The sequence below is a fragment of the Rattus norvegicus genome, chromosome 14 (assembly GCF_021556685.1).
Source record: "Rattus norvegicus strain SHRSP/BbbUtx chromosome 14, alternate assembly SHRSP_T2T, whole genome shotgun sequence".
In the NCBI taxonomy this organism is placed as follows: domain Eukaryota; kingdom Metazoa; phylum Chordata; class Mammalia; order Rodentia; family Muridae; genus Rattus; species Rattus norvegicus.
In genome coordinates, this window is record NC_141547.1 from 20,323,771 (window position 1) to 20,467,949 (window position 144,179).

The 144,179-nt window shown below is 39.3% G+C and overlaps 2 protein-coding genes and 2 pseudogenes across 52 annotated transcripts; 1 reads left to right on the forward strand and 3 right to left on the reverse strand.

Annotated features, from left to right (window-relative positions):
• Positions 1 to 30, reverse strand: part of Rpl30-ps7 (ribosomal protein L30, pseudogene 7) — a 342-nt pseudogene extending 312 nt beyond the window's left edge.
• A 14,491-nt stretch (positions 31 to 14,521) lies between these two features.
• On the reverse strand, positions 14,522 to 41,435 carry LOC148001265 (glyceraldehyde-3-phosphate dehydrogenase-like). Of its 50 annotated transcripts, XR_015636924.1 has the most exons (9): positions 41,128 to 41,435; positions 40,552 to 40,673; positions 39,250 to 39,405; positions 38,619 to 38,714; positions 38,198 to 38,273; positions 34,458 to 34,512; positions 30,815 to 31,031; positions 20,186 to 20,330; positions 15,001 to 15,821 (listed from the first exon to the last, which is right to left on the reverse strand). XR_015636924.1 is itself a non-coding variant. In XM_087584524.1 (6 exons), the coding sequence occupies exons 3-6, from the start codon at positions 34,722 to 34,724 to the stop codon at positions 30,839 to 30,841; spliced, it is 255 nt and encodes an 84-aa protein (XP_087440650.1). In that variant the 5' UTR covers positions 34,725 to 34,792; positions 38,198 to 38,273; positions 38,619 to 39,509; the 3' UTR covers positions 30,815 to 30,838. The 50 variants fall into 50 exon arrangements, 1 of the variants encoding a protein (XP_087440650.1); XR_015636937.1 differs by lacking the exons at positions 15,001 to 15,821; positions 34,458 to 34,512; positions 40,552 to 40,673; positions 41,128 to 41,435 and adding exons at positions 14,522 to 14,867; positions 23,567 to 23,625; positions 30,179 to 30,301 and having other exon boundaries at positions 20,186 to 20,370; positions 38,619 to 38,735; positions 39,250 to 39,299; XR_015636902.1 differs by lacking the exon at positions 34,458 to 34,512.
• Positions 41,436 to 44,932: 3,497 nt separating this feature from the next.
• LOC148001266 (sulfotransferase 1E1-like) lies at positions 44,933 to 64,118 on the forward strand. Of its 2 annotated transcripts, XM_087584530.1 has the most exons (10): positions 44,937 to 45,011; positions 45,095 to 45,271; positions 46,139 to 46,212; positions 47,621 to 47,781; positions 52,129 to 52,254; positions 54,891 to 54,988; positions 58,460 to 58,586; positions 60,329 to 60,423; positions 62,108 to 62,288; positions 63,723 to 64,118. In XM_087584530.1, exons 4-10 carry the CDS (start codon positions 47,634 to 47,636, stop codon positions 63,833 to 63,835), a joined length of 888 nt encoding a protein of 295 aa, XP_087440656.1. In that variant the 5' UTR covers positions 44,937 to 45,011; positions 45,095 to 45,271; positions 46,139 to 46,212; positions 47,621 to 47,633; the 3' UTR covers positions 63,836 to 64,118. The 2 variants fall into 2 exon arrangements, with proteins under 2 accessions (XP_087440654.1, XP_087440656.1); XM_087584528.1 differs by having other exon boundaries at positions 44,933 to 45,271.
• A 68,273-nt stretch (positions 64,119 to 132,391) lies between these two features.
• Positions 132,392 to 132,767, reverse strand: LOC148001267 (large ribosomal subunit protein eL30 pseudogene; annotated as a pseudogene).
• Positions 132,768 to 144,179: the final 11,412 nt, after the last annotated feature.

Sequence of the window (144,179 nt, forward strand, 5' to 3'; positions counted from 1 at the left end):
AGAATTTTTCATCTTCTTTGCAGCCACCATCTTCTTGCCTTAGGTGTGGGACAACTCCCAACCAAGATCAGGTACAAGATGGCCAGGGAGTGAAAAAGGAAGGAGCTCCCACAATGCAAAGTTCTTCTAGGTGGACAGAGGATTATCCCCCTTACTGCTTTTAATATTCTTTCTTTGTTTTGAGCATTTGGTATTTAGACTATTATGTGATGGGAGGAATTTTTCTTCTAGTCCAATCTATTTGGAGTTCTGTAGGCTTCTTGTATGTTTATGGGCATCTCTTTCTTCAGGTTAGGGATGCTTTTTTCTATAATTTTGTTGAAGATATTTACTGGCCCTTTAATTTGGGAATCTTTACTCTCTTCTATACCTACTATTCTTAGGTTTGATCTTCTCATTGTGTCCTGGATTTCCTGGATATTTTGGACTAGGAGCTTTTTGCATTTTACACTATCTTCAATGGTTGTGTTGATGTTTTCTATGGTATCTTCTGACCCTGAGATTCTCTCTTCTATGTCTTGTATTCCGTTGGTGATGCTTGCATCTATAACTCCTGATAGCTTCCCTAGGTTTTCTGTCTCCAGAGTTGTCTCCCTTTGTGCTTTCTTTATTGTTTCTCTTTCCATTTTTAGATCTTTGATGATTTTGTTCAACTCCTTCACCTGATTGTTTTTGTTTTCCTTTAATTCTTTCATGGATTTTTGTGCTTCCTCTTTAAGAGCTTTTCCTTGCTTACTTGTGTTGTCCGGTATTTCTTTAAGGGAGTTATTTGTCTCCTTCTTAAAGTCCTCCATCATTATCATAAAATGTGATTTTAAATCTAAATCTTGATTTTCGTGTGTGATGGGGTAGCCAGAACTTGCTGTGGTGATAGAACTGAGTCCTGATGATACCAAATAGCCTTGGTGTCTGTTGCTTAGGTTCTTGTGCTTGCCTCTTCCCATCTGATTATCTCTGGTGTTAGTTGGTCTTGTTGTCTCTGATTGGATCTTTTTCCTCATGTTGGTTTGTGAACCTGGGATCTTAGGAGTTAGAGCACTGCTGGGTGGTCAGCACTCTCTGGGATGGGGGGTTCGGATTTGGGTTTGGATGGCTGTGGAACAGTCATAGGTCTGGGCACAGATGGAGACCAGAAGGATCCTTTCCCAGGCTTCTTTGTGGTGGTACCTGTGCACAGTGTGCTCCTGGCAGGTCCCTCTTTGGACAGTTATTGGAGAGAAAGTGGGGTCTCATATGTGGGTTTAGGAGTGAGAGTATTCCAGGGAGAATTCCTCTCTCCAGGCAGAATTTGGGTACCCAGATACCATTTTCAACGTTATTCAAAACCAGAATTAAATGTTTTTCTTTTAAATACTTATTTTATTATTTCTTTATATTTCCATACAAGAATAGTCTATTTACATCATTCCAACCCCATTATTTCTCTCATCTCGTTCTTCCTATGTCTTCCCAACACCCCTCAAATTCATGTCTGTCTGTCTATCTGCCTATCTATCTATCTATCTATCTATCTATCTATCTATCTATCTATCTATCTATCATCTACTGCTGAGCCTTTTACTGCTTGTCATATGCATATTTGTGTAGGACTGAGCACTGGAGACTAAATAGCTTTCCAAGGCCCCATTCCTGGTGAAGATTCTTCTCCTATCAGCCATTAAGGGCCCATAGACAGAATCTCATGAGACTTTCTCTGTCCATCTTGGCCTGCCAACTGGTGCTTGCTCAGGTGGTATTCACAAGACTTTCCTGGTGGGCAGAATTTTATGCCATGGATAGATCTGGGGACTGCAAGGGGGAATGACAACTAGATAGGTTTCAGGGTAGTCACCAGACTAGGTTGGTTCATAGTTTGTGTGACTAGGGATTGACCTGGTGATTAGGGAGGGTGCCAGCTAGACAGGGTTCAGGATACACACCAAACCAGCCTGCACAGGAGTTCGGAGCTTTAATAGTTTTATCAATACTCAATAGTTATTTCCTTTTACAAACATTTTGATATAATGTTATTTTGTAAATAAATTGCTCATAATATTTCTTTTCAGGCCACAGTGCTTTATTAATTAAAAATAATAAATAATAAATTATTTAATAATTTATTAACACTTATAATAATAGTATTCATACCAGAGCCATATTTGCCATAATCATTTTGGTTAGCGTACCTTCTGCTTCACTCTCAGAATTTACCTAGAAGGAGATTCTGCACTTCCAGAGTCTTTTAAGGTTTGGGTAGCCACCTGGACCTACCTTCTGTTAACTAAGTATATCACAGCTGCCACGGGCACATCATTCTTCCACCTTTTGCTTCGTGTAAACTGGAGCTTCTTCTGGGTTCCTCTGTGATCAGTCATCACATGTGAAGACAGATGCATGTCTATGATTAAAATCCTCCTTCCCCAACACAATCCAGCAGCATCTGCTCTGTGCATCATCATTCGCCAAATTTGATTGATTTTGTGACCTTCAGATTGGTAGAAAGAAGGAGAATGAGTGAATGAGAAAAATGTTTATTTGGACTCCATTATTAATAGGGGTGCGAAAATAAGTAAAGACATGCACTAAGTTATCCTATTTACTACACATTTTTATATTTAACATTTACAATTCAGAACATTAAATGTATAAAATTGAAAGAATGATTTTTATTTTGCATAAATTATAGTCCAGATTATTATGTTCTTTACACATATCACTTATAAACTGGACCTATGTAAGACTGAGACAAAGTAATAATAATAATGTGTTATTAAAGTGTTTCTCTTTATTTATTTATTTATTTTTTATTTTTTATTTATTTATTTATTTTTTTATTAACTTGAGTATTTCTTATATACATTTCGAGTGTTATTCCCTTTCCCGGTTTCTGGGCAAACATCCCCCTAATCCCTCCCCCTCCCCTTCGTTATGGGTGTTCCCCTCCCCATCCTTCCCCCATTGCCGCCCTCCCCCCAACAATCTAGTTCACTGGGGGTTCAGTCTTAGCAGGACCCAGGGCTTCCCCTTCCACTGGTGCTCTTACTAGGATATTCATTGCTACCTATGAGGTCAGAGTCCAGGGTCAGTCCATATATATTCTTTAGGTAGTGGCTTAGTCCCTGGAAGCTCTGGTTGCTTGGCATTGTTGAACATATGGGGTCTCGAGCCCCTTCAAGCTCTTCCAGTTCTTTCTCTGATTCCTTCAACGGGGGTCCTATTCTCAGTTCAGTGGTTTGCTGCTGGCATTTGCCTCTGTATTTGCTGTATTCTGGCGGTGTCTCTCAGGAGTGATCTACATCCTGCTCCTGTCGGTCTGCACTTCTTTGCTTCATCCATCTTGTCTAATTGGGTGGCTGTATATGTATGGGCCACATGTGGGGCAAGCTCTGAATGGGTGTTCCTTCTGTTTCTGTTTTAATCTTTGCCTCTCTATTCCCTGCCACGGGTATTCTTTTTCCCCTTTTAAAGAAGGAGTGAAGCATTCACATTTTGATCATCCATCTTGAGTTTCATTTGTTCTAGGAATCTAGGGTAATTCAAGCATTTGGGCTAATAGCCACTTATCAATGAGTGCATACCATTTGTGTTTTTCTGTGATTGGGTTACCTCACTTAGGATGATATTTTCCAGTTCTAACCATTTGCCTCTTTAGGTAATCTGTGGTGATACATCATTATGAACATAACTCTTACTTGCTATAAAAATATTTCTTATATTCAGAGAGATAGTTGGGGTTTTTGCTGAAACTGAAATTCCAGTTAATAACACACACATCTTAAGGTGACTTAAGTCCAACTTTCTATTGTAGACTGTGCAGCTCACCAGTGTGAAGCAAGGTTTGTGATCGAAGCACACAGTGCAATGGGCTGTGGAGTGTGGCAGTGAACATGGGTGGTACTTATATACACAGCAGACAAAGGTTTGAATGGGAAATCACCACACTGTAGAGTTTGTGTAGTCTGTTGGGGCACAGGTCGACAGTCTGGGAGGGCAGGGGATTCTGTGTTGACATTCTAGATCTTTTTTTCATTGAAGCAGCCAAGTAAGCCTCTAATCCCAAAGGACACAGAATTCGGGCACACATCAGCATCCTTTCCTGTTTTTCCAATGTTCAGCTCAGAACTCCGGTCCTGAATAAGAACCATGACAGAAGAACATTAGGAGTATAGAAACTGTTTGTGGTGATCAGTATTCATGTGCATGGCCGTTTGATCAGCACAGCACATTAAGCAGAGGAACAATCTTAAAACGAGAAAGCTAATAAATGACTATCTTTCCTTTCCACCAGACCTAACAGGTTTTAATGAAGGACTAGTATTGATAACATGGAGGATGAAACTCTTCTACCAAGAAGGAGACAATTGTTCTTCCTTTCTGTATTGTATTTGTAGTTTGCCTTGCGCTCTGTGGGGCATGCTGGAGTCCTGTTACTGCAGGCAGTTAATAAGTTGTAAATTCTTTTATTCAACAATGTATATCTTATAATGTGAAAACGTTTGGAACTTACTTGTGAAACCAATGTCCCTGAGTTGGTTTTGTTATGGTCATGCATCATTGAATTTAGACACTTATTTTAGTTGTATAAGACTGAAATAGAATAATTCCGTTTTATTGAATGCAACACTATGCAAATAAAAACCAATATAACAAAACTATAACTATTTCTGGTGTCTACTGTGTTTCAGTCTAGGTAAAGGAAAATAAAGTGACTGAACAACCCAGCTGAGAAGGCTAATCTTGACCAGCAGAGGGCAGCTGCATCTTACATGGCCAGTTCAGAGGATCATCATGTGGCATTCTCCACACTGCTTAACCATTTTACTTCTTTGCATTAAACACCGTTAACTTTTCTCAAACTCTTTCTACTTAGAGACTTAAATAAGATCCTTATTCAAAGTTTAAAAGCACTTTCGTTTACTAATTTGTACGTTTTCTTTTTCTACAATATATTTAATATGATCCTTAAAAATACCTTGGCATTGAGCGAGAGAGGGAGAGAGAGAGACAGAGACAGAGACAGAGAGACAGAGACAGAGAGACAGAGACAGAGACAGAGGGGGGCTGGATACTTGATTCTACTTTGCATATTAACAGCAAATGAATTTTTTACATCATTATGTACATATCTAATAATTGAGGTGTAATATGGAAAAATATCTAAGAAGTTTGTTGTTACTGTTTCTGCATCCATTGAGAAGTGAAGAGGTGTTGAGAGAGAACTGGCCACTGAACTGGCTGTCTGGAGTTCCTGGTTGGACAGGATCTCTGTAGAATGCAACTCTCCACACAATGGTTTCTACATAGAAATCTCATTACACTCTAAAGCAGACAAGGGGGCAAAACAAGTTGGTGGAAAAGCAATGCTGGTCAAATGATATGGACAGGACCAGAGGTCCAACACCGTTCCCTACACTGCTGAAATAATGCACACGAAGTCAAGAAACCCACAGCAAGTGAAATCAAGGGATAAGCAACTGCAGAAGTCTATGACTTTCCATGAGCATATACAAGCTGAGGGAGTTTAAGAGATGACTCTAAAATAAGTAGTTAAAAGCTGAAATCAATAACATAAAATTGTACTTTAGATTTAATGAGAGATGCTGGTTCTAAGAAGAAAGCTAAGAATAAGAATTACAGTACACACACTGGACAAAGTTGGTAGAGCCTTCAAAAGGCCCACCACTATCAATAAACCTTCTCCACTCAGCCCTGGTCTTCTGTAGGCTGCTAAAACATACCGCCACACTCTAAGAAACAATTTTCCAAATTGCAGGGAACATTCAGGTAGAGATTTCTAAAATATTTGACAGAATACAAAGACGCTATAGCAGTGATTATTTGCCACTGATAATGTCTGACTGTAATATGTCCTCAGTTCATTTTATCTATGGTCACTGCTATTAACGTATGCTTATTTTGCATATGGGTCTGAAGAGAACATTCCAGACCCAAAATACAGTACAAATAATAACATTGGTTTGATGAGACCAAATACATCTATAAAACAGTAATGGATGCCCAATAAGTAGAATGATAAGTACTATAACAAAAGAAAGATTTCATTGCCTCATTTTGATACCCAAATACTGATTTTCTATGCTGTTGGAGATACACATAAATGACCTAAACACTTTCAATATGTGTGTAGTGAAACAACATATATTCCCCATAATATGTATGCATGTATGTATGTATGTATGTATGATTCATTGGTGCACAGAAATATTTACAGTATTTTTTATTCAGCGATATGGGTGATAGTATGTTAACATGTTAAAGGAAAATTCATTTGTGTCTCCTCCCCCCACATGTATGTATATACTCAGTATATTTAGGCTCCACAGAGCAATAGGAGTGCATTTTATTGATTTCATGAACATAATTAGCAACTTTCTACTTTAATATAGTTACATTAAATCAAATCAGTATAAAATGAATCACTATCATTAATAATGAGTAATATATATTATAAGTGATATAAATTGAAAGTTTAGTTCTTCACTTTGTGCCATAAATCCATGACAATTTTAGTTTTATTGAAAAATCCCTAATTTCAACATAATATCACATTCTATTTACATTGGATACACTGTGATACAGTTTTCAGTTTTCTACATTAAAATAATAGGAAAATAAAAATAATTTAATTTGGTGCAATAGAAACGCACAACTTTAGAACTAAGCATACATGTCTCCCATGACAAAACTCTTGTATGTGATAGTGCAGCTCTGGAAGGAACTGGAAGGTCAAGAAAAGCTGTGTGAGGCACATTCTCACCTGGATGCCTTTTTTTTCTGGTTCTGACTTCTTGGTTCAGTGACAGCACAGTTTGTCTACTGTGGTGCTCAGTTTTCTTCATGTTCAAGAAACAAATCTGAATGAACTACGACCATTCTACAGACTTTCCATTTAGCTGGCTAGGCCTGAATTGGGGAATATCGGCTTCTTCCTCGATTGTGTGTAGGCAAATGGAAATATCACTTTATAAACATATTGGGATCTTAATGCTGGAAAGTTCAAAACAGCACTTTTAGCTAAGAATTCTTAAAGAGCTTTGGTCCTTAAAGAGTTGTATTTCCCATTTTCAAATACACAATTTCATTCAATCTTCCAGAAATTCCATGAAAAAATTACAGTATAAAACCTATTTGTAGCTCAAAATGTTGTAGGCCACAGTGTTTAAATGTCAGGACCATAATTCAAATACAAGTTTGCCTGAAAACTTGAGTGTGATTCTGAGCCAGTCCACCATGTCCTTGGGAGATGGTTCTGTGGATGTTACTTGACTAAAGATAAATTAGCTGAATCTACTTCAGCAGATCTCTCACTAGCCTAACAGTGTTGTGTTGCCTTAAGTATCTTAAAAATGCAAGTTGACCCCAGTTAAATTTACTCCCCTCAAAAGAGCTTCTGTCTATATTTTTTATTCCAAGTAGATTTTTCTAAAAAAAATTAGTACTGACAGAGGAGGATTAGAAGTATTTCTATGGGTTGTAAACCCATAAGAAGAGTAATATCAACTAACCACACACATACCCCCAATCCCCAGAGCTCCCAGGGAGTAAAAAGTAGACCTGGAGGGACCCACGGCTCCAGCCACAGAGGATATCAGTGGGAGGAGAAGCCCTTGGCCCTGGGAAGACTTGATGTCCCAGTGTAGGGGAATGCTAGATCCATGACGCAGGAGTGGTAGGGGAGCACCCTCATAGAAGCAGGGAGAGGGATGATGGGATAATGGGTTTCTGGAGGGGAAACCTGGAATCAGATAACATTTGAAATGTAAATAAATAAAAATATCCATTTTTTAAAAGGAAGGAAGGAAGGAAATGAAGGAAGAAAGAAAGAAAGAAAGAAAGAGAGGAAGGAAAGAAGGAAGGAAGGAAGGATGAAAGAAAGAAAGAAAGAAAGAAAGAAAGAAAGAAAGAAAGAAAGAAAGAAAGAAAGGAAGGAAGAAAGAACGAAAAAAGGTCTGGCAAGTTCCAACTTCTTGTCTGAGAATTTGCTCAAGTTCTTCCCTACTTGAGCCAGATTTGGGGTATGCACTGGGCATGGGAGGCAGTATGTTCTTCTTAGGCAACAGAGGGAGAGCACAGAGCACTTCCTGTCTCTTCAGACTTCAACACTTAATTGTTCAGCCAATGTTCCTCTTTCCCATATTGAAATATCATGTGTGGTTTCTCTTTTCCAAAGCAAACTTAAAATCATCTTAATATTTGAACTGTTTGATAAGTGAGATGAGGTAATTCTATTGCCTTTTATAAAAGACAAATTGGGACATTAAGATAAATATTATCTCAAATGATTACAGTTTATCACTCTGATCAGAATAAGCAGATAGTTAAGGCTGTCAGTTCAACAATTACTCATGTCTTGGGTTGTGTTGTACTCTCTGTAGGCCACAGAAAGTTCACAAGCAGCAGAAAACCCAAAGCTCATTCCTGGTCTCAATATGTTTCCAACTTTTTGACATTTATGATTAAACTTGAATGCTCTCTAACCCTTAGACTTCTGAAAAAAAATGTGGATGAAATCTCTTTTCATCTGTTTCTCTCTATACATTAGCTTAAAATTTTCAGATGGCTTCTATTGACCTGTGATGTAAACTATGAGTTTACCTCAATGAAAATGCAGTGCTTCGCTAAATTTTTGTCAGATTCTGTCCTAACAGAGGATTAGCATTCTCAGTTCTTCTAGCCCCATTGGCTGCCATTCCTCCTACTTATTCAGACACAGTTCCTTTGTGCACTCCCTTTCTGTCTTGTTAATCTTCTGTGAATGGGGTGGGAGGGGAGCCATAAAACATCTTTCTACTGAATACTTAACAAAGTTGTTCAACTTATGGTTATAGCACTCTGACCATTGAAATGTCTTCTCCCAACCTCCAGGGTATTCTGGTTGAAATAAACTTGCAAATAAATTCCTCAAGTCTACATTGTTTCTCAGGTTAACATAATATCATAACAATTTAGAACTTCTCTATATCTCTTCCAGAGAAATTCTTCTTATCTTTAAAACATAATATCATTTTTTAATTCTATTTGAAAGTCTGGATAGGCATGTCACAGTTTTTATAAATAAAACTAACCCTAAACTTTGCACATTTCTTCCATAATTATTGAAATAAGATAAATGTTTGCTATGTATGGAATCTTCACTTTTGGTAAATATGTTATAGGCACTAGAGTTACTTGAGAATCTCTTAAAGCCAACTTCCCTCACTTGTACTAATCCATAGAAAATATATCATGACCTCTGTTCATGGTATCATTTTATAAAACTGAAACCAAGGACTTCGGAAATTCTTTAAATCAAATGTTCTATACAAGAGATTTCAATGAGTTATGATTTTGATATTTGCATGCACACACACACACACACACACACACACACACACACAAACACATGTGCTACCTGGCAAAGAATAACCTCAAATCTGAGCTCAGTGCTTCATGAAACATTCATGGGACGTAGGCTGCGAGATTTGCATAGGGCAAAGTATAAATGTGTGTTCAAAATCAAGGCTACATTCAAAGTTACCAAGTGTCAAAAAATGGAGATGCGGTAAGTCAATAAGGCCCCATGGGTTGATGTTCATAGGATTAGGAGATATAGACAATTATATTATTTTCTTAAAAAAAAAAAAGAAAGCATTGGATAGGCAAAGTCTCCGGTGTAGGGCTGGGGTTCCTTCAAATTTTTTGACCCAATCCAATTTTTTGAGCAATCCAAAGGGTGGGCACCAAACCCTGTTACTGATGCCTTGTTGTACACAGGGCCTGAGCGTAGCTGTCCTCTGGGACAGATATATATATACATACAGCCAACAATTGAACTGAAGTCAGGAACCTTTGTGGAAGAGTTAGGGAAGAATTGAAGGTGCTGAAGGGGTTATCTCATAGAGAGACCAACATTATCAAGTACCCCAACACCTGGGAACTCACAGAGACTAAGTTGACTCACTCGACAACTAAGGAACATATATGGTCTGGTGCAAAGGCCCCTGAAACAAATGTCGCAGAGGACTGCTTTGTCTGACCTCCGTGGGAGAGGATGTTCCTAATTCTGTAGAGACTTGGTGATTCGAGATGTGTTGCCCCAGAGAAGGGGGATGCTGGGGTGGTGAGGTGGGAGTGTGGTAGGCAGGTGAGGGGTGGGTGGGGGTTGGGGGAACATCCTCAAAGGGAAAGAGAATGGGGGATGGTATGAAAAACTCTGGGTGTGGACTAGGAAGAATTTCTAAAAGGACTGTGTTTTATTTCTTGCAAACTATGGTATTTAAGGAAGAAAACTGACTGTCACACAGAGGTGAGTTTGTAATAACTAGACTTTTTAAAATCTAGAAATAAAAATGCAGACACATTCTTCTTATCTGGATTGAACCTGCCAGAGCCAGAACTACCTGCCAGTGTCTGTGACATAGACTCTTAAACATATGGAAGCTGTTTCTTTTACAGCACAAACACCACCAAAAATATCAGTGTACATACTGCTTGAAGTATTAGACTGGCTTTTATCTTTTAAAAGGTTTAAATACCAAAAGCAAAAAGAAAAAAGGATAACACTGTATGAAGACAGATGAGGCAGCACACCTGTGACATTTGTGGGTCTTTTTAAATCTAAGTAAAGGTAAGCCTTAGGCAAGGAATCTTCACTCTGATCTTATTACCAAATTATGTGAAGAATGGGGAAGTCTTCACTTCAGAGTTCCAGATTTCCTGTCTGAAACAACTCTAAAAGCACCTATCCTAAAGGTCAAAGAACTCAGTCATGCTTTAGGGTTTCCTCTTAGTTGATGCAAAACTTAACACTTCAGAGTAGGAAGTTGTGGCGAGCGGGTGTGGCGACAGTCCCAAGATGGCCCCAGCGAACTGCAGCTAAGTCTCATCACTAGCACCTGACTTCCTCACACACCAGAAACTAGCCACGTCCATTGTGAGAGCTGTGCAGGCACACAAGGACGCAAGATCAGGTTATGTGACATGGACCTATGAACTGAGATTACGCAGACTGGACTGAAGAGGCAGAGTTGAGGGAGGATATAAGGGAGTGTGCTTGGGGGCTAAAGGGGGAGAGAGAAGAAAAGAAAAGAAAGATTCCTGCTTGCATGCTGTAAGGTTCCTGAGTAAACTGCTTTGAGAAGAACTCTGTGTCATTGCTCTTTTCTGCGAGTTGGAGACAAAAGGAACAGAAGTGTAGAAGTGTACAAGTATTCCATTACTCATGGTGAACCAGACAGATGCATCACTGTGTAAAATCCCTTGCAGCTAAGACTGACAAACTAGGGAGCACCCTAGGCCCACATGATGAAAGGAGAGAATTAGCTAAGTTAGTACACACAGATAATTAAGTGTAATATAATTTATAAGTAAATAATTTGTGTTTTTCTTTCATGAGTATAGTACATGTTTCTCTCTTTTTTTTTTTTTTTTTTTTTTTTGTAAGCTCAGTGAGACCAACTTGTGTTACTGAAATACATTTAGGTGTTGGCCAACTGAAAGAGTGTGATAACTCCTTAACTAGGGGGTTGGACTTCATGTCCACTTTCACCTAAATCTTTACATGTCTGGCTTGGACTTGCACAAGTTTTGTGCATATTGTCACAGCAGCTGCAATTTAACATATGCAATTTCTTGTTTAGTCAGAAAAACATTTGTATCCTTGGATTCATCCACTGCTTCTGGCTCTTATCATCTTATTGACTGCATTTCCTCAATAAACCCCAAGTCTTGGGGGCAGAGGTATGATCAAAATGTGCCACTCTCCAGCTTCTTGTTTTCTGCAGCTTAATCAGTTGTTGGCCTCTGGGTTAGTCATTATCTACTGCCAGAAGAAGCTTCTCTGAAGAGGGATGAGAGATTCACTAATACATGGACATAGCACTAACTCAGTAGGAATCTAGTTAATAAACCATTGGTAGTAGGGTCTCCAATGACCTATCTAGTCTCAAGTTCTTGGGCCCACTGACAGTTAGGCTTGCATTTCATTTATAGAATAGAACTTAAATCTGATCAGCACATAGATGGTTGCTCCCCTAACATTTGTTCTATTACTGTGCCAATAGACATTTTTTTTCAAAGCCAGTTGTTATTGTAGTTTTCGGTCTTCTCTGCTAGGTAATATTGATGATCACCTTTCTCCTGTGGTTTTTTGCATGGCTTCTCCAGAGTTATGGAAGGTAACATGTAGGGAGGAAGTTTCCATGTCAATATCACCTTGATTCTTCCTGCTCTATGACTCAACTATGCAGGTTTACAGCAACAAGGTCTTACCATTGCTTTCCGGAGGACACTGAATGGCAATGTCAAAGCCTATAATGTTTGTCTATGAGACCCTTGTGATAATAGTTCTAGAGTGAATATCCCAGTCCTAATACAGTTTTCTTCCTTCTCTCTCTCTCTCTCTCTCTCTCTCTCTCTCTCTCTCTCTCTCTCTCCCTCTCTCTTTATTTATTTCTCATCCTTCCTTACTTCCTTCCTTCCTTCCTTCCTTCCTTTCTTTCTTTCTTTCTTTCTTTCTTTCTTTCTTTCTTTCTTTCTTTCTTTCTTTCTTTCTTTCTTCTTGATGTGTATTACGCTGTGCAGGCATGGTACCGCCTTATAGTGTTACTACATTCAAGTTTTTGTACACACACACACACACACACACACACACACACGGCCTTTAGAATTTTTTATCCCTCCCCATTCTTCCTCTTTTGCCCTGCCTTTCTACCATCTATCTCCTCTAACAATTCCAGGTCCATTATTTTTGTTTACTCTAATGTATCTAATATACCTCTGAATTCTATCTCCTTTTCCTTTAGCTCCTTCACTAATATGGGCCTTTATTGGCTTCTTTTTTCTTTTTGTCTTTTTTTTACAAGTGTCTCTATGAGAGAAAACATGTGGCATTTTCTTTTTGGATCTGGTATATCTCATGTGGTATACCAGATATTTTTCAACTCAATTCATTTATCCTAATTTCATAATTACATACATAATTACATTCTTCTTGACAGAAATCACTTTTTTCCATTGTGAAAATATACCCCATTATTATTATCTATCCCTTAGTAAGTGGTCATTTAAGCTATGTCCATTCCTGGATATTGTGACTAGAACAGCGATAATATTGCTGAGCTTCTCTCTTTAGTAAGGTATAAGATTCTTGGAGTAGATATTCAGGAATTATATAGCTAGACCAAGTGGTATATATATTTTTTTACTTCTTTGAGGAATCCTCATACTGATTTCAATAGTGGTGGCTGCATGGGTCCTTTCCATCAGCACTGAATAATTATGCCTCTTTCCCCATATACACATATACCAACATGTTTCCCTTCCTCCTCTCTTATCCATTCTGGTTGAAGTAAGATTAAATTTTAAAGTGTTGATTTGTATTCCCATGATTGATAAGTGTTGAAAAAATTAAAAACTGTTAGCAATTTTAGTAAATATTTTGAAAACTCTCAATTTAGTCCCTTGCCACAATTTTTAAAGTAATATTTATTAATTATCTTTTAATTTTATACAATATATTCTGATCAATTTTAATTTAATTTTTTGAGATTATAATATATCATTTTCCTGTTTCCTTTCCTGCTTCCACACCCAACTGTATAATCTTCCTCCTTTTTCTACAAATATAGGCTCTTCTTCTGTCAATAATTACACACAAACACACACACACACACACATACACACACTTGCATGCACACATACAGACATACACACATACACAACACACAGAAAAACACGCCCAATGAGACAGAGAGAGATCATAAATACATAAATGCAACCAACCAAGTCTGTATGTGCTTGTATGAATGTGTTCATGTTTTCAGGGATGGCTCTATGTTATTGAATAACCAGTTTCTAACTGGGTTTTTTTAATGATTTTTTTGTATTCTTTCTATATTCCAGATGTCTACCCTCTGTCAGATGTACCGCTGGTAAAGATGTTGCCCATGCCTCTTCATTCTCACGATGGGGTCCTTTGCTATACAGCCTTTACTGTTTTATGCGGTCCCATTTTATGTGACCCCCACTCTGTTCTCAACTCTTCTGTGGCTCCCATTGGTGCCTGGATGTCCAAGAGTCTGAGAACTCCATGGCCCTGGCCTTGTGGCAGAGCCCTGAACAAGCTCTGGCTTCCCCAAATCTCGGACAGCACTTTTTCTACCCTGGAGCGGTCCAGCCCGGAGAGGGTGGGATAAAGTCAATAAAACTGCCCATGTTCCACCTCCCCAAGAGGCCATGCCCAGATTCTAATTGGATACAGACCCACAATATCTGTATCTCTTATAATATTTCTGATAACATGTTTTAAAAATTTCACTGAACCTTAGATGTGAGTTGTTTTGTACATGTATCTATTGTGCCTGTGGTCCATAATTCTGTACTTTGGTTGGTCGTGGTTTTTGGTAATGATTATCCATCTATGGCAAAGGGCAGTTTTCTTGATAAAGTATTGGGACTACATGTATCTGTTGATATAAGTTCAAGTGTTTAGAATACATTTAAGGATTATGCAGTTTTAGTAAAGTGACTGTAGCTACTCCTCTGAGATCCATGAGTTTACTATCCCTGGTTAGTTGGTTGGCTAGGATTCCAATACCAGTTGCAGTTTCCCTCCTGTTGCGGAAGCCTTAAACCCAATTAAAGAGGTTTGGTGACCACCAAGACATACATATTAATGCTGCACCCTCAAGGTTATCATGTCTAGCTGTTGGTTGTGCTTCATAGTGTCCTAGCTTTGCAAGCTCATCTGGAAGCACCTTGAGGTATCATAAAATCCAGTCCTCAGAGAGGAGGCATTCTTGTCAGATCAAGCTAAAGAATGCTGAGAGAGGAGAAATATTCTTTCCCAGGGAAATATCCTATGGATTATACAACACAAAGAGATCACCCTGGAAAACACAAAGAAACATTGTGAATTAAACAGTTGTATTTAAACATTTAGGAATCCATCACACACACACACACACACACACACACACACACACACACACACACATATATGAAATTATAGAGTGAATGACTGATTATTTCTAGAGTAGAACATATCTTTATTTTGAACATTATGTATTAAAAATAATATATGTGTTTTCCATGAATTTGTAAAATAACTATATATGTGTGTATATGTAGCATTACATGTACGTATTAGTCTTAAATTTTTAATATAGAGGTAATAATTTAGTTTGTTTTTACCATTGCTTTACTATTTGAGATTGGACAAATCTGACAATAAGAAGATGAAGAGAGTTGAAAGTTTTGTGGGTGTTTGGTGCTTCCACTGTTTCAGTGGGTTCCTACAGGAGGTAGCCTCTTCAAGTTCCATATCCCCCAATGAAAGGAATTACAGGTAAGATATCCTCCTTTGATTCTTGGGTGCCTTTCTTATCCCAGGTCTCTGTCTCATCCTGGAGATGCCCCCACACACCACCTCACCTTCGTCAGTTGTAGATTTCCATTCATTTTCATGGCTATCTGGCCATCTGTCTTGTCCTTCCCCACACCTGATCCTGAACCCACCCATTCTCCTCTCCATTCTTTTCCCTCCCAGGTCCCTCCTTCCATCTGCCCCTTATGACTATTTATCCTCCCCAAATTTATCCTATTTATAAGAACTGTGGGCTTGGGGGATGGAGCAAAGACCGAAAACGGTCAACTAAAATCCAGCCTATCTTGAGACCCATCCCATGGGCAGGCACCAATTCCCAACATTATTAAAAATAGTATGTTATATTTGCAGATAGAAGAAAATGTTGTCCTCAGAGAGGTTCAACCCATCTTAGGATGTGATGGAAAGGAGGATTTGTGTGGAGATTCAAGTTCAGGATAAGCCAGATCTCAGAGTCCTAGGAGAAGAAAGATGTAAAACAAAGTTCATTCTTGAACTGTATTCTTACTGACCGTTGGAAGAGACCATTAAGCCAATCATTTATTAGGCAAAGAAATGCAATTTGGCAGGGTAGAATGAGCTTGTCACAGGTATTAAACACAGTACTACCCAAGCTTTACAAAGCAGTGTCCTTTTATTCTGTGCCATGTTCAGGAATACATAAAGGTGAAGAAATATTTTTTCATGTTTTTTGTTTGCACGATTACATGTATTAGGTCACATTCCATAGTGTAACAGAATTTTCAGCATATTGATATGAGGAAGAAAATATTTGTTATCTTTATCAGTTGCTTTGGAAGTTTACAGTGTTCTTTGGTACGTATAAAACATTGTGCCTTTTCTATGCTGAGGCCAGAGACTGTCTTCCCTTCTACTCACTTAAAGGGAAATTTGGCTATTGTGATTCTGACTTACTTCAAATGTTCAAGAAAGTGAACAAAAATAATCTGTAAGGACTGTACACAAATTCCTCCTTATAACTGGTTAAAGCTTCCTGATGGAATGTCTACTTCCTTAGTCATGTGTCAGTGGAAACAGTCACTTTTTCAGATGTGTTCCTAAGGGTAGAAATCCTCACCAACAGTGTTAGATAAAAAAAGATGAAATTTCTAAAAGGTGTTTGTTTATTTCTTAAACAACTGTGATAGCTTATTTGACTATGGGACATTGTGCAATGGTTGCTTTATACATTCAATAAACAACTTGAAACTTTTAAAGAGATTATTCCAAGTCTCCATGAATTAAAGTTCTCTTCCAGGTAGAGTTGAAAATCTAAACCATTCCATTATGCTTTGTGAGAAGATGCAGTGTTTCCACAGCTCTAACTTCATAGCTCAGTTCCATGGTAATCATATTAAATATTTAGAGAAAGAAGTCAAATGAACTCCCTAAATAACCCTCTATAAATATTTCCTTATCATGTATTTTGAGAATATGGGCCTAAGGGAATTAATTCAAAGTTATATGCCTCTGTCATGTTCAAAGTTGTCCAAGAACTTGCTCAAGTTCTTCTATACTTGAGCCAAATTTGGGGGTTAGCACTGGGTAGGGGAGGCAGTATGTGCTCACTAGGGACTAGAGGGAACACGAAGCACTTCCCAGCTCCTCATACCTCAATGCTCACTTCTTCAGCCAATGTTTCTCTTACAAATGTTGAAATAGCATATGTGATTTCTCTATTGACAAGAAAACTTAGAAATATCTTAATATTTGTAATATTATGCTTTATACAACATAAGGGTATTACTAATATAATTAGCTAATATAATTATACCATGTCACTCAGCTGAAGATATGCAGACTGACAAGATCATTAGTCAGCAACCAATAATTTTCCCTTTTTGTTTTGCACGTACCAAAGAACACTGTAAACTTCCAACGCAACGGATAAAGATAAGGAATATTTTCTTCCTCATATCAATATGTTGAAAATTCTGTTACACTATAGACAATATTGAATGTGGCCTAATACATGTAATTCTGCAAACAAAACACAAAAAATATTTCTTCACCTTTGTGTATTCCCCGAACATGGCACAGAATAAAAGGACACTGCTTTGTAAAGCTTGGGTAATACTGTGTTTAATACCTATGACAAGCTCATTCTACCCTGCCAAATTGCATTTCTTTGCCTAGTAAATGATTGGCTTGATGGTCTGTTCCAATGGTCAGTATGAATAGAGTTCAAGAATGAACTTTGTTTTACTTCATTCTTCTCCCAGGACTCTGAGGTCTGGCTCATTCTCAACTTGAATCTCTGCACAAATCCTCCTTTGCATCATAGTCTAAGAAGAAGCCTTATGGTGTACCATCCTAGGCCTATTAACCCAGTAGGCAACCTTCCCCATGACTTCTCCAGATATGCTTCCTTGTTTATGCCTCTGTACAATGGGAACAAGAAAGCTATACAGCACCTTTCTACACATCTCTTCAGGTACTTAACTTACACTTAGAATATTTTTTGTTTTGAAAAGTTATACTTCCTTTTATTTAAATATTCTCAACTCAGGTTCTTTCAATGGGTATTTATTTACATACATACCCCTTCTTATGACATGCCTTCTTTATTCTAAAGATTTCACTCTACATATTACAACTAGTAGTAATATTCAACACATCATTCCCAGAAATGTTACCTATATCCTTTGATATAATATCCAGCCTTCCTATGCCCATTCCTGAAACTTCAAGGAAGTATTTACTAATTCCTATGTACAATACTTGTTTTAATTAATCTTCCCATTAATGCAATACCATACTCTGGAAAAAGAACCATAAGGAAGCAGTGGCTTTGATTTATAGTTTTAAAGGACACATGGGTCACATTATAACAGAAAAATACTTTTGTCATTCTTACTGTCCTATGGAATTATCTTTTTTTCTTTATGGGTGCAAAGAGACATAGTTTATTGTTTGAACATGCCCTGGTTTTAATTTTTCTACTTTTATCAACCCATAGAACATATGTCACTACATGTGCTTTTAAATTGTCTAAAACTATATTTTATGTATAGCAATACACCATTCATATTAACTAAAACCATTGTTTGTTTTAAATGCAAGGAAATAGTGAAAACTTTAACTGTTTTAGCTCCTGAGCAACTGTCGCAGACACATGGTATTTTTTGTTAATAAGCTGCAAGCCTAAACTGGGCAGGTTCTGAGCTATTCTAACTTTCTAAGCTATCTACATCCAAACTATAGGTCCCCAAGTTTTTTTGCAGTTTGAGTCTCCCCGTGGCTTGCTCTGCTTCCTGTGTATCCTCATGTAAGTCACTTGGTGACCAGTCCCGCCTGAGTCCTCCTGGACCCTCTGCCTCATAGCCATTTCTTCTTTTCACTCCTCATAGTTGTCATCTTTATTTCATTGAAGATAATCCTGTTCCTGCTCCCTGCCCTCCTCCTCCTCTTTCTCCTCCTCTTCCTCCTCCTCTTCCTCCTCTTCCTCCTCCTCTTCCTCCTCTTCTTCCTCCTCCTCCTCCTTCTTCACCAACTCCCTCTCTCCCTTTTTCTCTCCTTCTCTCTCCCCTCATCTCCCCAGGATTCTCCAACTCCAACTAGAAAGACCCACCTATTTTCTTATGCTCAGTCAATTGGCTGATCAGATCTTTATTAACCAATCAGAAGGTGATGGTTGATAATATGTACAAATGTTTACAAACCATTAGAAAAAATGTTACACCAATACAGTTGGTGCTTCATAAAAATAACAATTCCTAAGTCTAGCCTGTCTTTGCCAGTCAACTCTTTGCTGGTATAGAAATCAGCATTTGATAAAGACAACCATCTTCACACAGGGCAAAAAGGATTATCCTTATACACTCCCTCCAAAAGAGCATTTTTTTCATGTAAGTTACATCCCATATTTAAGTTTTCTACAGAAAAAAATACAAAAACACCACCATTAAATAATAGGAATGTCACTAGTACTCTGCCCCCAAGAGGCAATCCCTTGAAAACGTTTATGCAACTAGAATCATTTATTTTGCACTGTCCTGTTATCTGCAACAACACCCAGGATCCCCTGATGTCATGCCACTGAGGACCTCTCCATTAACTGAATGCCATCTTTAATGTGCTGCTGTATCATTGGAGTAAGGAACATTTTATAGCTAAAATGGCTATCCAGTATAAAATACAGAACCTTCAAAGTCTCTACACTGTATAAATAATAAAAAAACAACAAAGATGTGTTTTCACAAAATGGTTTCAAGTTGGAAGCTGTTCACATCAAGAGAGTCCTCCATATAGCTGAATCATTATCTACTGCCATATGATACAGCGCTTGGTGAAGGATCCTTCCTTTATCTCTGTGCTTGAAGATTCTTCTTACAGTGCTTTTGCCTTCCCTCAGAAAGGCTTCATTCCCTCCACTCTTACTGAAGACATGGGGGACATTGTCCCTGAGATAGTACTGTGCCCCTCTGAAGGCACTGTATAGGTTTTGTCCCAAACACTCTCAGTTAAACTAATGAAATTTTTAAACAAATCACCAGCTGAAATATCCTGGATTACAATTTTGGAAAACTTTTTTCTGAGGATAAGCTTCTACACCTCTCAAACCTAAAGGTTTCTCGGTCACTTCTCTCCTCTCCTCTGCTATACAGTATCTCAATTCCTTGATATTCTACTTTTTTGGTCCACACTTGGTGGCTGGTTGCTTTCCTCACATGCCCTTGTGTGATTTCATCAAATACCTGACCTCTCATCTTCCTAAGGATCAATGGTACCTTCAGGGTTATCAATCCCAACTGATCTGTGCAAGGATATCATTTTACAAAAAAAAATTCTCAATTTCTTTTCGCTCTAAAGTATACTTACTTGTATGGGATTACAAATTTTCACAAAGATGCAAATACTCTGGATTTTTGTTATTGGTGGTGATGTTGTTCATGTACTTTTTTGTTTGGTTGCTTATTTTTGAGATTGTCTGTGCTTCTTCAGTTAACAGTGCAGTCATCTTTTTCTGGATATTCAAATAAAAAATTTCCAAGTCAGTATTTCTCCTGTAAGAGGTAGGGATGTACCTGGTAAGTTTCCTGGATGATCAGGATCAAAGAATGGTTTGTGAACTCTCTGTATCTTATGATTTGCAGTTCTAGAAACTTTATTTACTTAGTGAATTGAAAACTAATATTTTTGCTTAAAACCTCCCTAGCCTGCAACATCACTTAAGCTATTCTAGATGCGTGGCTTACAAGGAAGACAATAAAGAGACAATGGTCTGGTCTTCCTGGTTGCTGCCGCTGCAGAGAGCCCGTGGGCAGCACCCCACGAGCGAACTTGAGCCCCGGGACCACAGGTAAGACCAACTTTTCTGCTGCAAGAAAGCTACCTGGTGAGCTTGGGACACAGGGAAGCAGAATTCCTCTAGGACCGGGCACGTTCTGTGTTTACCGGAAGTCCCACACCCGCGGATCCCGGCCTGCAGCAGCTCTCTGCCCCCAGACCCTGTGAGAGAGAGACCCAACCGCCTGGTCAGGTGGGCACTCCTGAGGCTGCAGAGCGGAAGAGACCACCAACACTGCTCACCCCTGCCCACATCCCTGGCCAAAAAGGAAACTGTATAAGGCCTCTGGGCTCCCGTGGGGGAGGGCCCAGGAGCGGCAGGACCCCTGCCTGAGACACCACCAGAATCTGAAGGAAACAGACCGGAAAAACAGTTCTCTGCACCCAAATCCCGTGGGAGGGAGAGCTGAACCTACAGAGAGGCAGACAAGCCTGGGAAACCAGAAGAGACTGCTCTCTGCACACACATCTCGGACGCCAGAGGAAAAAGCCAAAGACCATCTGGAACCCTGGTGCACTGAAGCTCCCGGAAACGGCGGCACAGGTCTTCCTGGTTGCTGCCGCTGCAGAGAGCCCGTGGGCAGCACCCCACGAGTGAACTTGAGCCCCGGGACCACAGGTAAGACCAACTTTTCTGCTGCAAGAAAGCTGCCTGGTGAACTCAAGACACAGGCCCACAGGAACAGCTGAAGACCTGTAGAGAGGAAAAACTACACGCCGGAAAGCAGAACACTCTGTCCCCATAACTGACTGAAAGAGAGGAAAACAGGTCTACAGCACTCCTGACACACAGGCTTATAGGACAGCCTAGCCACTGTCAGAAATAGCAGAACAAAGTAACACTAGAGATAATCTGATGGCGAGAGGCAAGCGCAGGAAACCAAGCAGCAGAAACCAAGACTACATGGCACCATCGGAGCCCAATTCTCCCATCAAAACAAACATGGAATATCCAAACACACCAGAAAAGCAAGATCTAGTTTCAAAATCATATTTGATCATGATGCTGGAGGACTTCAAGAAAGACGTGAAGAACTCCTTTAGAGAACAAGTAGAAGCCTACAGAGAGGAATCGCAAAAATGCCTGAAAGAATCTCAAAAATCCATGAAAGAATTCCAGGAAAACATAAATAAACAAGTAGAAGCCCATAGAGAGGAGACACAAAAATCCCTGAAAGAATTCCAGGAAAACACAATCAAACAGTTGAAGGAATTAAAAATGGAAATAGAAGCAATCAAGAAAGAACACATGGAAACAACCCTGGATATAGAAAACCAAAAGAAGAGACAAGGAGCTGTAGATACAAGCTTCACCAACAGAATACAAGAGATGGAAGAGAGAATCTCAGGAGCAGAAGATTCCATAGAAATCATTGACTCAACTGTCAAAGATAATGTAAAGCGGAAAAAGCTACTGGTCCAAAACATACAGGAAATCCAGGACTCAATGAGAAGATCAAACCTAAGGATAATAGGTATAGAAGAGAGTGAAGACTCCCAGCTCAAAGGACCAGTATATATCTTCAACAAAATCATAGAAGAAAACTTCCCTAACCTAAAAAAAGAGATACCCATAGACATACAAGAAGCCTACAGAACTCCAAATTGTTTGGACCAGAAAAGAAACACCTCCCGTCACATAATTGTCAAAACACCAAACGCACAAAATAAAGAAAGAATATTAAAAGCAGTAAGGGAAAAAGGTCAAGTAACATATAAAGGCAGACCTATCAGAATCACACCAGACTTCTCGCCAGAAACTATGAAGGCCAGAAGATCCTGGACTGATGTCATACAGACCCTAAGAGAACACAAATGCCAGCCCAGGTTACTGTATCCAGCAAAACTCTCAATTAACATTGATGGAGAAACCAAGATATTCCATGACAAAACCAAATTTACACAATATCTTTCTACAAATCCAGCACTACAAAGGATAATAAATGGTAAAGCCCAACATAAGGAGGCAAGCTATACCCTAGAAGAAGCAAGAAACTAATCGTCTTGGCAACAAAACAAAGAGAATGAAAGCACACAAACATAACCTCACATCCAAATATGAATATAACGGGAAGCAATAATCACTATCCCTTACTATCTCTCAATATCAATGGCCTCAACTCCCCAATAAAAAGACATAGATTAACAAACTGGATACGCAACGAGGACCCTGCATTCTGCTGCCTACAGGAAACACACCTCAGAGACAAAGACAGACACTACCTCAGAGTGAAAGGCTGGAAAACAACTTTCCAAGCAAATGGTCAGAAGAAGCAAGCTGGAGTAGCCATTCTAATATCAAATAAAATCAATTTCCAACTAAAAGTCATCAAAAAAGATAAGGAAGGACACTTCATATTCATCAAAGGAAAAATCCACCAAGATGAACTCTCAATCCTAAATATCTATGCCCCAAATACAAGGGCACCTACATACGTAAAAGAAACCTTACTAAAGCTCAAAACACACATTGGACCTCACACAATAATAGTGGGAGATTTCAACACCCCACTCTCATCAATGGACAGATCATGGAAACAGAAATTAAACAGTGATGTCGACAGACTAAGAGAAGTCATGAGCCAAATGGACTTAACGGATATTTATAGAACATTCTATCCTAAAGCAAAAGGATATACCTTCTTCTCAGTTCCTCATGGTACTTTCTCCAAAATTGACCATATAATTGGTCAAAAAACGGGCCTCAACAGGTACAGAAAGATAGAAATAATCCCATGCGTGCTATCGGACCACCACGGCCTAAAACTGGTCTTCAATAACAATAAGGGAAGAATGCCCACATATACGTGGAAATTGAACAATGCTCTACTCAATGATAACCTGGTCAAGGAAGAAATAAAGAAAGAAATTAAAAACTTTTTAGAATTTAATGAAAATGAAGATACAACATACCCAAACTTATGGGACACAATGAAAGCTGTGCTTAGAGGAAAACTCATAGCGCTGAGTGCCTGCAGAAAGAAACAGGAAAGAGCATATGTCAGCAGCTTGACAGCACACCTAAAAGCTCTAGAACAAAAAGAAGCAAATACACCCAGGAGGAGTAGAAGGCAGGAAATAATCAAACTCAGAGCTGAAATCAACCAAGTAGAAACAAAAAGGACCATAGAAACAATCAACAGAACCAAAAGTTGGTTCTTTGAGAAAATCAACAAGATAGATAAACCCTTAGCCAGACTAACGAGAGGAGACAGAGAGTGCGTCCAAATTAACAAAATCAGAAATGAAAAGGGAGACATAACTACAGATTCAGAGGAAATTCAAAAAATCATCAGATCTTACTATAAAAACCTATATTCAACAAAACTTGAAAATCTTCAGGAAATGGACAATTTCCTAGACAGATACCAGGTATCGAAGTTAAATCAGGAACAGATAAACCAGTTAAACAACCCCATAACTCCTAAGGAAATAGAAGCAGTCATTAAAGGTCTCCCAACCAAAAAGAGCCCAGGTCCAGACGGGTTTAGTGCAGAATTCTATCAAACCTTCATAGAAGACCTCATACCAATATTATCCAAACTATTCCACAACATTGAAACAGATGGAGCACTACCGAATTCCTTCTATAAAGCCACAATTACTCTTATACCTAAACCACACAAAGACACAACAAAGAAAGAGAACTTCAGACCAATTTCCCTTATGAATATCGACGCAAAAATACTCAATAAAATTCTGGCAAACCGAATTCAAGAGCACATCAAAACTATCATCCACCATGATCAAGTAGGCTTCATCCCAGGCATGCAGGGATGGTTTAATATACGGAAAACCATCAACGTGATCCATCATATAAACAAACTGAAAGAACAGAACCACATGATCATTTCATTAGATGCTGAGAAAGCATTTGACAAAATTCAACACCCCTTCATGATAAAAGTCCTGGAAAGAATAGGAATTCAAGGCCCATACCTAAACATAGTAAAAGCCATATACAGCAAACCAGTTGCTAACATTAAACTAAATGGAGAGAAACTTGAAGCAATCCCACTAAAATCAGGGACTAGACAAGGCTGCCCACTCTCTCCCTACTTATTCAATATAGTTCTTGAAGTTCTAGCCAGAGCAATCAGACAACAAAAGGAGATCAAGGGGATACAGATCGGCAAAGAAGAAGTCAAAATATCACTATTTGCAGATGACATGATAGTATATTTAAGTGATCCCAAACGTTCCACCAGAGAACTACTAAAGTTGATAAACAACTTCAGCAAAGTGGCTGGGTATAAAATTAACTCAAATAAATCAGTTGCCTTCCTCTATACAAAAGAGAAACAAGCCGAGAAAGAAATTAGGGAAACGACACCCTTCATAATAGACCCAAATAATATAAAGTACCTCGGAGTGACTTTAACCAAGCAAGTAAAAGATCTGTACAATAAGAACTTCAAGACAATGAGGAAAGAAATTGAAGAAGACCTCAGAAGATGGAAAGATCTCCCATGCTCATGGATTGGCAGGATTAATATAGTAAAAATGGCCATTTTACCAAAAGCAATCTACAGATTCAATGCAATCCCCATCAAAATACCAATCCAATTCTTCAAAGAGTTAGACAGAACAATTTGCAAATTCATCTGGAATAACAAAAAACCCAGGATAGCTAAAGCTATCCTCAACAATAAAAGGACTTCAGGGGGAATCACTATCCCTGAACTCAAGCAGTATTACAGAGCAATAGTGATAAAAACTGCATGGTATTGGTACAGAGACAGATAGATAGACCAATGGAATAGAATTGAAGACCCAGAAATGAACCCACACACCTATGGTCACTTGATTTTTGACAAAGGAGCCAAAACCATCCAATGGAAAAAAGATAGCATTTTCAGCAAATGGTGCTGGTTCAACATGTAGAAGAATGCAGATCGATCCATCCTTATCACCCTGTACAAAGCTTAAGTCCAAGTGGATCAAGGACCTCCACATCAAACCAGACACACTCAAACTAATAGAAGAAATCTAGGGAAGCATCTGGAACACATGGGCACTGGAAAAAATTTCCTGAACAAAACACCAATGGCTTATGCTCTAAGATCAAGAATCGACAAATGGGATCTCATAAAACTGCAAAGCTTCTGTAAGGCAAAGGACACGGTGGTTAGGACAAAACGGCAACCAACAGATTGGGAAAAGATCTTTACCAATCCTACAACAGATAGAGGCCTTATATCCAAAATATACAAAGAACTCAAGAAGTTAGACCGCAGGGAAACAAATAACCCTATTAAAAAATGGGGTTCAGAGCTAAACAAAGAATTCACAGCTGAGGAATGCCGAATGGCTGAGAAACACCTAAAGAAATGTTCAACATCTTTAGTCATAAGGGAAATGCAAATCAAAACAACCCTGAGATTTCACCTCACACCAGTGAGAATGGCTAAGATCAAAGACTCAGGTGACAGCAGATGCTGGCGAGGATGTGGAGAAAGAGGAACACTCCTCCATTGTTGGTGGGATTGCAGACTGGTAAAACCATTCTGGAAATCAGTCTGGAGGTTCCTCAGAAAATTGGACATTGAACTGCCTGAGGATCCAGCTATACCTCTCTTGGGCATATACCCAAAGGATGCCTCAACATATAAAAGAGACACGTGCTCCACTATGTTCATCGCAGCCTTATTTATAATAGCCAGAAAATGGAAAGAACCCAGATGCCCTTCAACAGAGGAATGGATACAGAAAATGTGGTACATCTACACAATGGAATATTACTCAGCTATCAAAAACAACGAGTTTATGAAATTCGTAGGCAAATGGTTGGAACTGGAAAATATCATCCTGAGTGAGCTAACCCAATCACAGAAAGACATACATGGTATGCACTCATTGATAAGTGGCTTTTAGCCCAAATGCTTGAATTACCCTAGATCCCTAGAACAAACGAAAGTCAAGACGGATGATCAAAATGTGAATGCTTCACTCCTTCTTTAAATGAGGAAAAAGAATACCCTTGGCAGGGAAGGGAGAGGCAAAGATTAAAACAGAGACTGAAGGAACACCCATTCAGAGCCTGCCCCACATGTGGCCCATACATATACAGCCACCCAATTAGACAAGATGGATGAAGCAAAGAAGTGCAGACCGACAGGAGCCGGATGTAGATCGCTCCTGAGAGACACAATCAGAATACAGCAAATACAGAGGCGAATGCCAGCAGCAAACCACTGAACTGAGAATAAGTCCCCCGTTGAAGGAATCAGAGAAAGAACTGGAAGAGCTTGAAGGGGCTTGAGACCCCAAAAGTACAACAATGTCAAGCAACCAGAGCTTCCAGGGACTAAGCCACTACCTAAATACTATACATGGACTGACCCTGGACTCTGACCCCATAGGTAGCAATGAATATCCTAGTAAGAGCACCAGTGGAAGGGGAAGCCCTGGGTCCTGCTAAGTCTGAACCCCCAGTGAACTAGACTATGGGGGGAGGGCGGCAAGGGGGGGAGGGTTGGGAGGGGAACACCCATAAGGAAGGGGAGGGTGGAGGGGGATGTTTGCCCGGAAACCGGGAAAGGGAATAACACTTGAAATGTATATAAGAAATACTCAAGTTAATTAAAAAAAAATGTTAGGTTAAAAAAAAAAAGAGACAATGGACTATAAAGTCATCGTTTTGTTCTTTCAGTAGCATTGCTGAGTCTTGTCTATCAAGAAGGTGGGTTTTCTGCATTCCCAATTGGCACTATTAGAGAAACTCTGTATCAAACGGTAGAGATCATAGACCCCTTCCTTCTTTCATAGTCACTTGTCTGAAATTAATTTTGGACATTTGGTGGAGTAATGGATTCCTATGTGATCACTAATATCTAGAGTTGTTTCTTCAGATTTCCAAATTAAAAAGTCTGCCTTCCTTTGCCAGTAGCACTCTGTTAGGAACTAGTCCATTGGCAGCCCAGATACCTGTCTCTGCGTAACTCTTTGGACTTCAGATTACACATTGTTAAAATTTATGGAAACCAACAACCTACCAATATGAAGAGTTGTGGAGCCGAGCCCTAACCGATACATCTACAGCAGACCTCTACTACCCAAGGCTTAGGAACTATTGCTTAAGAGGTTCAGAAGGATTGTTAAGAGCCAGAGGATCCAGAGATTGCTGTGAGAAAATGTCTCTTAGGGTTGTTAGGCTACCCCATAAAGACTCATCAACAAAATTGTATAAATATAAACTTAATAATAAAGACATGAATAGACATGCAAATGCTGAACCTCAGAGGGTTTAACCCTTTTGTGAGGAACAATAGGCTTTCCTTCTTCTTGAGCTTCATGTAATCTGTGAGTTGTATCATGGGTATTCTGAGCTACCTGCCTAATAGCCACTTATAAGTGAGTGCATATCATGTGTATTCTTTGGGACTGAGTTACCTTGCTCAGGATGATATTTTCTAGTTCCTTCCATTTGCCTGGAAATTTCATGAAGTCTTTGTTTTTAATTGCTGAGTAGCATACCACTGTGTAGATGTACCACATTTTCTGTATCCATTCCTCTTTTGAGTGATATTTGGGTTGTTTTCAACTTCTGGCTATTATAAATAAGGCTGCTATGAACATAGTGGAGCATGTGCCCTTGTTATATGTTAGAGCATATTTTGTATTATATGCCAAGGAGTGGTATTGCTAGGTGCTCAGGTAGTAAATACTATGTCCAATTTTCCGAGGAACCACCAGATTGATTAGAGTGGTTGTATATCAGCTTACAGTCCCATCAGCGATGGAGGAATGTTCCTCTTTCTCCCTATTCTCGCCAATATCTGCTGTAACCTGAGTTTTAATCTTAGCCATTCTGACTGGTATGAGGTGGAATCTCAGCGTCATTTCGATTTAATTTCCCTGATGACTAAGGATGTTGAACATTTCTTTAGGTACTTCTCAGCCATTACATATTCCTTATTTGAGAATTCTTTATTTAGATCTGTACCCCATTTTATAATAAGATTATTTAGAGTCTAGCTTCTTTAGTTCTTTGTATATGTTGGAAATTAGCCCTCTATTGGATGTAGGCTAAAGATCTTTTCCAAATCTTTTGACTGACAGTATTCTTTGCCTTATATAAGCTTTGCAATTTTATGAAGTCCCATTTGTCCATGTTGATCTTTGAGCATAAACCATTGGTATTGATTTCAGGAAATTTTCTGCTGTGTCCATGTGTTTAAGGCTCTCCCTGACTTTCTGATCTCTTAGATTCAGTGTATCTGGAAATAATCAGAGGAGAGAAAAGATGGAAGGGTCTTGTGCAAAAGAGAGGGGAAGGATTAGTTATGGGAAGAATGGGTGTGATATCCCGAGGGTTAGGAAATTGAACAGAGATATGGAGCAATGGGAGATGGGGAACTGGGGATAGCCACCAGAAAGTCCCAGATGCCAGGAAAATAAGGAGCTTCCAGGACCCAACTGGGATGAGATTAGCTGAAATACCCAACAAAGGGGATGCAGAACCTGAAGAGACCATATCCAGAGGTTAGGCAAAGCCCTCAATGGAAGGATGGGGCCACCCACTCATCTCCAAAGTTTTAACACAGACTTGTACCTGTCTAAAAGATATAAGGAGACAAACTGTGGAGCACAAACTAAAGGAAAGGCCATTCAGAGACTATTTCAGATGCCAAAAAGTGCTTGTTGATAGCAGCCTGATATAGCTGACACCTGAGAGGCTCTGCTAGAGCCTGACAAATACAAATGTAGATGCTCACAGCCAACAATTGGACTGAGCATGGGAACTCCAAAGGAAGAGTTAGGAAAAGGACTGAAGGAGCTGACTTTCAGACCTCCAGAGCTCCCAGGAAATAAACCACCATCCAAAGAAAACACATGGAGGGACCCATGGCTCCAGCTATAGATGTAGCAGACGATGGTCTTATCTGGAATCAATGGGAGGGGAGGCCCTTGGTCCCAGTGTAAGGGGATGTCACGGCAGGGAGTAAGGAGGGTGTGTGTGGATGGGATGGGGAACACCATCATAGAAGAAAGGGAAAGGGTGACAGATAGGGGGTTTTGGGACATGAAACCAGGAAAGGGGACAACATTTGAAATATAAATAAATACAATATCCAATAAAAATTATTTAAAAATGAACTATAGGCAACTAAGGAATGCTGAGACTGGGAGAAATAGGCTTCTCCAGAGAAGAGAGCAGTAATTAGTTATCTAATATAAAATAGTTGGCACTGAAAAATCACATATAGGTAGCATACAGACTGTGCAGGTTGTATTTGCATATTTAGGAACACAAACAGAAATAGGAATATATGCAAATATATATTCAACAACAATTAATGATGAAGTGGCCATGAATTTGGAAAAATATGGGCCATACATTTTAGTGTTTGAAGGGAGGAAGGGGAAGGAAGAAATGATGCAATTTTATTAAAATGTTAAAGCAATTTTAAAAAGTGCTACAGAAGCCAGCTAGCCAGAAAAATGTGGTGATTCATGTCTGTGATCTCTGTACACACACAGGATGAGGTAGGAGGTTTGAAACTTAAGGTTCATCTGGTCTACCCAGTAAGATAGTTGCAGCTTATCTCCATCATGTCACCCAGATGCCTGGCTGCTGTCTTACTGAGCTGCAGTGCCTTCGGGCTGTGAAGCCTTGGGGGCTGTCTGCACCCAAGGATGCAGACCCTGGAAAACAGCAACATTCAGGGTACATCAGCTGTGGAGCCTCGCTAAACTAGGGAAGAGTTGAAAATTTAACAAAACAGTTTTACATTCTTTTCCATTATGATTTGTCACATTTGATATATTATGTGTTCTTCATCAGCTTTACCCAAGCTAATACTTTCATGATAGCATTCCTTATTCGGTGTCCATTATTAACAATGCAGTAACTGTCACTGCTTAAATGGTGTTTACATATTAACTCTTTTTTCATGGATGTAGCGAAAGTTATCAATGGTATTCAAGAGAGTAGGGCTCCCTAAGCACCCCCCCATTATTTTTAGGATCTAGGATGGAAACTGTGAGGGAGATGCTCAGTATTGGGGGCCAAATTGGGACAGGGACTCCTCAGCAGCTGAGGGCCTCTCTCTTGCTCGTGTCCTTGATGGGTAGGTGGAACAAGGCTTCTTATTCCTTGGAGCCATGTTTGCCATGAGGTCTACCACCTGGTTGCTGTAGCCATATTCATTGTCATACCTGGAAATGAGCTTTATAAAGTTGTCATTGAGAGAAATGCCAGCCATCAAAGGTGGAAGAGTAGGAGTCACTGTTGAAGTCACAGTAGACAATCTGGTCCTCAGTGTAGCACAGGATGCCCTTCAGTGAACCCCCAGATTCCTGTTTCACCACATTCTCGATGTCATCATACTTGGCAGGTTCCTCCAGGCGGCATGTCAGATCCACAGTGGATACACTGCGGTCAGGAACACAGAAATCAGTACCAGTGAACTTTTGTTCAGCTCCAGGATGACCTTGCCCACAGCCTTGGCAGCAGCAATGGATTCAGGGATAATGTTCCGGGCTGCCCCATGGCCATCATACACACCTTTCCAGAGGGGGCATCTATAGAAGATATTAACTCTTTTAGTCTATTTTTGGTTCACCACAGGTATATTAAAATATAAAATACATAACAAAGCAAAAGTTTACTGATAATAGATTATAAAGAAATTTACCACAAAGCAATATATTGCTATACACATAAATTTTCCATGTATTAGAAATGAAAGGAAATTTGTGAAGTAAGGAAAGCACTATGCCTGTTTGTTTTTAGAAGTAAATTAAATGTTGCTTGGATATTTGAAACATTTTTAGATTATAATTAATTTTTTCCCTACTCCCTCTGTCTCTCCAACATCTCCCATTTATTTCATTCCTATTTTATCTTAAGTTCATGGGTTCTTCAAAAATAATGTTACACATCTATGTATGTACAAATACAGAAGAACAGCCTACATAAGTCTCCATGATATTACTTGTGTGTAAATATTTTCAGAGCTGATTGCTTGGTATTAGATAACCAGTTGTTGTGCTCTTCCCCAGAGAAGATGATTTCTCCCAATCTCAGCATTCCTTAGTTGTAGATCTTTGTATAAGGTTGAGGTCTCCTAACCTTCCCTACTCCACGATAACATGTCTATTGGTGCCTTTCTTTTTCAGGTCATATATAGATAGCTATATTGGTGAGACTTTATGAATAGTCTATCTGACATTTCTGGGAGACATGGTCATCCAGCAAACACCCTGTTCATTTGATGTTTCTAACCCTTCTTTCACAATGGCCCTTGATCCAAAGTTCAAAATTTGTGTTACTATTGTATTGGGGTCAATGGCCTCCACAACTCTGCACTTTGATCAAATTTGGCTTCCTTTAATGGTTCCAATCTGTTGCAAAGACAAGTTTACCCAATGAAGGGTGAGGACTACACTTACCTGTAGGTATAAGGGCAAATATTTAGAACATAGTTTAGGTGTTATACTGGTTTAGTAAGATGGCAGTTGTGGGTTCTCCACCAAGATCTGTAAGGTGGGTATCCAGCAACAAGCATATTCTTGTTGGTTGAGCCTTAACTTGAACTAAGAAGCTGTTTGTTGGTTAACCACAAAATATGTGTACCACTATTGTACTCTTATGGTTATTGCACCCTGCTGGTCATTGTTGCTATTTATAGGTATCATATCAGTGTGCGATTATTCTTGATTTTCTCCTTTGGAAAGAACCTTGTATGGTACCTTCTAGTACCATGAAAAAAATTGTCAGAGAATTCTATACTGCGTAAAGTAGAGCACATTTATCATTTTTCAGAACTGAAAGATTTTATTTTGTTCTCATAACTATTGTCATCATAGGTAGAAAAAAGCAAGTGATTATGCAAGATGGCAAAGATGAATTCATTATGAAAAATACAGCAGTTAAATAACTTGTTAAGATGGTGACATATGCCTTCAGGTCTCCATCTGCACCCTGGAGTTAAAAATCTATGGTAAAATTCTCCATACCCAAAGCCTGCCTGGAGAGAGCTGGTCTCTAAGGAGTACTGTCACTCCTAAGTTTACAAGTGAGACCAACACTTTTGCTCCAATAACTGACCAAAGAGGCACCCATAGGAAGAACATCAATATCAACCAACCAGACCTCCCAAAGCTCCCAGGAACTAAACTACCATTAAAAAATACACATGGAGGTACCCATGGATCCAGTCACATATGCAGTAGCAGATGGCCTTTTAGACATCAATGGGAGGATAGGCCCTTTGTCCTGTGAAGGCTAGATTACCCAGTGTAGGGGAACTCCAGGGCGGAATTGTAGGAGTGAGTAGGTTGGTAGGGGAGCACTTCATAGATGCAGGTGTAGGAGGGATTGGATAGGGGCTTTCAGGAGAGGAAACTGGAGGGGAAACAGGGAAAAGGTATAGCATTTGAAATGTAAATAAATAAAATAGCCAATTAAATAAAAGATGGTAGCATAATAAAGTTCCTACATTTCGTGTTGTGGCTAAGTAACAGGGGAAGCCAGGACCCAAAACCTCTAATTTCATTGGAATTTATTCTCTCAACCCCATCTTTCTTTGCTTCCTTTATTCCTTCCTTCTTTCCCTTCCTTCCTTTTTCTTTCTTTCTTTTCCTCCCTCCCTTCTCCTTCTGTCTGTCTTTCTTTCTTTCTTTCTTTCTTTCTTTCTTTCTTTCTTTCTTTCTTTCTTTCTTCCTTTCAACAGAGTGTATTTCCTGCCAAGATCACAGATATAGGACTGACTATACAGACCTTCAACACATTTGTTAGATATGCTGTTTACATTTCCTTCATACCTGAGACATTTATATACCTGAGATAATGTCTAGAAGAGACCTTTGCTAGAGGTTAGAAGAGAGGAATTTTAAGGTGAATTCTGACTTCATTCTTTACAGACCCTACTGTCTGCATTTTTGAATGCCTCTTTGCTTATATTATTTTGGCTACAGGGCCAATCCCTGTTGGGGAAAGATTTGAAAGTCTGGAGTTTCATTTTAAAGGTCAATGTTAAAGAGTAAGGACATTATAGAAGTATAGTTTGATAGAACAAAAGGCTAAAAATGAATTCTATTTTGTTTTTGAGTCTTAAGAATAAAAAGTCCTAGTATTTGACATGCCAAATATTTGAAAATCCTTTCTGTTTGTGCCAACAACACAAAACTAAGCACAAAACTTTGACTTTGGGGAGAAAAGAAAAGTGGAAAATAATGTAACTATATCAAAAATAAAAGACCTAGAAATAAATCAATATAGTTTCCAAAAATATGTCTTTGCTAAGACCATACAATGTTATTAAATTTAGGAAGGAAATGAGAGTATTTACAATTAATTATAATTAAGAATTCCAGGACAAAGTTCAGATCTCCTGACATGGCAATAGAATATGCAAGACATTTTTTATTTGCCTTTTCTAGGAGAGACCAAGAAAAAAATAATAGTAGATCATAAGTATTTCTGGGAAATACCTTACTAAATTCCTTCTTGTGAGTGTTGTTAATCTATAACACAGAGAGAAAGGAGAAATGAGAACTGTTTGGCAAGTATACCTCACTCCTGACCTTGCTATTTATCAATAAATTCCCTTGGAAAGACTTCAGTTCCTTGACAAGGTCTGTGGATGCTCTCATCCACAAGTGTCTAACATTACCCAACTCCAGCCTTACTCAGAGATATTGAGTCCTGATTTGATGTCTGACTAACCTAAGAGGGTGATTTCTGCCTTAGAATTAGAAAAAAACAAAACAAACAAAAACAAAGACAAATCAAACAAACAAAACATTATTTTTTTTAAATACAGGAGCAAAATTCTATGGTTATATTGTCTCTTACCATTACTAAGAAAATGAAGTTTTGAACTCAGGAAACAAATCTGAAAATTTCTTATCTGTAATATATATAAAATTATGTCTTTCTTTTCTACAGATGACATTTTATGTTATAAATTTCAAACTAATAAGTTCATATGGTATGGATGGGAGGAGACTTCTTATCTTATAGGGATTAGATTGTATTAACTAGACTTTTATTTTACACAAAAACAAAATTTGGGATCAAGTTCCAAGGACTATGTAGTGAGGTTCTTACAATTAGAAACATCCGAACAATTCCCAGTGGTTGTGAAATAACAACAGAAAAGTCATTGTAGTAGTTTTCCTTGCCTGGATCTGGTGACAAAGTGAATTACAGATTTTTAAATAAGATTTATTCCGTTGCATGGCTCAGTAACATTGCATTTATTTAGCTCCTTTTCCTAATGTTTGAAATGGTGTTAACTGAATAACCAAGTTAAAACTTAAAGACTATAATTATACTATAATAATGAAAATATACTAAAACTTAAATAATGATTATATTATATTGTTTGGGTAAAAATGTCAAAAAAAAATAAATCTATTTCAGTATAGGTACTAGCCTTTCAGGCCTAATAAGGTTTTTCATAACAGTATATTCTCTAATAAGGAATGCTAGAGGGATCCTAGGTGTTACTGTGGTATGGGAGGCTAATATAACTTATACACACATTATTCCATTCATGTGCAATTCAGTTTAGTAGTCAGTACACAAAATATTTGCTTTTGTTTTTGTGAACTTCGTAAAGTTTTGAAAAGGTCTTGAGTCCACTCTGAGAATGGTTGAGACAAATTTGTGTTTTGTTACTTTGCAGCTGCAGGACTTTAACAACTGACCTAAGGCAACCAGACTTTTCTGAAAACTGCTTTAATCTAACAACTGTATAGTGTGCCACTCAATAAACCAAGCTTGTGAGGAAGACAGCATTCTAGCATCACCTGTGTCGGGTTCATTAAAGGATATTTTGGAATTCTTTGAAGGATTCTCTAATAGTATATGGTGGTTTGAATGGACCCCATTACATTTATATATGTGAATCCTCGATCACGATAAAATAGACTACTTGAGAGGCATTCCAAGGTGTGACCTTTGGGGACTATATGTGGCCTTTTAGAAGGAAATGTCCTAGGGATGTAGTTTGGAGATTAAAAAACCAGAAACTAGGCCCAATGTCTCTCTTTTCCTTTTGTCTGAGGATCTGGAGGTAGAAGTTTCATCTACTTCTCCATCCCCATGTCTGTCTGCATGCTGGCATGCTTTCTTGCATAACAACAATGGATGTAACCTCTGAAACTCTAAGTCAGTCCCACTTAAATGCTTTCCTTTATAACAGTTGTCATGGTCATGGTCTCTTTCCAGCAATAGAACATAGGACATAGTTTGGGACATATGATTAGGACATAGTTTTAATGTGTAAATTAAAGCAAGATTGTAGAGGCATAGTCTAATTTTTATAAATCTTGTCTTTTGTTAACACTTAATAAAATAATAAGGAATTTTGCTGGCTGTGACTTACACTCTTTGTTCATACCATTATGTATATAATTTCATAGGTTTTAGTGTCCAGTACCAGGCATGCCTGTATTGAACTCTTAAGGTTACCATACAATTAAAGACTTTAACAAGAGATATTCACTTACTAAATGATAGTAAAATATAATAGAAAATGGAGTTCCTCTAAAAAGTAGAAATCACTATACAGTTGTATAGTTATAGAGGACCAGAATTTAGATTAGCTACGTATAAGGTTTCTGATCTTCAGAGTTTACTTCTGAGCCCCAGAGCCTAGACACTGTAGGCTCTAAGATCTGGGGGAGTAATTAGATATGGGAATCATACCTGAGTCTCAGTACTTGGAGATAGAAACACTAAAAGGATTAGAATGATACTACAAATTTGTCTTATTGCCTTTGGTTTCCTTTTGGTTGCATGATCTCAGGACAGTCAGAATTGGTGGAAACCAAGGCTTTCCCGAGGCCCTGATGTTTGGAGAAGGAGCTAGTTCCTTGTTTAAAACCAGGATATGCTTAATGTGGCCAGTCATGGCCTGGGGCTCAGGCCTTGAGGGAGCTTCAGTTTGGAATCCTGAGATCTAGGCTCCCCACCCAAAGGGCTATGGTTAGCAGTTCGCAGGCTACCCAGTGTGAGCAGGCTATGACACATATGAAATGACGCAAATGAGATATCCTGTGTTCCCTTTCTGCAACATTTCTTAACTTGCTTCTTAGAACTATTTACAGGAAGCAAAGAGCAAAGTGATGTTTTATAGTACTTTGGGCATTTTTTCATGTTAGGAATACAACAAGATCAATTTCTTCTAACATCAATGGACAAAGTTATAAGAGCAAAAAGCAGTTGGTAAAAGTTCAGGATCAAACATGACAACCAAGAGTTTCTCCTTGTACCAAAAAGTCTAAAGTTTTTTAGTTATAGGACAGTCATTGCTAAAGTTCAAACATAAGGCTAATTTGACTAGTGTCTGCACAATTTTTTTTTGATAGCTCATGACTAGAAGCCTCACCATTTAATTAAATTGAAGAAATTAAATTAGAAAAAAAATTGTATTTTATTCAGATGAAGAAAGGAAATTGACCATTTTGAAATAAATACAGTGTTTTAAAACAAACAGCTGCCAAATAAAAGAAAGTATGTTCTGGCATCTTATCTGACTTCAGAGAGTATAAATAATCTAATATTGGCCCTTTGTTCCTTGTGCTGAGGTGGGCTGTGAATCACAAGTGAATGCCACATACTATTACAGAATTATATAAAGAAAGAACTGATCGTAGGAACATTCATGTACTTTTTCCTCTTCATATATCCAGTTCACAGTAAAATATGTCTTGTCTGATTATTGAAATATATTATTATTTCATAATAATGAATCATCTAGTTTCCAAAAGGAAAGGAACAATTAATTTGAGTTAGTTAACTAACTCCTCAATGGAGGAAAGTTACATATGATTTGACTCAAATTAAAGAACATTTTGAAAGAAGTAAATCTACAGAGAATCTAAGTATCATTGCCTCTAGGCATGCAGGAGAGGGTAGGCAGTCTTTGTGGGTTGAGGGAAAGGAATTTTTACAATGCTGAAACCATTGTGGTAACTTCTATAATAGTGGATTTGTGACATTGTGGATTTGTTATTATCCATAAAATTTAACATCAATTAGAAGTCTTTCAATTTTCAATTTTCCTTTCATTCCCCTCTCCTTCTACTAAGTAATTCTAATTTTAGAATTTTGATATCAAGTCTCCTATTTGGTCTCACCAGTTGTCCTAACTGACTGGTACTGTTGTATCAGAACCATCAACCGCACAGCGCCCACTCAATTTTTAACAAAAGCAATTAACCTGTTTGTCACGCAGGGTCCAAAAACTAAAACCAAGAAAATTATTAGTAATGGCCCAGCCATATAGCAGAGAGTAGGGTAGTCATCCAGGGAGACCGAGTGAACCAAGACTCAAACCAACCTTGTTAAGTGTCTCTATCTTTTTGTGTGAGTCAAGCCTATTCCCACACCTATCCCGATGGAACCCAGGGCAAACATGCTGAGTGTCCCTCTAGGTCCCAGCTCTCAGCCTCAACAGCTAGTTGAGGCTGGTGAGGCCTGAGAATTGACGGCTGTCAGGGTGGTCAGCAGCACCAGGTACGGTCCTTTCCAGTGAGGCTCGAGTATCTGGGTTCGGTGCCATCATATGTAGCTGAGTCTCCTACCTGGAACTGATGAGATGTCTCAGGGGTCCCCAGCTGTGAGCAGATTTCTTTCTTTATCACCTGTAGGTCTTTTAGCCTGGCATATAAATCATTATTACTATGACATGTTGGTTCAGTAACATCATCTAATACAGTCAGAGGAGCTGAGGCCCCATGTAACACCTCAAAGGGGGTTAGGCTGAATCTGGAAGGGGTTTTTCTTGCTCTAAAGAGAGCAAGAGGGAAGGAGTGCCACCCAATCTTCGCCAGTCTCCATGGTCAATTTGGTCAGGGTCTCTTTTAGAGTTTTATCTATTTACTCTACCTGTCCTGAACTTTGAGGTCTGTAGATACAATGTAATTTCCAATCGACCTCTAAATACTTGGCCACACCCTGGCTTACCTTGGTAACGAAAGTAGGGCCATTTTCTGACCAGATTACCTTGGGAACTCCAGTCCTGGGGAAGATTTCTTCCAGTATCTTCTTGATGACTACTGAGGCCGTCTCTTGCTTGGTGAGGAAAGCTTCTATCTATTCCTGAAAAGGTATCTACAAGCACTAGGAGATACTTGTGATCATATTTTCCTGGCTTTATCTCAGTGAAGTTCACTTCGACTTTTCACTAAACTCTCTAGGTCTCTTTGCCCTGTTTGCTTGCTAAGCATTCACTTACTGACATACCTTATATTTTTTACTGCCTCTCTGGCTAGAATCTTAAAGTCTATTATATATACCTTAACTACTTGGACAAACTTTTTATCTCCTAAATGAGTCCCTTTCTGTATTTGGCAAAGTGAGTCTTTTCTTTGTTCTCTGGGGAGTATAGCTTTCCCCTCAAGTGTGCCATTGTCTTTTTATCTTTTAAGCAATTTGGGCCTTTTCTTCTATTGTATTTTCTAAGTGGGGCCATCCCTTTAGTCCGATCCCAGTTCCCCGTGGCTGTCTCTTGTAGGCCTGTAACCAGAATAGACTCCTGTATAGCCATTTTATAAGCCACTTAATCTGCTTTGTTACTGCCCCATGTTACTGAATCTCTTTCTTCCTGATATCCTGGGCAATGAATAGTACTCACAGTTGGTGGCTTCATCAGGGCATCCAAGAGATGGCAAAGACATCTGCGGCGCTGACGTGCTGGGGGGTTGGGGTTTAGCCATTCCAGATGACATTGTGTTGTCCTCCACGGCAGCACCCACTTATCTCTGACCTTCATGAAGAGAACTGTTCCCGTCTGTGGACAAGGTCCTCGGCTTTCAGCAGGGGTCAATCAGCCATTCTCAGAGGTCTTTTCTCCACCCAATGGCTTCTGCCAGTGCTTGACACTCATGTTGCAGTGGCTCCAGGTCAGGATTGGGCAGCAAGTTGACCAGATTGTCCCCAACTAGTGGAGAATCTAGTCCATGGCAGCTGACCAGTGGTCCCATTTTTGGGACGTTCTATTCAAAGGCAAAACATCAGCCACTGTATCACAGTTTAAATCCTGGATTGGGTGATAATTGTCAGTGCCCAGCAGGCAGGAACAGTGTGTTCCAGGCAGAATGGCACTAAGCCACACATCTCCCAGCATCAGGTACTGGTGCACTGAGACAGGTCTTAAGCTCCACATACACAGTCTGCAGATATGCATACACATAGCCGCACCCAGCCATTTCAGTCCACACAAGCCATTTTGGAGAGCAAATTTCTCATGAGCAAGGGATAGGAGCAGTCAGGGATGACCATGAACTATGGTTACCTGGCCCACGCCAAGGTCCACTGTTCTTCGGGCAGTCCATAAGTATTGTTTGCTGCCAGTAGCCCCCTGTACCCAAGGTCTTTGGATATTGGCCCACTGGGGCATAGGAGCACAGAGCAATGGGTCCCTGTATCCACAAAACAACTGAGCGGGCTTCCCTTCTATCTCTGCTCATAGCCAGCACTCTAGGACCAAGAAACTCTCCAGTGGCCACTCTTGTTCTTTCTGGGGCAGTCCCTGACGCAGTGTCTTTTTTTTTTTTTTTTTTTTTTTTTTGCATTAGGCACACCAATCTTTAGCCAGGAATTCTCTCCTGTTGCCAGGTACTGTCTTCCTAGGTTCCCTAACTACTGTGGCCAGTATATGTTCCTCTCTTGTCTTTTATCTCTCTTTAGCTCTCTAACTTCCTCTTCTTTTTGTCTCTTCTTCCCTAGCTTCCTGCTCTTTTTACCTCTTTTTTTTCCTTTCAACCTTATTTTCTCTGTAACTTATACTAACTCTCAGCAACTTAGCTTAACCCTTTAAATTTCTGTAACTTTCTATTCATATCCTTTCCTTATCTTAACCAGATTGGTGGGGGATTTTCCAGCCCCTCGGAGACCCACCCTTGGAGCCTGGGGGCAGACCCGGAGCACTCCCTACCTTCAGGGGTATTGAAGTCAACAGTCAGGAGTGAGGGCCTTCCATCCATGTCTGGAACATTCTTTCTGGCCTCTAGTAGGATTCTGTCTTTCCTCAGTGGTAAAGAAGACCTGTAACAGTTACTAACAAGCATCTCATGTGGGATGGTGAGAAAACAAGAAGGGAATCTAGAGAATAGAGGTCCACTGAAGAGGACAAATAGCATTTCGTCACACAGCTAAACCAGGAGGCCTTTTTTGGACAAAAAGGCCATTGTAAAAATAAGCACAAGCTTTGTCTATGAAACAGCAAGGCGAGCAGAGGGGCAGCCTATCTGTTACGGGCTGTCTCTCTGGACTTAGATTTTCCCTTAAGGAGTACCTCTCTTCAGTGTCAGCTTGGTGGTTTTGCCTCTCAAGAGAACCAGCCTCCAAATGACACTAGGCTTCTAGTAACAACTAATAACAAAAGGATGGAGAGATGGTTAGAACCTGGGTGCTAGATACTAAGCAGCTGACAAAAGAATTGTAACCAGTTCACCTGGGGCTTCCTGTCTCTTACATCTAATAAAGAGATTGTTAATACTATAGTACCAACCTTTAAAAAAAAAAGAAAACTATAGCTCTCTCCGTGTCTCTGAATACCAGGACTGCAGTAGTAGTCCTTCACCAAGCTGTCTCACTGGGCTAAAGGCCCATGGAAAAGAAAACATTAATCCTGACCTTGGCCACAGCCAAAGTCTGAATTCTAAATTTTGGCTGGCAAAACAAAGTTCTTCACAGTTTGTTGTAGATTCTTTTTGAAACTATTTTAGGGGCTTCTCTGCCCCCCAACCTGGGGCATCTCTCCTTGGGGAGGAGGCTCTAGAGAGAAAGATAAAACTCCCTGGCAGAAAACAATTTTTCTCAAGCAAATTATTTTTAACTTTTAACTTAAGCACCAAGGGATCCAAGTAAAACTCTTTGACGAACAAAGCAAACAGTTTCATGATTTCAAACACAGTCGTCAGTCCAAGATTTCAACCACAGTTGTCTGTCCAAAGTCCAAAAATGAAACAAAAGCCAAAAAGACACTCCACAATACCACAGAAAACAAACCAGACAAACAAGATCAAGACAAAGTATCCTATAACCAATTTCCACAGATGCCTGGTACCTTCAGTACCTGGCCCAAACTGCAGCTTAACCTTAGCTGCCTCTGGGATGAGACGGACCATCTGATTCTACCTCCCAACAGGATTCCAGAGTGTCCTCTTGCTCTCACGTCCGTCTGATGGTCCACCGTCAAAGACAAAGGGGTTGTCACAGTCTGCCCCATGGCAAAGAAAAAGAACACCAAACACAGAAACAGAACACAGATAATAGACACTAACACGTTTAGACACTCTCGCCCACATTTGGACTTATACAGCCAGCCAAACGCTACCTCAGATGGGGTGGGATTCAGCATCCACTCCCTCCTGGGTAGAAGGAGCCCTCCGTATCCTTGGTTCCAGAAAACCACAGTTAGGTCCTCCTGACTGCCCACAGTCGGGCTCTCCCGACCGCTCTCCGCCCGTGGAACGTCTTCCACGGCCGCAACTTGCGGGACTGGGGCGTCCCCCCTTCCGTGGCCAGAGGATCCTCACGGACTGCAAAAGCAGCTGCACAAAGTGGGATTCCACTTCCACTCTCTAAGTACTGACCAGAGTGAGACTCCACGTCCACTCTCTAAGCACTGACCAGAGTGAGATTCCACTTCCACTCTCTAAGCACTGACCGAGTGAGATTCCACTTCCACTCTCTAAGCGCTGACCAGAGTGAGATTCCAGACCGGTACCAACACACATATACACACACATACACACGGCGGAACCAAAACAGAGACAGACACAGACTGACAAATGCGGCACCGCTCACACAGAAACACTCAGACAAACATCCAACTCACCTCCAAGGGGTCTTCAGAGTCTGGGGTGGTCGCGAAGATCCCGGACGAGCCCCAAATGAAAGAACCTAGCTCGAGTCTCAGGATGGTGCGCCCCAGGAAACACCGATCCCGGACGAGCCCCCAAATGAAAGATCCCCGAAGAGAGACCCTTACTCAAGTCTTGGGAAATCGTGGACCCCAGACACAGAGAGACCATTTTGGATGTAATAAGCAAAGGCGAGGTTTATTACGGAGATCTATTACGGGGATCTCCGGGTCAACAAGTATCCCACACAGGAGACAGAGGTGTAGACCCCGAAGCTCAAAAGTCAGGGGTTTGTATAGGGAAGGCTAGGGGGTTTGGCGCGGTTACACACAATTGGCTAATTTCTGGCGTGGCTATAAGTGATTGGCTCATTAAAACATGGCAGTGAGATTACAGCACAGCAGGAGAGTATGTGTTGACTGGAGCATACAGGATTTTAGAAGCTAGGGGCGTATTAGGGTTTGAAGGACATCTGGTTAAGGTGTGACTCTGAGTAAGCTGGGGGAGGTGCCCTTCTGCCAGATGGTTTGAGTCAGTCCTGATAACTTGGGTTGGTTCCTGAATTCCTTTTCTTTATCTTTATGGTCTGTTATTCCTAGTGGCAGGGCAGGGTTGCCTGGACTTGCTTTTCACAGTGTTTAGCCCTGAGTCTGTGAATTTTGAAACTTATTCTTTTAATTTTATATTTTTAAACCTTAAATCTGTATAATTTTCCGTTCAACTCCTCCTTCCCAACCAGAATCTTCCCATTGTCAAAGTCACAAGTAACACAAAACAAAGACCTAAGACACACAGACAAAGACCACTCTGGAAATACAGTCAGCTGGAAAGGCTGGTCTTTTCTCCAATCCATGAGAATCAATGAATCCTCACCAGGACATAGACGGGAATCTCCCACTTGTCCCTGGGGTCCCTTCTCACCTCCTGGGATGTCTCCCAGGGCAGCGCAATCGGTGAGCCCCTGGCACATCTACCCTCACATTCGCGTCTCTCCTGAGACATGAGCCTCCCTCTCAGCCCGAAATGGGAGCAACTGCAAAACCAGAACTCCAGAACTCACGAGCAAATAGAGACCCAGAGTAGCAAATACAGACCCAGAGTTTAGCCGGCACAAAACACAAAGACACAAAGACACAGACACTATTTCCTGAATTGGAACCACCTCGGATCCTTTTTCTTACAATAAGTCATTTCAACACTTTCCAACCTTGTCCCAAGTATAGGAGCTAAGTTCTGGTCCTTCAATAATAATCCCAGGACAAGTTTCTGACACAAAGACAAAAAAATTTTAACGAGATCTTTTTTCTTAACTCTTACTCCCCTTTCCCTGAGAGAAGCCTTAAGGTCTTTGATAAAGACTGCTTCCTTAGACATTTTTTGCCCATTCTCAATTAGACAGAAACCTCTTACCTGCTACGTCTTTCTCTCATGAGCGGTGAGAGCACGCAGCCAATGAACACCAGATCGATGCAGCTACATTCACGTTATCTGCATCCGTTACTGGACAAATACCCCGGGTCCTCAACTTCTTTTTTTGTCCGGTGAGAGTCCGTACCTCAGGCCCCAGGTTGGGCGCCACTTGCCCCCACCAGTGGGGACCCAGTTATTTGTGAGGGTCGAGGGGGACCCATACCTGCGGGAGAACGGGCAAGAAAGAGGAGCGAGACCAAGCAGTGTCCTTATCAAGTTCTCTTTATTGAGAGGAATGTATACCATTTAAAGCTCTGAAGCAGGAATTGAAGCAGGAACTGAAACTTAGGGAGAGTACTGGGAAGTGCCCAAGGACATAAGGTGAATCTCTAAACCACAATATTCTCCTTAGACAAGGAGGCAACAGTCATCTTGGGACAAGTTCTTTGAAAAGGTAAAGCCCTTCTCAGGAATCTGCTCAGGGCAGGGTTCTAGCTTTGCTTAGTTCAGACATCCGGTCCTTGACAATTTTAAATGTAAGTAAAGAATTATATCTAATAATGGTTTTTTTTTTTTTTTTTGTTTTTTTTTTTTTTTTGGTTCTTTTTTTCGGAGCTGGAGACTGAACCCAGGGCCTTGCGCTTCCTAGGCAAGCGCTCTACCACTGAGCTAAATCCCCAACACCATACAGTTTTTTTTTTTAAAAACTAAAAAAAAATTAATAATGCAACTTCAAGGCAACATTTCCTATTGCTTTACTGATTTTATTGCAGGGAATCAAGTTTTTCAGAAATCACTCTATTTACTGTGTCGATGTTATTTACTTACAGGTAGATTTTTTTCCAGCGACCTTTTAAAAGTAAACCAGGCACTTCCTAGGTAGAATTACTTACCCAGTGCTTAGCCTACTGGATGCCATGTAGTGTCTAACCTCAGACTATGACCCTGCTGTTGAGTTAGGTGTGGTTTAATAATTAAGCTTAATTGTGACATAGTAGAAAAAATTTCTAGCTCAAAGTAAATATAAAATGTAAAGCCACTTGAGAGATACTTAAGCTTTCAAGATCCAGTGTCTCTCAGAAGAAGGCCACTTAATTTAACATTAGAAACAGATGAGGTAACAAAAATGAAAATGCATTTATTTTGAGGTGCTGATAGACCTGGAGACCTTTCAATGACCTGCAGTCTTGTTCCCTGTAGTCAAAGCAGATGCTGACAAGGCTGGAGCACTATTTCATCCACAGACCCTGGGTACATTTCCCACCCTGTTTAATGACAGCAATGGGAATGATTTCTATCTGACAACTTACTGCTATAAAACTTGCATACTTGTATTTGGAAGAGAGTGGAGCAAGTTTTCTCAAGAGTTATCCCAATGTGAGTACTGTGTATCAGATCTACTTTTGACATGCATTCTTTTATATTCATGGCTGTTTTGGAATTATAGGCAACCCTTTGTAGGGATTATAATCTAATTATAACTTTCTCCCTTCCCTTTGCTCCCAACAAACACTACCATATATAACCACCCCTCTCAAATTCATAGCTTCTTAGTTCACGAACATATATATATATATATATATATATATATATATATATATATATATATATATATATACACATATATGTGTGTGTGTGTGTGTGTGTGTGTATAAATGGATATATATTCTTTTTCATCTATATAGTGCTTCTTATATGTACATTATCAGGGATGATTGGCCCAGAACAACCACAGTTTTAAATAGATACAGTTAAGTGCTGGGAAGCCTTCTTTTGCTGTGCCCTTGGTCTATGTTCCTAACTACATTAGGTTTTTCCTATCACTCCTTTAAGCTATTGTTTTCGACATCATTCTTATCCTCATCATTATTTATCAGGGAATGAGAGGTTTTCTCAATACACGTTGGGTCCTGTTTTCTTCCTGGCCTCTTCTTATCTCCTTGTCCATTTCTTCTTACTCTGTTATGAATGGGCAATTTAATGAATGATATAATGAATGGGCTGTTTAAAGCTGACATATTACCTAAAGGGGAGAAACAGGAGTAGAGACCATCTATATCTCTGACTGAGTGTACTTGACCTTATGACTAAATACAACTGCAGGTATCTGGTCTCATCCATTACATCATAGCCCATCCCTACAAGTTAGTCCCTGCCTCCTTCTCCAGCTGTGAGAATAAAAGCTCACAAGAAACTTTCCAATGTACAACCAGTTCTCTAGCTCTCTCTCTTTTTTTTTTACAGCTTAATATTTGTGGTGCAATTTGAAGTGAACTGAACCGGGTGATTTCACTTCTCTCACAGGAGCATCTGGACAGGTTGTAATTTTCAAATGTTCATAATATTAGATTTTAAACATAGATTTTTAAATAAAAATTTATGTCAGTAAATTATTGAAAATAAAAGGACAATAAAGTGTGTGTTGATAGTATGCCTAATTGTAATGTATATCATTTAAAAAAACTTTCTAAATCTCTTGTCACAAAAATTATTTTTAGATATGCATTAATGCTTAAAAATCTTGAAGGTAGGATTTAAGTGATACAGGAAACTATTGAATGCAATTGCTATAAAATATATTTGAAAATACTGTTACTATCTGTTTATGTAAATAACTTAATATGTAACAATTTAGATTAACTGACAAATCATTCATGTGTATTTCAGTTACCAAAAACACTTTTTTTAATGGAAACACAGTGGAAGCTAGCCAACTAAAAATATAGCTTGATACTGAGAGTAGCAAATGTTTCACAGAATCTCCTTTGTGTCACAGTGATGTGGACTGGCAGAAAAGTGTATAAGAAGACAACTTATGCTTTCAGCCATTTTGCTCTAATCCAGACTAAAACTGGAAACCTAAGGACCCAATAAAACTTTTTGGTATTTGTCTTAGCATGGAGGAAAGGCAACTGAATGTGAAGGGAGCTGGCCAAAGTTCAGATAAGGAGCTAGGAGAGGAATTGATTTAAAGAATGGAAAAACATCATTTCTGAATGCACTAACTGTATGGCTTGCATTTTAAGCAGTTTGTGCTGTTCTTTCTATACATCTGATACCTCATCACCTCCTTATGAAATAGTATTAGCAATATCTCACTGAAATATACATTTTAGGGAAACCATCCAAGTTTGAGGAAATATAGAAAAAATTGTGGGAGGAAAGAGGCTGTTTGATGTCAGCATTTTTACTCTGAGACAGTTTGACTGTGAAGTGACAGCTTGGTGTCAGGCTACTGCTCAATCCGTGGGTTAACCCAGTTGACTGAAAGCCAATTCTTAGAATTGTGGCTCAATTCATACAATATAATTGACCTGAATAAACAATTTAATAAGGCAAATGGTGACTATTGTGGTTGTCAAAAGAATGGACACTTATTTCTTGTATATTTTCACATACAATGTATCCTGACTATAGTTTCCCCTCTTCTGCTAATATTAAGGATGCTTTTACCCCCCCCCCAAAAAAAAAAGAAAAAAAAAGGATTATTTTAGGTTGGGGATTTAGCTCAGTGGTAGGGCGCTTGCCTCGCAAGCACAAGGCCCTTGGTTCGGTCCCCAGCTCCGAAAAAAAAAAGAAAGAAAAAAAAAGAAAAAAAAAAGGATGCTTTTACCCTGTGTAGCAGGTCAGCAGCAGCATTTCACCAGTCTTTATATACATAGTTATTGCTCTTGTGAAAATATTGCAAAGTGAATACAAAATTTAAAACATGTTTTCTTTTCCCAGTACACCACTTGTGATGGAGACTTCTATGCCTGAATACTATGACGTTTTTGGTGATTTCCATGGAGTTTTAATGGATAAACGGTTCACCAAATATTGGGAAGACGTTGAAACATTCTTGGCAAGGCCAGATGACCTTCTCATTGTTACTTATCCTAAATCTGGTAATTGTCTTTGCTTCTAGACAATTAGGAAGTATAAATCTATGCTAGACCATCAGCAATAGACTGTTTACCTGATTCATTCTCATTTCCCATTAAAAAGACAGTTGAAGCAATTTTAATGTCTAAACATTAGTAAACTGTATATTATCAACTCTGTTCCACAAACTCAAACTTCCGGAACATGATTAGCAACCTCATTAAGTCATGAATAAACTGAAAGTGTTGAACTCACAATTATATTATTCAATACAAATGAGTCACTATTATGCATTACATAATCAGTGTTTAAAACTACTGTATTTTACATATTTATTGAGTACTTGCAGAAAGATATCAGGAAATTGAAATACAGCAATGAAATGAATTCCTGAAATTCATTTTAGGCAAAAGAAATAGAATTTTTTATCACTTACATATATCAAATGTATTTATTTTTTCCCCTATGATACAAGCTCATTTTCTTCTTTTAGAAACCTTTTCAAAGATAATCAATAACTCTTTTTCAGGAAATTACTTTCTCTTCCTCAGATGTACTCACAAACATTAATTCCATTACACATATTCATATATTGCAATTCTTTATCGAGATTAAATCCATAACTATAAATGACTTCAGAGTCTGAAAACTCTTCCCTTGGGTTTTTTTTTTTATTTTCATTTGTTTGTTTGTTTATGATTACACTGTAGCTGTCTTCAGACACACTAGAAGAGGGCATCGGATCCCATTACAGATGGTTGTGAGCCACCATGTTGTTGCTGGGATTTGAACTCAGGACCTCTGGAAGAGCAGTCAGTGCTCTTAACTGCTGAGTCATCTCTTCAGCCACCAAAACTATATTCTGTAGAAACTGGAGAAGTGTAATCTTATATTCTCTGTCGGTTTATTAACAGTTGACGCTCAAAATATTTCACTTATCTACTTCCAAAAGTGTGATCATATGATTCTAACTCTTAGGAGAAAAGACAATCATGACTTTGAGACTTAACACCCCGCCCCCCACACCACACCCCTCCTGCCCCCTACACACACACACACACACACACACACACACACACACACACACACACATTAGAGAGAACTACCATGTCTTTGGCAACTCTTCCCTAAAATCATTCCACTGTTTCTCTTCTTGGCTCAATTCCATGGCGATATGAGACTGTCATCTGAAGAGAGCACAGATTGATAATGTAACTATTATCATTTCAACCCCTGTTCATGTTTTTCCACAGCTGTCCATATAGATGCTTAGCCTACTTGTTCTGATAGCTAGGTTTAATGGTTGCCATCTTACTTGTTACCTCATCATCTTTGCACCAGTACATTTATTCTCCAGTAGAATATTTATTTAGAAACACATCTTCGTGATCTTTCTGAATAATTTTAATACTCCCTAATAAGAATATCAAGAGTTTTTAGCCTACCATCAACTTACTTCTTTTACTTCACCCAATTTATCTCTTCGAGCAAGTTCTCTGTTTTAACCTGTGTACCCCACGCCTAAAGTCAAGTGACAGCAAATGCTGGCAAGGATGTGGAGAAAGAGGAACACTCCTCCATTGTTGGTGGGATTGCAGACTGGTACAACCATTCTGGAACTCAGTCTGGAAGTTCCTCAGAAAATTGGACATTGAACTACCTGAGAATCCAGCTATACTTCTCTTGGGCATATACCCAAAAGATGCCCCAACATATAACGAAGACACATGCTCCACTATGTTCATGGCAGCCTTATTTATAATAGCCAGAAGCTGGAAAGAACCCAGATGCCCTTCAACAGAGGAATGGATACAGATAATGTGGTACATCTACACAATGGAATATTACTCAGCTATCAAAAACAATGACTTTATGAAATTCATAGGCAAATGGTTGGAACTGGAAAATATCATCCTGAGTGAGGTAACCCAATCACAGAAAAACACACATGGTATGCACTCATTGATAAGTGGCTATTAGCCCAAATGCTTGAATTACCCTAGATGCACAGAACACATGAAACTCAAGATGGCTAATCAAAATGCTAATGCTTCACTCCTTCTTTACAAGGGGAACAAGAACACCCTTGGCAGGGAATAGGGAGGCAAAGATTAAAACAGAGGCAGAAGGAACACCCCTTCAGAGCCTGCCCCACATGTGGCCCATACTTATACAGCCACCAAACTAGATAAGATGGATGAAGCAAAGAAGTGCAGGTCGGCAGGAATCGGATGTAGATCTCTCCCGAGAGACACAGCCAGAATACAGCAAATACATAGGCAAATGCCAGCAGCAAACCACCGAACTGAGAACGGGACCCCCGTTGAAGGAATCAGAGAAAGGACTGGAAGAGCTTGAAGGGGCTTGAGACCCCATATGAACAATGCCAAGCAACCAGAGCTTCCAGAAACTAAGCCACTACCCAAAGACTGTAAATGGACTGACCCTGGGCTCCAACCTCATAGGTAGCAATGAATAGCCTAGTAAGATCACCAGTGGAAGTGGAAGCCCTTGGTCCTGCTAAGTCTGAACCCCCAGTGAATGTGATTGTTGGGGGGAGGGCGGTAATGGGGGGAGGATGGGGACGGGAACACTCATATAGATGGGGAGGGGGAAGGGTTAGGGGATGTTGGCCCAGAAACCTGGAAAGGGAATAAAAATGGAAATGTAAATAAGAAACACTCAAGTTAATAAAGAAAAAAAAAAGAATGTCAAGAGTTTTTAGCCTACCATCAACTTACCTCTTTAACTTCACCCAATTTATCTCTTCAAGCAAGTTCTCTGTTTCAACCTGTGTAGCCCATGCCTAATATTTTTTTTCTCACCGTTACACGATTGTTAGATGTCCCCTGCTACAAATAGTATAATATGTTGCTGTCTCTTAGGGTTCTTCCCTATCCCATACGAGTGATTACATCACGCTGGCAATTTATTACAGCTAGGCTCAAACTGTCGTCTCCTCATAAGAGAACTTGATTGTTCGTAAGATTCATTATTTTTATTTTGCACATATGCATTGTTTTTCTGCCTGTGCATGCTTAGTGTCCACAGAGAAAACACAGAAGAGGATGCCACTTTCTGTATAACTAAAGTAATAGATTCTTTGAGCTGCTATTTTGGCGATGGGACCCCAAAATCAGGTCCTCTGGTTGGTCAACAAGCCATCTTAGGTGGCAGGCTGCATGTTCTCCTCACCACCAGACCTGGAGCACAGCAGGCTGCAGCTCAGGAGTCTGTGTTTTCCCAGGTGGGAAAGTCTGGGAAGAAGTTCCCAGTCTGGTATGTACCCAGCCAAGGCTGGTTTACTGCAAGGATTTGAGGGGGAAAAAAAGGGTTCCCCTCAGGAATTTGGTGGAACTGGGAGAGAAAAAGCCTTCTGGAGATTAAGGCTCTTTAGGTCAAAGGTTGCCACAGTGATCATTGATGAAGAGACAGTCATTGCTTGTTCAAACTGTTTTATTTGAAGATAGGTGTGAATATACACACAACTTATTCAGGGTGACCCAGAGATTAAATATCTTTTGAGGAAGGAATGCCTAGGAAGGGAAGCTCATTGGCTAAAGTCTAAATACTGATCTAGATACCTAACTAGCATAGCTAACTCCAGGTTTTTATGTGACTTTCCTCAGGCAAAGGCTAGTATGGGGCTTAGAATCCCTGGACAAGATCAGAGAAGGAGAAAACCTGTTAACAAGGGAGTCTCTCCCATTTTGCGCCAAGCCCAGAGGCTAACCAGCCATGGCTGACTACACTTTAATTAGCAGTGTGGTGTAGCAAAGCCACACTTAGGTGCTGAGTCATTGTTCCAGCTTCCTGGGGAACTCTTTAACATCATTGGTGCAGATGCAGCAGAGGCAGCAACAGCCCAGAGTATATAAGCTTTCTTTGTACACCTTCAAGCTTTGTATTCTTGTCCGTGTAACAACATCTTGAGAAAGAAAACTATATTTTGTCCTTACTGATCTTCTTTTTAATTTTTCTGATTATCATTAAAGTTCAGATACTCAATTCATACTTTTCTATATCCTGTGATCTAGGCATTGGTTTAGGCACAAAAACAACCAGTAAAGTCTATAGCTGGGAAATATGTTCGTATGTGTCACCCAAGTGTCCCATTTCATTCAAATTTCCTCACTTCTTATTCATAAGAGTGTTATTCTTATAATGTCACAATTTATCATTGGAGGCCCAGACACGTGGGCCAGTTGTTATTCATGACACAATGCATTCATATATGTTGAAGTTATTCTGGGTGTATTTAAATATTCAATAAAATATTATTTGAGTTTGGATGATATTAAACATGATAAAAAATATACTGTTGTCAGCAATACGAGTTCATTGGAGATCAAGTATATTAATTTTTACAGGCAGCACATGGATTAGTGAAATTGTGGATATGATCTATAAAGAAGGTGATGTGGAAAAATGCAAGGAGGATGCACTTTTTAACAGAATACCTGACCTGGAGTGCAGAAATGAAGATCTAATAAACGGTAATTTTCAAATTAATTTTAAAAGATATGCACATATGTTTTCTGATAGATAGATAATATAGATAAGGTTATGTTGTAATAAGAGCAAAGAGATTTTATGTAACACAAACATTTAATATTCAGTCACCTCTATATGAGAGTCTAAAATTAATCCAGAGTAGTCTCATAGCATGGCATATACCTGGAACAGTGAATGGTCCTAACCAATTTTTCAGGAAGAGTCTTATAATATGTCAGCATTTATTTCTCAGTTTGTAGGAGTTGAAAATATTATAAGTACTAGAAAATTATTCATTGAATATTAAGGATAGTTAAAACTGTATTCATGAGTTTGCTTACCAACATGTAAAAAATTACGTTCATTGATGAAAAATTATTTGACCTCATCCCGAATGAGGTAACCCAATCACAGAAAAAGACACACATGGTTTGCACTTACTGATAAGTGGACAGGAGCCCAAAAGCTTGAATTACCCAAGATGCAGTCCACAGACCACATGAAGCTCAAGAAGAAGGGCAACCAATGTGCGGATGCATCACTCCTCCTTAAAAGAGGTAACAAAAATATTCATAGGAGGGGCTATGGAGACAAAGTTTGGAACAGAGACTGAAGGAATGGCCATACAGAGCCTTCCTTACCTGGATATACAGCCCATATTTGTCACCAAAACTAGACAATATTGATGAAGCCATGAAGTTCATGCTGACAGGAGCCTGATCTAGCTGCCTGCTGAGATTCAGCCAGAGAGTGACAAAAACAAAGGCAAATGCTAGCAGCAAACCTTGGAACTGAGAATTGGAGGAATTAGAGAAAGAATTGAAGGTTCTAAAAGTGTTTGCAAACCCATAAGAACAATAATACCAACCAACCAGAGCTCCCAGGAACTAAACCACTGTCCAAGGAGTACACATGGACAGACTCATGACTTCAGCTGCATATGTAGCAGAAGATGGCTTTGGACACCAATGGGAGGAGAAACCCTTGATCCTGTCAAGGGTGGACCCCCCCAGTGTAGGGGAATGTCATGGTTGGGAGGCAGGAAGAGGGGTGGTTGGGGAGGAGGAACACCCTTATAGAAGGGGGGGGGATGGGATCTGGAGCTCATGGACAGGAAACCGGGAAAAGGAATATCATTTGAAATGTAAATAAAAAATATCCAATTCACAGCTGAGGAATGCCAAATGGCTGAGAAACACCTAAAGAAATGTTCAACATCTTTAGTCATAAGGGAAATGCAAATCAAAACAACCCTGAGATTTCACCTCACACTAGTGAGAATGGCTAAGATCAAAAACTCATGTGACAACAAATGCTGGCAAGGATGTGGAGAAAGAGGAACACTCCTCCATTGTTGGTGGGATTGCAGACTGGTACAACCATTCTGGAAATCAGTCTGGAGGTTGCTCAGAAAATTGGACATTGAACTACCTGAGAATCCAGCTATACTTCTCTTGGGCATATACCCAAAAGATGCCCCAACATATAAAAAAGACACGTGCTCCACTATGTTCATGGCAGCCTTATTTATAATAGCCATAAGCTGGAAAGAACCCAGATGCCCTTCAACAGAGGAATGGATACAGAAAATGTGGTACATCTACACAATGAATTATTACTCAGCTATCAAAAACAATGCCTTAATGAAATTCATAGGCAAATGGTTGGAACTGGAAAATATCATCCTGAGTGAGGTAACCCAATCACAAAAAAACACACATGGTATGCACTCATTGATAAGTGGCTATTAGCCCAAATGCTTGAATTACCCTAGATGCATAGAACACATGAAACTCAAGACGGATGATCAAAATGTGAATGCTTCACTCCTTTAAAAGGGGAACAAGAATACCCTTGGCAGGGAATAGAGAGGCAAAGAATAAAACAGAGACAGAAGGAACATCCATTCAGAACCTGCCCCACATGTGGCCCATACATATACAGCCACCCAATTATACAAGATGGGTGAAGCAAAGAAGTGCAGGTTGACAGGAATCGGATGTAGATCTCTCCTGAGAGACACCACCAGAATACAGCAAATACATAGGCGAATGCCAGCAGCAAACCACTGAACTGAGAATATGACCCCCGTTGAAGGAATCAGAGAAAGAACTGGAAGAGCTTGAAGGGGCTCGAGACACCAAATGAACAACAGTGCCAAACAACCAGAGCTTCCAGGGACTAAGCCACTACCAAAAGACTATACATGGACTGACCCTGGACTCTGACCTCATAGGTAGCAGTGAATATCCTAGTAATATCACCAGTGGAAGGGAAAGTCCTTGGTCCTGCTAAGACTGAACCCCCAGTGAACGTGATTTTTGGGGGGAGGGCGGTAATGGGGGGAGGGGGGAAGAGTTAGGGGGATGTTGGCCCGTAAACCGGGAAAGGGAATAACACTCGAAATGTAAATAAGAAATACTTAAGTTAATAAAAAAAGTAATTAAAAAATGCCAAAATTACCCAAAAAAAGAAAATATTTGACCTTACTTTGTGATTTAGTAATTAATAATTTTCTTTCCAGTAAGATTTTATTACTATTTTGAGGTTAATCTAGAATCTTAAATAATCTCTTTTAAAATACCCATTCAAATTCATATGAACATTTTTCAAATTGTCTGTTTATTTTTAAAACCAGGAATAAAACAACTAAAAGAAAAGGAATCGCCTAGAATAGTGAAAACTCACCTGCCAGCTAAGCTCCTTCCAGCATCATTTTGGGAAAAGAATTGCAAGGTAACCAGAATTAGGTTTGGTTAGACTTGCATGAAATCTTGGCACTTTGTAGGTCACAAAGCACCTAAAAGACATCTCACACATACTTTATCACTCCTTTCTTTTAATGTATAGAGTTTTCCACAAAGGTGAATTATTTTTAGTATGACCCAAGTCTAGATTATATTCACAAATTTTATTTTCTTAAGATGATCTGAATACTAGTTAAACTTTAAGCTTTTGTTTGTTTGTGCATAAAAGAAGGTTAATACTTGTCACCTAATGAACTAAGTACAATTTTCTTTGAAACATCAAGGCTAGTGCCTAACACATTGTAAGCACTGGGTGAATCACAGTGGATTGAATGTCGTTATTTTACAAAATATTATGTGTGACATTGAGAGATTCAAATGAATCACAATAGTATACCCAGACAAGTGTCTTCTAATAAGATTTACCCAGTGAATGAAAGTGACTGCTACCATCCATTCCACTGGCTAATATATACCACACATTTGAAAAACCATACAAAAGGAGATTGTATTTTGGTTTGTGCTTCTGAATCAGGGTCAAGATGTAGTACTCACTGACCGCCTTCTTGTTGACAAAGTTTCAAGGTAACCTATGAGTCAGTGGGCATATATATTTATATCTTTAAGTCTCTTGAATGTTTCTTTAATGCCACCAGCACTCAAAATTAACTACTGTGATGGCATTTTCTAACACTTGACACCTCCAAAAGGCCCAGACTCTAAATTCAAAAGTCAGATTGTATCATTCTACAGGCACAGAAACTTCGTAGTGACCATTGAAATTGAATGTAAATTTTGGAGGGTACAAACTATATTCAAAGTTACATTCTCTTACATATAACCACAACTTATAGTAGAGTAATAACTAAGCAGACTCTACTGGTAGTACTTGGGTCATGGAAGAGAAGATTTTAATTCAAGACTCATGGTTTAAAAAGATGAGGAGTCTATTTACATCCAGAGACAGCTCCCGGAGACATCTAAAAGCACTTTAACTTGCCTGGAAAGTTAAGTGTCTGTGCTAGGTAGAAGACTGAAAAAAGACTGATCACAGGAAAGTTGGGTGCCTAGTTAGGAAACTTTGATTTTGCTTGTGTTATACTAAGATTGGGCTGCATTGGAGAGAAAGCAAAGGTTGGACACAAGTGAGTGTCCTACATCCCACTACTTGACACTTTCAAAGTATCTAAGCCTCTAAACCGCAAAGGTTCAAATGCTTTTTTATTTTCAACTGAAGAATCATTAAATATGCGTCCTCCTGTATAATTTCCTGCAGAGAAGCTCTCTCATGATTATGTAGATTTTTAGATGTCCCATCATCATTATTGGTAAGAGTTCTGATAGAACCATTTCTTTCCTTGTGAGAAGTGCTGTAGGATGTTACTGCTCCACTGTAATTCATAGACAGTTTTCATTCATAATTTTTTATGCTTAGAGGTCATTAAAAAAACCAACATAAGTGAATGGATTTGCCTTTGGATTATTTCCAGATTGATTTATTGATCTTTCAGAGGAGAGGTAGTAAAGAATACTTTGTAAAAGTATTTTTGGAGTAGTGGATTAGAAAGAATAAGTGTCAAAGTTAAGAAAGTGATGTTTTTTTAAAGAGCAAGATAATGGATAAGAAATTATTCGAGGACAATGAGTTTGCATTTATGGTGTGGTTCGCAGGGAGTCCTATGGAGTAATGAGGAACAAGGAGGAGTAGATCTTTAATGGAGAAAAACACTGTGACACAGTATATGTTTCCAGAGTGAAACTTTTAGTGAGATGGCAAAATGCAAGACTTGGTGAGAGAAGTTGTATGCTGAATTAAAAAAAGAACTAATCATGAATGAGTGCAATAATTTAGTAAATTAGATGAATAGCAAATGTAGATAATAAAAATGTATAGAAGATGAAAAGAGTTAGCAATGGAAGGGTTAGCAATGGAGGCTGGTGCTTAAATTGCTATTTGAAACAAGTGAATGACTAAACTCTCAGAAGGAGAAGCATGGACTACGGAGTAGCCTACTCTCAAGGGTAGAAAGTGGTAACTATATTTAATCGTCAATGTAATAGGAATTCTAGTGACAGTTTCATTAAAAGTAGGAACACCAAAAGAGGTAGATGATCTTTGAAGGCATAGAAAAGTATGTTCAGTGAAACATATTGATATTTAATAATATCTACCAACGTGAGCTCATAGAAATTAGAAGTTAAAAATAAGAGCTCACACTGTCTCCATGAGAGGGAAGAGAACAAGTCTCAATCTGAAATAAAGACAACATTTTAGATTCAAGGAACGCTCCTGAAACACAATAATGGTGTGGGCCAAGGATGAAAAGTGAGAAGTAAATTTATGGTAACAATGGTGTGTCTGTTTCCATTCAGTTAGCAATAAGAAGTTTTAAAAGTGCACTGTGTTTAATAACAACTTTGGTGCAAAGTAACACCTTTTGAAAGTTTTTTTTAAAAAAGTCCTTAAGCATGAGAATGACTTTTCAAAGAATAAGCAGAAATATTTTTCAAAAACCTGTTTGTAAGTGGATAAACACACTGGTGAGTTTAACCTTAGCCTCTTAGTTGTAGAGTGAGAAGGGCAGAGCTCCTTGGTGTCACCAATTAAGGGCTTGAAAGCTGAGGAAAGAATACAAACAGACTGGCAGACTTCTGGAAATGTCACCGTGACCTTGACTATCAGACCTGCAGGAGGCCACCTGCTTTTTCTCACTTCTTGAGTGCAGAGAAAAATCTGGGTAGAAAAAGAATGGGCTTTTGCAGGATAGAACTCTACAGTGCTAACTCTAGACATAGCAGCTTCGTGATTTGCTGATCCACTGATGCTTATCTATGGCATAGAAGCACGGGTACCTTCCTTGGGGGAAGGAGTAGTCATTTTATTATTAAACAACCTAAGGGGGTCCCTAGGAGGACCTTGATAAAAAATAGAAAACTTTGAGATACGGATTTTAAGACAACGATGCAAATATGATGTTTTTCTAGCTGCAAGCTAGGATACTACAGGGCATTTTTGCCTCAGTGTCCAATTTGTAATATAGTCCAAAGAAAAGAAAACTGTATTCTGGACTGAGTGATCTGTCAACTTGGTGTTTGCATTGATTTACCCTAGGTTCTGCTATATACTTGAATCAACTTCAATTTCACTATTCTATTCATAAAATTGGGGAGAGTCTGGTTAACTCAATTTTTTTTGTCAGTAAAAATGTTTTGATGCTGTCATCTCAGGCTATTGAATAGGTTTCTTAGAAGGATCAGAGTAAAGGCCAGCAGGACCCTGATCAAGCACTGTTACAACTTAAGATATTAAAGTACTTTTTTCTGTATAATGTTTATAATTTTATATTTTTCCACAGTGCATTTACATTATTTTAGTTGTTGGAAACATGAATATTTCAAACCTGATGACAACATGGTAGATCATGCAGTCAATAATTTAACAACTTATTTCATCTTCTAGATAATCTATCTTTGCCGAAATGCCAAAGATGTCGTCGTTTCTTATTACTACTTTTTCCTGATCATGAAAAGTTATCCAAATCCTAAATCTTTTTCTGAATTTGTGGAGAAATTTATGGAAGGGCAAGGTGAGAACACCTTAAATTCTTTGGATCTTTTCTTTCCTTAAAGAAGAACAATACAAATCCTACTTTATGCAAAAAAAAATAAATGAGTCAAAAGAAATAGAGATAATATAAAATAAGTACAATATATAAACAGAAATATATAATAAAATATAATATAAACATACAGACAGATAAAATAAATCTATAAATATGCACAACAGATTAATATATGTAAACAGAAATATACAATTAAAAGATGAAATAAATATATGTAAACAAATGTAAACAGATGTAGAATATAAGGTTTCTAAGAAATATAATATTATATAAACCTAAAACACTGACACTTAGATTGATAGTAGGGCTTCTGTATGTGAGGATGATGGAAAATTAAGACTCTAGGCATTACATTATAATGCCAAGAAGTGAAAGCATTGACTTACATGTGACATCAGGGGTGGCAATTTCTGCTCCATAAGTCTGAGACATAGTATCTCCCTTCTCGAACATACATTTTCATATGTTAATAAATGTTTTAGAACATGCTGTTGCAACAGGATTGAACCAAAAATTAAATGAGGTATAAAAACATTGTTCATTCCTTTCCAAGTAAAACACCAAGGCAATAAGTGAAGTCACATGTAGGACTTTACAATCATTCTGAATACCTGCAGAACTCCTGCCTGTTCTTCTAGGCATGTAGACTGAGCATTTTAATTTTGATTTCACGGAACAGTAAAGAGTTCCTTGAGCAGTTATTATAAAAACTCTACCATTTCATTAAAATTATGACAAAAACACCCGAGTCTTTATGTTTTAATTGAAATGGGCAAAGAATATTTTGAGTTTAATTCAATAAGTCATGTGAATTGTATAAATAAGGATGTTGAAGAAAAATATTTATAACCATAGAAGATAATATTACTCATTATCCCTTGTGGCTTACATCATGAAGAAAGTATATGCCTCAAGATCGTCAAATTATCTTCAAATTACAAGAAAAATAACTTAAAAGGCCAATTGAACCTTTTCGAAAGTATCTTTGCTTTTAGTGTCAAATCACAGAGAAAGGTCAATGTCAAGTCTACTGGTGACACAGAACATGTTTGTACTGTTCTGTTGGCTTTGGATTTGATAAAGCTGTTGTGTAAGGCTAAAAGAAGAAACAGTAACAGCATTTGTTACATCACCTTTTGTCCAAAATAAATTGTCCATATGAGAACACCTTTCACATTCTGAATTGCTAGTGCTTAAGTAAATGCTCCATCAATTACTAATTTCTCCCTCTCTCTCTCTCTCCCTCTCCCTCCCCCTCCCTCTCCTTTCCCCCCACTTTCCCTCTGTCTCCCTCTGTCTCCTTGTCTCTGTCTCACACAAACAAAAACACAGATATACATACAAACAGAGACTCACACAAACACAAATGCACAGACACACAGCTACACACACACACACACACACACACACACACACACTCATGTGTGTGCATGCTCTCATTATTCTAAACTGAGTTGGTTTCTTATCTTTTCTTAGTATTCTATCTACTACAGGTCATGATGATAAAACTAAAAATAATGTTTCTGAGGAGGAAATTATGCAACAATTTTTACGTAATTGCTACACAGAACTCTTTTAAATAAGTGCAATTGACCTATAAATTCTAATTCTATGATCATTTTAGACTTTTATTAACAATTTGGATACTTATGTTAAGCTTGTAAAATGATAACATGATATGTTTACACTTATGTCTTCAATTTCAGTTCCGTATGGTTCCTGGTATGATCATGTAAAATCTTGGTGGGAGAAGAGTAAGAATTCACGTGTTTTGTTTATGTTCTATGAGGACATGAAAGAGGTAAGAAACGGAATGCATAATGAACATTCTAGCAATTCTTAAGACGATCTTAGCATCTAACAACTCACTGTATACAAAATTATCACTGGAAACCAGTTGCTGACCAGAAAAAGGAAAGATACAATAACCCAGTTTGATTAAGTCAGACTTGAGTTTAGTAAATAAAAGTGTTTGAGGAACAAACCCATGTTAAATCCTAGTGTTAAAACTTCTCTAAAGATAAAATTGCAAGAAAAACCTTGAATTCAGGAAAAATAAGAAACAAAATAATAACATCACATATGCTCACCACACTTGATCTTTCCCTGCATACTGCCTTCTGGAAACTAGAGACACAAATGAAACAATTAGAAAGAACCATTTTACTAGGATCAAATTTAACAATTTTATATGTTTAATACGTGAAATTCATTCTGCACATATCATGTTTGCACAACACTAGGCAGGGTAGTCTATTCCTCTAATTTTTAGCACTTATGAGACAGGTAATTGGGAGTGCAAGCTATATTTGAGCAGAACAGCAAGTCACGCCTCAAAATGAATGAAAAATAAATAAGAACAGGCCAAGGAGATATGTTCGTGGATAAAGTCCAGCTATGCAAATTTGAGGATGCAGTTCGGATCCCCAGCATTTAAGTTAAACCAGGAAGGGATGGGAACCTGCCTCTAATCCTGTGCTCTGGAGGCAGGGAATGCCAGGGGCAAACTCGCATGATAACCTAGTACAATTGTTAGCTCTGGGTTGAGTGAGACACCTGCCTCAGTAGTGGAGAGTGATAGTTCAAGTTACACTGGTACACATTTCTGACTTTCACACACTTGAATACAAGGGCATACACACTTACCTGCATGTATGTTCATATACATGCAAGCTTGAACACACAAATACATACACACGCACACACACACACATGCACACAAACACACACACACACACACACACACACACACACACACCCAAATATCTGGAAAAATAAAGACACAAAACAATTAGAAAGAACCATTTTACTAGGTATAAAATTTTACAACTCATCTCATTTGAGCCTAAGAGCTTCTGAAGTGTCCCCTGCATCTATTGTTGGATAAAGAAGGATTGATTGAGAATGGTTTGTTTCCTACATGTTATACTTAATTCTAACATGATCAAATACAGAATAATGTTCTCTACTTTTAGCCTCCTCCCCTTCTCTATGGGTGTTCCCCTCCCCATCCTCCCCCCATTACCACCCTCCCCCCAACAATCATGTTCACTGGGGGGTTCAGTATTGGCAGGACCAAGGGCTTCCCCTTCCACTGGTGCTCTTACTAGGCTATTCATTGCTACCTATGAGGTTGGAGCCCAGGGACAGACCATGTATAGTCTTTGGGTAGTGGCTTAGTCCCTGGAAGCTCTGGTTGCTTGGCATTGTTGTTCATATGGGGTCTCAAGCCCCTTCAAGCTTCTTCAGGCCTTTCTAAGATTCCTTCAACGGGGGTCCCATTCTCAGTTCAATGGTTTGCTGCTGGCATTTGCCTATGTATTTGCTGTATTCTGGCTGTGTCTCTCGGGAGAGATCTACATCCGGCTCCTGTCTGCCTGCACTTCTTAGCTTCATCCATCTTATCTAGTTTGGTGGCTGTATATGTATGGGCCACACGTGGGGCAGGCTCACTTTGGTTTTTAAATCTCTTTGTTTCTCCACAGGATATCCGAAGAGAAGTTGTGAAGCTGATAGAGTTCCTGGAGAGAGACCCATCAGCAGAGCTAGTAGACAGAATCATTCAACATACATCATTCCAGGAGATGAAGAACAATCCATGCACCAATTATTCAATGCTGCCAGAGACCATGATAGATCTAAAAGTATCGCCTTTCATGAGAAAGGGTGAGAAGACAGAGTCATGTGACTTTCCATTAAAAGGTCTAAGCTGCCATGACTTAGGCAAAATCTTCTCAAGGTTATTCACCCTGCATAAACAGCATGTGTTTTCTTTACAACTGTTTTTCCTTGAATACTCTTATTGAATTATCACTTGTGCAGAGGCATTAAACACTATTTATTAATGTACTCAAGACCATATATACTAATAATAACCTTCTGTTTCTTGTTTATTCAATTTGAGAAGCATATCATGTAAAGCATAATGTCTGACACTTTAGTCTAAGCTTCAGCAATGATCCCATAGTGCACTAATTGTTACCCAGTCTTTGTGTTCTGGGTGTGTACCATATGACTCACACATACTATCTCCATATTATGATTTCTGTCTTAGTCAGGGTTCTACTCCTGCACAAACATCATGACAAGGAAGCAAGTTGGGAGGAGAAGGGTTTATTCAGCTTACACATTCACATTGCTGTTCATCACCAAAGGTAGTCAGGACTGGAACTCATACATGGCAGGAAGCAGGAGCTGATAGGTCATGGAGAGATGTTACTGGTTTGCTTCCTCTGGCTTGCTCAGCTTGCTTTCTTCAGCTTAAGGACCCACAATGGGCTGGGTTCTCACCACTTGATCACTAGCTGAGGATATGCCTTACAGCTGGCATTGGAGCATTTCCTCAAGTAAGGCTCTTTTCTCTGTGGTAACTTCAGATTGTGTCAAGTTGACACACAAAACCAACCAATATAATTTCTGACTAGGAAGATGGATTTACTATCTCATTCTGTGGTGAAGAAAAAAAATCTAAAAAGTCAGTCATATTTTCTCTATACAAATGACAGAAAGTTTTGAATACTAAGTGACTAAAGTAAGAATTCAAATGTAATTATAATCACTAATAATATCAAGACATAATGAAAGCAAATTTTATTTACATAGAAGCAATTCTTGATCAGCAATAGTAAATTTGTATACCTGACATTTGGGGAATATATATATATATATATATATATATATATATATATATATATATATATATATATATATATATATATTCCAAGTAACAATGCTTGGTAAGTAATTGGATTTAAAGGCATAATTCTGGATTTGAAAATTTATCAGTAAAAATATGATATTAAGTAATTTGACAGTCATTGCCCCATGAGTCTCATCAGAAAAGGCCTGATTTATGAGAGAAAATAAAAGAAGAAAGGTCACATGAAGTAGTGTAGGAAGAAAAGGATGAGTCAAAAGAAGTTTCTACAAGAAAAAAAATTATCTTTGTAAAAATCAAACAGGATACTTAAATATTTTATTCAGGTATTAAATATTAGGAGAATTTTTCACATTATTAATGAAAGAGATGCAGGATAGAGGAATCTTAAAATTTCTGGCTTTAGGAGTTAACACTTCTCATTATTGCCTGTTTCCTTGCAGGAATTGTAGGAGACTGGAAGAACCACTTCCCTGAAGCCCTGAGGGAGAGATTTGAGGAGCACTACCAGCAGCAAATGAAGGACTGCCCTGTGAAATTTAGAGCAGAGCTCTGAGACAATTCCTTGTGTCTGAAATTGGAGTAGTCTCCAATTTATCCTTCAGTTTTTCTTGTTTTGAATTCAGTAGAAGTAGAAGTCTTTTGAAGACTGAGGGTTTAAATTCATTCTGGTTTTTTTAATCTAACTTTTATATCAATCTAGTTTCTGAATGTTTTGTTGGCAAAATAACATTTTTCATATATATATATATATATATATATATATATATATATATATCACAAGCATTGTCCTCTAATAGTGTTCAAAGATTTCTAATAAAAATAATTTGATGTCTGCATACTTCATTGTTCATTTTCATTCATTACTACTTATGTATATATATATTATATATATTTATAAAATATATATTGTTATACACAAATCAACAAACAAGTGCTTTGGAACTGGCAAGTAGGTAACCTTGTGATTGTATTTGAAGCCAAATATATGCAAAATTATATGAAGAAATTAAAACAGCATCAAGAATTATGAGGTCACTTCAAGATAATATCTATAGATTCATCTGCAAAAACATGGCTTTTTAATAAATATAACAAAGTATATATTTATTTTATATATTATATATAAGAACACTATAATATAAATCACCATATTCATAATATATTATAAGGTGTTATATTAATATATTAGTGTGTTAATATATAAGTTAACATAATTATACATGTGTGTATTATATATTTATATGATAATGTATGAGTATGTATATATTCATATATAATACATAATATTTACATTTAACAATATGTATTTATCTGTCGCTTCTGTTTCCGTCCAGCAGAAAGGAGCGACATTACGACGTTCTTCTCAAAGCAGAACCTTTCATCTGCACGGAAGCAGCAATCTCTCTTTTCTTCCCTTCATCCTCTCCCCAGCCCCCAAGCACCCTCCCTAATATCCTCCCTCAATTCTGCCTCCTCCGTCCAGACTGCATAATCTCAGTTCATAGGTCCACGTCACATGGCCTGATCTTGCGTCATGGTGCGCCTGTGCAGCTCTCACAATGGACGTGGCTAGTTTGAGGTGTGTGAGGAAGTCAGGTGTTAGTCATGAGACTTAGCTGCAGTCCCGGGCGCCATCTTGGGACTGCTGCCACACCCGCTCCCTACATCTTTGTGACTGTATAGCTCAGAATGGCTCCTTACATTTATCTATAAATGAATATATAAATATTCACATATAAATAACATCTGGTTATTCCATGTGAATGTTAATTGTGAAGCCACTTGATTCCAGGCTTGTTGTGACAGAAATATTCAGTAACATTTACAATCTCAACTCCTGTGTCTGTTCCTACTGCTCTGTAGGCGTTCCTATATGAAGCATTGGCTTTGTTTGATGCCCTGCAAGGATAACTAGGCTCTCAAAGGTTCTAGTGCTTCTCAATGCCCCTCTTAACCTCCTGCTATACCTAATCCCCTGTCTTTTTCTTTTTTCGTTCACTTCCTATAGAAATACTGAATTTATCTTGTGAGTGTTCACAGAAAAGCCTCTAACCTTTATTAGGTTTGACTTATTTATGATGCCTGTGCAAGGTAAAAACAAAATTCACCCCTTAATATTGCACATATATAAAATGTGTAAGAGAAGAAATGGGGAATCTATACTTTCTCTTTAGGTCTAGTATTGCCAAAGCATGTGTAAGACTGATAAAATCCTTCCCTGAACACATAGTTTTTTCTTTGTGCCATGTACAGTAAATATCATGTGGGTTTTTTTTCTGCTTTTGTCTGAATAGTGATGTTGTTCATGTGTTACAAATGTGTTTACATATGCACAGCCTAGACATAGATTCTACTAATTTATAAGTTTTGTCCTGGGAGCTATTAACTGTACATTTATGTTCATAAAACATTTTATATGATTTTAATTCGTCAAATCGGCAATAGCTTAAAACAAGCATGTGATTAGTCAGAGAAAGTAGCAGCTCTGAAATTCTTCTAAATGTGTGTCGTTCCCCCCACCCCCATCCTCCACCCCCACCCCCACCGTGTATTCATTTGAGACTCCTTTTCTCCATGTTGCTCTTTGTTTGGGAAGATGTTTATGGTTTTCATCCCAGTATCCTGATGCCTTCAGTTTCTACTCAGAAGCAGAGGTGACGGAGGGAGGAATGAACGTGAAGTCAAATTGATGGTTGTTGACTTTCCTGATTCATTCTGAGACCAAACTAATTGGGGTTTGCACCTCGGTGAAATGAACCAGATAGGATGTATTTGTGAATTTCCTTTGCTCTCTAATGATAGATTTGTTTAAGCTTTATCACAACTCCTAAATGTATGGCTCAGGAAACTTAGAGGAAGGGACAGGAAGTTTGTAAGAGCCTGAGTGGCAAGAAGATGTCTGCCTGAAATATTATCTCCTAGAAACATACACAAAAGAAGACTGAAACAATGGTACCATCCATGGGCAAGTTAAAGTAGAAGGGCTAAAATTTCATGGGGCCCCTTAGACAAAGAACCAGGGGACAACTAATGACTGCTGGGAGGAGAATTAGCTTATCTCAGGGATGTGTCCCATTATTGATTGTCTAATACAGAATAGTCAGTCTTGTAAACATATACAATCAATAAAAAGACTCTAAAGGGTATATACTTATATGTGTATTTGTGCGTATGTATATGTATATGATATATATATATATATACTTGTGCATGCACATATATAATACACATATATAACAATAATAATTAAAGAAAAGCAGGCTATTGACTTGAGAGTGAAGGCATGGAAGGTGCTCGAGGTAGGAAGAGGGGGGAAGTGAGGTAATTCTATTCAATTAAAATGAATAAAATTATCATTACATCACTTCCCTCCTTTCTTTCCTTCCTCCAGTCCCTCAAATGCCCCCACCACTCTCAACTTAATCTCTTTTTCATTTGATTATTTTGCATATATGCAAAAATATATAATTATAACCAGCTGAATCTATTTTTGTTGTTGTTGTATGCGAGGTTTCAGAGTTGATCACTCCTTATGGATAACCAACCAGGAGACTCATCCCTGAGAGAGGTTAATGACCTCTCTCAGCAGTCATTAGTTGCCTATGGTTCTTAGTGTAGTTGTAGGACCTGTGAGAGTTCTCCCCTCCATGCTAGTGTTGGGGTACATCGTGTAATGCTGTGTCTCTGCATAACCATTTGTTGATTGCTCATAAGCAGAGAACTAAGCACTAGCTGGATCTTGGCATTTTTTTTCCTATGGCCCATCGCCAGCCTTATATTTTGTAAAATTCATCCTTCTTTACTATGTTGATTGGCTTTAATAAACATCTGATGGACAATAGGTAGGCAGGAAGTAGAGGGAGGAACTTCTGGACAGAGAAAGGGTGTCTGGGAGAAAAAAAAAACTCAGAAGCAAGAGATTGAGCAGGGACACAAGAAGAGACAGAACTGGAACTGAGAGAAAGAACTAGCCACCTGGTGGGTTGTGGGCTAGAATAATAAGCTTAAGTTAGATGAGAAGGTTGGAGGCAGCCCAAGCTGAGGTCCTAAGCTTAAATATGTAAGAGTCTCCATGTCTATTTATATACCTAACAGGTCTGTAAAAGTCATTTTATATGTTAGTGCCCATTGATATTTCCATTGCTCAGGTTTTTGTCTATGCAGCCAATTTTTTCTTTTTTCTTTTCTTTTTTTTTCCTGGAGCTGGGGACCGAACCCAGGGCCTTGCGCTTCCTAGGCAAGCGCTCTACCACTGAGCTAAATCCCCAACCCTATGCAACCACTTCTAAGAAAGGATGTCCCACAGCTAACTTCCTTCATGCTGGACTCTTTGCTTAAAGACAGTCCCACCAGTCATCTTCCTTGAACAGTAAGCACCTTATGAGGCACAATCAAAGTTGCACAGAGAGTCACTGCCCTCAATATTTTCCTCTAGACAAAGGCAACCCACATGTGTACATTTCCCAACTTTCCTGATCTGAATTGGGGGCGCTGGCCTATCTGTACTTGAGTTATTATTTTCACTGCCCCAAGAATAAGCATCCAAGATAAAGGCATCTTCTGAAGGCTCACTGGTTCTTTGTTTATTGGGAACTGAGATGTCCTTCTGGATTCTGAGTCTCCTTACTAAAAGAATTTAAAAACAGATTCAAAGAAGCCCAAGTATAGCGAATTTTGGGAGGAAAAACAACAGAATTAGCAAGCTATAAAATCCTGGCAACAGTCTGGAGGAGGAGGAGAGGAGGTGAAGACAAACAAACAAACAAACACCAGGAACTGCAGTTTCACAGTTCGACACAGAGACAGAAACACATTGATTATCTCCAGAGTGTCAGAAAAAGCATGGTTAGGTTTTACACCGGTTACCCAAATACAGACGAAGTAAAGGAAAAGGGAAAACAACAACAACAACAACAACAACAACAAAAATCGAAAAAAACAAACCCTGTTTAGTGCTGAGCTAGAGATCTAAATATAAAGGCAGTGAATTCCAGGTGCCTTTGACCAAGGACGAACAATTGCACTGGTGAGATATGGTTAGAAATAGAGATGGGGATGGTTTGCTATGAAAGGAAAAGGGGCTGGAGAGATGGCACAATGGTTAAAAGTGCTGACTGCTCTTCCAGAGGTCCTGAATTCAATTCTCAGCAACCACATGGTGGCTCACGACCGTCTGTAATGAGTTCCGATGCCCTCTTCTGGTGTGTCTGAAGACAGCTATGGTGTACTCACATACATAAAATAAATAAATCTTAAAAAGAAAGAAAGGAAGGAAGGAAGGAGAAAGGAAAAGAACCTGCCCTCCAATGGGAGTGGGCTAGTGAACCAAGGAACAACTCTGAATTACCGGGTCAAGAGCCTTTACTGAATATTTATACACCTGCCTGTCCCATTTTTATTTTGCAGGTCTTCTGGAGTTCATTACATAAAGCCCAGGCGAGAAAGGTCTTCCAGTCCTCTGCAACCTGCAAGCTTTTTTATGTGACTCTTAAAATACAAATTAATTGTTTTATTTACTACAATGTCTGCTGCAAGATTGTGTCTCCTCAAAAGACAGGGAAGCTACACCCATGACAACTCAACACTACGGCTACTCAAAGGATCCAAACAAGGAGAACACCATAGATATGACAATATGGAAGGGGAATCTCACCAGTTCCTAGGTTCCCTGCCCTAGACAAAGAGCTTTGGGTAATCGGCCATTTAACAACTGAGAAGGGAAGAGCTACTTCTCCCCAAGCACGAGGCCCCTGATTGGTTATCCTATACAAAATGGTCAGTCCAGGAATTTTATACATTCAAGTAATTCTAAACATCCTTAGCAGATTATATTTACATATGTATGTGTTTATGTATGTAGGGGTAATAATTAAAGGGCAGAAAGCCATGAATTAGAGAGAGATTGGAGTAAGGGTTGTGATGGGAGGAATTGGAGGAAGGAGAGAGAAAGAAATGATAAAACTATATTTTAATGTTTAAATTCCAAATAAAATATACAAGTTATATGTTAATTTTGATGTTTCTGCCTTCAATCTCCTGCCTCACTATGATTTTTCTTAATACATTTAAATTTACATAACATTCACTCACTCATAATGGCCCTTTGATATGGGCTTCTCACACCCTTAGGAACGAAAGTCACTGTATATGTATATATAGCTTTGAACTCCCAGTCCTCATGCCTCTACCTCCCAATTGCTGAGATGACAAACTTGTGCCTCTGACTCTGGTTTATAAAGTGCCAGGGAACAAGCCCCAGACTTCCTGCTTGTTAGGCAAGCACTCGGCTAGCTGAGCTCCATCCCTACCCTGGGGTTGGTTTTGATGGACTTAACTTTTAATCAGAGCTTGAAAAAGATGAGACCCATGCGTCATGCTCCACCATGGGATGGACGTTGTGAAACAATCCGTCCGCATTTGTGCTCCTACAGAAAGCGAGGGAGAAAAGGGAAATGAATACATGGACTTAAAATGAAGACCCTTTCATTTTAGAAAGTGCTTCTTTGGGGGAGGTTATTTTTCCAACTTCACGAGTCACGAGTGTACTCTGTGCTTCTGCCGTTTCTATAATCTATGCTAATTTTGTTACTACTTTAAAAAGTTTCCACTTTCTTACTCAAGCGTGTTTATTTGCTGAGAAAAATATGTGTAAATATCAACCCGGGAAACCAGGGACATCCTTAGCAAGGGCCTTAGGGTAGATAGAGGCTTTGTGTGGACCATGAGGCTGAAGGGCTCATCCCAGAGATGCTGGGACTTGAAGAGTCTTCCTTTCTCATGGAAAGCAATCTCTCTCTCTCTCTCTCTCTCTCTCTCTCTCTTTTAAGTTTTTTTTTTACTTTATTTTTTATTGGATATCTTTTTTTTATCTTTATTAACTTGGGTTTTTCTTATTTACATTTTGATTGTTATTCCCTTTCCCGGTTTCTGGGCCAACATCCCCCTAACCCCTCCCCCTCCCCTTCTATATTGGTGTTCCCCTCCCCATCCTCCCCCCATTACCGCCCTCCCCCCAACAATCATGTTCACTGTGGGGGGGGGGGTTCAGTCTTGGCAGGACCAAGGTCTTCCCCTTCCACCAGGCTATTCATTGCTACCTATGAGGTTGGAGCCCAGGGTCAGTCCACTTAGTCTTTGGGTAGTAGCTTAGTCCCTGGAAGCTCTGGTTGGTTGGCATTGTTGTTCATATGGGGTCTCGAGCCCCTTCAAGCTCTTCCAGTCCTTTCTCTGATTCCTTCAACAGGGTCCCGTTCTCACTTCAGTGGTTTGCTGCTGGCATTCGCCTATGTATTTGCTGTATTCTGGCTGTGTCTCTCAGGAGAGATCTACATCCGGTTCCTGTTGGCCTGCACTTCTTTGCTTCATCCATCTTATCTAATTGGGTGGCTGTTTATGTATGGGCCACATGTGGGGCAGGCTCTGAATGGGTGTTCCTTCTACCTCTGTTCTAAACTTTGCCTCCATATTCCCTGCCAAAGGTATTCTTTTTTTTTTTTTTTTCTTTTCTATTTTTCGGAGCTGGGGACCACGCTAGGCAAGCGCTCTACCACTGAGCTAAATCCCCAACCCCTGCCAAGCGTATTCTTGTTCCCCTTTTAAAGAAGGAGTGAAGCATTCGCATTTTGGTCATCCCTCTTGAGTTTCATGTGTTCTAGGCATCTAGGGTAATTCAAGCATCTGAGCTAATAGCCACTTATCAATGAGTGCATACCATGTGTGTTTTTCTGTGATTGGATTACCTCACTCAGGATAATATTTTCCAGTTCCTTCCATTTGCCTATGAATTTGTAACTTCATTGTTTCTGATAGCTGAGTAATATTCCATTGTGTAGATGTACCACATTTTCTGTATCCATTCCTCTGTTGAAGGGCATCTGGGTTCTTTCCAGCTTCTGGCTATTATAAATAAGGCTGCTATGAACAGAGTGGAGCACGTGTCTTTTTTATATGTTGGGGCATCTTTTGGGTATATGCCCAAGAGAGGTATAGCTGGATCCTCAGGCAGTTCAATGTCCAATTTTCTGAGGAACCTCCAGACTAATTTCCAGAATGGTTTTACCAGTCTGTAATCCCACCAACAATGGAGGAGTGTTCCTCTTTCTCCACATCCTCGCCAGCATTTGCTGTCACCTGAGTTTTTGATCTTAGCCATTCTCACTGGTGTGAGGTGAAAGCTCAGGGTTGTTTTGATTTGTATTTCCCTTATGACTAAAGATGTTGAACATTTCTTTAGGTGTTTCTCAGCCATTCCGCATTCTGAGGAAGTTTATAATGGATTGTTTTTTCCTTGTGAGAGGAGAGAGGTGAGAGCCACGGCTCTGTGGACAGCTGGCAGAGCGAAATAAGCAGCTCTCTCTCTGTTCCATTGTTTCTCCCTGACTATGCAAAGCTCACCTTTTTGTGTCTGTTTGTCTGTGACAGGGTCTTGCTGTATAGCCCAGGATAGCTTTGAACTCCTGATCATCTGGGATTACGGGTATATGGTAGCCAGCTTTTATCATATTTATTGAAGGAATTGTTACAAACGGTGTGATGAATTTCTCTCTATGTCTTTCTATTTGTGTATCTAGATATACATCTTGGTGAGGCAAAAAAAATAAAAACAATAAGTAATAAATAGAAACAGAGTGCTAAGGTGTCCATGAAGCTTTAAGCTAAGTCGGACTGTAGCTTAGCTATGGCCATGCTTATGTCTTAGGGCATGTAGAATATCAGCTTCTCAGAAGTGGGTATGTGGCCTTTGCACATGACCCTGGTAAGCAAGCATAACATAGCAGCAGGATGCCGTGTTCGTCTGCTGCGAGTCACTGTGCAGGATGTAACAAGGTGGAAAATGCAGCCAACTCATGACAGGTGACTTCATTCTCCCTAGTAGCCAGCCAATCAGATGTGTGCTTCTGCAGGACTCAGAGATGTGTGCAGGAAGCCTGTGGCTAGTTGTGCTGCTGCTGCTGAGTTATACATCTCAACACATCTCCCCCTGGCTTCGGGGGTTTGTGTAAGCTGACCAGGACCAGCCAGCTCTTCCACGGTGACACAGTACGGCATTAGGATTTTTGCGTCTGACTCTGTCAGGTGCTGGTGAGAACAAAGCACGAGATAGAAGAGATGTAGTAAAGAGGGCAGGGATCCAAAGGAGCCTGGACTGCTAGAACGAGCATAGAACAGAAGATAGAGAACTCAGGCTGCAAAGACTCAAATTGTCTCAAGTGATGATTATGCAATTACAGTGACAAAACACTTGTTAAATCAGGATTGCACATTAAGGGGATTTAGAACGGTTTCATAAGCCAATTGCAAAAGACGCTAATCGTTAAACAATCTACGGTAAATATGAAGAGTGACATAGTAGGAATCAGTAGACCACACTAAGAAATGAGACAATACTGTGACTCCGTGCCTATATATAGTCATTCTTCAGGGCTAGTAACCCTGGTTTGACTGAGCTGAAGATTGTGTGTGTGTATATATATATATTTATGTGTGTGTGTGTATTTCATAATGCTAATTCCAACTTAGCCATGCTTGTATTTATTTTTTTAAAATAATTTGTTTTATGAAGTATACTGTCGCTTAAGACACACCAGAAGAGGGCATCAGATTCCACTATAGATGGTTGTGAGCCACCATGTGGTTGCTGGGAATTGAACTCAGGACCTCTGAAAGAACAGTCATCTCTCCAGCCCCATGCCTGCATTTCTGGCACTACAGAAGTAGCTTCAGGAGGATCACAAGTTCAAAGCCAGTCCAGGCTACATAGCAAGACCCTGTCAAGAACCAAAACACATTCATGAAAACTAACGTGGGAAGTCTAATTGGAATGCTGTACTTCTGAGGTGCAGAAAGCACTCAATAGTCAGTGCATGAAACCAGTGAGTGAATAAAGTGGATACTTATGATCAGCAGCACTATGCAGCCCTGGGAAGAGCAATGCATCATCCAGGTGAGCTGTGTGGGCCACTGCCCCTCAGAGTGATTTGAACCATCTTTTCTGGTTCTGAGAGTACCCTGTTAGTTAGGGAAGCTGTTGACGTCAAGCTGTTGTTGGAGGGTCTCCAGTTAGAGATGCTGTAGACTCCTAAGAGGCACTGTCTGTTGAAAGGAATCATGAGCTCAATTTGGAAGAACAGGAAGAGCAGGGCTTTCAAGATCTTCTGCTTCTGCAGCAATAGACTGAGACTGTGACTGGGAGGTAGGGAGGGGAGAGAGAGAGAGAGAGAGAGAGAGAGAGAGAGAGAGAGAGAGAGAGAGAGAGAGAATGATGGTGATGGTCATGGTGTTGTTGGTGGTGGTGGTTGTGGTGGTGGTGGTATTGTCAAGCAGACCAGGATGTCATGAGCTTTGGAGGATATCCAGTATTTCTGAAACAGAAGGTCTAGGCAGAACCCAGGACTTTGTGTTTTCAGATAATGTGATGTCGATGTTTAAGTTGGACACCCAGAAGTTGAGAGCCAAGATTCTACAGAGGAAGGGATCTTTAAATGGTTCTGCCCAGCAGCAATACTTAAAGGAAACTGAATGTGAGACTCTCTGCTAACAAGAGGCTGGGTTTGTATGAGGATTCATTTCCTCATAGCTTTCCCAAGGCCTCTGCATGGGAGCTAGAAATGTACCTTCCCAGAACAGCTTTAGCCAGGCGTGGCCCATGGAAAGGCACCAGCTCTCACAGGAGCTGAAGGCCTGCCTTCTAGGAAGAAAACATTCTTGTGTGGCTGTAGGTAGGCAGGGGAATGAACAGCGAGGGACTGGCAAGTTGCAGAGCTATCTTACTTCAGTGTCCTGCATTGATTTGTGCTATGGACTCACAGCCAGGCCAGAGAGGACAGCATTCGTAACTGTGGGGTATAATGGAGACGTGTATAGGATGGAATTACTAACATTGGCAAAGCATCTGACTGCCTTAGTCATATATCAAATTGGGACCACAGTTGGAGTAGCAGAGGCAATCCCATTATCTCTGGGCTGGAGGGCCATGCTGCTAAAACTGCTGGAAATTGCAAAGCACAGCAGTGTGGAGAATATAGGTGGTGAGGACTGGTAATCAGGAAAGCACCTCTCTGGGGCCGGCCAAGGACCTATCATGTATCAAGCCCATGGTGGCCCTGACCTGGGGATGGGGTGACTCACATACAATGTTATCTCATTACATTTTCACAGCAGTCCCTGCAACGTGTTAATAGCTTCATTTTGCTGATGGGGAAATAGGCTGAGAAAGCTAATCTAACTTTCCCAATACCACAGGGCAGCAGATGGGAGTCTTCCTAAAAAGTTTTGAGGACTTGGGCATTCAAGAGGACATCTTAGCATTGAAAGGTGTAACAGCCTCTTGGCTGGCTCTCTCTATCTTGTGGCAGAATTGATTTGTAATTGTTTCAGCAATGGAGAATGTATTGGCCAGTACCTGGCCAAAACAATTTTTTTGGTATTGGAACAATATTTGTTTCTAGACCAACACATGAATGGCCATCACATATGGGAAATTATATGAACACATTTCCTGTAGGTGTCAAAGTCCCTGAGACTCTTTGGTAATTATCAGCCTGTAATTAGGGTGTTGTAGAAAAAATTGCTTATTTCAAAGGTTCTATCTGCAGTGACGAGGGACTAAGGAGGGGGAAAAGTTAAATCAGGATTTAAAAAAAATGGTATGTTCCCATCATGGTTGTTGAAAAGGATGACAACCAGCTGGGTAGATACTGCCTAGGCTGTTCCCCAGGAATGTTGCTGACTTGTGTGTAGATCACAGGCAGACTTTAACTAGAGACAAAAAATGTCATCAAAATAAACTAGGTGCTTTCCCACACAGAGAGTGCGGGAATACGAGCAAAACAAATTCAATCTTCCCTCATGTTCTAAAATACCACCTCACACCCATATGAAGGTGTTCTCAGCAGGCTGAGGGTTTTGTGTAGAGTAAATGTTTGCTGTAACTTTGGGCAGTAGCCAATGTGAGGAGTCTGGGTCCTGAAGGGCTGAGTCTCTAACTGTACAACCTCTCTCTACATCTGCCACAGATATCTCCCTTCCTCTGCTCCTCATTCTATGTGCAATGTAGCTGGTCTGGCAGAGAAAGATCACAAGTCAGAGAGGAGAATGCAAGATGGAGGCACGTTGCCCTCTGTGTTCACTGACACTTGGTACGAATGTTGAACAGGATCCCAGGTTTCAAATGGCTTTGGAGCAAGCTTACCCATCAAGTTAGAATGGTATAAAATCATGGTGCAGTCCAAGCCTTGGCCTATGTTTAGGGAGGTTGGAAGCTTCCCTTTTGATCCATCAAAGCCACAAGACAATTCCTGCAGGTGACACATGATTCTGATATGTGAAGTTCATTGCAAAATGCAAATGCTGGGCATACTACTGAACAGTTGGAGCCTCTAACAGCCATTGAAATATATCTTCACTGCTAACCTTGGTTCCTGGTACAGAGCTTTGAAGACCACTCTGATTCCCTGAGAGAGTGGCATTGAGAGGAACATCTTAGGTTATTTGTAATAAATATGCCTTGATTCAGCCCAAGTTTATGCAAGTGGGAGAATCTTGGGGCCTGGTTAGCAGGCTGCCATGAGCTCTACAGGAATAGCATGTATAATTAATCTGAGTCAGCTTTCCACACAGGAATGAGTACTTGAGATAGAAAGAGAGAACAAATTTAGTTTGCATCATGGATTCAGAGGTTTCTGTTTATGCTTATCTGGGTTCACTGCTTTGGTAGTGTGATAGCATATCATGATGCTAAGCACATTGTGGAACCAAGATACTTGCTTCACAAAAGCCAGAAGCAAGGAGAGAAGAGGCTAGCCTTGGCCACACTTCCTATAGGCGCCATCACCTCCCAGTAGTGCCAGCAGTTAGTGATCAAGATTCAACAGGTGGGCCTTTGGGGAACGCTTCCAAGGTATATTGGAAACCTCCAGAATAGTAAGCTGAGTGGAGGCGTACTAGAAATCTCCATGTGCACCTGAAAAATGCTCTCCCCCACTTTGCCCCAATAATATCCTCCATTTGTTTGCTCTGGAACTGTGCCTGTTATCATAAACCAGTAATAGTAAATGTCATAATTAGCTTCAGCTGTCAGCTTGGCACAAGCCTACAATCACCTGGGCAGAGGGAACCATAACTAAAAAATTGCCTCAATCAGATTGGCCTGTGGCCATGTCTGTGATGCAGGAGAGCCCAGCCTATTGTGAGCAGTGCCATCCCTAGGCGTGTGAGCCCGAGCTATATAAGAAAGCACGCTGACAAATTAGCAGGAGGAACTTGATAAGCTCTGTTCTTCCACAGTCTCTGCTTCAAGCTTTTTTCCAGGTTGTTGTCTTGAGCTCACGCCCTGGCTTCCCTCAGTTACCTTGTATTGTCCGCTTTGCTGTTGGGAACTTGAAATGGGGGCCATTCTGGCAAATCTGCTCTTTTCCTGTAGGGTTGATACCAGGTTCCAGCTCTGATGGAGTTTATCTAAATGGTGAGTCACCAAGGTGATATCTGTAGAAAACTAAAAAATTGCAAGGAACAAAACTAGGTAATGTGACCTGTGCCTATAACCTCACAACTTGGGTGCTCGTGGCCAGAGGTCAGAAGATCTAGGTAATCCTTTTCAGCCTGACGTGGAAACATCATCTCAAATAGCTTCTTACTGACCTGGTCTCCCTAGCCTGTATATATAGCAGTAAGGATTTTTCTTTCCTCTTCAAGGTACAAAAATATGCAATTTTTTAAAAAAATTTTTCCACATGACTTTTCTGCTCATGTGCATATCCTGCTTTCCTGGTAGATTTCAAATAGAGGAAAGATAGGCTCAGAAGAAAATTAAGGAATTAAGAAGAAAGTGTGGGCCTGTGTAAGTGAAGGAGACAGCAGCAGCCCCAGCATGGGTGGAGCCATCCATGGCTAATCCAGTTCAACACAAGGGGTTTGGTTTGCTTAAGTCTAAATTATGGCACTGCCACTTGCTTGGCAACATGAGCAGAACATTCTCGTAGGCTGTCTTGCCACTGCTGGCTCTAGTCACTTGTGTTTCTTGTATGCATTCTGTGGTGGTTCGAATAGGTGTCACTCTCAGAGATTCATGTGTTTGAATACTTTACCATAGTGAGTGGCACTATTAGGAGGTGTAGCCTCATTGAAGGAGCTGTGGCCTTTTTGGAGGAAGTGTGTCTCTGTGTATGTGGGCTTTGAGGTCTCCTGTGTTCATGTACTGCCCACTTCCAGCAGAAGCCAGTATCCTTCCGGTTACCTTTGAATCAAGTTGTAGAACTGTTGGCTCCACTAGCACCATGCCTGCCTGGATGCTGCCATGCTTGTCAGCATGATGATAATGACTGAACCTCTGAAACTGTAAGCCAGCCCCAATTAAATGTTTGCCCTTATAAGAGTTGTCTTGGTCATGGTGCCTCTTCACAGCAGTAGAACCCTAGATAAGACACATTCTTATCTTTTACATTCCTGTCACTGAGGTGACAAGGGTGTGATGCAAGTTCATCTGAAATTTGCCAGTAAGCTGCTGGAGTCTAACTGCATCATGCTGAAAGTGGCCAAGCTAATAGCACAGGGAAAGAAAGCTCATTGATGAGAATGATAGGGCCTCCTTAGAATGGTTTGTTTATGCCCATGTTAAGTGTTGGAACTCATTTAGGAACAGTGGACTAATGTATTAAGGCCACAGGTGACAAAGCAGCCATCTCTACTGTGGAGCTCTAGCAGGGACTTTCCAGTCCTGTTATGGCTCAAGGGTCATCCTCACAGCAGACGTTCCACAGAGAGTTGCCAATGGTTTGCTTTGCCAGCCTAGAAAGAAAAGCACTGACCTCGGTGGGAATCAGGAAGCTTGAGATGGAGTTTGATCTTATGCAAAGCTTACATATTGAGGGGCTGTAAGATTCGACCTGTATTTGGGTTTGGTTTAGCCCAATAAAGACCCGATAATTAATTGAAATTAATATTAAAACAATCAAATAACAAACAAACAGAAGCTTGGGCATTCCCTGTAGACACTATAGTTTCTTATTTCTCTTAATAATTCAGCTCAGCTAAGCACTCTGATCCAATGGCTTAGGTGTTTGTATAGTGAGGAGCTAGGGACTCAGATAGGAAGCTTACATAAATTCAGGACTCTCCTGCACATGTAGGACCTGCCTCGGCATTCCAGACAACTCCTGGCTTGAAGCTCTTCCTCTGCCCGTCTTTACTGTGACTGTGTTCCTACAGCCCGGCCCATCTCCATCTCTCAGCTTCCTGCCAAATAAGATGTCAATGAGAATAATTGCTTTTTAAATTGGGCACCTAATTCTTTCAAACATATCACAATCAATTTTTTCTCTATGGCACCAGTATATCATTTCAAGGAAAAATTTAAATGTGCGTGAACAGTGATTGATAAGAAAATAAAATTACCTTATAAATTTAAATAATTATGCTAGCAGAAAGAAAACAGAAATATATGTTGTTATGGGCTGGCATGTGATTGGTTCCGGACTAAAGAGCCATTTTATTTTATTGTTTGGATTCCTGCTAGAGCAGGCATTTATGTGCACTAAGAGTGGGAATGTCTGTGTGACCTTGAAAAATACTGACACCCTTCTGACTTATGTCTTTACCACCTGCAAAGCAGACACTGAAGCGCCCATTCTTTCTTTATTGCATCGGTAAATTAGACCTTGTGTACAAGCTCTGTGAGTTCTTCTGTAGACACAGGGCACACATTGCTGATCTTGATACTGTGAATTGGAACATAGACTAAAGTATTATTTTTTTCTGCAAACCACAGGTTATTATTTCCTTGGCAGCTGAATGACCCTTTTAAGCAAGTGCATATTTCCTTATGAGCCCAGGAAAGAATAGAATGAACCCTTTTCACTTGGCACATATGCACAGTTTTAAATGTTTGTAATGCCTGGCAAGCATTCTGCCCTAATCACTTTGAATCATGCTAGTCACAGTCATAATGAAATAAAGACCTTGTGTTTTTTCATCTATTGTGTTCTTCCAAAAGAATGCAGAATAGATGGGGTTATTAAGAAAGGAGGATTAGATTGTCCTTTGCTATATCAAATACATGGTGTTCTTGTTTTTTTCTGTTTTCTCTACTCTCACCCATTTGAAATGTATCCATGCAGAATATATTTTTGGACCTGGTGTATTTTTTTTTCTGTTGGCTTTAAAGTAAAATGCTCCCAAATCATAGAGAGCCACAGCTCACTTTGCCTCTTACAAGTTGGTCAGTGGACCCAAGCCCACACTCAGGAAGACCTCCTCCTCCGCCCCCCATCCCCACATTACACACTGAAGATTGTTTTATGCCTGTGGTAGGGTTTTACAGAGACATAGAACCAATAGGTTCTATCTGTGAATGCTTAATGGGATTTATTAGGGGAATTGTGTGTGTTATCTTGGGGAAGGGCAAGTTCTGCAATGGATTACCTACAGTTGGAGGACCTGGAATCCTGACAGTGTACCCTAGTTCAAGGTAGATGGCCTCTCAACTGAGAGCTCTCATAGTGTAACTCTAAGGTCTAAATGATAAGAATGTGGTAGTTGTGGGGCTGATGGTGTGGATCCCCAAGTCCCAAAGTCAGGAAGCTTAGAGTTCTGTTACTCAAGAGGGAGGAAATAGCTTTCTTTAGGCAAAGACTAAGACTGAGCTCATGGACCCTTGGAGGGCATTTAGGATCTAGACAGAGTAGTGAGGTGCTGGACAGAAGACCCAGCAGTTACAAGACTGGATTAATCTTGTAGAGAGCCTACACTTCAGTTCCCAGCACCCATGCTAAGTGCCTCACAGCTATTGTATCCCCAGCTCCAGAGTGCCTAATGCACTCCCTTACTTTTTTTGGCCTCTGCTGGTACCACACTCACAAGGTAAACTCAAAACACACAGACACAGACAGAGACACAGACACAGACACAGACACACACACACACACACACACACACACACACACACACACACAAGATAAGTGCAAGGGAATTGGCTTAGAGGTTAAGAGTACTTGCTCTACCCATATCAAGTGACTTATAAACACCTATAACTCCAGTTCTAGAGGAGCCAATGCCCTCTGGCCTCTATAGGCAACTGCTTGCCTGTAGTTCACATGAATTTACACAGGCATACACAAACACACACATACACACACACACAGACACACACACAGACAGACAGACAGACAGACACACACACACACACACACACACACACACCACACACACACATGGTGGTAATATATAATAAATCTTAAAAAAAGAGAACAGTGAGGAATGATATTCCCCTTTCCATGTAGGTCTTTCCCACTTGGCCTGTTCATGCCTGAGCTCTGCTTTCTTCAATTGTACAGTAGCATGCCAATGAACAGCATGTCAGTCTCAAGGCATCTTCTTGTTCTATTCTTGGTAAATTCTGATGTCAGTACCCCTATGATTTCCTTCCATCTGACCACTTCTCACCTTCTGTACTGAGACCCATGTCATATGGGGCATATGAGACATCTTTGTGTACAAGGCATGTGCACAACATTTCAAAACTATAACAGACTATTTGTTGCAGGGCTCACCCAAGTGATTCCTGTGTAGCTGAGTAAAACTGGGTGATGAGGGTTTAAGCCCTGGGTTTCTCTTCATGTTTGTTTATTATTATTTTATTACTATGAATGTTTGTCTGCATGTATGCACATGAACTAAGTGTTTTTCTGGTGCCTGAAGATGTTAGAAGAGGGCACAAGATCCCACGGAACTGGACTTAATGGATGATTGTAAACCATCATGTAACTCCTGGGAACTGAATCTAAGTCCTCCACAAATGCACTCTTAACCACCAAGCCATCTCTTCTGACTCCTGGATTTTGTTTTTTTAGGAAATGTCAAGGGATATGGTATAATTCCACAGGAAGTGGAAAGAATGTTTAGTTAGAAAAAAGTTGAAAATTGTAATAAAATGCTTTGGTTGTATCAGGGAAGCTGTTGATCTTTCATGTTCTTGGGTCAGTGGTGGTATGTTTAGTGGACAAAAGACCATGAATAATGGGTGAAGAGATAGCTCAGTGGTTAAATACTGTTCTTACAGAGGACCTAAGTTTGAGTCTCAGCCCTTAAACTGGGTTACTCATAGCTGTCTGTATCTCAAATCCCAGGAGATCCAGTGCCTCTGGCTTCTGTATACACTTTCATTCATGTTCACACACACACACACACACACACACACACACACACACACACACACACCTTAAAAGTAATAAAAATATATCCAAAAGGAGACAATGAAGAAAGACAACTCAGGAGAGCAAGAGCTGGCATGTACATGGCACAGGAAGCCATTGAAGGCATGAGTGGTATTTTATTTTTTGGTCTGGGCTTTATAGATTTTATTTCTGTATCCAAGTCCCCAAGGTAACTTTTAAGGATCAAAAGTTTGTTTTGGTTCACAGATTTGGAGATGTCAGTATGTTTTTGAGTTTCTAATGCTTTTGGGACAGTGGTGAGTCAGGACATTATGACATGAATGAGTTGCAGAGGAATTTGCTCATCTCATAGAAGCCACAAACAGAGAGAGAGAGAGAGAGAGAGAGAGAGAGAGAGAGAGAGAGAGAGAGAGGCGATTGGATCCTAATTTGGCCATTAATCTCTTTTAAGGTCGTGTATCCGGTGACCTTAATTCCTATCGCAAGATCTCATTTCATTTTTTAGAATATTTGTATTTATTATTTGACAATTTCATAATGGATACATGAACACAGTGTATTTTTATCAGATCCATCCACAACTTCCCTCCAACACCTTCATGTTCTCTTTTGAGTTAATCCACTTAGTTCTGGTTGCATGGATAGGTGGGTATGGTGCCCTCCACCGGAGCATAGGCAACCTATTAGTAGCTACATGACTGAAGAAAAATTAGTTCTCTTCTTTCCTAGAGGCCATCACTGGCTAATTGCCCCTCAGCTAGGAGGCAGTGTTTTCCTCATCCATATTAGAATGCTGATTGGCTTGATCTTGTGCAGGCAAGTGTAACTCCTATGATGTATGAAGACAATGGCCAGGCCATATCCATAGGACTGAATTCCACAGTACTTCTCCATAGTCTCTGGCTCTTTCGTTCCTCTCTTTTGTGTTCCGTCTTCTCAGGTCTTCCTGAGCCTTGTTAAAGGTAGCTGGGTTGAACGGATGTCTCACTTAGGGATGAGAGTCCAACACTCACTTATTCTCAGCACTTTGATTCTTTCTGAGTCTCTGTATTGACCCCTAACCACTTCCAAAAGAAATTTCTTTGACTAAGGTTGAGAGCAGGGCTCATCTATGTAAATAAGCAGAAATATTCAAAGGATAGTTTGATGATACTTTTATTTAGTAAAACATTTGTAGTAAATTCATACCTGGGGTGGGGGTAAGACATCTGCAGGTCTGGGCTTTAGCTAGCTAGCAGGGATGAAGTTTCAAGGCTAGTTCCATCTTGATTTCTCTATGTTCTGAAACCAAAAAATTACATATTTTCAGCATCAACTCTTAACCATGTGGTAGGTAACCAAGATTTATTTCTTAAAATTCTAATCACCCCTCTATAATGTCACAGACTGGAGGACCAAGCCTTTGGTAATCTTTTGAGGACATTCAAGAGCTAAATAGTAATATTGGAATTCCTGCCGATCTCCAGAATCACTTGGGGATTCTGAAAAGGGAATTAGGTTGGAGATTTATGGTAGACAACAAAGTAAGGGCCTTCTAATTGGGACCTAAGTGTAACTGTTGTGTAGCAGTTTCATCTGAGATTGAAACATTGCATTACATCCTGTAGCACCTCAGGAAAGAAAATAAACAATGTGAAATAGCTTCAGGAAGTCCCTGAAACTGACCAGTATCATTAGGTACCACCTTCCCAAGAGTAAACAATAAAAACTGCTGAGAGTCAACCTGGGACAAGCCAGGCTACAAAGAAGCAGGAAATGATAGAGCATCGGGAAAGAACCAGGAGGCCTGATGTACAAGGGAGTCACCTAGAAATTTCAGTCTCCAGCCTTTGAGCTGCCTGCTAACTGTGAGGTACTTCAAGCTTTCTTTCACCTATGTTGGGGTAGTCTTTGATGTCATTGAGTCATTTCTGCTCCTATAAGTAACCCCTCACTTATCCATGTACATAATCCCAGTATAATTCATTGGTTTGACATAGTGGACTTGGGTGCTATCTGGGGTTAGAAGAGGTGTGTTTGTGTGTTTGTGTGTGTGTGTGTGTGTGTGTGTGTGTGTGTGTGTGTGTTGAATCTTCCCAGGAAAAGTCTTATCACTTAATACTGAGAAAGTGGCTGACTATAGTTAGGAATACAATAGAAAAACTGATTTCAACCAGGAAACAAATATAAGGTTTGGCCAACAGCCCTAGTAACTGCTTGAGTCTTAAAATTTCAACAAATAGGGGCTGGAAAGATGGTTCAGAGGTTAGTAGCACTGGCTGCTCTTCCAGAAGTCCTTAGTTCAATTCCCAGTAGCTGTATGGTGACTTATAACATATGTACTGAGATCTGGTTGCCTCTTCTGGCCTACAGGTATATATGTAGGAAATAATAAATCTTAAGAGATTCTTTAATCATTTTAAAGACATATTTTTAAGTGAGCCCTTAGGAATAAACCAAGAATTAGCAAGTCTATTTATAGGCTCCAATTTCGTAAATAAAAGGATTCAGAGTTTTGTGAGTAGAAATCTTAAGGAAACAGGGATCAGACTTGGTTTTGCGGGAACAGTATGTGACTTTGTGGAATGTATGTATGTAGGAGAAGCTATGCAAATGTGAGATACAGGAAATAAAAATCCTGTGTTAGGTGAGAGCATTTTGGATCTAGAAATGTTGAAATGGAAGTTTTAGTGCTAATCTGCACTTACTATGTGACAATGAGTTTGGTCATGTGACTTGAGTCCAAAATTATTTCATCTGTAGAATGAAGACTGGAATGCCTGCATTTCCTGTGTCTCACAGTAGCATTTGTGATGTCCTGTCACACAATAGTCTGCTGGATGCTAATTCTTGCAAAAAAAAATGGGACTGCTGATCCAGGCACCCAGGAAAGTCTGAGCTGGATGAAGAGGTATAATTATCCATCTGCCCATGCTTGGGTTTCTTAGAGACTGTAATCAGCTATCATGCTTTCTGGATTTCTCTCAGCAAATTTCAAACACGTGTTCGTATGACCTCTTTCCCCCTTCCTGGTTCTTTTTCCTGAAAAGCATTTCATTTAACATAGTTTGGGAAATGCAACCATAAAGCAATAAAAGAAGAAACTCGAAAAGCCTGTACCTGCATGCTTTCTTCTATTTCAAACAGTGTCTTGCTTATAATACTGACATTGTACAAAGCAAATGGAGTCTCCTTATTTATCAAGGTATTTTGAAGCCACCTGGCAGGCAGCGCTAGATAGGATAAAAAGAAAAGCCCTTAGTAAAAATCTTGGGCACAGGGAAGCATTCTTGTGTGGGTCTTGGGACCTTGGGTGCTGACTTCTGGAGCTGAAAAGCCACATGCACAGGTGGGAAGGAGACAGGAGGAGCCCTGCAGTTATCATTCTGCTGAAGAGGTAGCCCAGACTCCTTCAGACACACAGGAGTGCCTGGGTCTGACACAGAAAGCATCTCTTTACTTACATTTCACTGCATACATCAGCTAAGGAAAAGAATCTGAGACCAAAACTGAATTGGTGAATTTTTAACAATTATGTAAAGTACTTGGTTGTATTGAATGATTTTTTTCTGGCTATCAATGGCATCCATTTGATGGACATGGGACATTAAGAATGTGGCAGTGGACTTTGCAAGGCTCATAATGTAAGGGAGGCTGCTACCCCTATACCACATATGAGGGCTATGACTTACTAGCAAAGAAAACGTGATTTAAAAAATTTCCTCGAGTCCTAGTTTCTTTATCTGTGATTAAGAATTATTTCATTAAAGATAAGTATTTCCTTTCTTACTCTTTTATAATCTGAAGTCTAAAAGAGAGTCCATTGTTGCCATTACTAAAATTTTAGAAACAAATGATTTGATATTGGGAGGAGAGACTGTCATGAGCACTGTTGGACATTTGTCAGTCTCCCTTGTCCCTGCTGCTTCTAGCACCCACTCTATAGTTTTAACAAGCAAAAAATGCCTCTAGGTTATAAAATAATCCGTGGAGGGGGAAAATAATCCGGGCATTTGTTAGAACTTGAACTTCAAAAACAATTGGTCCAAGGGTAAAAGGTGGTTCAGAGCTGGAGTCTTAAGGGGCAAAAGAGTAGATGTTTTGACTATGAGGATTTCTTTTTTTAAATTGAATATTTTATGCATTTACATTTCAAATGTTAGTCCCTTCCCCCCATCTTCCATCTTTCCTCCCCTTCCCTCTCCCCCACCCCCTATTCTATGAAGATGCTCCCATTCCCACCCATCCATTCCTACCTCAACGATCTGGCATTCTCCTACACTGCAGAAACAAACCTACACAGGACCAAGACCTTCTCCTCCTATTGATGCCAGACAATGCCATCCTCTGCTACATGTGTGGCTGGAGCTATGGGTCCTTCCATGTGTACTCTTTGGTTGGTGCCTTAGTCCTTGGGAGCTTTGGGGTATCTGGTTGGTTGATATTGTTCTTATGGGGTTACAAACCCCTTCAGCCCCTCCAGTCCTTTCTCTAACTCCCCCATTATGGTCCCCGTGCTAAGTCTGATGGTTAGCTGCAAGCATCCTCATCTGTATAAGTAAGGCTCAGCACTTCATTACATCAGCAATAGTGATTGGGTTTGGTGTCTGCATATGGGATGGGTCCCCAGGTGGGGCAGTCTCTGCGTGGCCTTTCCTTCAGTCTCTGCTCCACTCTTTGTCCCTCTATTTCCTTTAGACAGAAGCAGTTCTGGGATAAAATTTTGGAGATGGGTTGGTGGCCCCATCCCTCAAGTGGAGTGCCATGCCTAACATCTGGATATGGTCTTGACAGGCTCTCCCTTCCCTTTGTGGGTTATTTCAGCTAATGTCATCCCTGAGGGGTTCTGGGAGGCTCTTGCTTTCCTAGCATCTGGAAATTTCTGGTTGCTACACTTAGTTCCCCATCCCCCATTGCTACATACTTCTGTTCAATATCCTGACCATCTGTACATCTCCTTCATATCTTTCCATACCTAATTCTGCCCCTCTATTCCCCTCCCCCTCCTCTCTTCCTCCCAAGTCTATCCTACCCTCTACTTCCCTTGATTATTTTGTTTCTCCCAAGGCAACCCTTATGAAAGAAAGCAAGTAATTGGGGTCTTATTACAATATCAGAGGGTGAGTTCATGAGTATCTTGGTGGGGACCATGGCAGCAGGCCAGCATGGTGCTGGGGAGGTAGGTAAAAACTTCTTTTACCTGCTGATACGTAGATATCAGTCAGGAGAGGGAGAGAGAGAGAGAGAGAGAGAGAGAGAGAGAGAGAGAGAGAGAGAGAGAGACAGAGACAGAGACAGAGACAGAATGAACACTGGGTGTGAGGTCTTTGAAACCTCAAAGCGTGTCCCAGTGATACACCTACTCCAACAAAGCCACACTTCCTTTTTTTTTAAATCTTTATTAACTTGAGTATTTCTTATTTACATTTTGATTGTTATTCCCTTTCCCAGTTTCCAGGCCAACAACCCCCTAACTCCTCCCCCTCCCCTTCTATATGGGCTTCCCCTCCACATCCTCCCACCATTACCACCCTCCCCCCAACAATCACGTTCACTGGGGGGGGGGTTCAGTCTTGGCAGGACCAAGGGCTTCCCCTTCCACTGGTGCTCTTACTAGGCTATTCATTACTACTTATGAGGTTGGAGCCCAGGGTCAGTCCATGTATAGTCTTTGGGTAGTGGCTTAGTCCCTGGAAGTTCTGGTTGCTTGGCATTGTTGTTCATATGGGATCTCAAGCCCCTTCAAGCTCTTCCAGTCCTTTCTCTGATTCCTTCAACAGGGGTCCTGTTCTCAGTTCAGTGGTTTGCTGCTGGCATTCGCCTATGTATTTGCTGTATTCTGGCTGTGTCTCTTAGGAGAGATCTAGATCCAATTCCTGTCGGTCTGCACTTCCTTGCTTCATCCATCTTATCTAGTTTGGTGGCTGTATATGTATGGCCCACATGTGGGGCAGGCTCTGAATGGGTGTTCCTTCTGCCTTTGTTCTAAACTTTGCCTCCCTATTCCCTCCCAAGGGTATTCTTGTTCCCCTTTTAAAGAAAGAGTGTAGCATTCACATTTTGGTCATCATTCTTGAGTTTGATGTGTTCTGTGCATCTAGGGTAATTCAAGCATTTGGGCTAATAGCCACTTATCAATGAGTGCATACCATGTGTGTTTTTCTGTGGCTGGGTTACCTCACTCAGGATGAAATTTTCCAGTTCCATCCTTTGCCTATGAATTTCATGAAGTCATTGTTTTTGATAGCTGAGTAGTACTCCATTGTGTAGACGTACCACATTTTTTGAATCCATTCCTCTGTTGAAGGGCATCTGGTTTCTTTCCAGCTTCTGGCTATTATAAATAAGACTTCTGTGAACATAGTGGAGCATGTGTCTTTGTTGTATGTTGGAGTATCTTTTGGGTATATTCTTAAGAGAGGTATAGCTGGGTCCTCAGGTAGTGTAATGTACAATTTTCTGAGGAACCTCTGGACTGATTTCTAGAGTAGTTGTACCAGTATGAAATACAACCAACAATGGAGGAGTGTTCCTCTCTCTTCACATCCTTGCCTGCATCTGCTGCCACCTGAGTGTTTTATCTTAGCCATTCTGACTGGTGTGAGGTAGAATCTCAGGGTTGTTTTGATTTGCATTTCCCTGATGACTAAGGATTTTGAACATTTCTTTAGGCGCTTATTGGCCATTCGATAATCCTCAGCTGAGAATGTTTTGTTTAGCTCTGTACCCCAGTTTTTAGTAGGATGATTTGGCTCTCTGGAGTCTAACTTCTTGAGTTCTTTCTATATTTTCGGTATTAGCCCACTATCAGATGTAGGATTGGTCAAGATCTTTTACCAATCTGTTGGTTGCTGTTTTGTCCTAATGATAGTGTCTTTTGCTTTATAAAACTTTGCAGTTTTATGAGATCCCATTTGTCGATTCTAGATCTTAGAGCATAAGCCATTGGTGTTTTGTTCAGGAAATTTTCCCCAGTGCCCATGTGTTCAAAACTCTTTCCCACTTTTTCTTCTATTAGTTTGAGTGTATCTGGTTAGATGTGGAGGTCCTTGATCCACTTGGACTTAAGCTTTGTACATGGTGAAAAGAATGGATCAATTTGCATTCTTTTACATGCTTACCTCCAGTTGAAACAGCACCATTTGCTGAAAATGCTATCTTTCTTCCTTTGGATGGTTTGAAAGAGATCAAGTGGCTATAGGTTTGTGGGTTCGTTTCTGGGTCTTCAATTCTGTTCCACTGATCTATCTGCCTGTCTCTGTACCAATACCATACAGTTTTTATAACTATTGATCTGTAATACTGCTTGAAGTCAGGGATAGTGATTCCCCCAGAAATATTTTTATTGTTGAGTATAGTTTTCACAATCCTGGGGTTTTTTTTTTTTTTTTTTTGTTATTCCAAATGAATTTGCAAATTTCTCTTTCTATCTCTATAAATAGGATATGAGTAGGAATTTTGATGGGGATTGCATTGAATCTTTAGATTGTTTTTGGCAAAATGGCCATCTTTACTATATTAATCTTGCCAATCTATGAGCATGGAAGATCTTTCCATTTTCTGAGACCTTCCTCAATTTTTTTTTCAGAGATTTCAAGTTCTTGTATAAAGACCTTTCACTAGCTTGGGTAAAGTTACACATAGATATTTTATGTTATTTGGGACTATTGTGAAGGGCATCATTTCCTTAATTTCTTTCTCAGCCTGTTTATCCTTTGATTAGAGGAAGGCTACTGATTTGTTTGAGTTAATTTTATACCCAGCCACTTTGTTGAAGTTGTGTATCAAGTTAAGTAGTTCTCTGGTGGATCTTTTTGGGTTGCTTAAGTAAACTATCATATCATCTGCAAATAGTGATATTTTGATTTCTTCCTTTCCAATTTGTATCCCTTTGACCTCCTTTCACTGTCTGATTGATCTGCCTAGGACTTCGAGTTCTATATTAAATATGTGGGAGAGAGTGGGCAGCCTTGTCTAGTCCCTGATTTTAGTGGGATTGCTTCAAATTTCTCTCTATTTAGTTTGATGTTAGCTACTGGTTTGCTGTATATTGCTTTTATTATGTTTAGATATGGGCCTTGAATTCCTTATCTTTCCACGACTTTTATCACAAAGGGGTGTTGAATTTTGTCAAATGCTTTCTCAGCATCTAATGAAATGACTGTGTGTTTCTTATCTTTGAGTTTGTTTATACAGTAGATTACATTGATGGATTTTTGTATATGAAACCATCTCTGCATCCCTGGGATGAAGCCTATTTGATCATGGTGGATGATCATTTTGATGTGTTCTTGGATTCGGTTTGCAAGAATTTTATTGAGTACTTTTTCGTCAATATTTATAAGGGAAATGGTTCTGAAGTTCTCTTTCTTTGTTGGGTCTTGGTGTAGTTTTAATTTAAGAGTAATTGTGGCTTCATAGAAGGAATTTGGTAGTGCTCCATCTGTTTCAATATTGTCGAATAGTTTGTACAGTATTGGTATGAGGTCTTCTATGAAGGTCTGATAGAATTCTACACTGAACCCATCTGGACATGGGCTCTTTTTGGTTAGGAGACTTTTAATAAGTGCTTCTATTTCTTTAAGAGGTATGGGGTTGTTTAAATGCTTTACCTGTTCCCGATTTAACTTTGGTACCTGGTATCTGTCTAGAAAATTGTCCATTTCCTCCAGATTTTCCAGGTTTGTTGAATACAGGCTTTTGTAGTAGGATCTGATGATTTTTTAAAATTTCTTCAGATTCTGTTGTTATGTCTCTGTTCTCATTTCTGATTTTGTTAATTTCTTAAAGTCCTCCATCATTATCAAAAAAATGTGATTTCAAATCTAAATCTTGCTTTTCTGGTGTTTTTGGATATCCTGTGTTTTCTTTGGAGCTAGAACTGAGCTCTGATGATGCCAAGTAGTCTTGGTTTCTGTTGATTAGGTTCTGTGTTTGCCTCTAGTCATTGGATTGTCTCTGGTGTTTTCTTGTCTTGCTGTTTCTGGGAGTGTCTTGGCCCTGCTGTAGGTCATTGTGTCAGCACTCCTATTAAACTGTTTTCCTGTTTTCTTTTAGCCTTTCCTGAGAACAGGTGATCTGCTCTCAGCTGTGGCAGCACTCCTGGAGACTGTCTTCCAGCTCTAGGCATGGGCAGGAATCAAAGAGTCCTGCCACTGATTGCTTGTGTAGTTCCTTGCACCCAACGGGCATAGTTGGCACTATGCAATTCCCTCTTGGGTCTGGACTGTGGGCAGAGGGTATTCTCCTCTGACTTTTCAGGAGTATCCACACTTCTGAGGTTCCAGCTCTCTGCCCCACGGGATTTGGGTGCAGGGAGCTGTTTGGCAGGATCAGTTTGGTCCTGCAAGCAGACCACTGTCTCTTCTTACATCCCTCTGTCTAGAGGCACTATGAAGTTTCTCCTTGGACCAGGGATGTGGGCCGAAGTGTGCATAGGTGGCAGTCTGTCCTGCAGCCTTGGGATGTCTGATCTCCTGGGTGGTCCACTTTCTTCCCCTCGGTATTTGGGTGCAGAGCAAGCCTTGTATTCTTAAATGTGATGTATAGGCACAATGCCTATATGAGAGAATATTATTTTCAATTTTACATCAATAAGAAATTTATACCAATGAAAACTTTAAATTTGTATAAAATAAATTCTGTATCAATGTAAGAGAATATAACTTCTATTTAGTAAGAAACAAAAGGATTTCCACCAAATGAGACTATAGCTGCACAACTTCTAGCTAATTTCTCCCTGTTAAATTATGACCATTTCTAAATATCCCAGAAAGACAACCTTAGAATAAACCACTTCCAGCCTCCCAAAGTTCAGGGAACTGGGGCGATGACTTTTCAATAACTTACTCAAACTGTACATGGGCATTGAGATATCTTTGGGAGAAGTAGGGAAAATTGGGGAGTTGCTTGGTGTCCTGAATGGATCCAGCTGAAAGTCCCTGAGATCAGGAGTTCTAGCAGGTCAGTTCAGCATGTCTGATGGTGAGACTCACCAAAGCTGTACATTCTGTAATATATAAATCTCAAAACAAAATTTTAGTATCATCAAGGTATCTGTGTGGATTTTATCAGTCCGTGTAACGTGTACAGACTGGTTAGGATTAAATTTTGTTCTTTTTGTCTTATTTTTTTGAATCTAGTTCTTCAGGAGGTCTCCCTCTATCAAATCTGATCCATATAGCTCTGGAAGGCATCAACAGAGACTCATCGCCTTTTCTAAAAATGTGAAGACAACGTATTTCCCCCAAATCAGTTTGTCCTTTAGTTGGCAATCAGAAAAGCTTGTATCTTGTATTTTCTCCCAGAGAAATAATAGTATCAGAAAACTTAAAATTACACCCCTTTTGAAAATTAAAACAATTTAAAATAAGTGAAATAAACTAAGCAAACTGTATGAGCCTGTTTAGGCTTCTCTAATCTCTCATGCCAGGATATCAACCCAAAATTCCTGTGGAGCTGAGGTAGAGAGAATCTGAGCCTCCTGTAGATGAAAATATACCATCTATCTGTTAAACTCTCTACCTGGAGTTTCAGACTTCCATTCACTAACAACTTCTATAATACTCATTAACAACTTGTATAATATATGTCTGTATGCCCTCTGCTTGGTGCTACAGACTTTTATTTTTTTTCTACTTTAGTTCCAAATTGTGGGCAAAATTCCCACATGATTTGGATAAACTGTATATAAATCTATTCTAAAAGCAAATAAACCAGTCTTTGAAATAAGTCACACTTTCAGTTCTGACTCAGAGTAGAGTTTCTTTTCAGGGCAGGGGGCCTAGAATCTGTGTGCAGACTCTCTCTCTGTTCCTTTGTTTCAAGTTTTCCCGGGCTTGCGTCCCTGTGACTCCTCTTGGCTGCATCATCTTTTTGATTTAGAAAATAAAACTCTCTCAGACTGATAATCTTAAATTTTAGTAGATTCTTTCCTAACACATTGGTTCACCACCTGTAGTGGTAAATGTTAAATAAGAGAATCCCTTGCGAGTGCCAGCTCTGTTGTACCACATGGCATCTGCGGGGCATTTTCATCTCAGCCAGCAAAGCATCTCACCTGCTAAGCTCCCAATCCTCACCTCATGTTGCAGTTGGCTCCTATCTGAGCCCAGCAGCATCTTTTAACTCTCTTGCTACAGACTCTGCTCACATTCCCAGTGGCATCCCCTCTGGTTATAGTCACAACTCCCAGTAGCCCATTAAAATCAAAACTCAATAAGCTTGTAATTTAGCAATCAGATTTACATCCTAAATTCTCAATCCACAAAACATCCACATAATAAACTTACAACCAATTGATAATGATAAGACCAATTGTCCTGTAAAAATCCATCCCTTAAGAAATGTTCACCTGTGGCCATTTAAGGCCACATGAATCAGGGTCATCCTTCTCTGCCTCCATCTTGGTTCCTCTCCTCTTTCTCCGCACTCCCACCTTATAAAAACTCTATCCCCACTTTACTTTTTCACTGCCCAATCACAGACATTGCCCTATCCTGTGCCTGTTTTCACCTGCAAAAAGACAACAATCTACATAGAGAAGAGAAGAAGAAGAAGAAGAAGAAGAAGAAGAAGAAAAAGAAGAAGAAGAAGAAGAAGAAGAAATAGAGAGATTGAGAGAGAGAGAGAGAGACAGACAGACAGACAGACAGACAGAGAAAATCTTGTGTGAGCTCTTTGAAACCTCAAAAACCCATCTCCAGTTACATCTCCAGGTCTTTCCTAAACAGTCTACTAACTAGGACTATACACTAAAATGTAGGAGCTTATGGGAGTCATTCTCATTCAAAATACAAGCCCCCAACAAAAATATGCTTTTCTTTCCTTTATTATCAATTAATTATTTCATTTATTTACATCCCAAATGTTGCATCTCCTTCCATCCCACCCTCACAGAATTCTTCCCCCTTTTCCTCTCCTTTGTCTCTGAGAAGGTGCCACTCTCAGTCATCCCCCTCTCTGGAACATCAAGATTCTACAGAATTAGGCACATCCTCTCCTACTGAGGACAAACAAGGCAGCCCTCTGCTACATATGTGCCTGGGGCCTCAGACCAGCTAGTGTATGTTCTTTGGTTGGTGGCTTAGTTTCTGGGAGCTCCCAGGGGTCCAGGTTATTTGACACTGTTGCTCTTCCTATTGTGTTGCCATCCCCTTCAGTTCCTTCAATTCTCCCCTTAACTCTTCCATAGAGGTCCCAGATCTCAGTCCAATGTGAGTGTCTGTATTAGTCAGCTGCTGGTAGAGCCTCTCTGAGGACAGCCATGTTAGGCTCTTCCTATCTGTGACTACAATACAGCATCAGTAACAGTGCCTGCCCATGGGATGATTCCAAGTTCCTCCAGTCACTGGTTGGCCATTCTCTGCTCCAATTTTTGTCCCTGCATTTCTTTTAGACAGAAACAATTTTGGGTAGAAAAATATGATGGTGGGTTGGTGTCACTGGGGATCTTATCTAATTACTGAGGTGATCTCTTCAGGTTCCATAATCCCCACAGTTGGGCATTTTGGCTAAGGTCATAATGAGCCCCAGGTCTCTGTGACTTTCTAGAGGCTCCCCACACACCCCATCCCTGTCAGATGCATATTTCCATTCATTCTCCAGGCTCTTTGGGTTTCTCTCCTATCTTTCCCTATACCTGACCCTGTCCCCTTTTTCCCCTTTCCTCTCTCCTACCAAGGTCATTCCCTCCCTCTGCCTCCCATGATTGTTTTGTTTTCCCTTCTAAGTTGGACTGAAGCATACCTGAAGATCCAACTCCTGGGCATATACTCCCAATATGCTCCACAATATCACAAGGACATGTGCTCCACTATGTTTATAACAGCCTCATTTGTAATAGCCAGAAACTGGAAGCAACTCAGATGTCCCTCAACTAAAGAATGGATACAGAAAATATAGTTCATTTACACAATGGCATACTATTCAGCTATTAAAAAACAAGGACATCATGAATTTTGCAGGCAAATTGATGGAAATAGAAAATATCATCCTTAGTGAGGTAAACCACACCCAAAAGGACATGCATAGTATGTAGTCACTGATAAGTGAGTCAGAAAGTACAGAATATCCACGATATAACCCATAGACCCTAAGAAGTTAAACAAGAAGGGAGGCCCAAAAATATACTTAAAAGAAAAAAATGTTAATAGGAGTTGGAAGAAAATAGTCACAGAAATGTGTTTGTGGAAGGGTTGAGAGTTTAATGGGAAGTGGGTAAACCAATGGTATTAAATATGACTAAGTGCACTAAAGAATAAATGTAAGAATGAGGATACTACACTGTTGACTGGAACCATTTCAGTAGGAAGATCTGTCTAGGAGCTCATGTGAAAGTAAATTGATATAGGATTGGCAGTGGAGGAATTCCTATCTGTGTGGACTAAGTCTGCTTAAGTTAACATAGCAAATTCTTTGTCTATAAAAATATATAAATAATTGACTTTCTCCTCCTCTTGGCTTTGGAGGCTTGGAAGCCCAAGTTAAAGTTATTAGCAGATTTGCTATGTAGTGTAAACCTATTTCCAAAATGATACCTTCCCTGTGTTCTCATCTAGTATGAAGGGGGAAATCGACTCCTTCAATCTCTTATGAGGCTACATGTAGATACAGTTTCTAGGACTTAGTCACTTCAGCACCTGTCCCATGTCCCAGGACCTGGTTAAAGCACCTTCTTCCCACTTCTGTTTCTAAAGGAGATGTATCTCTTTCTACAGTGCATGAGATCAGGCTCTTGAAGGTACACAGTAAAAATGAATTGAACCTACTGGGGTATGATTTCACTGTGGTCCAAGAAAATTCACAGGGCCCAAACCACTCACAGATTTTTGTTATTGTTGCTATGCAAAATTCACAAATCACTAATTTCTTGCTGGAGAGATTTAAAAAAATGATTTCTAGAGAATTCTAATTTTAGCGAGATGGAGATGGAAAAACATAAGTGCATTATCTTTACCTTCAGTAGTGAAACAGTCTGCCATCTCAGCAAACATCTGTTAAAATGCCATAAACCCCAAGGGACTGTTTGGACTGGCTGTGGAAAAGCAAAACCTGTCAGTCATGAATGATGAATCTCTATTCGCAAGAATAGCAATGCAGTTGTCCCTTCACTGTGGAAAGAGCTCTTCAGACTCTCATGAGACACATGATGGGAGGATTCCTATCCTCTGCCCTCTTAGTTTGCAGACAATGACTTCTGAGGAACTTCAAGGATGTATGACAAAGATGTACATGGCTAGAAACACAACTCCCTCAGTAAGGACTCGTGAGGTCTTGCTCTACACTAGAGTTGCCACTCCCTACTCAGACTTTTCTCAGAGCACATAGGGAAGGTAAAAGGGGTATTTGCAGCCAAAGAGGAGAAACTCTGTTGCCATGTTACTGTGTTTTGGTTTCTCTGCAATCTAAAAACTGCATTCATTCTGGATTATGATCTAGTCATTTTCCAGGAAGAAGGAAAAGAAAGGAGTAATTTTATATTCGATTGTCATATTTTGAATTTCCACATTTAAGCAAAGAACTGTCACTAGTTCTCAAATTGAACCTGTGTCTGTCTTAGTAGAATTCAGGATTCAGTTATATTTGTATATAATCATGAGGCTATTTATAGGCAGATTTTAAACATAAATATATGCATGCATTCATGCATACATACGTACATGTAGATGCACACATATATGGATATACATTCATGTACTTATATACATATATGTATTAAATATACATGCATATATAATAAAGCTATTTTATGAACTCGCATAACAGTTTTGGGAAGAGAAACTTACAGCTTGAGGAGCAGCTTGGGAAAGAGTTCATCTAACAGAAAGAAACAGAAACCCAAAGGCAATCTCAAAGCAACAGTCCCATGTCCAGGATAGTTATATGTAGATAAACCTCTTAGACCAGTATTCCTCCTTCTAGGGATTTATATTAATAGAATCATACAGAGTTTGAGGCCTGACAATATGATGAATATATGCAAACAGCCAAAACAATCCAGCTTTCATCCCTGAGTAACAGGTAGATAATTTTGCCCACCTTATATGCAGCCTTGAAATAAAACTATTGCAATTCAATCCAAAATGTTTTTTAAAGCTATTGTGAGGAGAAAGTATTTTAAAGATTAATTAGTTTATTAATTTACAATCAATTATTTGGTATGAAGTTTTGTGATAAAGCCAAGAAAATTAGCATATATGACATTGTTAGATATCTTGTGAAGAACAAGAAATGTTAAATTTAAACTATCATATTTTGTAAGTAATAAAAGAGAAAATTTCAAGGGCAAAAACTACATCTATAATATGCATAATTCACTACACACACACACACACACACACACACACACAGACACACACATACACACACACACATAGTTTCAATGAACTTTCCTCCCGGGCTGACAGTGGTCCCTCCAAAGGTCAAAGACCACCTAACAAAAACTCTAATTCCAGATATGAGAAGGCTTCTTTTGAGTTGTTGGTCTGGGATGTGTAAAAGATTCTCAAAGATACAATTGTTACTCTGGATTATGCCCGGAGGTGGAGAAAATAACCCCTATTGCTGAAGACATGTATTTCAGAAAAAGGGTCCAAAGGTCCCTGAGCTGAAACAGATCAGAATGTTACCTCCTCAAGGACTAGCTTTCATGATACCAGAAGGCACCATACAAGCTTTCAAAACAGGGAGGCAACCAACAATTCTACCCAGCTATGACACCCGTTAGCCATATTAATGACCAGAATGGCATGATAACCTTAAAGGTGTTGTGGTGCACATACTTTGATGGTAACTAACAAATCTCTGAGTAGATTTAAGAACAACTCAACAAGAGTTGTTCTAACTAACCACTCATTATTAGTGAGGTCATGTTTCTTAGAGAAGACTCTACAACAAATATTTTACTGAGCAAGCATGAACCCTCACAACAATCTATAAACATTTGTCTTGGCACCCACAAACAAATGTGGTCCTCACCACCATGAAGAGAAATTTTCTTTCCAACAGAATGAAGACTACTACAGAAAACCACAATCAAAATGTATAATTGTGGAACCCAGTCCCAACTATAGATTTATAAAAGTCTGCCACGTGTAAGGTTCAGGGCAAACAGCAGAAAAGGCAGTAGAAAAAAAATGTAAGGGCCAGAGAATTATAGAATTTGCTGTGAGATTGTGTTTCCAAGTAATATCAGAAACTACATCCCAAACACCTCATTGATATGATTACCCAAACGTGAATTGAATAACGATGATGCCAATAGGTATGCCAAAGTGACTGGGGAAAGCCCACATAGCTTCAACCCTACAGAAAGAATTATAGGCTACTGAGAAACCCAGATGTGGGAGAGGTATTCTTCCCCTGGGAGGAACATATCAATTGGTTCTCTAGTGCCAAATGGTCAGTACTGAAAAAATACAGACAACATTATACAGAGGAGTAGTTTTCATTTAGGAAATGGATGCAATAGCAATGAGCAAAGGCCATGAATTTGAAGGAGAGTGGGAAGAACTATATGGGAGAGTTTGGAGGAAGGAGAAAAGAGAAAGAAATATTGTAACTACATTATAATCTCAAAAAATATCAAAAAGTAAAATAAAAAGAAGAAACTTAAAGAACTGTGAATCTGTGTGTGATACAAAAGAAAGCAATATACTTATACCATTAATGGCGCTGAATAGAAGTGTCCACTTAATCTCTTGACATAATGTGTTTTTATTTGAAAGTTCTTTATAATAAAGTTTTAATAAAAAAAAGATACACAAATAAAGTGTTCATTCTACAAGGGAATAATGGGAAGTCAATAAAGAAAGTTTGGACCAATGCAAAAATGAAACCCAGCAGGGCAAGATGAAACACTGTAGGTCCATGTGATAGATAGTATTAATTGTTAACTGAACATGTCGGAGGCAAGCTTCCAGGCATATCTGTGAAGAATTGTCTAGATTAGGCTTAGCCTCTGAGGATGTCAGTGAGGGCCTGTCTTGGTTAACTGAATTGATATAGGAAGATCTACTTTAATTGTGAACAAGATCATTCTCTAGGTTGGGGACCTTAATATATATAAAGTGGGGAAGGTTAGCTGAGCATAGTTATGCATCATACCGTTCTGTTCTTCTTACTGGGGATGTAATGTGATCAACTTCTTCAAGCTCCTGGTGGCTTTACTTCTCTGGCTTTACTATTACCTGGAACTCTGGACTAAAATAAACCCTATTCTCCTTAATTTGCTTTTGTTCAAATATCTTGTTACAGCATGAAAAAAAGAAACTAGTGCCATGTCCTGCCTCATCCATGTGGTGGCATCGTCTGGGCTCCAGAATGCTAAGGTAGTCTGCCTCCGTGGTGCTATGACTGGATATACACATGGCTCTCTCTTAGGCTTGCTTTGCTTGGCACCTATGGCTTTCTTTGTTTCATACCCCGTTTACCTGTCATCTCCATCATCCTGGAACCTCCAACACAACAAAAGATTTTCCTTCACATGGCCAGGAGTGCCATTAAAGGACTCTGGTTTTGTGTGTTAAATGCTTCAGCTCATTGTCTTTTATCTCGAGCCTTGAGTGAAGCTGCTGTGATTCAATAATTTTTTGATTTTGCATGTCTGCAAAATAACACCACATGAATGATGCCACATTTTGTTGCAAGGCACCTTTTCTGTTGTCCCATTACTGTAAGCAGGTGCTTCTTTTAAATTGTGCTGATCTCTTTAAAAAATTTAGTTGCTTTGTTTGTGCCTTCTTTGTCTGCAATTTCATACATTATTACACTTTCATACTGAGTGTTATGTCCTTCTTATCTGAATTTTGCTTCCTATTTTATAAATATAGCGAAAACCAGAATCAATCATCGTATACCTTGAAATTTTCTCTGCAAATAAATCAGTTCAATACATCCTCAGTCAGATTCTCAGGACTCAGGCAAAATGTAGCCAGATTATTTGCCATAATGTTGCCCAAATAACTTGCAATCTAATTCTATATTATCTCCCAGAAACATCACAAGCACAGCTTTTATGTTGGGATTTCTATCCATGTTTTTATTTTCTGTACTGTCACTATAATGGCTCTGAATCTCCACTTAAAGGACTCTAGAGATTGGGTTGTCTAGGCTGGACCTCCCCAAGTCTCCTTTCACAAGCTAGTTCTAAGAGTCAGAGTAGATTTAGTCCACTGGCAGTCCCACTCCTATTTCCAAGTTCATGCGTTGGTTAGTTTTTTCATTAATATACAAAATACCTGTCTGAATAAACTCAAGGTGGAAAAGATTTTTGAGGGGTTTCAGTCCAACATAATGAGAACAGCATGGTGGATTTTATGGTGGCAAGAATGTGTGTCAGAGGGTTACATTTTGTTGGATCAAAAAAACAGAATAGGCTGAGAATTAGCACATAAGACTGGAAGCAAGGATGCAACTGTAATGTGGCTTGGCAGTAACAGTCAGAACTTCACCTCTACTGGCCTACACTGCCATCTAGGCCTATCTCTCAAAGGCATCCCAACCTGTCAAAACAGTGCCATTATTTGGAGAACAAATATTCAGACACAATGTCTGATGGGAGCTATTTTATGATCAAACTACAGCATCTTCAATTAGCCAATGACAAATGCCAATTCTGAGATCTCAGTGTTAGGGCTACTTAGGAATATATATTGTTTATCAGGTTTTGTTACATTTACTCTCATTCTTAGCTCCAGAGTCATTTAGTCTCTAGTATGGAGATAAGCTAACAATGACAAAAATGTAGTATGGGGGTTATTAATTGGAACCAATGATATTTTTTATCATATAGTGACATTTACAAAGACTTTTTTTCTGTAGAGTAGGCAGTAAGCATGCCATTCCTGCCAGCAGGTCCAATTAAGTAAGGTGCTGGAGATATTTAATGAGGAGGGCAGGACTGACTTAATGATGCTACCACATTTGGTTTAAAGACAAAGGCCAATGTAGGGAAGGATCAGTCAAGTAGTAACAGCCCTTTTTTGTCCAGAAACTGTCCACACCTTCATAGAATGTGTTAGTGGGGTCAAGTAAACTCTTTAAAATGTCTTGGCAACATATATCAAGACTGAGAAAGACTTCATGTGAATTGGTGTGGGTTCCCTTCTTTCATAGCTGTAATATTCAGGTATTGTCTGGAACTGGGTCTGAAAACCACTGGCTGAGCCCTAAAACTATGGCTATAGAACTATGGCTATAGAAACTATAGAATACCCTCAGGCTTCTGAAGCAGGAGACTAGATATTCCCACAAAATTTCAGGGCAGAGGGATTTGAAATGATCTGGGAAAGGTTGTGATTAGACTCCTAGAATGAGCTGGAGGAAATTAGGCTAATTAATCAATTACCACACTAATGAAGAGACATTTAATACTGAACAAAATAGAACCCAAGTCTCCAGACTCCCCTTTCGTAAAAATTTTGCTGGCACAATCCATTAATACAATAGGTGAACTATCCTATTTTTTTCCAGCACTCTGGGTTCATGATTCATACCCATGTCCATAGATACCTAAAGTGTGTCTAGGCAGAGGGAGGAGTTTGAAGCCAAGAGGCCTTGTAAAGAATATGAGGATATTTCCATTCAACCCTTGTCTCACCTTCCACATCTCCCCTGACCCCCTGCAGCCCCACTCTAGAGGGAGCTTTGATTTTCTGCTCTTGCCTTTCTTATTGGAATACAGATTATAGACACCTCACAAAGAAGCATGACTTCCTTTCTATGTGTGTATACCACGCGTTTAAGTCTGATGGATTTGGATAGGTATGAGTAAGAGGGACCCATCCATTCAAGTTTGTCTTTGTTACCTGGAGATGCATGCTATAACTTTAGTCTCAGTCTATATGTTTAACAAAAAGCCTCTATCCTTAGCACTGACCATGCTGATTATACTTGCACTCTGACCTGTCCTCCAGCAAGAATGCTGTTGGGTTTGACTAGCTTGGACACACAGGTGTCCAAAACAATAGAAATGAGCTTACAGTTCTGGATTCTGGAAGCACACAACTGTGGTATCAGTAGTGTAACCATCTCCTGAAGTATTTTTTCCTTAACTTGCAGACAGCTAATTTTCCCTGAATCTTTCCATGATCTTCTCTCTTCATGTTTTTGTGCCTGATTAGCTCTTATTCTAAGGACACCAGTCAGAACACATTAGCACTCTCAATGTCTTGACAGCCGATTCCCTTATTAAAGTCCCCTTCTCCAAATACAGTCATATTCTTTGATTCTACGGAATTAGGACTTTCACCCCAGCAGGTATTAGAGGCACCTTTATTCTGGGCACTGGGTGACAATGTGCACACCGTGGAGAATGGAAAGCATTTGCTTCTACCCTAATATTGAGCAGCTTCTCTTGAGTAGTGCATGACAGAATTGTTTTCATGATGTTAGAGCAGGACATAACAGTGATGAAGAGATCTAGCAGTTGGTTTAAGAGAGCAGGGTCATTCTTCATAATGGTGACAAGACTCTCCTTGACAAAACTTTCTCATTCTGTTCTGGTCATTCTCCAGTTGAACCTGGCCTTGAACTTCATACTATGTTCCAGTGGGATCCAATTTTCTCTTGAATCTCACTGTATCAGTTTAGCAAAAAGCCTCTCTTAGTGTCTGACCGTGCTGGGTATATTAGCACTCTGACCTGCCCTTCAGCAAGAATGCTGTTGCATTTGTCTAATGAGAATCCTCTTTACCCTTCCTGTTCCCTCTATAGCTCTCCAGCCACTGATGAACTTGGAATTTCATGTAGAACCAATTTTTAAAACTTTTCCTAAATAAAGCAAAATTTAAAATTCAAAAGGCCAATCTGTCTTGTCCTCTATAAAAGACTGTTGAAATTCCTCATCATCTTAGTCAGAAGGGGTCAAGTAAACAAATAAAAAATAGTAGACTGGCGAGATGGGAGAAAGGAGACTTAGGTGGGAATGCAGATTAGTACAGCGAAAGCAATAAAGAGTTTTCTTAAAGAAACAAAATTAGAACTACCATATGATCCAACTGTTACCTGTCTGGATTCTGTTGCTTACTGCTCTCTTTCCACTTGTCTCAGTTCTAACTGAGAAAACATAAGTTTCTTTCTTTCTTTCTTTCTTTCTTTCTTTCTTTCTTTCTTTCTTTCTTCCTTCCTTCCTTCCTTCCTTCCTTTCTTCCTTTCTTTTTTTTTAGCACCCAACCAATTTAGTTCCTGAAAGACATCCATTGCTGAGTCTGCCTGATTTCTGACCTCTGACTCAAGAAGCACAGTTCTCTCTCTTTCTCTTTTCCATTTCTGAGCATCTACCAAGATGCGACTATATGATGCTATCAAGATCTATAGAATGCCTCTTCTGTTCTCTCTCTCTCTCTCTCTCTCTCTCTCTCTCTCTCTCTCTCTCTTTAACTCTAATAGAATTGTTCTTCTGGTTCCATCTGAGTCCATGTTTTAACTTGCAAAAGAGACTCTATGCTTCTCTGATATAATATATTAGACACTAGTTATGATTCAGTAGACCTGAAGAAGGGCAGACAGGATTTTTTTTGTTGCTATTGTTGTTTGTTGTTGTTGTTTTTTTTAATTTCTCTTTTTAAGTTCTGATTAAGGGAACTTGCTTGGAAGAGCTAGACAACCAAGGAGAGATGTCAGGGAAAAGTAAAGATACATATTATTCAACACCAATAACAGAATAGTTTTTGCCTAAGAGGACTAAAATGAGGGAAGTGTGTTGAAATTTTACTTACTTTACTAGCTTATGAAAATGTGTTTTGAGAAGGTGTTTGTATTTGGGCAGTACTGGGTCTTTTTCTCTCATATATTCTGCTACATTTTAAAACTCTATGCATTATCTTGGCTCTAGGTAGCATGCTGGATTAGATTCAGTACTTGGTGGAAGTGACGTGAGGGCCCATGGTAGACGATTCAAATTTTGGCCCAAATCAGAGTTCTATGGGAATCTTCCCAAATCCTCTAGGTTCTTATGTGCCAGTAAAAGGAATTGAACAGAAACACCTGGAGAGTAGCAAAACCAGTAATAGTTTCCTTAGAAACAGTGTGCTTCAAAGTTGGAGAAAGTCTTGAAGCTCAGTGGCAACAATGTGCAAATGATGGGGACTTTCAAGCCACTTTTTGTGGGATGTTTGACTCATTTGCATAATGGTGTTTTCTGCAGGCCAGGGTGAGTTCAGTTTTTTTTTCAGCAACTGTTTTCTTATGTGCTAATTTTTCAGCCTGTGTATAAAGTCTTGCCCACCCTGCTCTCCTTCACGCTTCCTCACATCTCTGTGAACGGCCTCCCTTAGAACTACAGCCTTGTGTTTAAGGCCATTACAGTCTCCAGTGGGAGGAAGCCTGGAGACTGGGCTGGATGTTCCTCCAGAAGACCCAGGGCCATCCTATTTCCTTTAAGTTTATCCTGTTTTAAGCTCTAAACAGTGAGGGGCCATTAATGAAGTGGTTTCTTGGGAACCTAGTTTAACATTTCTGCTGACCCACATCTATTAGCAACTGCTAAGGTCTATGTTTGTGTATGTGTGTGTGTGTGTGTGTGTGTGTGTGTGTGTGTGTGTGTGTCCATATCAGATGAAGGAACTAGTGGCACCATCCCAAAGACTGGAAGGAGTGTATTGTCAGTCTCCTAGCTTCCTTAAACATGAGACAGTGCAGCAAACTCCTACTCACATTTGAACTAAGGGACCCCAGCCTTCAATGAGGTGGTTTATTGCAATCACAGGAGGGACCATTCTCTCTTTTTGTATCTCTACAATTATTCTTTGATTGTGTGTCTATAATGTGAATGGATTTTTTCTACTTTTATTGAACTATTTTTGTATTGAACTAATTACAGTTTCTTCTCCTACCCTTCTGTGCTGTTTCTGACCTGACCTCCCATCTGCTTTCATTCTCTTTCTCTCATTAGAAAATAAACAGGCTTCTAAGAAATAATAATAAAATAAAATAATATAAAACAAAATTTATCCAAATGGAGTAAACAAGATAAACAAGACGAAAAAAAGAGTAAGACAAGGCACAAGACTCAGAGAGCTATTTATTTGGACATTCAGGAATCCCATAAAAACACTAAGAAGCTATAATATACATGCACAGGACCCAGTGCTAGCTTTTGGAGCTGGTATGGCTTTGGGAGGGACAGCATAGCATGGTTTCTGCCCCTGGGACAGGGCCAGTAGGCCCTCCACTAATGTGGATAATTCTTATGCACATACAGCTTCTTTGTATAATAATGTACATATTTTATATTCTTCTTTCAAGGAATGTCTTACCTGTTAATGTTAATGACTCCATGATAATCAGACAGTGTGAGTCTGGGAGGCAAAGGTGTGGCTAATGTATTAACAAAATGGTAAACTCTGGGACCTTCAGGACAGACATTAAGGCTGTGGGAAAGGACTCTAAAATAATGAGTTCAAAATATATAATTTCTCAAAAAATAAAAATGCAATATGAATTATATGAGGTGCTTCATGAATCTAAAGGAACAAAGGTAGTTGTGTTGTGAGCCAACTTATCAGAAAGATACTAAGGAAGGGATAACGAGATTTAGGGAGTGATGATCACAGGAGATCCCAACCAGTTAAAGTTTTTGTTTGTGATTACAAGAGCAGACAGATTCCTGAGTTCAAGGTCAGTTTGGTACCCAGCTAATTTAGGTCCAGGTGTGGTAGAAATGATAATTTCAGGACTGGGTTCCACCCCTGGTAGCTTATTGTCTGGGCATAAGATCTGTAGGAGATGAGGTATCCAGAGAATTTATTAGAATAACAAGAGAGAATGCTTGAAGAATTGTCTCAAGCAAAATAGAGAAAGAGAACTGTCTGGAGATCTCCAGAGAAAGCAGATCAGAGAGAAAGAAAGCAGAACAGAGAGAAAGCAGGCTGGAAAGCTGTCTTGAACAGAGTATAGGGTGCCAGCCATCTTTGACCCATAATTTGACTTCAAGACATTTGTTTCACAGATCCCAGATACCCATTCCTCCAAATACCTCTCCAGGATCTGTGTAGGCCCTGTTCATGGTGCTTTATTCTCTGAGTTCCTGTGAACCTTGAACATGTTGATGTAGAAGATCTTTTTCTTAGTGTCCTTCATTCTCTCTGACTCTTATATACGTTTCTTGTCTCCTCTATGGGGTCTCTTGACCACAGATAGAAGGGATTTGATAGAGTCATCCTGTTTAAGGCTGAGTGATTCAAGCTCTCATATTCCAAGTCACATCAGATATTAGGTAGTTACTCCCTCAAGTTTTGAGCCACCATTGCCCAAGCATATCTTGTAGGCATGGCATGTCTACACCATTGTAGATCATTGTAGATCAAAAGGTTTGTGGCTGGGTTGGTGTGTCTCTTTTGGTAGCATACATGAAATCTTCCTGTCCCATAGACACTTTCTATAGGCAAGAGCTGGACTTCTCTATGTTCAATAAGTTGCACTGGTGTTGTCTTCAGCAACTGTGGGAAAGAGAGTACATAAAGAAAACAAGAAAACCCAAACAGACATGAACAAAAGATTTGGTAATGACATTATCATTTATTGAGAATTATTATTTTATTAGTTTTAGTAAATCATATATTCAGGAAGGAAATAATGGGCCATCCTAGCTTTGAGACACCTTTGGGAGCATGGGGAAGTCACTGAGAGACCACTGGAGAGCATATCCCTTCACCTATTTCCCCTTTAAAAGCAGGGAAATTGTAAGCCTGTGTTTGATTAATAGTTTAGAAGGAGCTTCAGTTCATGAAGGGTTTTCTTAGCTCCAGCTCATATAATTTTCTCTTTCTTAAGATTTTAACTGAGTTATGGATGATTCAATATATTTGTAAGGAATTTATTTTTAATGTATTTTATATAAGAGTGCTTTTATTTTTATTTTTATAAAAAATAGATTTTGGTCATATAACATATTCTATGACTTCCTCTCTCTCAACACCTCCAAGAGTGTCCCTACTTCTGCCACGCACTCAAATCAACCCTCCTCCATCTTTCTTTCATTAGAATGCAAACAGGTATTTACAAACATATAATACAAACAAAATAAAATAAAATAAAATAAAATGAAAGCAAACCCGAATAGGACAAAAGAAATGGGGAGAAAATAGCTGAAGAAAAGTCACAGCACCATAAATATAAGCAGTGATCTGTAAGATAAAAATAAAAAGTCAAGACAAAACATTATGAGACAAAACCTTCAACAAAAATACCATTAAGTTTGTGTTGAACATCTATTCCTAGGGGGAAAGCCTGCCCTTAGGATGGTTTGTCGTTCTGGATTCCTTCTGCACCCAGAGCTCATCCTGTGTCACCCAGAAGTATCTTGTCCCAGGTGACTTCTGCATTTGTGTGTCCTTAGGCCACCAGGCAGGTCGCCTGGAGGAGAAGAGTTGATTTTACTTCTGCTCTCAGGTGTGTAGGTGCTCCTGGCAACTGACTTTCAGCTCTCTGCATGGGATTATTTCAATCTTTTTTTATTGTTGAGGCTTGTTTTGTGTTCAATTACATGGTCAATTTTGCAAATGGTACCATGAGGTATCTCTTCTGAGAAGATGGTATATTCTTTTGTTTTAGGATGAAATGTTCTATGGATTTCTGTTAAATCCATTTGATTCATAACTTCTTAGTTATTCTATGTCTCTGTAAAATTTCTGTTTCCATGATCTGTCCATTGATGACAGTGGGGTGTTGAAGTCTCCCACTATTATTGTGTTAGGTGCAATGTGTGGTTTGAGGTGGAGTAAAGCTTCTTTTATGAATGTAGGTGCCCTTGCATTTATTCAGGATTGAGTGTTCATCTTGGTGGATTTTTCCTTTAATGAATATGAAGTGTTCTTCCTTATCTTTTTTGATAACTTTTTTGCTTGAAAGTCAATTTTATTCAGTATTATAATGGTTACTCCAGCTGTTTCTTGGGACCAGTTGCTTGGAAAATTATTTTCCAGACTTTTACTCTGAGGTAGTGCCTATCATTATTCCTGAGGTATGTTTTATGTATGCAGCAAAATGCGGGTCTTGTTTATGTATCCAGTCTGTTAGTCTGTCTTTTTATTGGAGAATTGAGTCCATTCACATTAAGAGGTATTAAGGAATAGTGACTGTTGTTTCCTGTTATTTTTGTTGTTAGAGGTGGAATTATGTTTATGTGCCTATCTTCTTTTTGGTTTGTTGCAAGAAGATTACTTTCTTGCTTTTTCTAGTGTGTAGTTTTCCTCCTTGTGTTGGAGTTTTCCATCTATTCTTTTTTGTAGGACTGGATTTGTGGAAAAATATTGTATAAATTTGGTTTTGTCAAGGGACACCTTGGTTTCCCCATTTATGTTAACTGAGAATTTTGTTGGATATAGTAGCCGGGGCTAGCTTTTGCATTCTCTTATAGTGATATCTTTCCAGGATCTTTTGGCTTTCATAGTTTCTGGTGAGAAGCTGGGTATAATTGTGATAGGTCTGCCTTTATATGTTACTTGACCCTTTTCACTTACTGCTTTTTAATATTCTTCCTTTGTGTTGTGCATTTGGCCTTTTGACTATTATGTCACAGGAGGAATTTCTTTATGGTCTAATCCATTTGTAGTTCTGCAGGCTTCTTGTATGTTTATGGGCATTTCTTTCTTTAGGTTAGGGAAGTTTTCTTCTATAACTTTGTTGAAGATATTTACTGGCCCTTTAAGTTGGGAATCTTCTCTTTCTTCTATACCTATTATCCTTAGGTTTGATCTTCTCATTTTCTCTGAATTTCCTGGATGTTTTCAGTTAGGAGATGTTTGCCTTTTACATTTTCTTTGATGGTTGTGTCAATGTGTTCTATTGTATCTTTTGCCCCTGGCACTCTCTCTTTTGTTTCTTGTATTCTGTTGGCCATGCTTGCCTCTGTGACTACTGATCTGTTTCCTAGGTTTTCTATCACCAGTGTTGTCTACCTTTGTGATTTCTTTATTGTTTCTATTTCCATTTTTTAAATCCTGCATGGTTTTGTTCAATTCCTTCACCTGTTTGGTTGTGTCTCCTTATAATTTTTAAGGGATTTTGTGGTTCCTCTTTAAGGGATTCTACTTATTTACCTGTGTTGTGCTGTATCATGAGATGTTATTTTAAATCCAAATCTTGCTTTTCTTTTCTGATGTGGTGGGATATCCAATATTTGCTTTGGTGGGAGAACTGGGTTCTGATGATACCAAGAATTCTTGGCTTCTGTTGCTCCAGAAACCTGCACTTGCCTCTTGCCATCAGGTTGTTTCTAGTGTCAGATGAACTTGCTGTCTCTGACAGTGGTTTACCCTCGTGTTAACCTGTGTGTCAGCATTCCTGCTGTCCTGTTTTCTCCCAGCAGGATTTGGGTACAGAGCCCTGTGGGACCAGGTCAGCTCTAGGTACAAGCAGAAACTGGTAGGTTTCTCTCCTAGAACTCTCCTGCATTTGTATGTCCTGAGGACTTCAGGAAGGTTACTTGGAGCAGAAGTGTCGGTCCTACCTTTGCTCTCAGATGTGTCAGTGTTCCTGGTGTCTGACTTTCATATTGGAGATTGAAGGAGCCTCTCCCTGACTGCTCCTCTGTTCAGAGGGCTCTAGGCCATTTCCTCTTAGGCCAGGAATGTAGAAAGAAGTAGTGGTCTCTCCTGAGCTCTCAGGATTTTCTGCACTTCTGAGAGTCTAGGTCTCCTCCCTCCTCATAATTTTTTAAGGGATTTTTGTGCTTCCTATTTAAGTGATTCTACCTGTTTTACCTGTGTTCTCCTATATTTCTTTAAGGGAGTTATTTAAGTCATTCTTAAAGTCCTCTAACATCTTTATAAATTGTGATTTTAAATCAAAGTCTTGCTTTTCTGGTGTGTTGTGATACCCAAGGCTTGGGATGGTAGGGGAACTGGGTTCTGATGAAGCCAAGTCGCGTTGGCTTCTGTTGCTTAGGTTCTTGTCCTTGCCTCTCATCATCTGCTTATCTCTGATATCAGCTGGTCTTTGCTGTTTCTGCCAGTGGCATTACCCTCTTGTAAGCCTTTGTGTCGGCATTGCTGGGAGACCTCCTTTCTCCCTGTGGAATTTGGGCACAGAGAACTGTGGCATAGTGTCAGCTCAGGGCACAGACAGAAACTGGAAGGATCCTGCCCCAATCTGCTTCTTGATTTCTATGTCCTGAGGGTTCTGGGCAGTTCCCTCAAAGTAGAAGTGGTGGTCTTACCTGTGCTCTCAGGTGTGTCAGCACTCCTGGGAGACCAGCTTTCTCTCAGTGTGATTTGTGTACAGGGTCACCTCAGGGCACAGGCAGAGATCAGAAGGATCCTGTCCCAGTTGGTTCGTCAGTTCCTGTGTCCTGAGTGCGCCAGATGGTTCCCTCTTGTGCCAGGATTGTGAGCAGAAATGGTGGTCTCCCCTGTGCTCTCAGGTCTGTCAGTACTTCAGAGAAATCAGGTTTCTCCCAGTGGGATCTGGGTATAGTGGCCTGTCGCACAGGGTCAGCTCAAGGTGAGGCTGGAGTGTCAATTCGAAAATAAAAAAAAAATCGGGTTTCAAACAAAATTTATCAAAAAAGATAAGAAAGTACATTTCATATTCACCAAAGGAAAAATCCATCAAGATAAACTCTCAATTCTGAATATCTAAGCTCTAAATTCAAGAGCACCTGCTTTCATAAAAGAAACTTTACTAAAGCTCCACATACAATAATGGTGGGAAACTACAACACTCCACTCTTGTCAATGGACAGATCATTGAAACAGAACCTACACAGAGAAACTAACAGAAGTTATGAACCAAATGGATTTAACCGATATGTATGGAACATCCTAAAACAAAAGAATATCCCTCCTTCATATCACTTCATGGTTCCTTCTCCAAAATGGACCATATGATTGGTCACAAAACAGACCTCAACAGATAAAAAGAGATAGAAATAATCCCATGCATCCTATCACATCATCATGGACTAAGGTTGCTCTTCAATAACAACAAAAATGACAAAAAGCCCCCATACAAATGGAAGTTAACAGTGCTCTACTAAATGATTACTTGATCAAGGAAGAAATAAAGAAAACATTAAAGACTTTTTAGAATGTAATGAAAATGTAGACACAATATACCCAAACTTATGGGACACAATGAAAGCAGTGCTAAGAGGAAAACTCATAGCTCTGAGTGCCTCCAAACAGAAACTGGAGAGAGAATACACTAGTTGCTTCACAGCAAACCTAAAAGCTCTAGAACAAAAAGAAGTAAATACACCCAAGAGGAGTAGACAGCAGGAAATAATCAAACTCAGGGCTGACATCAAGCAAATAGAAACAAAAAGGACTACACAAAAAAATCAACAAAAACAAGAGCTGCTTCTTTGGGAAGAATCAACAAGATAGATAAACCATTAGCCAGACTAACCAGAGGACACAGAGAGAGTATCCAAATTAACAAAATAACAAATGAAAAGGGAGACATAACAACATAAACTGAGGAAATTCAATAAATCAGTAGATCCTACTACTAAAGCTTATACTCAACAAAACTGGAAAATCTTGATCAAATGGACAATTTCGTAGACTGATATTAGGTGCCAAAATTAAATCAGGTCCAGGTAAACCATCTAAACAGTCCTATAACCCCTAAAGGAATAGAAGCAGGCATTAAAAGTCTCCAAAAAAAAAGCCCAAGATTAGATGCCTTTAGTGCTCAATTCTATCAGACCTTCATAGAAGTCCTAATACAAATACTCTCCAAACTATTCCACGAAATAGAAACAGAAGGAACACTTCCCAACTTGTTCTATGAAGCAACAAATACTTTTCTATGTAAATCAAACAAAGATTCAACAAAGAAAGAGAACTTCAGGCCAATTTCCATTATGAATGTTGATGTACAAATACTCAATAGGATTCTTGCAAACTGAATCCAAGGACATATCAAAATGGTCATCTATCATGATTAAGTAGGCTTCATCCCAAGGATGCAGGGATGGTTTAATATATGGAAATCCATCAATGTAATCCACTATATAAACAAACTCAAAGGAAAAAAAAACCCACATGCATATAATAAGATGCTGCGAAAGCATGTGACAAAATTCAACACCCCTTCATGTTCAAAGTCTTGGAAAGATCAGGATTTCAAGGTCCATATCTAAATATATTAAAAGCAATATACAGCAAATCAGTAGCCAACAACAAACTAAGTGGAGAGAAACTTGAAGCAAGCCCACTAAAATCAAGCACTAGAAAAGGATGCCCACTCTCTTATCCAAAATAGTACTCAATGTCCTAACCACAGCAATTATACAATAAAAGGAGGTCAAGGGGATACAAATTGGAAAGGAAGAATTCAAAATATCACTATTGGCTGATGGTATGATAGTATATGTAAATGACACAAAAAATTCCACCAGAGAACAACTAAACCGATAAGCACCTTCAGCAAAGTGGCTGTATATAAATTTAACTCTAACAAATCAGTAGCATTCCTCTACTCAAAGGATAAACAGAAAGAAATTAGGAAAGTGACTTCCTTCACAATAGCCTCAAATAATATAATATACCTTGGTGTGAATATAACCAAGCAATGGAAAGATCTGTATGAAAAGAACTTCGAGTCTCTGAAGAAAGAAATTGAAATAGATCTCAGAAGTTGGAAAGACCTCCCATGCTCATGGATTGGCAGGATTAATATAGTAAAAACGGTCATTTTGCCAAAAGTAATCTGAAGATTCAATGCAATCCCCATCAAAATTCCAGTTCAATTCTTCATAGAGTTAGAGAGAGCAATTTGCAAATTCATTTGGAATAACAGAAACCAAGAATACCAAAAACTATTATCAACAATAACAGAATTTCTGGGGGAATCACCATCCCTGACTTCAAGCTGTATTATGTGTGTGTGCTACATATTCTTTTGTTTGTTTGTTTGTGTTTTTTTTCATTTATTGAATTTTTTATGTATATTTCAAATGTTATTCCCTTTCCCGGTTTCCCAGAGATTTTTTTAAAATGAAAATTAAAGGTCTTGAGAGTTATAATTTGATTTTATTTATATAAATCATAATCTGTTAGTCTATTTAAAAAACAAGCATAAGAGGAGGAAAAGTAAAATCCTCTCTCCCTAAACTCAAATTCTATTCTTATAATCACCTAGCATCATACAGTTTTGAAGTTTTGTATGTTGAAGAAAACATGTGGACATTCAAAATTAATATGGTGATGGTCTTTTTGTTTTTATGGTGATTATCTTTTCATTACAAAATATAATCTTACATATTTTAAATAAATTTAAAACTAAGATAATACTTATAGCCTATTTATAGTTACATAACAGGGGCATTATTCCTAAATCAAAAGACATTCTAATGTCTCCATATTTGAGAATCAGAGGAGAGCGTGGATTTGCATATTATAGGTGTCTAGATAAGATGACACCTTCCAGAAAACCTTGATCCTGCCAAGGCTGGACCCCCGCAGTGTAGGGTAATGTTGTGGGGGGGGGTTGAAAAGGGGGTGGATGGGGAGAGGAAGACCCTTATAGAAGAAGGGGAGGGGAAAGGGATGGGGGGCTTATGTTCAGGAAGCCAGGAAAGGGAATAACATTTGAAATGTAAATAAAAAATATCCAATAAAAGGAAAAAAATAGACCAGGGGGAAAAAAAAGATGATATCTTTCTGTACCTTCCTGTTAGAGCTGATTCACATCAGCTCAAACTGATCACTGTGTTTCCTACTGTGAACTAGGCTTTTCTCTTGACTTAGGGAATAGCTGGAGGAAGCTGAGGAGGAGGGCAACCCTCTAGGAGGACCAGAAGTCTTAATTAAACAGGACCCCCGAGATCTCTCAGACACTGGATCACCAACCAGGCAGCATACAGCAGCTGAGATGAAGCCTCCAACACATATACAGCAGAGGACTGCTGGGTCTGGGTTCAGCCAAAGTAGATGTATCTAACCCTTAAGAGACTGGAGGTCCCAGGGAGTTTAGAGGTCTGGGGGGGTGGGTGGGCTAGGGACATCCTGGTGGAGATGTGGGCACTGGGGAGAGGTATGGATTGTGGAACAATCAGAGTGTGGACCAGTTGGGGGGAATAAAATCTGAAGTGTAAAAATAAATAAAAGAATGCCATCACTGCCATTCCCCAGGGCCCCCTTCAGGAATGCCATCAACATGTTCTCCAGGGCCCCCCTTTTCCCTGTACAGATGTGTACCTGGATCAGTTGATTTGCTTTTCTGAATTCCGAATCTCATTATAAGAAGTTCATCTGGGCTCTCAGTTGTTTCCTTATTATGTTACCATGAATTTGTCCATGGAGGTCATAAAAAATAAGAAAACTGAGCTGATTTTTATGAGTAAAAAAATAACAACAACAATAATAAATCTAGCTTTATACTAATTATTAAGTTGCTTAGTAAATTAGAATAGGAAGTCACACAGGGCTTCTGAGCAACAATGATGAATGAGGACAGGGTAGAGCATTCTAGAGAAGGTGCTTTAACTCAATTCATTTATAATGAGTCATGAAGCAAAAGGGATAAAGAGACCTTTAGGTTACTTACCCAACTGTGGAGGGCAATCTGCTGCTTAGCAAGTTTCTTTGTCTCCTCCCCTGAGAGTCTTTATGAACTCAAAAGCCAATTTAACTACTTATGACTCGCAGAGAGAAGGAATGATTTCTACTTTGCTTACGGTTAGTATTGCAGAAGTTTGGCAAGTACTAGCTAGCCACTGTTCACAGTATTTGGTCAAAATATTTTGGATGTTCCTTGCACATTTGTGTAAGTCTGCAAGATTTTTGACTGAAGTTTGATTTGATTGTTTTCTGTTTGTTTGTTTGTTTTTCTTTAAATTGTTTGTGTGTATCCATAAACCAAGTTCAAATTCAAAGCATCTATTTAAGTCACCTTTGATGTGATATGCTTTTTTACTTTTGAGATATTTGTTCATGCATACAATGTGTTTGGTCGAGTCCACCCCGAAATTCTTTCCTTTGCAATTCTTCCTTCACTCCCTTTAGCCATGATTTCCTCTCAAATCCAAGTATCTGAGAGAGAGAGAGAGAGAGAGAGAGAGAGAGAGAGAGAGAGAGAGAGAGAGGAGGAGAGGGGGAGAGGAAGAGGAAGAAAAAGAAGAAGAAGAAGAAGAAGAAGAAGAAGAAGAAGAAGAAGAAGAAGAAGAAGAAGAAGAAGAAGAAGAAGAAGAAGAAGAAGAAGCAGAAGCAGAAGCAGAAGCAGGAGCAGGAGCAGGAGCAGGAGCAGGAGCAGGAGCAGGAGCAGGAGCAGGAGCAGGAGCAGGAGCAGGAGCAGGAGCAGGAGCAGGAGCAGGAGAAGAAGAAGAAGAAGAAGAAGAAGAAGAAGAAGAAGAAGAAGAAGAAGAAGAAGAAGAAGAAGAAGAAGAAGAAGAAGAAGAAGAAGAAGAACCACCCCACGGAATCAATACAACACAGAGTTATCTGGGTGTGCACGTACTATTCAGAAGTACTACACTTTTGAATAGTTGCATAAAAATCATACTGTTTAATGGAAACATATCTGAAGTGTAAAATGAATTCATATAAGCAATCAAAAGGAGTGGTTAGCATAAGCTTTACATTTCGTGGTCATGATCCTCAGTCTATTTTCCCTTCAATTATCATAACATTATTAACAATTAAAATGATTTTTAATATTTTTCTTTTTTCTGTTTTTCTTTCTCCTCTTCCTCCTCCTCCTCTTCTTTGTAAGAGTCATTTTCTAACTGGATTTCTTGTTGAAGAACTTTCACATTTTACTGTGAAATATTATAGCTACTAGCCATGTCTGACGGTACTTGAAATTACTGAAAATTCTAAAAGTAAATATTTGAGCAGAGAAGGAATTTTAGGTTTAGAGGATTTGAAATATGCATTTTGTATTGATAATGACTCTAAGAGGCTGGCAAATGAAGCCATTCTTGCAGGAGATATTGGAATGTGGTGGAATCCTTGTATGTAAAGAGAAACAGCCCAACTCCAGATAGCGTTGAAAATAGAGAATTCACCAGTGACCGGAATCCTAGTGAGAGAAAAAGAATTGTAGAAAAATGCAGTAAGGTGGCTAAGTAGTGGAGAGATACAACTTCTAAGGTCCCTTTGAAATAATGTTGGTGCCAGCTCAAGGGGAGGCTCCAAGGCCTTACACTATTTCTGAGGCTATGGTGTGCTTACAGACAGGAGCTGGGTATGGCTGCCCTCCAAGAGGTCCAAAAAGCATCTGACTGAGACAAATACTTACACGCAACCATTGGACAGAAACCAGGGACCTCTGTGGTTGAATTAGGTAAAGGCTGGAAGAAGCTGAGGAGGAGGCCAACCCCATAGGAAGAACAGACGTCTCAACTAACATGGAGCCTCGGAATCTCACACACACAGAGTGATCAACCAGGCAGCATACACCAGCTGATATGAGACCCCTGACACATATACAGCAGAGGTCTGCTGGGTCTGGCTTCAGTAAGAGAAGATGTTAACCCTCAAGAGACTCAAGGCCCCAGAGAGTAGGGAGGCCTGGTGGGGTAGGGAGAGGACATGATCTTGGAGAGGGGGAAGGAGAAATGGGATAAGGAACTGTTGGAGTGTGGACTGGGAGGGGGATAACGACTGGACTGTAAAAAAGGATAAAAAATAATTAAAAAAACAAAATAAAAAAAAGACCTCAAATAATATTGGTGCCTAATGTAGACAGTAAGGGGAAGCAGGAGAATAATTGCTTCTTATCCTCGGACCTGTAGAAGGAAATGAAGGCAGGAATAGGTCATATGCCTCCGTGTGTAAATGGGGTTATAATGTAGAAGGAGCTCAGTTTGTGGAGAACAGTGTTAAAGTGTCAACCTCTCTTAAAGTCACGGATAATAGTTATCAGCTCTCTCAAAATTCTTATGGGCACAGTAAGAAGAGATTTAAACAGGCTGTGGATCTGAAATGTTCAGAAGAGAAAAAACATCACAGAAGTAAAAACAGGAAAGAATAAACAAACAGCAAGGCAGAATGTTTTGAACATTAGTTAGGATTAAAAGTTAAAGAAGAAAAGAGCTACCATAGTCCAAAGATTCTACAGATATGTATACAAATTCAAATAAGTTTATGAAGCAGAAGTTACCTCAATATTTAATCTCAAAGTGAATATGAAAAGCATATGTGGAATGAGAAGGCCAGGGGTTTGAAATTACTATTTTAGAGAAACTTGGACACAGTGACAAGGGACAGAGGCTCAGAAGTGAAGGAAATACTAGAGGCATGAGCCTAGAGGCACAGAAATAAAACTCTAAAATAATCAGATTAAGGAAATAAGCCAACAAAATGATAAATACAAGATTGAGCAGAACATAACGATTGTTGCTCACTATGAGAATTTACAGGGTGTAGAAAAAAGGAAGTTACTCTCAACATGAAGAAGTTGCAAAGGACTTCATAAAAAAGAAAAAAAGAGCAGAAGGGTGTCAGCCAGGGGAGAGGAGAGGAGAATGCACCATGGACTCAGGATGTTGGGGTCATGGCAAAGGTTTGAAAAGACTACTCTCCAGTGCCAAGACAGAGTACAAAGAGTTGTGAAGTGGGGAAGAAAGGCACAGGAACAAAACATGGAAGAATGTGGAGTGCCTGTCCTTGACCAGTACATTGGAAATTCTCCTTACTCAGGAGGAAGGAGGAAGCCTGAAAGGATGGCACTCTGTGGGCCTCTGGAGGCAGGGGTGGGGGTGGGGGGAACTTCACCACTTCTGACCTCAGAGCTCAACTCCTGTTTGAAACCTTTATGATCACAGGTTTGTCCAGCCAGCATAGCCTCAGGACCTTTCCTTTCCTCTGCCTAGATCTCTAAGAATTCTAAAGGTGGACCTTTCTTTGATTTAGTGATTCCTACTTCATGGTCATGGTTGGTTCTGGTCTCTTTTCACCTACTGTGTATAAGGCATGCTTTGTAAAGGACAAAATTTCTGGTGATAATTTATTTGCTTTACTCAAATATTTTCTGAAAAAAATTGTGTGAGTGCTCTGAAACAGGGATTTTTTTCATTATTTTGATTTTGTAGTTTATAAATAGGTTTTTAAAAAAAATTTCAAAAAGAAAAAAAACATGTTCTTTGCTTGTGTGTATGGTGTGCGTGCATATGTTTCTTCATGTTTGCACATGTGTGGGCATGCATGTGTGCAATGTGCATGCATGTGTGTTTGTGTAGATGCAAAGGACAGGGGTAGATGTTGTGACATTCGCTGACTGCTCTGCATCCTCTTTACTGAGACAACGTCTTTTCTTGAACCTGGAGATACTCCATTCTACCTGGTTGTCCTAGCTAGCCAGTTTGTTCTGGGATCCAACTCCAAAGAACTGGGATTACAGGGGCGTGCCCGAGCTGCCAGCTTTTATGTGTGTGCTGTAGATTCACACCCCCATCCTCTCATTGTACAGCAAACACTTCATCCACGGAGCCTTCTCTCCAGTCTAGAAAATATACTTTAATCTAAAGTATGTTCTTCCTCCTCCTCCTCCCCCTCCTCCTCTTCATCTTCTTCTTCTCCTCCTCCTCTTCCTCTTTTTCCTCCTCCTTCATTTTCCTCTTCTTCTAGTAGTTAGTCTTTCTTTTTATCATTTTATTTTTAGTTGTTCATTTCACATCCTGCTCACTGTCCTCCCTCCCCCAACACGTTCCCCTTCTCCTCTGAGAGAGTGGGCCTCCTCTGTATATTCCCCCATCCTGGTGTATCAAGTCTCTGTGGGGCTAGAAGCATCCTTTCCCACTGAACAATTCAGATCAGCAAGAGGAACATATACCACAAACAGGCAACAGCTTTGGGATAGCACTTGCTCCAGTTGTTTAAGGCCAACATGAAGACAAAGCTGCCCACCTGCTACACATGTGTAGGGGCAAGGGGTGTTAGGTCTAGCCTCTGTATGCTCTTTGGTTAGTGATTTTCTCTCTGAGAGCCCCAGAGGACTATGTTAGTTGATTCTGTTGGTGTTCTTGTGGAATTTTTATCCCCTTTGGGGCCACCTTTATTCACCAACTCTTTTATAAGAAACCCCAAGCTCCATCCACTGTTTGGTTTGGATTTCTGCATTCTTCTGAGTCAGATGCTTAATGGAGCCTCAGAGGACAGCCATGCTAGACTCCTGTCTGAAAGAACAACAGAGTATCATTAATAGTGTCAGGGATTGGTGCTTTTCCTTGGCATGGGTTTCAAGTTGGGCAAGTTACTAGTTGGCCATTCCCTCAGTCTCTGCTCCTTCCCTGGAACCTGGATTACTTTAGACAGGATGCATTTTGGGTGGAAACTTTTGTGGGTGTGTTGGTGTCTCTGTTGGTCCACTGGGGTTCCTGCCTAGATACAGAAAGTTCCTCTTCAAGTTCCATATCCCCACTGCTGTAAGCCCCAGCTAAGGTGACCTACATTAGTTCTTGAGTACCTCCTCTGTCCCAGGTCTTTTTCATGTTCCAGAGGTTTACTCACCTACCCACCCTAGCCAGTTGCAGATTTCTATTCATTCTCATGGCCATCTGGCTATCCTCCTGTCCCTCCTGTTACCTGATCCTGAACCCCCCATCCCCCTCCTCATCCCCTCTCCCATTTATTTCCCTCCCCTATCTGCCTCCTATGACTTTAATTGCACCTTCTAAGTGAAATTCAAGCATCCTTGCTCGTGCCTTTCTTCAAGTATGTTTATAGCAACTTTATTTGTAATAGCCAGATATTGTAAATGACCCAGATGTCCCTCAACTGAAGAATGGATGAAGAAAATGTAGGACACCCACACAATGCAATACTTGGCTATTTTTTTCAGCTTTATTAACTTGGGTTTTTCTTATTTACATTTTGATTGTTATTCCCTTTCCCGGTTTCTGGGCCAACATCCCTCTTACCTCTCCCCCTCCATTCTCAATGGGTGTTTCCCTCCCCATCCTCCCTCCATTACCACCCCCCTGAACAATCACATTCACTGGGGGTTCAGTCTAGGCAGGACCAAGGGCTTCCCCTTTCACTGGTGCTCTTACTAGGCTATTCATTGCTACCTATGAGGTTGGAGACCAGGGTCAGTCCATGTATAGTCTTTGGGTAGTGGCTTAGTCCCTGGAAGCTCTGGTTGCTTGACATTGTTGTTCATATGGGGTCTCAAACCCCTTCAAGCTCTTTTAGTCATTTCTAAGATTCCTTCAACGGGGGTCCCATTCTCAATTCATTGGTTTAATGATGGTATTCGCCTATTTGCTGTATTCTGGCTGGGTCTCTTAGGAAAGATCAACAAAGACATCATTAATTTGAAGGCAAATGGATGGAACTTGAGGATATCACCCTGAGTGAGTCCGTAAAGTCCCCCCAAAGACCATTTGCTTGGAATATCTTTTTCCAAATGTTTTCCCATTGGTAATTTCGATCCTTGATGTTGAGGTTTTTTCTTGATACAGTGGAGGACAAATCCTGTTTTTCATTCTGTTAGTATGTTTGTTTTTACTGGGGAATTAAGACCAAAGATATTGAGAGATATCAATGACTAATGACTGTTGATTCCAGTTATTTTGCTGTTGTTGTTGGTAGTGGTAGTATTGTCTGTGTGTGTGTGTGTGTGTGTGTGTGTGGTGTGCAATTTCCTTCACTTGATTTTTCTGGTGTGAGATCATTTATTTCCCATTTCCATGTTTGTAGTTAACCTCCCAATGTATGAGTTTTTCCTTCTAGTACTTTCTGTACAGCTGAACTTGTAGATAGTTATTGTTTAAATTTAACTTTGTCACAAGATATTTTGTTTTCTCCACCTACGGTGATTGAAATATTTTTCTGGATATAGGAGCCTGGGCTGGCATGTGTTGTCTTTTAGAATCTGCAGCACATGTGTCCAGACCCTTCTGATATTAGAATTTTTACTGAGAAATCAGATGCAATTTTAATAGTTACGCCTTAAGTGTTACATGTCTTTTCCTCATGCAGTTTTTAATATTTTTGATTTGTTTTGTATGCTTATTGTTTCAATTATTATGTGTCAAGGATCTTTCTCTTCTGACCCAACCTGTTTGTTGTCTCTAAGTTTCTTGTACCTTTGTAGTTATGTCCTTCTTTAGGTTAGGAAATTTTTCTTGTATGATTTTGTTGAAAATATTTTCTGGGCCTTTGAGCTGTAATTCTTCTTTACCTAATATTCTTACTTATTTTTATAATGTCCCAGATTTCTAGGATGTTTGTGTCAGCAATTTTAAGGCTTAATATTGTCTTTGAGCAATGTATCCATTATTTTATTGTACCTCGAAACCAGAGATTCTCTTTTCCACATCCTGCATTCTGTTGGTGAAACTTGCCTTTGTATTTCCTATTCAAATCCCTAATTTTTAAAATTTCCAAAATAGCCTCACTATGTCTATTTTCTTTTATTAGGGCTTTAACACTTTTTATTCATTTTCTTGACCTGTTCAGTTTTTTTGTTGTTCATTTTCTTTCTTTCTTTCTTTCTTTCTTTCTTTCTTTCTTTCTTTACTTATTTATTTTATTTCGTTCTTCCTTCATTTTTTCTTCCTTTCATCCTTTCCCTCTTTCTTCCTTTCTTTCTTTCTTTCGTTCATTCTTTCTCTTTCTTCTTTCTTCTTTTTCTTTAATTTGCTTTTTAAGGGATTTATTCATTACCTTTACTTATTTGCTTATGTTTTCCTGACTTCAGTAACGGATTTATTCATTTTCTCCAAATATTTGTTTTTTCCATGATTTCTTCTTTAAGGATCGCTATCATCTGTATGTAGTTGGTTTGGGGTCCTTACCTTATTCTTCAGCTATATTGAAATAACCAGAGCTTGTTTGCTAGGATAGCTAGGCTCCAGTGAAGACGTTATCCTGGCTGTTGTTGACTATATTCTTACCCTGTTCCCTTGGTATCTAGGCTTGGTATGGTTAAAGGTCTAAGTGCTAATTTCTAGATTTATATTTGTTGAGTAGGTGTTTTCTCCTTGGTTTCTGTTTCAGAAGAGTACTATAACTTTGCATTTCTCTTTCCATGGATTGTTCAGTGGTGTATTCACAGGGGATGTCTGAGGGTGTTGGAGGCTGGGTAGCTGGGATTGGTTAATGAAAGAAAGGTTGGAGGAGAAGGTCTTTGTGATCCATTGAAGATGGGGCTACTGAAGAAAAGGATATCACAGCATGGTCCTAGAGCTCAAGATGAGTCTTGGGGGTATTAGATTGCAGGAGCTGTAGGAGAGGTGTGGGTCTGCTTTCACCACACTTACTGCCTTTGGAGAAGCTGCCCTTGGGGTAACAGAGGTTGCCTACTGGAGTTGTATGGGAAAAAGTAACAATGGGGACAGGTTAGAAGGGGATGATTTGTGGGATCCACAAGTGTGAAAGAAGGCTGCAACTTGTGCTTTGGTGAAGTTCTACTGATGAAACTTGGGAATTGGATCTAGGAACAGAGAGAGAGAGAGAGAGAGAGAGAGAGAGAGAGAGAGAGAGAGAGAGAGAAAGAGAGAGAGAGCGCCCTACCTGGTTTTCTAGTGAGCATGTCCTGTGGCTTAGAAGGTTTTTCTGTTGGAGCTGGGGCTAAGATACAATGATTAGCGTGGGAGTGAGATTAGGAGATGGTCTGTGGGATCCATAGGAGATGTGGGGGCTGGTGGGAAAGGCTGCTGTCAGTATTCTGACGCAGTGTTAGTGATGAGAGTAGGGAATTGGGCCTTTGGGAACAGAGATACTTAGAACATTCTATAACCACACTTTGCACTATACTTTATTAAGAAACTTAAAACTTCAATTGCCCAGAGTGGCATATGCTGTTATGCCTTATTGGCTTTGTGATTCTGAAGAATCATAGCTCTAGAAGAATTCTGCTTTGTAATATGTTAGTAATACCACAGATTTTCACATTTATAACAACTTGTATTGACAGTGGACTTTAATATCACATAATTGAGAGAATTCATAATTCTGTATGTAGTAAAGATAAGTCAGTAATTGCTGTATAAATGTCTACTACCAGGGGAATAGAGTTAGGTAAATAATCATTCTAAGTTACTGAACAATAGCAAAAAGCTCATTGTCCCAGGTCTTATTGAACATCTCACCATAGCAACCACACTTACCTTTCTCTTAATATTTCCATTACCTTTTATTTCTACTAGTTTTTTTTTTTTTGTGTCCTCCCTTCTTCTCTCAGATGATACCTTTTCTTACCCTCTGATACTATGGAAACGAACAGTTCACCATAATAAAGGAGTTTTAACATTTCAAAAATAACACTATGTACTAAGGGATTAAACATTTAAATATTAAACTGCTTGCCTTTCACTGACACATGTGAGGTATCTAGACGATCAATGTAAACCATTATTTACATTAAAATAGTGTGATATAGTAGGTACTACAAATATAGGACTACCATTTTAATAATTTACAACTTTTGAATGTTTCACTGTGAAATTACACAGTGTTTTATAAGATTTAGATGAGGCATAGTTAAAAAGATGTTGGCTACTTTATATTTTGGCATATTAGCCATAATTTTCAGATAATAAAATGTTAAATGACTGAAGGAAAATGAGATACCACAGATAAAGCCTTCAAAATCAACATAGTGTACTTCCTGGAAATGTTCTGAATCAATTGCGACTATTTTTCAAGCGTACCTATACTAAGAACTTCTTTATAAGGAAAATTTCCATGATACAAGGTGTCCAGTGTTACTTTCTTCCTTCAGTTGAAAATAGCTAAGCAAACATGAATAAGACTACCCTATAGTTCATAGATTAAGTATAATTTAATCTGAAAACAGTGTGTAGTTACTTCTAATGTGCTATTAGAAGTGAAGTTTGCAAACCATTGGAAAGGAAAGAACTATAGCACTTTCCAATGAAATCATAGACTGTACTGTTTTGTAATCTGCATCATCGATGTCCCAGGGTCTCATAGACAAAGTTCCCAACATCACAACTCAGCGTGCAATGTTCTGTAATGACTTTGTCATGTTCATGCTCTCTTCTTTCTTTGATTTCAATCTTCCTCTCCATTGTAAACCTACTCAACAATCTGAAGTGTCCCCAAATGAAAAACATACATAACAAAACCAGCTACAAACCTGTATTCTAGTATATCTGCTTAATATTTTCTGTCTTAATTTAGTGCCCAACACTGGTTCTGTCTTCATTCTTGCCTCTTACAACCTAAGGAATTTATAGTTTGCTTTATACCCCCACATCCCCTAGAATTACCTCTACTGAAGCCACTGATGTCCTCTTGTGGTTGGACCTAATATATGAGCCCAATGTACTTATGAAGTAACTGTGTAGTAGTTCAGTTAACAATATCCTTATTTTCAAGGAATACTTTCCTCTTACCCAGTCCTTAACTAATCTACTTTCCTAGTTTTCTTCTGTGTCTTTGACATCATTGCATAGTTCTCTTCTCCTACGCATTCCTTCCATGTTGAAATTTTAAAGATTACTTTGAATTGTTTTAGAAAAATGTTCAATTATCTTCAGTATAATGCAGCATATCAAAACAGTATGACAGTATTCTTGCTATTCATCATAATGCAATTCTTGTTTTTTTTTTCAAATATGGAACCTAAACATTTAACCTACTAGGCCTCATTGGTTGTTATAGGTAAGCAGGCAGTCAGATTCTCTCTCAGGTATTTCAATTTAAGCTGAGTAAGCAGAATGAAACAGGGCTGCAGGGAACCAGCATCCCTGTGATCTGGAGAACTGAGACTTCTAGCTCTGCTGCTTCAAGTGGCAAAAGTTGGTATCTCTTCAGGAGGGCCAGCAACGTGAACTTCGGGTATTAAGAGGACAGGTAGAGTGTGCTCGGGCTTTAGCATTTCACTGTGCACACTCCATTGTAAACTTAGCATTACCTCCTACATCCAGCTCTTAGTAGCACAACCCAATTCTTGAAAAAGTGAAATGTCCCTCCAGTAATTCCTTAAATCCACTTTATCATCAAATGGATTTTATGAGAAAAGTTAATCAATTGAAGACAATCTCAAAGTCTCCCACTTCCTCACCTTTCCTTTATCTTCCTTTCTGCTTCTTTTCCTTTAGGTAAGTAATTAGTTCCTGTGCATTAACCAAATAATCTGGTTTGTAATCACCACTGTAAATATTTTCTTTTAAAAGCAGCTAAATCTTACCTGCATTCAGTGTGCATAACACCTCTCCCTAGACAATTATTCACCCAAGCATGGCATATTTGCACAACCCAGCCCATCTGAAGTGTTAAAAATCCACTAAATCCTATCCAAGAAACCGTTTAGAAGTCTGAAACTTAGTTTATCAAAAGACCCTCTCAACAATTCCTCTTTTAGTGGATAGGAACTAAGACAGAGACCCACAACTGGACTCTGTGCAGAAAGTGAGAGACAATAGAACACTCAGTCCTAAATGGGATATGTTTATCAAAGCTTTCCCCTCAGGACACAAGGACCTATGCCAAAGAGGAGTCCAAAAGACTGTAAATGCCATAATGGATAGATGACACCAAGGAACTAATGCCTTCTATACACAGCAGGACTGCTGTACAGATGAACTCACAGAGACCAAGACAGCAGGCACAAGACTGGTAGTTTCAAGCTAGATGACATCCTACTGATGAGAAGGGAAAGAGGTTTTGAGCTCCTACCCCTAACCAAGAAGATATCTCCAAGTGCAAGACTTGGCTTTCCCCAGTGCAGTTTCACTGGGTCTATTCAGCATACATAAAGGAGTCCCATGCCCAGCAGTGGATGCCAACGAAAAAAAAGCTCAGTGGTACTTTTGTAGATTTTCTTTCACTCTGGCATTGCTTGAAGTTTTTTTATTGTTGTTTGTTTGTTTGTTTTTGTCTTATTGGTCTTTTGCTTGTTTGTTATGGTTTTTGATTTTCTATTTTGGGGGTTTATGTGTATTGCTATGTGAGCCTATTTCTCTTGTGTTTCATCCTTTTCTTTTTTTCTTTAGTCTTTCATTTTTGAATTCTCACTTTTTTTTGTGATTTTGTTTTCCTGCTTTGCTTCCTAAAGAGAGAGAAATGGCATTGTGAAATGGTGAGTGAAAAGGTGGGGATCTAAGAGCACTTGGGAGAAGTGAAAGATCATGATACAGGGTACGAAAAGTGATTTGAGTGTATATATATACTCTCAAAATCAAATATACACACAAACCTGAAACTTTAATAATTATAGGAAAGTACAGATACTATACACCTTTGAAGGAAATATCTGATCCCCCAGTAAAGTCCTCTTCCTTATATAAGGGATACTGTAGTTGAGGATTTCAGAATGAAGCAATCTGAACCTTATGGAGCATATAAGAAGCATGCCACATTCAGAATCTCATTGAAGGTGGATCGAGGTGCAATGAAGAAACAGAACTTTGTGATATCAGAGTAGAGGAATGTGGAGTGGGAAACAAAAGGTGGCATATGATACTATATAGGTAGGTGAGAGGACTACTCAGGATTGATAATATGGTTTGTGGCTTTTGCCTCAGGAGTAAGATGCTTAGGAAAATAGCATGTTTGCTTCTGTGTGTATAGTTGGCTGTAGAGGAAATGTAAAGGTGGTAGACCAGTTGTCTTTTTAAGTTAGCCATCTATGTTGGTACTTTTAAGTCTGCCTAAAAATGTCTCATTTTCATTTAAATCAACAATCTTCCTGTAACCATCTGGTTCCTATCTCTTCATTGCTTTTGAAATGGTTCTGAACATGTGAACCATATATTTCAAGCCAATTTTACAGACATGTGGAACTGACTGTGTTTCCTGTCTTACAATTTTTCCCCATCACTCCTCATTGCTTATAGGATGAGATTCAACATCTAACTTAGTTTGTAACCCTGTATAAGAAATGCCCACTGTTTAAGTCTCACTCTGTCCTTCCCCTTGCGTTCATCATCTTTAAGTTTCAATAATGCAGAAAGCTCTTACTTCTTCAGCTTTTGTCCCATGGTGTTCCCTCCTCCTAGAGACACTTTTTTACACTCTGACCTCTCTCCTGTCTGACATTCACCTACTCTATCTCTCTTTCCCCATCAGTGTTTTCAAAACAATGATTTTCTTGGAACTGTTCCCACAGTGCTTGGTTTCTATGACCATTGGGTTAGACTTTCTCTCTTTATTGATCTTATTCTATTTTTCAGTATGAGAATTCTTGGAAGGCAAGGAGATGCATCATTGTATTTCTATCTTTCCCAGCTTGTAGCATTTGAAATTTACCTAGAAATGCATGAATAGCTTTTAATTTGGTTGAAACTAAATTTGCTAGTCAGTCACTCCTAAGCTAAATATGCACTATACAGGCTTGGTACAAACTCAAAGACTAAAGAACATGGACTTAATAATGGGTTTTTGTTGTTACTGTTTCTGTGTGGCTTCGTATTTTGTTTTTTTGTATTTTTGTTTTTTGCTTTTTAGCGACTAATGCATGAGGAATTTAAATGTCAATGTTGTGCCACATTCCTTATAAAATATCTTGAGAGCAAAATTAGCAGTTTTTATTTTCATAAGATAAGATGAATTATTAATATTCAAAAGCCATTATTTAAGTATATAAGTTTCAAATGAAAATAGCTCCTATACGGTTGACAGTTTATTAATTGGGAAATTTCTGAAAAATGTTTAACGTTTCTGCTACTAAGAATCCATATATTCATAATTTAATAAGATGATTAAATTCATATATTTATAATTTAATAAGATGATTTATTTAAACACTGACTAGTACATTGTTGCTTTGCACTTAGTCACCTGAGAATATAAGGTTGATATTTGGAGCCACCTATTGATGAAAGATTATGCCACTGGCAAGTAACAATCACTTGTCTAGGGAGGGAGCTGTTTACAATGGGCTCCCTGACATGAACACAGGCCAGTCTGATCTAGGCAATTTCTTCAGTTGAGAATCCTTCTTCTCAGATGACTCTAAATTGTGATAAATTGCCAAGAGAAATAAAGGAGGACACAGTAAAAATAAAATAAATAAAATAGTAAAATAGAAAGTGATGTATTGACATCAAAATTCAGTGCTTTTTTTTTCATGTGCAAAATACAACTTTCTCTGTTCAGAAGAATCAGAAAATAATTGTTATCCAAATTGATATGCTATAATTAAAAAAATAATTTGAGTTAAGTTCCTGCAAATGAGGTTATGAATTTGGAAGTAAATTCTGTAAGTTTAGTTTAAATGTTTTGGGGTATAGGGGGGAACTATATTATTTTATATTGTTTGAATTTTGCGCCGCCTAGTGGACGAAAACAGATAACACATTTTATTGGCTATTTTCAGTATTTACATTTAAATTGTTACCCCCTATCCCAGTTCCCTCCCTCCCCTGCTCCCTCCACTTGATTCTGTGAGGATGCTACCACTCCCACCACTCACTCCCACCTCAGCACCTTGGCATTCCCCTTCACTGGGGAAGGACGCCTTCTCAGGACCAAGGGCTTCTATTGATGCCCTTCAATGCCATCCTCTGCTATATACGCGGCTGGAAGCATGGGTCCCTCCATGTCTACTCTTTGGTTGGTGATTTAGTCCCTGGGAACTCTGGGGAGTCTGGTTGGTTAATATTGTTGTTCTTTCCAAGGGGAACCCCTACAGCTCCTTTAGTCCTTTCTCTAACTCCTCCATTGCGGTCCCCATGCTCAGTCCAATGGTTTGCTTCAGCATCCTCATCTGTATTTCTCAGGCCTTGGCAGAGCCTCTCAGGAGACATCCATATCAGGCTCCTATCAACAAGTACTTCTAGGCATCAGCAATAGTGACTGGATTTGATGGCTGCATATGGGATAAATCCCCAGGTGGAGCAGTCTCTGGATGACCTTTCCTTCGGTCTCTGCTCCATTCTTTCTCCTTGTATTTCTTCCTGTGAGTATTTTGCTACCCCTTCTAAGAAGGACTGAAGCATCCCTATTTTAGTCTTGGCTCTTCTTGAGATTCATATGTCTGTGAATTGTATCTTGGGTATTCCAAACTTTTGGGCTAATATCCATTTATCAGTGAGTGCATATCGTATGTCTTCTTTTGTGACTGGGTTACCTCACTCAGGATGATATTTTCTAGTTCCATGTATTTGCCTAAGAATTCTATGAAATCATTGTTTTTAATTGCTAAGAAGTAAGTACTCCGTTGTGTAGATGTACCACACTTTCTCTCTTGAAGGACATCTGGGTTCTTTCCAGCTTCTGCTTATACTATATGAGGCTGCCATGAACATACTGAAGCATGTGTCCTTGTTATATGTTGGAACATTTTTGGATATACTCCCAGAAGTGGTATTGCTGAGTCCTTGGTAGCACTATTTCCACTTTTCTAGGAACCACGAGACTGGTTTTCAGAGTGGTTGTCCCAGCTTATAGTTCCACCAACAATGGAGGAGTGTTCCTGTTTTCACATCCTTGCCAGCATCTGCTGTCACCTGAGTTCTTGATCTTAGCCATTCTAACTGGTGTGCGGTAATCTCAGATGGTTCTGATTTGCATTTCCCTGATGACTAATCCTTTAGGTTTCAGCCATTCCTTATTCCTCAGTCGAGAATTCTGTTTAGCATTGTATCCCATTTTTAATAGGGTTATTTGGTTCTCTGGAGGTTAAATTCTTGAGTTCTTTATATATATTGGATATTAGCCATTTATTGGATATAAATTGGTAAAGATCTTTACCCAGTCTGTTGGTTCCCGCTACTGACAGTGTCCTTTGACTTACAGAAGCTATGCAATTTTATGAGGTCCCATTTCTCAATTGTTGATGTTAGAGCCCAGTGCCCACATGTTTGAGGCTCTTCCCTACTTTCTCTTTTATTAGTTTCTGTGTATCTGGTTTTATGTGGAGATCATTGATCCACTTGGACCTGAGCTTCGAACAAGGAGATAAGAATGGTTCAATTTGAATTCTTCTACATGCTGACTTCCAGTTGAACCAGCACCATTTTTTGAAAATGCTATCTTTTTTTTCCACTGGATGTCTTTAGCACCTTTGTCAATGAACAAGTGATTATAGGAGTGTGGGTTTATTTCTGGGTCTTCAATTCTATTCCCCTGATCTACCTGCCTGTCTCTGTACCAATACCATATAGTTTTTATCACTATTGCTTTGTAATACAGCTTGATGTCAGGGATGGCAATTCCCCAAGAAGTTCTTTTATAGTTGAGGATAGTTATGGCTAACCTGGGTTTTTTGATATTCTAAATGAATTTGCAAATTGCTCTGTCTAACTCTATGAAGAATTGAGTTGGAATTTTGATGGGAATTGCATTGAATCCATGGATTGCTTTTGGTAAGATGGCCAATTTTACATATTAAACTTTCCAATCCATGAGCATGGAAGATCACTCCATCTTCTGAGGTCTTCTTCAATTTTTTTCTTCAGAGACTTAACCTTCTTGTTATACAGATCTTTTGCTTGGTTGGTTAGAGTCACACTGGGGTATTTTATGTTTATCTGGGACTATTGTGGAGGGTGTCATTTCCCTAATTTCTTTCTCAGCCTATTTATCTTTTTAGTAGAGAAAGGCTACTGATTTGTTTGAGTTAGTTTTATATCCAGTCACTATACTGAAGTTGTTTATAAGGCTTAGGAGTTCTCTGGTGGAATTTTGGCATCATTCAAGTATACTTTCATATCATCTTCAAATAGTGATATTTTGATTTCTTCCTTTCCAATTTGTATTGCATTGACTTCCTTTTGTTGTCTAATTGCTCTGGCTAAGATTTCAAGTAATATATTGAATAAGTGGGGAGAGAGGAGTCAGTCTTGTCTAGTCTCTGATTTTAGTGGAATTGCTTCAAGTTTCTCTCCATTTAGTTTGATGTTGGCTACTGGTTTGCTGTACATTGCTTTTAAAATGTTTAGGCATGGCCTTTGAATTTTGATCTTTCTAAGGCTTTTATCATGAATGGGTATTGTATTTTGTCAAGTGATTTCTCAGCATCTGATGAGATGATTATGTGTTTTTTTATGAGTATGTTTATATAGTGGATTATATTGAACCATCCCTGCATGTCTGGGATAATACCTACTTGATTAAGTTGAATAATCATTGTAATGTATTCTTAGATTAGGTTTGTGAGAATTTTATTAAGTATTTTTGCATCAACATTCATAAGTGAAATTGGTCTGAAGATCTCTTTCTTTGTTGTGTCTTTGTTTGGTTTTGGTATCATCATAACTATGACTACAAAGAATGAATTGGGTACTGTTATTCCTGTTTCTGCTTTGTGGAACAGTTTGAAGAGTATTAATGTTAGGTCTTCTTTCAAAGTCTGATAGAATTCTGTACTAAAGCCATCTGGTCCTGGGCTTTTTTGGTTGCGAGACTTTTAATGACTGCTTCTATTTCTTTAAGAGTTATGGGACTGTTTAAATGATTTATCTGATCCTTATTTAACTATGGTGTGAGGTATTTCTAGAAAATTGTATATTTCCTCCAGATTTTCCAGTTTTGTTGAGTATATGCTTTTGTAGTGGGATCTGATGATTTTTTTGAATTTTCTCATTTCCTGTTGTAATGTCCCACTTTTTTTTTTTTTGATTTTGTTAATTTGGATACTGTCTCTGTGCCCTCTGGTTAGTCTGGCTAAAGGTTTATCTGTCTTGTTGATTTTCTCCAAGAACCAGGTTCTGCTTTTCTTGATTCTTTATATACTTCTTTTTGTTTGTACTTGGTTAATTTCGGCTCTGAGTTTGATTTATTTCCTGCTGTCTATTCTTCTTAGGTGTATTTGCTTCTTTTCGTTCTAGAGCCTTCTGGTGTGCTGTCAAGCTGTTAGTGTATGCTCTCTCCAGTTTCTTCTTAAACACACTTAGAGCTATGAGTTTTCCTCTTAGCACTGCTTTCATTGTGTCCCATGGGTTTGGGTGTGTTGTGCCTTCATTTTCGTTAAATTCTAAAATGTCTTTAATTTCTTTCTTGACCAAGTTATCATTGAGTAGAGCATTGTTCTACTTCCTTGTGTATGTGAGCTTTCTTTTGTTTTTGTTGTTATTGAAGACCAGCCTTTTTACTTGGTGATATGATAGGATGCATGGGATTATTTCAATCTTCTTGTATCTGTTGGGTGGGGCCTGTTTTGTGACTGATTATATATGGTCAGTTTTGGAGAAGGTAGTATGAGGTGCCAAGAAGAAGTTATATTCTTTTGTTTTAGGTTGAAATGTTCTATAGAAATCTGTTAAATCCATTTGGTTCATAACTCCTGTTAATTTCAGTGTATCTCTGTTTAGTTTCTGTTTCCATGATCTGTCCATTGACAAGAGTGAGGAGGTGATGTCTCCCACTATTATTGCATGAGTTGCAATGTGTGCTTTGAGTTTTAGTAAAGTTTCTTTTATGAATGTGGGAGCATTGATGTTCAGACAGAATTGAGAGTTCATCCTGGTGGATTTTTCCTTTGATGAATGTAAAGTATCCTTCCTTAATCTTTTTTCATAACTTTTGGTTGAAGTTGATTTTATTCAATATTAGAATCGCTACTCCAACTTTTTACTTGTGACTATTTGCTGGCATAAATTTCTCAGCCTTCTTCTCTGAGATAGTGTCTGGATTTGTCACTGAAGTGCATTTCATGTATGCAGCAAAATGCTGTGTCCTGTTTACATATCCAGTCTGTCAGTTTATGTCTTTTTATTGGGGAACTGAGTCCATTGATATCAAGAAATTTTAAGGAATAGTGACTGTTGTTTCCTGTTATTTTGTTGTTAGAGGTGTTAAAGGTGAAATTTTGTGTGACTATCTTCATTTGGGTTTGTTGCTAGAAGATTACCTTCTTCCTTTTTCTAGTTTCCCTACTCATGTTGGAGTTTTCTATCTATTATCCTTTGCGGGGCTGGATTTGTGGAAAGATATTGTGTAAATTTGGTTTTATCATGGAATATCTTTGCTTCTCTATTTATGGTAATTGAGAGTTTTGCTGGAGCTGGCATTTGTGTTCTCTTTGTGCCTGAATGACATATGCCCAGGATCTTCTAGCTTTCACAGTCTCTGGTGAGAAGTCTGGTGTAATTCTGATAGGCCTGCCTTTATATGTTACCTGAGCTTTTTCCCTTACTGCCTTTTTTAAAAGGAGCTCTGGCAAAGTTTTATTAAAGGAAACCTTTCTTGTTTACTTCTCACCAGTCTGTTCTGGCATGCTTCTAATATCAGAATCACCTGGGTCAATGATAACAAGTGTGCATACTTTGCAGTATTTTCCACATGCTGTGCCCAATGCAATATTATTGCCACTGTAGTGATGGTCACTAGTTTTAGCCAACATGGAATAATATTCTATTTCAGATTTCCTCAAAGCTGGGCAGTTGTCGAGGATAACCAACTTTGCTTTGCCTTGTCTAATCATCTTCAGAGTCTGTTTGTTCCCCTTCATGTACTTTCCAGTTTTCATAACAAGTTGGAGCCTAAAGTTGATCAACTCCAGAGACTTTTTCATCTTCTTTGCAGCCACCATCTTCTTGCCTTAGGTGTGGGACAACTCCCAACCAAGATCAGGTACAAGATGGCCAGGGAGTGAAAAAGGAAGGAGCTCCCACAATGCAAAGTTCTTCTAGGTGGACAGAGGATTATCCCCCTTACTGCTTTTAATATTCTTTCTTTGTTTTGAGCATTTGGTATTTAGACTATTATGTGATGGGAGGAATTTTTCTTCTAGTCCAATCTATTTGGAGTTCTGTAGGCTTCTTGTATGTTTATGGGCATCTCTTTCTTCAGGTTAGGGATGCTTTTTTCTATAATTTTGTTGAAGATATTTACTGGCCCTTTAATTTGGGAATCTTTACTCTCTTCTATACCTACTATTCTTAGGTTTGATCTTCTCATTGTGTCCTGGATTTCCTGGATATTTTGGACTAGGAGCTTTTTGCATTTTACACTATCTTCAATGGTTGTGTTGATGTTTTCTATGGTATCTTCTGACCCTGAGATTCTCTCTTCTATGTCTTGTATTCCGTTGGTGATGCTTGCATCTATAACTCCTGATAGCTTCCCTAGGTTTTCTGTCTCCAGAGTTGTCTCCCTTTGTGCTTTCTTTATTGTTTCTCTTTCCATTTTTAGATCTTTGATGATTTTGTTCAACTCCTTCACCTGATTGTTTTTGTTTTCCTTTAATTCTTTCATGGATTTTTGTGCTTCCTCTTTAAGAGCTTTTCCTTGCTTACTTGTGTTGTCCGGTATTTCTTTAAGGGAGTTATTTGTGTCCTTCTTAAAGTCCTCCATCATTATCATAAAATGTGATTTTAAATCTAAATCTTGATTTTCGTGTGTGATGGGGTAGCCAGAACTTGCTGTGGTGATAGAACTGAGTCCTGATGATACCAAATAGCCTTGGTGTCTGTTGCTTAGGTTCTTGTGCTTGCCTCTTCCCATCTGATTATCTCTGGTGTTAGTTGGTCTTGTTGTCTCTGATTGGATCTTTTTCCTCATGTTGGTTTGTGAACCTGGGATCTTAGGAGTTAGAGCACTGCTGGGTGGTCAGAACTCTCTGGGATGGGGGGTTCGGATTTGGGTTTGGATGGCTGTGGAACAGTCTTAGGTCTGGGCACAGATGGAGACCAGAAGGATCCTTTCCCAGGCTTCTTTGTGGTGGTACCTGTGCACAGTGTGCTCCTGGCAGGTCCCTCTTTGGACAGTTATTGGAGAGAAAGTGGGGTCTCATATGTGGGTTTAGGAGTGAGAGTATTCCAGGGAGAATTCCTCTCTCCAGGCAGAATTTGGGTACCCAGATACCATTTTCAACGTTATTCAAAACCAGAATTAAATGTTTTTCTTTTAAATACTTATTTTATTATTTCTTTATATTTCCATACAAGAATAGTCTATTTACATCATTCCAACCCCATTATTTCTCTCATCTCGTTCTTCCTATGTCTTCCCAACACCCCTCAAATTCATGTCTGTCTGTCTATCTGCCTATCTATCTATCTATCTATCTATCTATCTATCTATCTATCTATCATCTACTGCTGAGCCTTTTACTGCTTGTCATATGCATATTTGTGTAGGACTGAGCACTGGAGACTAAATAGCTTTCCAAGGCCCCATTCCTGGTGAAGATTCTTCTCCTATCAGCCATTAAGGGCCCATAGACAGAATCTCATGAGACTTTCTCTGTCCATCTTGGCCTGCCAACTGGTGCTTGCTCAGGTGGTATTCACAAGACTTTCCTGGTGGGCAGAATTTTATGCCATGGATAGATCTGGGGACTGCAAGGGGGAATGACAACTAGATAGGTTTCAGGGTAGTCACCAGACTAGGTTGGTTCATAGTTTGTGTGACTAGGGATTGACCTGGTAATTAGGGAGGGTGCCAGCTAGACAGGGTTCAGGATACACACCAAACCAGCCTGCACAGGAGTTCGGAGCTTTAATAGTTTTATCAATACTCAATAGTTATTTCCTTTTACAAACATTTTGATATAATGTTATTTTGTAAATAAATTGCTCATAATATTTCTTTTCAGGCCACAGTGCTTTATTAATTAAAAATAATAAATAATAAATTATTTAATAATTTATTAACACTTATAATAATAGTATTCATACCAGAGCCATATTTGCCATAATCATTTTGGTTAGCATACCTTCTGCTTCACTCTCAGAATTTACCTAGAAGGAGATTCTGCACTTCCAGAGTCTTTTAAGGTTTGGGTAGCCACCTGGACCTACCTTCTGTTAACTAAGTATATCACAGCTGCCACGGGCACATCATTCTTCCACCTTTTGCTTCGTGTAAACTGGAGCTTCTTCTGGGTTCCTCTGTGATCAGTCATCACATGTGAAGACAGATGCATGTCTATGATTAAAATCCTCCTTCCCCAACACAATCCAGCAGCATCTGCTCTGTGCATCATCATTCGCCAAATTTGATTGATTTTGTGACCTTCAGATTGGTAGAAAGAAGGAGAATGAGTGAATGAGAAAAATGTTTATTTGGACTCCATTATTAATAGGGGTGCGAAAATAAGTAAAGACATGCACTAAGTTATCCTATTTACTACACATTTTTATATTTAACATTTACAATTCAGAACATTAAATGTATAAAATTGAAAGAATGATTTTTATTTTGCATAAATTATAGTCCAGATTATTATGTTCTTTACACATATCACTTATAAACTGGACCTATGTAAGACTGAGACAAAGTAATAATAATAATGTGTTATTAAAGTGTTTCTCTTTATTTATTTATTTATTTTTTATTTTTTATTTATTTATTTATTTTTTTATTAACTTGAGTATTTCTTATATACATTTCGAGTGTTATTCCCTTTCCCGGTTTCTGGGCAAACATCCCCCTAATCCCTCCCCCTCCCCTTCGTTATGGGTGTTCCCCTCCCCATCCTTCCCCCATTGCCGCCCTCCCCCCAACAATCTAGTTCACTGGGGGTTCAGTCTTAGCAGGACCCAGGGCTTCCCCTTCCACTGGTGCTCTTACTAGGATATTCATTGCTACCTATGAGGTCAGAGTCCAGGGTCAGTCCATGTATATTCTTTAGGTAGTGGCTTAGTCCCTGGAAGCTCTGGTTGCTTGGCATTGTTGAACATATGGGGTCTCGAGCCCCTTCAAGCTCTTCCAGTTCTTTCTCTGATTCCTTCAACGGGGGTCCTATTCTCAGTTCAGTGGTTTGCTGCTGGCATTTGCCTCTGTATTTGCTGTATTCTGGCGGTGTCTCTCAGGAGTGATCTACATCCTGCTCCTGTCGGTCTGCACTTCTTTGCTTCATCCATCTTGTCTAATTGGGTGGCTGTATATGTATGGGCCACATGTGGGGCAAGCTCTGAATGGGTGTTCCTTCTGTTTCTGTTTTAATCTTTGCCTCTCTATTCCCTGCCACGGGTATTCTTTTTCCCCTTTTAAAGAAGGAGTGAAGCATTCACATTTTGATCATCCATCTTGAGTTTCATTTGTTCTAGGAATCTAGGGTAATTCAAGCATTTGGGCTAATAGCCACTTATCAATGAGTGCATACCATTTGTGTTTTTCTGTGATTGGGTTACCTCACTTAGGATGATATTTTCCAGTTCTAACCATTTGCCTCTTTAGGTAATCTGTGGTGATACATCATTATGAACATAACTCTTACTTGCTATAAAAATATTTCTTATATTCAGAGAGATAGTTGGGGTTTTTGCTGAAACTGAAATTCCAGTTAATAACACACACATCTTAAGGTGACTTAAGTCCAACTTTCTATTGTAGACTGTGCAGCTCACCAGTGTGAAGCAAGGTTTGTGATCGAAGCACACAGTGCAATGGGCTGTGGAGTGTGGCAGTGAACATGGGTGGTACTTATATACACAGCAGACAAAGGTTTGAATGGGAAATCACCACACTGTAGAGTTTGTGTAGTCTGTTGGGGCACAGGTCGACAGTCTGGGAGGGCAGGGGATTCTGTGTTGACATTCTAGATCTTTTTTTCATTGAAGCAGCCAAGTAAGCCTCTAATCCCAAAGGACACAGAATTCGGGCACACATCAGCATCCTTTCCTGTTTTTCCAATGTTCAGCTCAGAACTCCGGTCCTGAATAAGAACCATGACAGAAGAACATTAGGAGTATAGAAACTGTTTGTGGTGATCAGTATTCATGTGCATGGCCGTTTGATCAGCACAGCACATTAAGCAGAGGAACAATCTTAAAACGAGAAAGCTAATAAATGACTATCTTTCCTTTCCACCAGACCTAACAGGTTTTAATGAAGGACTAGTATTGATAACATGGAGGATGAAACTCTTCTACCAAGAAGGAGACAATTGTTCTTCCTTTCTGTATTGTATTTGTAGTTTGCCTTGCGCTCTGTGGGGCATGCTGGAGTCCTGTTACTGCAGGCAGTTAATAAGTTGTAAATTCTTTTATTCAACAATGTATATCTTATAATGTGAAAATGTTTGGAACTTACTTGTGAAACCAATGTCCCTGAGTTGGTTTTGTTATGGTCATGCATCATTGAATTTAGACACTTATTTTAGTTGTATAAGACTGAAATAGAATAATTCCGTTTTATTGAATGCAACACTATGCAAATAAAAACCAATATAACAAAACTATAACTATTTCTGGTGTCTACTGTGTTTCAGTCTAGGTAAAGGAAAATAAAGTGACTGAACAACCCAGCTGAGAAGGCTAATCTTGACCAGCAGAGGGCAGCTGCATCTTACATGGCCAGTTCAGAGGATCATCATGTGGCATTCTCCACACTGCTTAACCACTTTACTTCTTTGCATTAAACACCGTTAACTTTTCTCAAACTCTTTCTACTTAGAGACTTAAATAAGATCCTTATTCAAAGTTTAAAAGCACTTTCGTTTACTAATTTGTACGTTTTCTTTTTCTACAATATATTTAATATTATCCTTAAAAATACCTTGGCATTGAGCGAGAGAGGGAGAGAGAGAGACAGAGACAGAGACAGAGAGACAGAGACAGAGACAGAGAGACAGAGACAGAGACAGAGGGGGGCTGGATACTTGATTCTACTTTGCATATTAACAGCAAATGAATTTTTTACATCATTATGTACATATCTAATAATTGAGGTGTAATATGGAAAAATATCTAAGAAGTTTGTTGTTACTGTTTCTGCATCCATTGAGAAGTGAAGAGGTGTTGAGAGAGAACTGGCCACTGAACTGGCTGTCTGGAGTTCCTGGTTGGACAGGATCTCTGTAGAATGCAACTCTCCACGCAATGGTTTCTACATAGAAATCTCATTACACTCTAAAGCAGACAAGGGGGCAAAACAAGTTGGTGGAAAAGCAATGCTGGTCAAATGATATGGACAGGACCAGAGGTCCAACACCGTTCCCTACACTGCTGAAATAATGCACACGAAGTCAAGAAACCCACAGCAAGTGAAATCAAGGGATAAGCAACTGCAGAAATCTATGACTTTCCATGAGCATATACAAGCTGAGGGAGTTTAAGAGATGACTCTAAAATAAGTAGTTAAAAGCTGAAATCAATAACATAAAATTGTACTTTAGATTTAATGAGAGATGCTGGTTCTAAGAAGAAAGCTAAGAATAAGAATTACAGTACACACACTGGACAAAGTTGGTAGAGCCTTCAAAAGGCCCACCCCTATCAATAAACCTTCTCCACTCAGCCCTGGTCTTCTGTAGGCTGCTAAAACATACCGCCACACTCTAAGAAACAATTTTCCAAACTGCAGGGAACATTCAGGTAGAGATTTCTAAAATATTTGACAGAATACAAAGACGCTATAGCAGTGATTATTTGCCACTGATAATGTCTGACTGTAATATGTCCTCAGTTCATTTTATCTATGGTCACTGCTATTAACGTATGCTTATTTTGCATATGGGTCTGAAGAGAACATTCCAGACCCAAAATACAGTACAAATAATAACATTGGTTTGATGAGACCAAATACATCTATAAAACAGTAATGGATGCCCAATAAGTAGAATGATATGTACTATAACAAAAGAAAGATTTCATTGCCTCATTTTGATACCCAAATACTGATTTTCTATGCTGTTGGAGATACACATAAATGACCTAAACACTTTCAATATGTGTGTAGTGAAACAACATATATTCCCCATAATATGTATGCATGTATGTATGTATGTACGTATGATTCATTGGTGCACAGAAATATTTACAGTATTTTTTATTCAGCGATATGGGTGATAGTATGTTAACATGTTAAAGGAAAATTCATTTGTGTCTCCTCCCCCCACATGTATGTATATACTCAGTATATTTAGGCTCCACAGAGCAATAGGAGTGCACTTTATTGATTTCATGAACATAATTAGCAACTTTCTACTTTAATATAGTTACATTAAATCAAATCAGTATAAAATGAATCACTATCATTAATAATGAGTAATATATATTAAAAGTGATATAAATCGAAAGTTTAGTTCTTCACTTTGTGCCATAAATCCATGACAATTTTAGTTTTATTGAAAAATCCCTAATTACAACATAATATCACATTCTATTTACATTGGATACACTGTGATACAGTTTTCAGTTTTCTACATTAAAATAATAGGAAAATAAAAATAATTTAATTTGGTGCAATAGAAACGCACAACTTTAGAACTAAGCATACATGTCTCCCATGACGAAACTCTTGTATGTGATAGTGCAGCTCTGGAAGGAACTGGAAGGTCAAGAAAAGCTGTGTGAGGCACATTCTCACCTGGATGCCTTTTTCTTCTGGTTCTGACTTCTTGGTTCAGTGACAGCACAGTTTGTCTACTGTGGTGCTCAGTTTTCTTCATGTTCAAGAAACAAATCTGAATGAACTACGACCATTCTACAGACTTTCCATTTAGCTGGCTAGGCCTGAATTGGGGAATATCGGCTTCTTCCTCGATTGTGTGTAGGCAAATGGAAATACCACTTTATAAACACATTGGGATCTTAATGCTGGAAAGTTCAAAACAGCACTTTTAGCTAAGAATTCTTAAAGAGCTTTGGTCCTTAAAGAGTTGTATTTCCCATTTTCAAATACACAATTTCATTCAATCTTCCAGAAATTCCATGAAAAAATTACAGTATAAAACCTATTTGTAGCTCAAAATGTTGTAGGCCACAGTGTTTAAATGTCAGGACCATAATTCAAATACAAGTTTGCCTGAAAACTTGAGTGTGATTCTGAGCCAGTCCACCATGTCCTTGGGAGATGGTTCTGTGGATGTTGCTTGACTAAAGATAAATTAGCTGAATCTACTTCAGCAGATCTCTCACTAGCCTAACAGTGTTGTGTTGCCTTAAGTATCTTAAAAATGCAAGTTGACCCCAGTTAAATTTACTCCCCTCAAAAGAGCTTCTGTCTATATTTTTTATTCCAAGTAGATTTTTCTAAAAAAAATTAGTACTGACAGAGGAGGATTAGAAGTATTTCTATGGGTTGTAAACCCATAAGAAGAGTAATATCAACTAACCACACACATACCCCCAACCCCCAGAGCTCCCAGGGAGTAAAGAGTAGACCTGGAGGGACCCACGGCTCCAGCCACAGAGGATATCAGTGGGAGGAGAAGCCCTTGGCCCTGGGAAGACTTGATGTCCCAGTGTAGGGGAATGCTAGATCCATGACGCAGGAGTGGTAGGGGAGCACCCTCATAGAAGCAGGGAGAGGGATGATGGGATAATGGGTTTCTGGAGGGGAAACCTGGAAGCAGATAACATTTGAAATGTAAATAAATAAAAATATCCATTTTTTAAAAGGAAGGAAGGAAGGAAATGAAGGAAGAAAGAAAGAAAGAAAGAAAGAAAGAAAGAGAGGAAGGAAAGAAGGAAGGAAGGAAGGAAGAAAGAAGGAAAGAAAGAAAGGAAGAAAGAAAGAAAGAAAGAAAGAAAGAAAGAAAGAAAGAAAGGAAGAAAGGAAGAAAGGAAGGAAGAAAGAAAGAAAAAAGGTCTGGCAAGTTCCAACTTCTTGTCTGAGAATTTGCTCAAGTTCTTCCAACTTGAGTCAGATTTGGGGTATGCACTGGGCATGGGAGGCAGTATGTTCTTCTTAGGCAACAGAGGGAGAGCACAGAGCACTTCCTGTCTCTTCAGACTTCAACACTTAATTGTTCAGCCAATGTTCCTCTTTCCCATATTGAAATATCATGTGTGGTTTCTCTTTTCCAAAGCAAACTTAAAATCATCTTAATATTTGAACTGTTTGATAAGTGAGATGAGGTAATTCTATTGCCTTTTATAAAAGACAAATTGGGACATTAAGATAAATATTATCTCAAATGATTACAGTTTATCACTCTGATCAGAATAAGCAGATAGTTAAGGCTGTCAGTTCAACAATTACTCATGTCTTGGGTTGTGTTGTACTCTCTGTAGGCCACAGAAAGTTCACAAGCAGCAGAAAACCCAAAGCTCATTCCTGGTCTCAATATGTTTCCAACTTTTTGACATTTATGGTTAAACTTGAATGCTCTCTAACCCTTAGACTTCTGAAAAAAAATGTGGATGAAATCTCTTTTCATCTGTTTCTCTCTATACATTAGCTTAAAATTTTCAGATGGCTTCTATTGACCTGTGATGTAAACTATGAGTTACCTCAATGAAAATGCAGTGCTTCGCTAAATTTTTGTCAGATTCTGTCCTAACAGAGGATTAGCATTCTCAGTTCTTCTAGCCCCATTGGCTGCCATTCCTCCTACTTATTCAGACACAGTTCCTTTGTGCACTCCCTTTCTGTCTTGTTAATCTTCTGTGAATGGGGTGGGAGGGGAGCCATAAAACATCTTTCTACTGAATACTTAACAAAGTTGTTCAACTTATGGTTATAGCACTCTGACCATTGAAATGTCTTCTCCCAACCTCCAGGGTATTCTGGTTGAAATAAACTTGCAAATAAATTCCTCAAGTCTACATTGTTTCTCAGGTTAACATAATATCATAACAATTTAGAACTTCTCTATATCTCTTCCAGAGAAATTCTTCTTATCTTTAAAACATAATATCATTTTTTAATTCTATTTGAAAGTCTGGATAGGCATGTCACAGTTTTTATAAATAAAACTAACCCTAAACTTTGCACATTTCTTCCATAATTATTGAAATAAGATAAATGTTTGCTATGTATGGAATCTTCACTTTTGGTAAATATGTTATAGGCACTAGAGTTACTTGAGAATCTCTTAAACCCAACTTCCCTCACTTGTACTAATCCATAGAAAATATATCATGACCTCTGTTCATGGTATCATTTTATAAAACTGAAACCAAGGACTTCGGAAATTCTTTAAATCAAATGTTCTATACAAGAGATTTCAATGAGTTATGATTTTGATATTTGCATGCACACACACACACACACACACACACACACACACACACACACAAACACATGTGCTACCTGGCAAAGAATAACCTCAAATCTGAGCTCAGTGCTTCATGAAACATTCATGGGACGTAGGCTGCGAGATTTGCATAGGGCAAAGTATAAATGTGTGTTCAAAATCAAGGCTACATTCAAAGTTACCAAGTGTCAAAAAATGGAGATGCGGTAAGTCAATAAGGCCCCATGGGTTGATGTTCATAGGATTAGGAGATATAGACAATTCTATTATTTTCTTAAAAAAAAAAAAAGAAAGCATTGGATAGGCAAAGTCTCCGGTGTAGGGCTGGGGTTCCTTCAAATTTTTTGACCCAGAATTGTTCCTGACTAAAAGAAACGCAGGGACAAAAAAGGAGCAGTTCTTGAAGAAAGGTCATCCAGTGACTGGCCCACCTTGGGAGCAATCCAAAGGGTGGGCACCAAACCCTGTTACTGATGCCTTGTTGTACACAGGGCCTGAGCGTGGCTGTCCTCTGGGACAGATATATATACATACAGCCAACAATTGAACTGAAGTCAGGAACCTTTGTGGAAGAGTTAGGGAAGAATTGAAGGTGCTGAAGGGGTTATCTCATAGAAAGACCAACATTATCAAGTACCCCAATACCTGGGAACTCACAGAGACTAAGTTGACTCACTCGACAACTAAGGAACATACATGGTCTGGTGCAAAGGCCCCTGAAACAAATGTCGCAGAGGACTGCTTTGTCTGACCTCCGTGGGAGAGGATGTACCTAATTCTGTAGAGACTTGGTGATTCGAGATGTGTTGCCCCAGAGAAGGGGGATGCTGGGGTGGTGAGGTGGGAGTGTGGTAGGCAGGTGAGGGGTGGGTGGGGGTTGGGGGAACATCCTCAAAGGGAAAGAGAATGAGGGATGGTATGAAAAACTCTGGGTGTGGACTAGGAAGAATTTCTAAAAGGACTGTGTTTTATTTCTAAAAACTATGGTATTTAAGGAAGAAAACTGACTGTCACACAGAGGTGAATTTGTAATAACTAGACTTTTTAAAATCTAGAAATAAAAATGCAGACACATTCTTCTTATCTGGATCGAACCTGCCAGAGCCAGAACTACCTGCCAGTGGCTGTGACATAGACTCTTAAACATATGGAAGCTGTTTCTTTTACAGCACAAACACCACCAAAAATATCAGTGTACATACTGCTTGAAGTATTAGACTGGCTTTTATCTTTTAAAAGGTTTAAATACCAAAAGCAAAAAGAAAAAAGGATAACACTGTATGAAGACAGATGAGGCAGCACACCTGTGACATTTGTGGGTCTTTTTAAATCTAAGTAAAGGTAAGCCTTAGGCAAGGAATCTTCACTCTGATCTTATTACCAAATTATGTGAAGAATGGGGAAGTCTTCACTTCAGAGTTCCAGATTTCCTGTCTGAAACAACTCTAAAAGCACCTATCCTAAAGGTCAAAGAACTCAGTCATGCTTTAGGGTTTCCTCTTAGTTGATGCAAAACTTAACACTTCAGAGTAGGAAGTTGTGGCGAGCGGGTGTGGCGGCAGTCCCAAGATGGCCCCAGCGAACTGCAGCTAAGTCTCATCACTAGCACCTGACTTCCTCACACACCAGAAGCTAGCCACATCCATTGTGAGAGCTGTGCAGGCATACAAGGACGCAAGATCAGGTTATGTGACATGGACCTATGAACTGAGATTACGCAGACTGGACTGAAGAGGCAGAGTTGAGGGAGGATATAAGGGAGTGTGCTTGGGGGCTAAAGGGGGAGAGAGAAGAAAAGAAAAGAAAGATTCCTGCTTGCATGCTGTAAGGTTCCTGAGTAAACTGCTTTGAGATGAACTCTGTGTCATTGCTCTTTTCTGCGAGTTGGAGACAGAAGGAACAGAAGTGTAGAAGTGTACAAGTATTCCATTACTCATGGTGAACCAGACAGATGCATCACTGTGTAAAATCCCTTGCAGCTAAGACTGACAAACTAGGGAGCACCCTAGGCCCACATGATGGAAGGAGAGAATTAGCTAAGTTAGTACACACAGATAATTAAGTGTAATATAA

What these genes read in the sequence shown, in the direction of transcription:
- LOC148001266 (XM_087584528.1), top strand. Translation starts at nt 47,634, where the DNA reads ATGGAGACTTCTATGCCTGAATACTATGACGTTTTTGGTGATTTCCAT. An exon ending in AAATGAAGATCTAATAAACG is followed by an intron (nt 52,255 to 54,890) that starts GTAATTTTCAAA and finishes TTTTAAAACCAG; the next exon opens with GAATAAAACAACTAAAAGAA. An exon ending in GAAATTTATGGAAGGGCAAG is followed by an intron (nt 58,587 to 60,328) that starts GTGAGAACACCT and finishes CTTCAATTTCAG; the next exon opens with TTCCGTATGGTTCCTGGTAT.